Source organism: Kryptolebias marmoratus, linkage group LG10 (genome assembly GCF_001649575.2).
Source record: "Kryptolebias marmoratus isolate JLee-2015 linkage group LG10, ASM164957v2, whole genome shotgun sequence".
NCBI classification, from domain to species: domain Eukaryota; kingdom Metazoa; phylum Chordata; class Actinopteri; order Cyprinodontiformes; family Rivulidae; genus Kryptolebias; species Kryptolebias marmoratus.
In genome coordinates, this window is record NC_051439.1 from 18,370,614 (window position 1) to 18,514,792 (window position 144,179).

At 35.7% G+C, this 144,179-nt stretch overlaps 1 protein-coding gene across 2 annotated transcripts; it reads left to right on the forward strand.

The window, feature by feature from the left end:
* The first annotated feature begins 7,593 nt into the window (after positions 1-7,593).
* On the forward strand, positions 7,594-118,675 carry LOC108241783 (leucine-rich repeat and fibronectin type-III domain-containing protein 2). 2 transcript variants are annotated; one of them, XM_017426203.3, is made up of 6 exons: positions 7,595-8,396; positions 44,977-45,101; positions 66,347-66,476; positions 85,298-85,385; positions 111,168-112,564; positions 117,146-118,675. In XM_017426203.3, exons 5-6 carry the CDS (start codon positions 111,189-111,191, stop codon positions 118,134-118,136), a joined length of 2,367 nt encoding a protein of 788 aa, XP_017281692.1. In that variant the 5' UTR covers positions 7,595-8,396; positions 44,977-45,101; positions 66,347-66,476; positions 85,298-85,385; positions 111,168-111,188; the 3' UTR covers positions 118,137-118,675. The 2 variants fall into 2 exon arrangements, with proteins under 2 accessions (XP_017281693.1, XP_017281692.1); XM_017426204.3 differs by lacking the exon at positions 85,298-85,385 and having other exon boundaries at positions 7,594-8,396.
* The last annotated feature ends 25,504 nt before the right edge of the window (positions 118,676-144,179 follow it).

A 144,179-nucleotide genomic window follows, 5' to 3' on the forward strand; every position in this document is an offset into this window, starting at 1 on the left:
ACTCCAGTGGAAGATCCTTCACTGCTGGAACGCTCTTCTTGCTAATATTCAGAGCACTTCACTCTTGAATGCATTCACTGAACTCCTTAAGGATAATTTATTCATAAAAACCTACGGTCTACTTTAGTTCATCCTACTTACCTAACCTTTCTTGTCTGTAGATTTTTGTTCTAGTCTAGTTCTTCGTATAATGTGTCCTTGGGTCTGATGAAAGACATTTAAAAATGTCTGATGAAAGACATTCAAAAAGGCCATTTAATCATCACTACAGATACATAATTTACAATGTTTATTAAAAACTGTAAGTTAAGGTTAAATTTTATTTTTTATTAATGAACGTCAACAACTGTAAACATGTCTTTTTAGTGTCTGATTGACCTGCCTGAGTTTAAATTGTCCAGTTCTATGTAAACTCTTATATGATGGCCATTTGACCATTTTCTCTCATCCTGTCTTTCACCTGAGTTTTAGTTTGGCCAAACAGTGAAAATGTAGTCATTACTGTAAAGCAAATCTTGAACTGGAGCTTTCATTGCAATCCAAATGTGAACCTAATGACTAATCTTACAATCAGTGGATGTCAAGCTGTTTTTCCTTTAAAGCTACAGCTCAAAGGAGTAAGGTAAAGTAACACTATCATTACTGTAAAACATAAAGGTCAATGAGCACAGCTTTTCTTCAAATGAAGTCAACCACAATGATGCAACCAACTTTAATGAGGACCACCTTCAGTGTTGGGCATTTTCCTTGTGACCCCGTTGAACCTTTTTTTTTACTAATCAAAGCCGCCGTGCTGCAGCAGCATCTGGTTTGAGCTTGAATGAAAAACCTTAAACCTTAAAGCAGTAATGTTCACGCTTTTGACTGACGCTGTATAATATGTCTGTGTAAGTGCTTCCACTCTTGTTGGTTAATTAATTGTCAGTTGCTAAGATGCAAACAAAAAAGCTTGTGAAACTCTGACTCGTCTCATCTCAAAGTGATCTCTCATTATTCATTATGAACACAAAGGGTCATTTGTTTTTCCTGAAACTTTGAGCCTTATATTGAACTTGATTTAAATACAGTCATGGCTCTTAAATCCACTAATATAGTTTGATAAAACAAAGTAGAAAATCTGTTTAGATTTTATTCTTCTCAAATAAAGACTATTAGAAGCAATTTTCAAAATGAAGTCATCAAACTAAGCTGTCTTTGTTCTGTGCATAATGAGACATGCAGCATAAAGGTCAGTGTTTAAAATGACAGCAGACGCTAACGCATTAATTAGAAGCTGCAGACTTTGATAAATGTGCTACAGCTTTACAAATGGATAATAATTGCATAATCTTGCCACCATACATGTGGCCTTGTAATCAGGACATCTTTGTGATGATCATCAGTCACTTCCAGCTAATTTAATGAAGCGCTCTGAAAGGTCATGTGACGTAGCGCATCAGCCTTTCTTTTCAATTCTCTAAGTTTTGTTGCTCTGTTTTTTGTAGTTACTTTTAGTAATAAAGTTAGTATGTCGCTAGGTCACAGGTACTGAAGATGAGCAATCAGTAGTGATAAAGTTACAAACTAAACTTTTTCCTTTTGCTTTTGATGGATTGCAGCAGATAAATATTGGATCAGAGCTATGCATCTTCACTACAGCGCTGTCAGAGCAGAGTTAAAACAAAGATGACAAAAACTGTCATGTGGTCAAACTGCAAAACTGCAAACTGCAAGACACTTCTTTTTACAAATAAACTCTGGGAATCAAGATGCTTTCTGTTATGTTTTAAACGGCAAGTGACACAAACAAGACAACGGTTGTAAAATTACCAAACAAGTTTTTCATCTAAGATTGTCTGAATCACCAGGAGTCGCAAAATGTTGTTGTTATTAGTTTAGTTTAGAACTAGAATTAGTTTTTGTATAACCCACTGGTGGCAAGTGTAGATGTGTCCCACTTCATAAAAATATGTATAAAGATGCATCAGCACTTCTCTTTGGCATGTTTTCATGTACTGAAGACTTTCATTTTGCACCTCTCATTAAAAAGTGATCTTCAAGAAGAGGAGTGGGACATGATGACTCCCTGAACCCTCTGTTAACAAACTGCTCCCTAAAGCCAACTCTATCATCTTCAATGCCATGTAAAAAAATGTTTCAGAATTATTTTTACCTCTAAACTAAAATAAAATTCTCAGATCTCTTTATAAACTTGCAAGTTAATTTTTAAAGGCAAGACCATGCTGCCTAAAATGTGTTCCATTGTTATTAAATAATAATATAAACACAAAAAACTTTAGGAATACAAATAAAAATCAGTTTAGGAAAAGGATTCTTTAAATAATTTAAAATAAAAAATTTCAAAAGTAAATTGTAACAAGTCAGATAAAAAAAATCAACAAGAAGCACTTCCTCTATTATTCTGTGAATCTGCCTGTACCTGACTTGGACATGAAAGGAAGTTTAATTCAATATAACAACTAGAAAGAAGAAGGAACTTGTTAAAATGAACAGCACAATACAGCTGAGAAAATCCAATTCTCAGAGCAGACAGTGCAGTTGTGACCGATAGAAAGTAAAAATGAACAAACCAAAAAATGTTCTGTTAAGAAAAAAAAAAATCTGAAACTCTAGATTTGATGTTGATGATCAGTGTCTGATCAGGTCTTCATGTCAGACACTGACTCTGCACTTGTTTTATTGTTGTTTAATTTACCATAAAGTTAAATTATTGATGCATACATGTCTTGTGGTGATTAGAATTTAAATATAAATATTATGGTTGATCTCATCATACATTCTGACTTTGCTTCACTGTACGTGTCAGCTGTGCCTACAGGAGTTTTTTTTTTTTTTTTAAGTGGGTCACATACACAATCAGTGACTAATAACTTATTCCATCAGTGCAGCTATAACCATGTCATTTCCCTCTTTCTGTTCCCTTTGCTGTTCTTGTTCACTAATTAATGAGAAACCTCTGCCTGATTTAGCAGCTGATAGACAAAATCTCTGTCTTATCAGTGCTCGAGACCTGTCAGTCGCTCACTGAGCTCAGAAATCCATTCAGTCATCTAACATTTACACTCCAAACTCAAACCCACCCAGCAAACATCTGGAGAGGGGACTTGTCTCTTGCTGCTATTTCATTAATTTCCTCTGACATACAGTATTAGCAGCTAAAGCCTCACTGCTTCAACATGGGGGCATCATTTGGACTCATTTGTTCAACTTTTAGTACTATGAAGAAAAAAAAACCAAATACATAAAAAAACTGAGGCTTCATTTGTGTTTTGATCAGTTTGGGTTTGAAAGTCATTGCAGAGATATCTTTTTTAAATACGTTTATCAGTGTTGTTGTAGATACTGTTTTCGTTATGAACCACATTTTACTCTTGTAACAGTCTCATGTGTTAAAAAATAAAAAGATTAAGAGAATGTATTTTCATAACAGATATTTATTTTTTTCTGAACAGGAAAAAAAAGAAAAAATGCTTAAGATTCTGATAGATGTAGCATGGCTCCAGCAAACCCAAACCATTAGGTCAAAAGGTGATTAAAAACTGTATAAATATACTTTGACATGTATAAAATGATATATTGTTGTTTCTGGCTTTTATTTGATCCTGTATTTATTTATAACACTTTTCTAAAAAGCCTGACCACTGCTGCTTTGGCTGAATGTTTTTTTTATTATTATTATTATTGATAAGGCATTTTCTCGTTTATCTTCGTCCTGCACCTTTGTTTCCATGGCATTGCCATGTTTGCTTCTGACAGCAATTAAATGTGTTGAAACTTTGCATTGAACAGTTTCCATTCACGTACATTTATTTTCAGCCACTGTCTGTCTGTGTAAATTGTAATTGAGCATTGTGGTTATGAACTTAATAAAAATAACCCTTATGTGCTTTTTATTTTATTTTGTTTTGAACAAGTCATTGAAAAATAGATGTTAAATTAATCATTTAAATTATTTATTTACAAGGACACTTACAGGTTTGTTGCTCATTTTCACGTTATAGTTTGATTTTAAAGTGAAATTACTTCTGTCTAAAATAAGAATCTGAAAATTTAGGATTGTTTATGTTAGCACTGAGGAGAAAAAATGTTAGCCATCAGAGTGTTGTTTTAAGTTGGTTTCAAAGGAGGATCTGAACATGGATCAATGGCTCAGTGGGCGACGAAGGCACAGCAGCTGTGGCTCCTACCGTCTGCATCAATAATAAACAGGAGGAAGAACAAAAAGGCAGAAATCACAAGACGACTGCCAGGGATTCTTCTCTGCTCCGAGGTACAAGTGTGGGGAAAAGGGGGAACTAAATCTTGCCAACTTGAGCAATCACATCAAGTAAAGTCAAAGTAGAGCCAACAACAAATATACAAATAAAATAAAATTCTGTTTTGGTTTCTTCTTTAACCATGCAGAAATATATGTTTAGGTTCATTTCTAAGTTGTCCATCAGACTTTTATTCAAAGTAGAAAAGATACATAAAGCAGCCATTTTTATTTCCCTATTTCACTTTTGACAGTGTGTCGAGATTTCTGTTTTTTTTTTTGTATTTAAGTCAGCTTGATTGACAGCAGATCTTCATTATATGTGAGTTTTGTTTGTTTTACAACCCATTTGCTTGACAAACAGCTGTGTTTTGTTGTTATCGTTATTGTTCACCTGCAACACTTTAAATATCAGCTATGTACAGTTTATATTAATGCTTTGGTACTCAAACAATCTAAGTCCCAAGACAACTTTTTTTAAAAGAACTCTGGTCTAATTTTGGCTCATTTTGGAAATGACACTAACTTTTAATTAGGTTTTGTCTCAAATTTGGACATTATTTCCTTTATTATTTATTGTCAAAGTTACCTTGAATTTTAGCTGTGGATAACCATAAAACTGCTGGTGCATTGTCTGAATTTGTTTGGATCTAAAACTTATTTTAAAGTTGGCGAGGCCTCTTTGCTCCCTTCCCCTTCATTAAGAGCGTCCCAGCGTGATTGAAGAAGCCCAGGATGACTCTTAAAGAGATGATGCTGGACAGTTCTTCCATAATTGTCAGGTTTTTTTAGAAAACATTGTTAGATATTATACAGCACAATAAGAGACGAAAAGAAATGATATGAAACAATTCGATAAAATATGCTTTATTTTCCTTTTTACAAGTTTAGTTCTTAACTCTGTGTTGTCCAAATCCAGGCAAACATTTTGTAAATAGCAAATAAAGTCTGAATGTCGATATTTACAATGTGTTTGAGATGCTTCTGGTGTTTCCTTAGTGAGCATTTTACTGTTCAGCTGCTTATTATAACTTGGTTTCAACTTGGTCATTGTTTAGGTGGTCCTGATAACAACAATAGCATATACAGCATATCACCAAAGAATACAGTCAAATGGTTTGAAAACAATCTGGCAGGCAGATCATATAACTGTTCATGACTTTTCCCCAAGGATTGGTCCTATAATAGCAAACTTTTATATCTATAGACAGAGTGATGCCCTCCTCTGTTTCTTAAACTAACCAGCCATTGCTTTTATTACTTTGCAAGATTTCTTGTATAATTCAGTACTTCATCTAAATGCAACAAAATTTGCTACTCTCAATTTTAGAATTAAAGCTCCTGAATTTTTCATGTTTCTCTGCTTTTCAGCGTTGTGAGTAAGTACTTCGAACTCATTATAAATCCCAAGAAATTAATCAATGACTGCTTCTTTTATAACTCATCAGCAATTGGTTAATCCTTCACAAACTGAAAAAAATCTTTAAAAATGTGTTGAAATTAGCTTCTTTTCTTTAGAACTTTTTTTTTCCTTCCTTTGTGGCTCATTGTTAGTTTTAAGACTTTTAGTTTACTTCAGGGAAGTTATTCAAATGCTTATATCTTTGCAGAGAATGGGTGAATTGCAGTTTATGAAAGCCTTTAATAAACTTGCATATTATTCTAGTCAAAACCTTTGACTTTTTTAATTTAAGAAGTGATTCTTCTTCATCACCCATCTTACCCACAGACCTACACCCTTCAAAGAAGCACATTGTGCCTCAAGATGTATTCCTTTGAAATTCAGTTCCTTTTTTGCCTCTACAGAATTGAGAGCAATTGTGATTAAATATGATGCTTCCCTTACTTGTAATTTCCTACAAAACCACCAGGAAGCTACTATGACCAAATGAATTTGAACAAATTTGAAGCACATTAGAGGCAGGGACGCATATGTAATGACTCACTATTGCTGCCACTGATGTTTTCTTAGTTTTGATAGTTTAGAATCCGTTTTTTTTTTTTGTTTTTCTACTTCCTTTTTGCAGAGGAAGACATATATAGTGTTTGTGCATAGTGCTGCAAATAGTGGTTAGGTTTGCTGTAACTACAAAGAGAAATGAGAAGAAAAGAATTTGCCCAGTAGAAAAAAAACTCATTGCTGAGTTGAGAGTTGAAGTTACTCTCATTGTCTTTGGGCAACTGTATTTCTTTAAAAAAAAGGGAACATTAATTCTCCCTGGATGACTTTACTTGGTGGCATAGTGCCCTGTAAAGACAATAGCCTGTCTTTGTGCTTATTTTGAAGCTCACACTTGCAAATGAGCATGTGCATTTGATCACCAGCACCTGGCTGCTACTTATCTTATTGATCCCCATGGAAACAGCCAGGATGGTCTTAGGTTTTCACAAACCGTTTCTGCATTTTTACTTCAAATGGTTTGTTGAAATAAAATAACAAAATGTAATGTGTTATGACATTATATACATTCCATCTTGGTAAAGACCATATATTGTATTAAGTTCTAATAAATCTAATTATTAAGTTGCAAAAGAGAATGTTTCCTTTTGCTCACTGTATCTATACAAGTTTGCAAAATCCAAGGTATCTTTGTCATCCCCAGAGAACAATTTGATCTACAGTTTGTATCTATACTTCAAAAAAATTAAACAGCTACACCACTTCTTTATGTTTTAATATAATACCTTCCAAAGTTGTTAAGTGCAGTATTGTGTGATATGAACTTATTGGATTTGTAATGTGGCAGTGTAATTGCCCCAGGATTGTAGAAAGACAAAGTCACACCTCAAGGTTTGGTCATTCAAGAGTGGTCTGTATTTTCAGTCTGACAATACAAGGTTTTGAGATTTAGTTAATTTACTTAACTTTACTGACCACTGGAGATATACCAGCTGACCTCAACTCTAAACAGAAACAAGTGAGTATTTGATGGATGGATAGACAAACTGTTCAGTTGTATTGGGATTGGGTAATATGTTAAATATATGAAAGCAAAATGTAAGCATTTTTTTAAATATGTAAAAACAAATCACAATAATATTTATCTAAAATAAAATTAAAAAAAAACAACAACAATGAAACAAAAACAGAAAAACCTCTACAGTTACAATTAGATAAGCTGTTTGGTTCCTAATGAAAGTCTCTTTACGCATCTGTTTAACTTTTTTATTCGTTTCCTTAAAGATTTTATGAGGCAACTGATTCTTGAATAAACTGCGCCTCCCAGATAGGCTACTACACTGAGAACCAAACGCATAACTGACACATATACAACAAAACAGATCTTGCCAACAGCTCTGATAGGCTACTTTATAAAAGCTAATCCCAGGTCGATCCTTAATCTGCTGCAGACGGTGCTATGTTCCCTGCGGACGTCGCCTAAGTGGCTCGTTACGCACAATCAGGTGCCCGGTTTCAGTTCCTGTGAGCGTGTTTGCGTAAAGACGCAGTGCTTCTGGCTGACCTGCCCGCTTCTGCCCCCGCTGGCTTCCCTCTCGGTGGGCTCTGTGATACTTCATGGTTTTTGTGCCATCTAGGGCTATTCGCCGCTCTGTTGCAGTCGTTCTGGCGCAGAGACATCGCAGCTCTGTGCTTTTCGACAAACAAACGACCCAGTTAATTTCGCAAAACACACACAGAACTTTTCCGTTTGGATTTATTGCTTTTCAAAATGTTTTTATTTTTCATTTTTTTTATAAGAAAATACCCTTTCGGTTTGGATAACTACTTTGGACGGCCATTCCAAGGACAAGGACTCGTCTAACTCCATCACCGCGGGGACCAAACAGAAAAACGCCTGTGCCATGTAGCGGTACTCCACAGTGGAAATATACTGACAAGCCCACACTGCAGCGAGATGGTTATTTTTACTTGAAGGGGGAACTACAAAAATGCTGTGAAGCTCCGTGTCGCAGCTTGGTTCCCGGCAAAAGCGCAGGTTTAACGCAGCATCTGCTGGTTTAGGGGGAAAGCTTGTCAAGTGCAGGAGAAGAAGCGATATGCGGCTCGGTAGGCAGTTTGTTTTGCAGTTCGTGTCTCGGAATTAGTGGACGAATCGGAAAGGAGTGGCTGTAAGGCTCTAACCTGGGAAAAAGGCAAAGCCTCTGGTGACACATAATGGATAATTGTCCGCAAGTGCAGGTAAGAAATAGCTTCATCTGCTTAAAACGTGCAGTAGATGTGACTGCTGCGCAGTCCGCAGAGATTATATCTGCACATAGCGGTTTGTTGCGTTGATGTTTGATATGTGTGCTTCATCTTTTGCTTGCAGTTGAAGGTGCACAGATTTTGATGTAAGTGCAGAGGATTCAGCGGGTTTAAATGATAAAGACAGGTGGGGTGTTTATTGGATGAAGGGTGGCTCAGACTCCGGGGCAATTACAGGTTCAAAGTAACCTAATCACGGCAGAGCTCTCAGCCGTTATTTAATTTAATAAAAAATGTACTTCTGAAGAGGACAGGAAGCCGCGTTCGCACGCAAAGGGAGAAAGCTGAGAGGCTGGATAGTTGTGCCCGACGCACATGAATCCCGTCAGTGTATTCCAAAACGTTCCCTTGTGATTCCAACATAAAACTCCTTTCAAGCTGCACGAATAGACTACTGAGATGTTTTTTTCATAAGGTTGGTATATGGAAGATTGCATTTCCAAACTCCCTTCAGCTCCTCACAAAATATGAGCTAGTGTGTGCGCGCAAACGCGTTTGTGTGGCCATCTGGTTAGAGGCTCAGTGGCCACCATGAGGCACTAACGCTTCCACCTACTGTAATCACCACCCTCCCTCTTGTGGATTACACGGTAGCATTAAGAAATCCGTATCCGGAGGTAAAGCCCAGCTGCTCGGGCAGTGGATGCTGTTCAGCACCACAGACAGCGCAGAGAAGTCCAACTGCGGCAATAAGGGAGCATTTCCACTCCTACTGTGGGGCTTTTATCGAGATTTGAGCGGCTGTTTCTCCTCCTACAAACCCACCGTGAAGGATTATTTTAGGCAGATAGAGACAAGACTTTTCCGAGTAAAACTGTGCTCTCAGCAGTTAAACTCAACATCGCTTTACTGCTAAAACCAGATTCATTCTCATCTAAAATGGCTCAGTATGTTCAATAGCAGTTTATTTCAGCAGGATTAAACTCTTCAGTAAAGGTGTAGAATACAGCGGCAGAAGCTCTTCTAAGCTAGTTTTAACCCATTTCAGTGCACATCTGAGTGCTGCTCTGGTTTGAGTTCTATATATTTCATAAGGCTCCTACCATTTCATGTGACCCCGAAAGTGCAACAATTTGTCACTAAATGTTTTATGTTCACTTACACGTTCTGTGAGATGAATTGTGACAAAGAACCTGAGAACCTTTGCCTGTGCTGTGTCTTATTCTTTTTACAATGTTTTTTGTTTGTTTGTTTGTTTGTTTTAGTGACATTTGCCATATTCTCCAAAGTATGCTGGCTAAACACCAATTTTCCAGACTCTCAGTCTGTTTTATTTTGTTAACCTCAGTTTCTTATATCAATTTGCTCAAGCTAACAAAGCAGAGGTTGGCCCAGAAACAATGACTTTAGCTATCTATCATTCATCTCATTAAAAGTTGTAAGCAGTTGCTTATTGACACATGAACAACATGTAAAATGAGAACTGTTTTAACTCTGCTTTGGTTTCAAACCAATCCTGGGAAAAACCTTAGTTAACTTTTTAAAGGCTAAATGCTACACTCATTCAGGCCTGTAAGTTAGGTAAATGGACTTATCAGTCTAATTAAACTGTTTACGGAGACATTTTTTTAATTACACATCTGATGATTATTCTGAAGTTGTGGTGAATTCACAAACTAGTTTGACTGTTTTTGGCCTCTTGAATAATGTCTGGAATTGGTTGGTGCTAAATGCCAAAATGCTACTCTCAATTTAGATCTTGTGTAGTTTTCAATCCCTTTCACCTTCTTTTTGAACTTTTCTATGCATTTATGCAATTGCTTTTTAAAAGAAATTAAAATAACTTTAAAAATGATATATTTAGGTTTTGCAGGGTGTCTTTATTTGAAGCAGGTGTTTGATTAGATTGACTAATAGAGAAAATAATCCAAAAAATATGAGGTTCTTGTTTTTTTTTTTGTTTGTTTGTTTTTAACCAATCTTCTAAAGGGAGAAACAAATACAAATAAGCATCATCAACAGCGACAAACAACATAAAATCAAATTAAACATTTTATAAAACAAATTTTAAATGTTTATAAGTGAAACTCCCTCAGCATCTAAACCCAGTCAAATAATCTCTTCTGGAAAGTAAAAAAAACATAATAAAGAAAGAAAATAATCTCAGTGACGTCTTCAATGATGTACTGATGTCATATCAGTTATAGTATTTAATGTTGGACATGGTTCAAAAACAGTAAACGTTAAGATAATTATTTTCTTTTGAAGGAGATCATAAAGTTTAAAACGTGTACTATTAGGTGTGGTTGCTGTTGTTCAGGTGATAACAGAGATGTTCACTGATCAGAAGTCTGTGGTTTGAGCCACAACATTTTCAGTCTTGAAGTAATAATAGTGTGTAGGAAAGAGAAAACCATAAATGTAATAGAGAAAAGAAAATGTTGTATTACTGTGTATTTGAACCAGAAATTGCTCTATAGAACAATTCTAGGGTTGAAAGGGTTGTTTTTTTGTTTTATATTTTTAAGGGGGCCTCTAGGTTTTTAATGTTTGTTTAAAGTTAAAGTACCACTGATTGTCACACACCTGAGTGTGTGAAATTTGTTCTCCACATTTGACATTTTTTCATATAATTTATACTCTAAAGTACCTCAACTTGTTTTGAATTCTTGAATTTTGAGTTGCATATGCTGGTTATGTGTAAATATGAATTGCCTGCTGCTGAAATCAACATAGCATTAATGTGTGTTCATTTATCTGTACCGTTAGCAAAATATCTCATGAACCAGAGAACAGATTTGAATAAAACCTCTTAAACAGTAATTATTGGCTGTACATTCACAACTGATTACATTTTGGAGTCCATTCAATTTAAAATGGCTGCCACAGTCCACTGAACTCAAGACACAACAATGGATAAAACTAAGTCAATTGTACATACTGTATATTAATCTAAAATTCAGTGTGGTAGTAGCTGAGCAGATTCCCCACCACATATCCAGACCACTATACATTGTGCAATAGTTTAGCTTGTCATTGACTCTGTCTGTTTGTTAGCAAAATATCTCATTAAACAGACTGGATCCTAATGAAACTTGACTAAGTTAGTAAACTTCTACAACTGAATAACTTTTGGAGTTTACCCATAAAAAATGGCCACCACAGCTGGTTGTTATTAGCCATGACAACATGACTGTAATTTAGTAGTAGTAGCTGATAGTCATTCTATGATATACTCTGCCCCTTCTTAGCAAAAGACAATTCAGTTTCAATCTCAAAGACAGTGGATGATATGCATTCCTTCAAAGAATGCTAGGCCTTTAATCTTAAATATGTTTTTGCTTCTGCACTTAACTGCTTCATACAAATTATCCAGTTTTATTATTTCTTAACTGCCAGCTACAAAACAACTTATTTGTGTTAAATTCAAACATATTTTCTATTTTGTCTAACCAAATCCTGCTTATTGTCTCCTTTAAAGTAGATAATGATGTTATTTTAGCCAGAGAACAACAAGAGTGAGACTTTAATTAATTCTTACTTTGTATTCATTGTTATTCATGCTGCATGCCACAGACAGTCACAACATTAGTTTGAGCTCTGCTCATCTGATACGGCGGTATCAGTGGCATTTATTGTCCCTCAATGCTTGATACCAGGATGACGCTGGAGGGTTAATGCCTTCTGTTGAGACTGCTCGGTGAAATTGATAGGGCTGCTTTGACAGATGAGATAACCTGCAATTGCAGGCGAACACAATTTACGGGTACGGCAGATGGATGCTGAGGACACTCACAGAAGTAGAGCAGTTTTACCTTGGGGAGCAGCTTGGCGTGCACAGGAGGCTCCGAGAGAAAGCTGGAAAGTTGTTGTTTTGCAATGGAAATTATGAGAGTGAGATGGGGAGGACAATTTTATTCAGCATGGATGGAAGGCAATTGCAGTTCAAAATTAAGTGGAAATGACTTGGGATTTAGCTTTAAACCCTCTGTGGCATCTGTGTGCAACTCATGTTCTGGGTGAAGAAAACTGCAGCTCAGTCCTTTATGGCTTCATTGACTCACCTTCACTGACAGAATGATGGTGGTGCTTTGAAAACGCATAAATAAATCCAAATGAAAGGCTGGGAGGATCTGACACACAGCCAGTCAGATGTGTTTGATCTGCTGAGAAATAATGGATCTACAGTAAGGCTCATTTGGGAATAGAGCACAGCTGCAGAGCATTTCCATGTGCTTCTTCACCTCAAATTGCTATGTATTACAGGGAGACATTTCCCTGTTGAATTAAAGCTGCTGTTGTCACCGAGTTGGTCTTTTGTTTGTATTTATGCCTTGTGAATATGGCTCAGCTGCTGGAGTGCAGCATGTGTGCAGAATCAGTGTTTTGAGACATCAGCTGCTTGGGTGGAGTCCTCAGATTTATTTATTTTTATAAATATATATATATAGTTCTAAACTCCTTCTGCCAACATCCAGGTTATGGATAGTTTACTGCTCCAACATCATAACTCAGTTCCCACACATGCTGAGTACCTGCTTTTTCCTCTCTCTTTGGTTTAACTCATTTGAAACCTTCACAGTGGGATTAAGGTCAGTGATTGTGGAAGCTGGGTCATCTGATGCAGTGCTCTGCTTCTTGGCCACACAGCTCTTGCGGAGTCTAAAGGGATGTTTTAGTCCACTGTTTTGGAGAAAAAAGGAAATCATGGCCCCAGTAAATTCAAACCCAATCTTGTAGAAGCCAGAATGTTAAAGTGTTGGTTTGAATTCTAAACTTTACCAACAAAGTAAAGTGTAGCCTGGAGTCTAGATTTGCACCAATTTAATAGTCATTTTCTGAGTTTTTATTTTAATAGGCTTGTTCAAACATTTCCTTCCCCAAAAACCAGTAGAAACATATTTTCATTATACAAACATTTGATTTTTTGTATATGGATTCAGTAAAAGATGTATAAGGACCAACACTGTTTGCATTAAGGAACTGCAAATAATCATTTGAAACCCTCCAGGAGAAAAACACAGTGCAAGACCCTAAATTAAAAAGACTTTTTTTTGTTTGGTTTGGTTGTTATTATTATTATTATTATTTTAATTATCATATCTTTTTTCAGTTCCCATTCTGGCTCAGCTGATCAGGAAATGATTATAATTTGGATTAATACAGAACACACAGGTAGAAAGAGAAATTACAGTCCCGCTAGGTGTAAACCAGATGTGGAAGTCAGGAGGGTTAAGTGGTGCTTTTAATGTTTAAATTTAGCAACCAATTTTCACCTTTCATTTGAATTCCAAAATCTCAATTCCTGCTAAGCTGTTTTTTTTTACTGCATATCTCAACCAAAGAAGATGAACTAATTTTGATAGTATTACCCATAAGCTTTTTTAATGACAAAGCCTTATTTTAATGCTTTATCTTCCTTAACTTATTCTTCATTCTGAATACAGTAGACCTTTAGCATCTTGTTTTTTTATTGTAAAGAAAAATAATTTACATCTGATGTCATCAGAAGACTTTTAGGGACAAGCAAATACTGTCAGCTGAGAATCAAAAGAAATGGATTTTATTGTTATACATTTAAATGTTTTTGGTTCCCATTTTGAATCAGCTGGTTTAGAAAGGCTTGATTTGAAATTAGATCTTTTCAAATTGTGTTTGACTGCACCTCTGTCCCTTCTCTGTTAAGTTCTCTTCTATTATCTGGTGTACTGTGTGGAGGTGATCTTTACAGCATCCTCAGAAGAGATGATATTAGGCTGTGTTTTGTTTGTTTCCAACATGGAGGGATTTCTGTTGAAGTAGGAACCACTAACTACAATAACAAACTGTGAAAAAATATCACCAAGGGATCTTGACAAAATATTCATAAGTGAGAATGAGTTACTTCACTATAGCTTCTGGAAATCATTATTATGATAGAAGTTTCTCTTAGTTAAACACATATAATTTATTTATAAACTTTGCTCTGTGGTAGAGGGGACTCCTCAATTTTATCATAAGTTGTGAAGGTTTTGGCAGGCAAATTTTAGGAAACCTAAAATGATATTTAAACTTCCCCAGTGTCTTGTAATGATTAACTGATGGTTAGGCTTATTTTGCTGAGAATCTGTTTGTATAATGCGAATTAATGCATCAAACAGTACAGTGAAAAACAAGATAATATTGACGCCATATTTGCATCATTCACTAAAATGGCTTAAAATGAAAATTGACATGTTTGGTTTTGCTAAAAAATGTGCAAAAGATAAACAGAAATTTGTAAAATTTTGTTGAAAAACACTGATATATTGGTTATTGTCAAGAAAAAAAACATTCTAACTTAAATTACAATCATCTTAATATGTAGTCTATAAACAAAACAAATAATGTTACCTTCATGTTTGTGGTGTTACTCTGCCACTGAGTGATTTTGTAATCCAGGTGAGAGAAAGTCAGACATTTTACAATGCAATCCTGGTGGTTTATTGAAGAATCTCTGGCTGTCTCCTATACAGGCCAGAGCAAGCCTGAGACATGTATTCAGAAACATAAAAAAAGACAAAGAAACGTCAAGTGTGGCTGTTTTAAAAAGGGTGATTTGAACCGGTATCTTTCAGCATCAAAAAGAACTGCTGCTTTTTCTCCTTTCAGTTTTATTTATTTTTTAGCAGCTGCCTCCAAAGTCTCATGTGTGGGATCCAGAGCTTCCTACCAGCTGAAATTGAAAGGAGAAACCCTGAAGCCTTTTTCAAGTCAATAGCATCTATAGCTGTGCTCTTTGTGGCTTCTAGCAGATCCCAGTGGCGTCAGAATGGTGAAACCCTGTAAATACACAGAAATGTAAAGCAGTTTTAAATTTTAGTCCTACACACAGTGAATATAATTCAAATGTATGTCACGTGAATGAAATAGTATCAGTCATGGTTCTATTTTATTCCTATATTATTCATTTTCAAGGCTATTCTTGCTTAGTTACACCCACCTTTTCTTTTAATTTAAACACTATTTTATATTAATCACAAATTGGCTTGCGATGAAAAAATGTTATCTCACTTTTATTTAAAAATGTTTGGGAACTCTACATGAATACTATAAATAGTGCATGTGTTACGCAGAGATGTGGTAACTGTCACTTGAATGCAGACCAACCATGCATATATTATATAGAAAAAAACTATATTGTATACTGAACAACAGAAACAAAAGAAAACAGGACAGAAGAAACAATATATATATTTTTAGCATCTTCAGCTATAAGTATCTCAGCTATAACCACTTTCTGCACTAGAGTTTTGTCTGTATCTTATTTGTCATTTTTGAATTTCCCTCAGGATCGAGAAAGTAGATATTTATCCATCATTTGTCTTCTGTCAGGCTAGAAGGCTTTGTTTGTTGTTTTTGTCTTCTAATTACATTTAAACTTGATGATGGAGACGAATTACTTATTGTTTCTGAGTCTGATTGTTTGCTGAGTGTCGTCAATACAAAAAAATGTTTGTCCCAGGGGTTTAAGAAGCTTTGGGTATCACCCACACCTGCATTTATTGAGTTGGTATTTATCTCACTGTGGATCCAGAGAAATAGCCTTTCCCCTGCCCCTCTAAATAAATAAATAAAAAGTCACCTCTTTTTTGTTTGTTCTTCCTTGACATTGGCTGAAAATATTTTGAGATTAATACAAAATTGTATAAAGATATTTTCTTGTAATGGTTTAGGATTACAGAACACTAAAACAAGAGTCTTTAATACTGCCCCCCTTCTGGGATCCTGAAATTTGAAGCTGAAAGGGGAACAGGGTACACACAGGATGGTTCTAGTAAGTCCTGCCACATCTCATAAGCAAATGTACTTTGCCCATATAAAAGAAGAACACCTCAGATTTTTCTTTTTTTCAGAGGGGACTTTTGTTGATTTAGATAGTTCTTACTTTGCTGCTGAATGTTAAAATACTATTTTTTTATAAGTAATGTAATCAGGGCTGCACAGTAGTGCAGTAGTTAGAGCTGTCGTCACACACAGCAAGATAGTCACAGGTATACAACCCGTCTGGGGCCTTTCTGGGTTGAGTTAGCATGTTCTCCCCAAGCATGCGTTGGTTTTCTAGAATGGCAACTTATAAAAACTAAGTCCTGCTGGCTTCAATTCCTGAACAACATGGTATTCGTATTCTAGCATTATTATTATTATTAATATCAATGACTTACAACAAACTATGATGTTAGTTTGTAGCAAGGAAACCACAGCTGTATTCCAGAATTCCAGTTTTGCTCTGCCAGTATACAGAGTTTTGTTTGGGTCTCTCTTGACACACCATGAGACAAGCAGAATTTTGTCTTTTTTAAGAATCAGTTTGGGTCACCTGGCTGTGCCCTATCCAGGTGGCCACACTGCTGCTCCAGCTGAGCTTTGATGTGACTTCTTGCCTAACTGTTGCAGCAGGAAGCTCTTGACATCGGAGTAAATCAAAGAGGGCTGCAGACTCTGGAGAGCAGTGTCATTGTGGATCTTTACACAGAACCTCTGGGAGCAGGCACAGGCGGCAGCTTCCTTTCTTTGTGAAACACAAGTCGAACATTACTATGCTACAGCTCGGCAACAAAAATGACTGTGGGGACACAGGAAGCAGCGGATGTGAAACATGAGAACATTTTGACGTTTTCTGGTGCAGTGATTATGGAACCAGCATGGACGACACTGTGTCTGGGCTCTTGTTACCATCACAACTCAGCACTTAAAATACATTAGGGAAAAATAACACCGTGAGTCAGATTACAAAGGCTAAACTCATCTTACCCCTCCTATCCTTTTGTGTTTCATGTTTTTTCCTCTGTTTAATTTCCAAATTAAAGCTCTGAGAGCTCCAGTTTCGCTGTGACCCTTTTCTCCTCTCCCACATGAATTCTCTGTTGTTGTTGTTGCTGCACTTTTGAACACTGTGGCGCCTGTCATTTGATGGCAGGTTCATTCATCTAAGTCAGCAGTTACAGCCCACTCAAGCTGGATTTTAACTGACTTTCACATTTTAAAAGCCTCTGAGTCGAGGCTGCTCACAGAGTTCAGAGAAGCTGATTGAGGGAACAAAAAGGTGGTCACGTGATGCTTGGGAATGATATAGTTACTAAGATGGAACAAGTACATCTGAATTTTTTGTTTGCATTGGAATGCATGGACTTGTTTCAAAGTGTTGGTTCACATTCTAAGAAAACGGTTGCTCTCTGAGTGTTCTTCCAATCATTTCCTAGTTGACTAAAGCTCAGCTTTCTGTCAGCAAGCTTGATGTGTAATGTACCCTTGCCTGTTACAATAATTTACAGCTCACAGGCTTCATGGATCACAGCCTCAGAGGAGAAAGGTGGCAGAAACGTCTGCCAATGTGTGAGCTGGAAGTGATTAGCTCTAACAGTTGTTGACAGAAGGAGTTCTGTTAAAGCAGCTGCTTTTCTTTTAATTTACTCCTTTTCCTAAGTTGCTCTGTAGGAGTAATAGTAGTTTGTCCTTTAAAGACAGATTTTGTGGATTTTAACTATATACTTACAACATGAAAAGGTTGAAACTTGAAACTTCTCACTTTTACTTGTGATTGATTTAATTTTTTAATGTTTACTCAAAGGCTATTTTTTTCCAAACACTTGTGGTGCCTCTATATGCACAAGACTTTGGGTCTAGTCAAATATTATTTGCCTGAATGAAATCACTTAGGAATACCTAGCAGGGATTTTTTTAGCATCTTAGGAGAAGGCACTTCAATACCTCTTTTATTTAACAGTCATAAATATGAGGTAAAGATTGTGACTGTAAGCAGCAAAGATTAGTGGTTTACAATATTGAGCTCAGGATCCCACTGTGGGTTGTGAAACACCAAGTAACCTTTTGAAATCAAACTGAATTTTAAAATGATTGGTAATGGCATATTTTCAACGTTATTGCTACCCCAAACAGTTAGCACTAATGGTTAGACGTGTTTATTAGTTGTTGAGAATGTTTGTGTGTTCATGTCTTTGTTTATTTGGCTCATTAGCAACATTTGTATAATTCAACCAACAATAATTAGGGTCACAAGTCTCTGCCAGCTGTTATTTAGTGAGCTGGAAAGTGAAAAAAAATTGCAAACTTCTGGCAAAGGTATGCCGTCTGTGAACATGTTTATTTTATAGGCCTGTTTCATTACGCTTTTGCAATACCCACTTTTCTTAAAACACTTTACAACTTGACAGTTTGTCTAATTTTTTTATAATATGATAAATTTAAAAAGCTTCCATGATACAATTTGATAAGAGCAGATGAAATAAGCCTCAAAATAATTATTTTTGTTGAATATTTTTAGTGCTACAATATCAAATTAAACAGAGATGCTACAAAATCAGAAAAGAGCTGCTACGGGAGCCCAAATGTTCAAGCATGGAGCACACGGCATAAAAATAAGTTTTATCGGGAGTGGCCATAAAGCAGTGTTGAAGTGACGCTGGGTGGGGTACTGTAAAGTTTCAAACAGTGACCAGACACTGAATTTTAGGGATTATAACAGAGTTGGCTGTTTTGACATGCTTGTGTTGTGATGGTGTGTTTTGCCCTTTACTGGCTAAGTTATCACCCAGGTTGATTGTGTATTCACCGGCAGCTGCTCTTGCTGACCAAATCAGTTGTTGGCTTCAATAGAAAAGTTGCTTTTACTATCATCATAAATAAAGATGGACAAAGTGACTCTCTTAGGTTCCTATGTTCAAATTTATTATTTATAAATTAGCCAAAATGTCTGTATGTTTTGGTGATGCATGTTTTTTGGAGCCAGAGTTTGCATACTGGGGCTGTACCCTTGATAAAAAAGCCCTACCTACACACCTTCCAACTTGCTAACATTGTCAATTGCAGTGTAACATGTCACTTTTTTAAGCCCTATTTTCATTTTTCCATTTGTTTACATGGAAGGACAGAAAAAAAATGTGCTGTAGCCAGCCTACTAGGTGGTCCTCATCCTTTGTGGCTTCAACTTCTGGCTTCTGGCCCTGTTTCTTGTCGTAATATATGTTGATGGTTTTTACCCATAATTATCTAACCTTTACCAATTGCCCAATAGTTTTAATTTTGTCATTATTGCTGCACCATCCATGGTGACAAAGTAGATGTTGTTTGATTTGTTTGCTTCCAGTGGGTCATCTCTGGAGGACAGTTGTCATTTAAATTAATTTGCTCCTGTCTGTAGGCACCTCTGGGCTGAAATATATTTGAGAGGCAACTGAGTGGTGTTGCAGGTAATATGTGGAGAAACACTTGATGTTCTCCTACTAATGCAGTCTTTTGCATTTTCAACAGATAAAATGTTCTGCATTTATGTGACTTCTACAGCCTTTATCCTTCACACACATTGCTACAAATTCCCTCCCCCACACACAGTTTTTGCCACTCAAGTGTGAGAAAACACAGGCTTGCTGAAGTTATCAGGGAACATGACAACAGCACCGGCAGGCAGGCTCATCTTCCTCACTCATGTGCAGTGGGCCCCAAGGTTAGCAACAAAAACAGTTTAGCTCCAGAGATCTAAAATGGAGAGCTCCTTGTGCCGCTCTGGAGTGATAACATTCATGCTCTGTGGGGATGTCGCCACTGTGAAGAATCTATAATTTAGAAAGAGCTGGAAGCGCTTATCTTCCCAAGCCCCTGAGCAAAATAAAGAAATCAACTGGGGGGTAAAAGCACACATGAGACAAAACCAATGAGTTCCTGTGTTATGTCACTGCAAATAGGAGAAAACTCACTAGTCTGAATGAAGGTTTGTGTGGTCAAAGAGGGTGCAGTCGCTGTTATTATTCATGGATTTTTACAGCAAGACAACGACTCACCTAAAGTGGGTCCAAAAGGTCAATTGCTAATATACACAGGCAACTGTCTCTCTGCTACAGAAGTTGTTTCCGTTGAATATGAAAGAGGAAAACAAGGAATTTGATATTCCGCTCATATTGCTTGAACAAAGCTGCTGGGGTGTCTGAATGCTGAGGTCTCTGTTGCAAAAGCAACAATATTCTCCTCATGCTGCACCTCAGTTCGATTTTACTCTTTAGAAATGCACCTCAACATGTGCTTCATGATGTCCTTGAGCACTAAGGTATAGATCGAAGTTGTTCTTTTTACTGGAACTCTCAGGAGGAAATGGCACATTTCTGGCCAGCATCCTCAACAAGTTAAATTCCCAGAGTTACAACTTTAATAGCTTATAATAGCTCAAAAATTTCAATTTCAGAGTTGTCCATGTTCTTTTATAAATTGTGGTCATTAAGCAGAAAATGTCCCAATTTTGCTCTAAAGTTGAGTTTTCCTCAGAGCGGCATCTGTGATAAATTGATAGCAGATATTTTAATCTCGCTGCTCACAGCTCCTTTCAGGTTTTCCCTGATGACTGCCCTGCTGATGGGTTTCTTCACCAAACTCTGTCCTTGTTCACTGCATCGGGTTCATATCCTCTTATCTGCTTTTGAACACCCATTTTAGATTTTAGTTATTTATTGTTATTGAGCTTGGCAAAATGATGTAGCAGCTGTGAAATGCTCATCACACTAAAACGTTCTGTTTCATAAAATATATACAGTGGTGATGTTTTTAAACTGTGGCTGGAATTAGAATTTTATAATATTCTTCGGAATGTGTCCTCTGCAAAGTTTTCTAAAATGTATTTAAGATGAGTAACACATTACATAACTGTAGCTAAAAAGTTTACTTTTTTCAAATAACTTGGTTTCTGTTATGTTAAGAAGCCAAAAAAGAACAACACCAACAAAAAAAGACTGTTGTGACTGTTTTTTTTTTTTGTTGTTTTTGTTTGGTTTATTTTTGACAGTAATTGTTTGTGGGGAAAACTTTATTTACGTCATATTTTTTGACAAGTTTGAATGTCACAGGTGTAGCTCCAAGTTCTTTTGTGAAGAGGCCAAAGCCAGGAAAGTATGAACTTTTCTTCCACACAGGAGAACATTTTAAGAGAAACGTTGCTTTACTCTAGGAATTTTTTTTCTCTTCTGTTTGATATATGTTTATAAAAAATTTACACCCTGTGTGTTTTTCTGCTGGCTGCTTGAGTAAATTTCCACCATAGTCAGAACTGTTATCTTTTAAACTTTTATTTTTCTGACATTTGGGTTCTTTTAGACAGTTTTGAACCTGAACTTGTTTGTCCACTGCTAAAAATAACTAATTTAGCTCACGTGTTTAATAATTTCCAGAACAGTCTCCAAACTCTTCTTTTTACTCAAAACTCTTGAGAATGACATGACTTTACTCTTGATGGGAATGGTAACAGATTTCAACCACTTTAGTCCATCATTTTAAAAGGTTTAAAAGGTGCTCATTATTAGAATCTCCCTTTTCTTGCTTCACTGCAAGTTTCAAGATTAGTGCAGTACAATAAGCCAGTCATGATCATGTTTTCATAATTTAAGCGTGTTTCCCCAGAATGAGGACTTACTTTTCAAATATTCCAATCAAGATACACAGTTTGACAATACCAACAGCTCTACAGTGACAGTGACAGTAACATTTAGACAAAAATGTGCAAACCACTGTTTTGTCTGTTGTACTCACTGAAGGGTTTTCCCAACTAAGGTACTTTCAGCACATGAGACTATGTCATTTGATGAAGCAAACAAGTTTTAAGGTATGTTAATTGGCAAGTTGTATACTAGGTGACTTGTGATTATTATAATTCTCATTTGCAGTTAGCAAATAACTCTTACATGGATCATTTTATGATTACATTATTTGATGATTCCCATCAAACAAGTAACATGTTTGATGGGAACAGGAAGCCGCATATAAATAAAATGCTGCTTTTTACTTTGTTAGTTGTTTACATCGAAATAATTGCTGATTTGCACAAACATGTTCAAAGTCCCTATTTGAAGACATACCACTGTGCTATAATCAGACATTAAATTCAAACTGACTCCAGCTCTGACTCCACATCACACAGCATTAAAATTCCTGTCTTGAGAAGCTGAAATGAAATATTTCCAGCTGCTGCTTCCTCTCCGACCGTAAAACTCGAAAACTTGTAAAGCTCAGTTTACTTATATCAGGGTTATGTTTGATCAGTCAGAGCTGAAATCTGTCTGCCAGTATTTACTCTTTTATCCAGTCACCTTGATTGAAGATCTGCTTTGTCACTAGACACTTTAATCAACATGCACTGAACGGTGTCAGTCAGGCTCTCCAAACAAATCCACAGCTGCAGGACAGTTTTGATGTCTGAGATGTGTGCAGACAACCAGCAGTCACAGGAAGCAATCGAATGCAGGCAAGCTCCCAACTCAGTTAAGCCTTGTTATCCAAGAGAGGGAAAAAAATCAATGGTCTCCCTTTTGGGTGGGCAAGGTGCTCACACACAGCAAGAGACTGTAGAAACGTACGGCCAGACTGACTGACGTTTACAGAAAGTTCATTTAGCAGGATTTTCTTTAATCAGGGGTAGGACCCAATAAATTGTTGTCTGTTGTGAAAAATCACAACAAAGATAAAAAAATAATGTGAAAAAAATAAATTAAACAGATTGTTGTAAAATAGGTTTTTGAATCAGTTTTAGAACATGTCTCTCTTATATTTGTTTGCATGTATCTGTTGTCTTAAGATGAAATGTCAACTTTGCTGTGCACTCACTCATGTTTTATTCTGAGCTCAGAGTCTTTGCTGGATATATCTTTTCATTGTTTTTATCAATATGGGATGATGTGCTCTAACCCTTGATAACTATGCTTGAAACAGATATTTTTTTGCACATGCCAAAGAACAATATGAATCCATTTTCTTTTCATTTCCAGTAACATCACTAATTTCCATTAATGCAAATAATCAGGCTTTTTTTTTCACCTCTCAGAAAACTCATCTGGTTCCTGATCAGAATCAGACTCCTCATCTGATCCTGGAAAAGTTCTTTATTTTTCCTGAAACAGTTTTTCTCTTGAGTGTGAGAAATCCTCTCTTTTAGCAAGTATTATGTCTGTAGTAATACAAAACACACCAGTTTTCTTTTTACTCTCATTAAACGATCTCCCAGTGACAATGTTTACTACTTCACACTAATTGAGAGTGAATGTCTTTACTTATTCAGTGTCTCTTGGCTGGTAGTTGTGTTCACATTTATATGAAGTCTGAGAGCTAAATGATCATGAGATATCACCATCATGGGGTAGTAATTCTTTATGGACAATGTGTTTCCCCTATGATAAATTCTGCTTCAAGACTGAACTGCAGGCAATATAGTTGACTTTTTAAATTACTTTTGAGATTTTTTTTCTCCTTCAGTAAACATTCCTCACTGCTGAATAAACAAAAGAAACCCTTGCAACCTAATCTTTAAAAGGTCATTTGAACCATTCATAAATGCCAGAGGCATTGAGCATGTTAAACAGAAGCAGAGCAGCTAGTGGGGGAGAGTCAGCGAAAGAAGGGGGCTATTGAGATAACTCAACATCAGCCAAAATGCCACAGTTATCAATTCAGGTCTGCACACAAAGACTCTGTGGTTTTGTTTTTTGTTATTTTTTTCTCCCTCTCGCTCTCTCTTTTGTCTGGATGGGCAAACATTTGTTAGTTGGTGCATTTGACCGAACAGTTTTATGGTTTTGCTGAAGAGTTTAGGGATTGAAAGGCTTCATAAAGGGCAACATATGTTTGTGAGCTTTCTCTCTGGTTGCATTCATTGTGATGTGACTTAAATACTAACCAGCATTGATAAATCAAAATTAGGTCTACTTTTTTGTTGTTGTATTGACTAAATTTACTTTGAGCTGAACAGTGGTACCATTTTTTCTGAATTTTGTTTAATATTCTCACTGACAAATTGAAATATTGCTCTTTCTGTTGACAATGTTTTATTAATATTTACAAGTTTATTTGCTCTATCAATCACAATATACATATGCCATCTGGACCAAATACCAAAAGAGCTACATCACAAAAGACTGCACTCATATTGAGAAAGTGATTCTAAGGTAGGAGCTAGTAAAATACTCCAAAGTATGTTAATTAAACTATAATTAACTGTGCAGACACACAAAAAAACTATAGCTAAGAAAAAGTCCTCATGGTCCAAAAACATCTAGGAATTATTGCAGCTATTTTCAGGATGAAACAATACCCGTGTTAGTTCTGAAAGTTATTTGTATTTTAGTCAATGGTCTCAAAGCAGATTGTGAAATTGCATAAAAACAAAATAAAAAGAAATAAAGATTTAAATTGGAGAAAATGATTTTGCAAACTTTACTTTTGCATTTGTGTGACACAAAAAATACTATATATACTCAAAACAATACTGTTGAATGAACCTTTAGAATTTGTGTTTGTGCATGTGTGTGTGTGTGTGTGGGGGGGNGGGGGGATAAGACTACATAAGGCAAGCACTTCATTTATAAAATTTCTGTGCATGTTACAGTAATGTTTACAGGTTTAAAAAACTGTGCAGTTTGCATTTGAATAAAAAAAGAGACTGTTATCAACAGAGATTATCAGACATTGATCGATCTTCCAGTACTATATTCTCTTTTTTTTTTTTTTGCATCTTTTCATGCACAGCAATGACAGATTAGTGGGGAAATGTTGACAATCCCTGCTGGTTGGAAGACTGACAACAGAAACTGCCTCCTGCAGATATCCCCGTCCCTTGTTTGCAGAGATGACACTACACTGCCAAACCTGCAGTGTAGTGCAGAAAAGACCGCGTGGGTTAAAAACATACTGTTCTTCTAAAATGGGCAACGTGATGGATAGATTGAGTGACGCATTTTATTGTTTTGCCTGAGTGCTGAGTCTGTCGGTGAGACAGATTTCGTCGCTCACAGAAGAAGCTATTTACTCGAGCAGAAGAATGAGGCGACAGTTTTGGGGATAATTTGCGTTTCACTGAAGCTGAATCACGCAAACAAAGTGGAGCTCATCTCAAGTCCGACAGGGTATTGTTCACTGATTACTTCCTGCTATGTTTAGTGCTATTTCAAAAAGAACAGCTCAATCTAGCATCATGTTCACAGCTGTTTAAAAAGATCATATCAAATGAAAAGCTGATAAAGCCATTTTTTCCTAATTTATGATGTGATGGGTCGCCCTCCCCCACACAAATCAAAAACAAAATGGAGTCTGTGAGAAATTGAGCATTTCTTAGCTTGCTCATCTTTTTTCTCAGCTACTTTAGGTGTTTTACTTCTCAATTGTATAGTACCATTTTAGCCCAACTACCCAAAAGACCATCTGCATTATTTTGAAAAATTATCCCAATATGTAACCAGATTTCAATATATGCGAGGAAATCAAGATGTTGTCATTTTAGCACATTTTCTTTTACTAAGTTTGTTTCTTTTTGAATGCAATTTTAACTGTTTTAGGAAGAATGTTACAATGAACTCAAAAAGGAACATGTAGGAGAACTTCAGAAGTAGAATTTAACTCTTGATCACACGTAATCTATGAACTTGTTAAATATTAATAGGTTGAAGATCTGTTGGTTTTAATTGTCTTCCTCCGTATGTGTGAATTCTCTTTGCGAATCCATTTATTTCCCACTTCAACAATGCAAAAAACTGAGTCGCTGACATCTGATCCTTCTCTTGGCTTTTACAAGCTTAATGCTGCAGGCTATGATGTGATTTTCTGTTTCTGTTTATATTGAAAAGCAAAACGTAATTTTTTATTTTTCCTAGCACTGATTGCATTTTTTTTTAGCAAAATAGATGTTTGATTTTACATTTCTACTGTAAATGCTTAAAAATGTTAATACAAATCTAATTTATATTCAAGAATTTGCATATTTCCCTATACAAAGTTTTCTCTGGCACCATGAAAAACACATTAAAAAGGGATCAAGATGAGGATATTGTTGTTTGCCAAAAACCAAGATGATTTATTCAAATGCATCAAAATAGACCCAGGAATGTGATATCACGTAGTATATAGTCACCATAAGTCTCTTTTTTACAAGTTGGTAAAAACCAAACTTCAGAAGGCAGTTTTAAGAAGTAATGGGAATGATGCCACGTCTTAGTGAGCCAGATGGTTTGGCTCAGCTTAGCACTTTCCAACTTCAGATTTAGCACTGATATAACTAGTATGTGGGCATGTAAATTGCTTAAATTATTCATTGTGATTATTTTAAACTTTATAAACATGTTAACGTAAAACTATAAGACTTGTGTTTGCTCATTAATTCTCATCTTAGACTTAAACAAGTTCAAATAAAAGCCCTATTTAAAAAAAATATATTATAAAGAATGTGCAGTTTATCAAATTGATGTTCACAAGAACACACAAAAAATTTATAACTGATTGTGCCATAAACTGTTTTGGAAAATAAAAAGAACTCAAACCGGAAATAGGTGGATGTAAACAAACTGTCTTTAATACAAAACATAACCAAATTCAAAATGTACTGAGAACAAAAGTGAAAGCAATGCAGGTCTAAAAGTGTTGTACAAAACTGGCAATGAGAAAAATACAAACATATTACCTTTGGAAACATTGCTAATCTGTATCCAAAGCAAGGTAATTATACTAATGCAATGAATTCTGATAATTAAGTATAAATAAGTGTTATTATACATGTTTGCTGATTTGTAATTAGCACAACAAGACCAAAAAAAATATCACCATAAAACTAATTAAAGAAATTAAATAAACATATCAGCAAAAAATGTAGGGAAGAGAAATAAATGGTTCATCTTTGCAGAAAAGGCTTTAAAGGGGAAACTGTAGAGACTCAGTTTCTAAACTTTCCTGAACACTTTTAGATAATTTAAGGGGAATAGCTTTAAGGATGTTTTTGAATGTTTCCTCATTACTGCAAGCATTTTTATGTTCTCTATTTTTTTTTGTATCCCAGTTTTATTTTTAGCATAAATAAAATAAACCTCATTTTCTTTTTTAAAATTTTTTCTACAATGTTACTTATTTTTATTTATAAAATGAAATGAATACATGTTGTAGTAGATTATATTTAAAATATAAAAGGCTGCCTGTTTTTTTTTTTGTCCCTGCTGTTTTTGGCCTACTCTTTTCTCACATGAATATTTAAACAAAGTAAGTGAAATACTGTTAGAAACACATGTCAAAGGTGCTGTTCAGTCGTCAGGAAGAAACCTCCTGCTGATAATCACACAGGAGTCCAACACTCACAGTGGCATTAAGCCTTAAGATCACATTTGAGTCTATGATCCAGATTGCCAGCTGTCTTTCCTGCAACAAAAAGTGGAGAGTGTCAACCAGCAGAGTTGCGTCATGTGTCTGTTTCTCAGCAGCACTCTATCCACTGCCAGCTTCTGCAGACTGGGTATAGACTGCTATAAATATTATAAAGCCCTGTGCATTGGGAATACACGTACCAAAAACAATGAAGGAGCCTTGCTTTTTTTTTTCGCTTTGCAGAGTTAACGTTTTATCATTATACATTAACAAGAAGCAAGACTCGTGGTCAGCTTTTGTTTTTTTTCTAAGCTGTTTTATTATTTCATGAGTGCTGGCCAGAGGGTTTCACATGGGCTTTCTCTGAGTAGACTTAATCTGAAGTTGTCAAGTTTGTAAAAAAAAAAACAGACAAAAAAATAAATAACAGACACAATAAAAGCTTCAGCTTAAAAATATGTCAGTTTTAGTCCTAAACTATGACTGTGACAGTTTAAAGTGCATTTCAAGGTCATAGATAAATCATAAAAGATAATCGATTCATGCAATAATGTAATTAGGGACAATATGTTTTATCTACATCATAACTGTGGAAATGTGTTTTACATGAGGAGTGCTGTTGTTCTTTCTGAAAAGTGGTGACGTGTGAAACCTGTCACTATAAAAACCATGCTTTTTGGTTGCTTCTTCCTATAAGGTATTTTATATGAGGTATTTTCGTTCTTACCTTATGAAAGGGCCATTTGAATAAAAAAAAAGCTTATTCAATTGGCATACCATCTCTTAGCTGTCCCAATAGCTTTGTATTATACATATTTGAATTGGAAGCTAAAAACCTTTATTAAAAATGTTTTAAAAGTTAAATGCAATTTTGATACCAACCTTGTTTTATTTATTTATTTAAATTGTATATAAGGTAAAATTTGGACAGGGTCTCAGGGGAGAAAGCGATATGCACAAGTTTCTAATATGTAAAAAGGATAATAAAAATATGTTATGAGGATTTTCATTATCTTCTAGTGTTACAGTCCGTAATTATGGACTGACATGGTTGAAGTACACTCTGTTCATATCAAGAGGATAAGAATAGATTAATCATAAAAACAGGGTTAGATATCCAAAAGCACCCCAGTGTTTCATTTAGTCTTATAACAGAATACAATAAAATACAATTTCTCCAGCACTACTTATTTAAATAGATCAGCAGAGATCAGCACTGCAGCATAAGTCTCAAACTAATAATTAATTTAGTTCTGAAGATAAATGCTTAGTGTGTATTTCTTTTTTAAATATGTAACATTGAATGCACCAGCAGCAGTGACTTAATTATTACAATGAAAAAGTCTTAAAAAAACAAATAGATCCTTTGAAAAGTCTTGAATAAATAAAGTTTTAAACTAAGTTTCTACAAGATTCATTCTTTTTAATAATAAGTGTTAACTCACAGTTCATGTCACCATTTTTTATCACCAGAACTAAATTGTCTCTTTAGGTTTTCGCACATTGAATTGAGTTAGCTTTGTGATCTGATAAAATTGTTGACTGTATAAATGTTTCACCTCAGATTGGTGAAAACGACACCATTCACTTCATTCGCACAAATTATACCTGAAATTGCTGTTATCGCCTTGGCTTTCAACCCAAGCACTGTGGTTCAAAGTGCTAAATTTTTCTGAGAAGAGAATCATAATGTTGGTGTCTCTGAATGAATTGAATCTAAGACCTGGTCTCAGTCCATTTGATGTGTTCTTCTCATGAATCCGCCAGACTGCAGCACAAAAATAAAACTCCAGTATTACATCAGCAACTCAGACAGACCCCAGGTGTTTCATCTGTGCTCATCTTAACATTCAAACAAATCAAGTCTTTCCATTTCGTTTGTATACACAATGCAGTATTCTCACTTCCTAATTAATTCAATCACAATATTTTTTATAGAAAATACAGAAACTATTGCAATGACGTACAGCAAGTACTCTATCAAAGAAATCAACAGGAGCACAAGGACAGTTTGTTTTTATCTTTTCTAGTAAGAGCTTTTGGATGTCATAAAAATCTGAAAATTAATCACATTTTAATTCCTTGATTCTTCACCAAAGCTGTATAAACTGCTATGTTTGCTTAAGGATTTTATTGCTATGCCTATTTTAAAATAATTTCAGTTCATTCAAAACATCTTTTCAAAACCAAAATATTAAACCTCACATTGTGCAGAAAAAACAATAAGCAGTCGATTTGCAAAAACTGTTCCTAATAATATTCATCGATACATAAAGTCATATTAAAACAAACTAAAAATATATACTATATACTATATACTAACATATATTATTTATTTGTTACTCACTGAAAACATTTTTTTTTCTTTATCTTTTGACCAATGTGTTTTTTATTTATTTATTTATTTTTTTCACAGTTTAACAGTTTGTCATTCAGAGATAATGGCACAAAAGAGCCCCATTTCTTAATCTGTTGAAGGCTCCGTGGGCATTTAGCACATTGGTTAAGAAGGATGAATACAAGCTGGAAGGGATTGAATTTGAGCCCAGATGGACTTCTACAAAAGTCCACGTTCAGAGGCGGCAGTGATTCTAAACAAACTTTGGTTTGGGTCATTGCTTGCCTGCAGACAGGCAATATGATAGAAGAGCTTCCCTGTGCATTGCTCACACACAATGGAGAGTTAAAAATAGTCTATTTTGCTGGACTGATCTTGAAAAGGCTTCATGTAGCCACACATTTTCTATGGGCACTTAAACGCATAAACACTACATAGCTTTTTCTTTTTTAGTGCAGAATGGGAGACCTCTAGGGCAGACAGTGTGCGTTTTAATCAACTACTGTGTACAGTTTGGTTGGTTTGTGTGCTATATTATAGTCAGCAGATGTCTAATTGAGGTTAAAGAAATTATAGATGAATAATCTAAACCTTGAGGGAAAACACACATCTCAGGACTGGGATTTGTCTTCTAAAAGTAGCTTGTTGGATGTTTTCAGGAGCTCAGTGGTTTATGTTTAATTCAGGAGTGATCTAGTGTTCTTGTGGAAGGCAAGAGTAGTGAAAGAAAGCTTTCAGTTGCTGTTTTATGCTACTATGGATGTCAAGACAAGGATACCAAAGTAGGTTAACTACGGAATCTGTTTCAGACCTTTTTTTGCAATATATATATGTGCATAACTATTTGCTGTAGAAGTGGAAAACATAAATGTAACTACCATAAATCATACTCATCCTCTTTTTTTAAGTTATCTGCAAAAATAGTAAACACATTTAAGACTCACCTTTATCTCCAGACTGTGTAATACTGAAATTGTGGGTTTACTGAGAGTTGTCCACTCCACATGTGGTTCGTAGAGTTTTAGAGGGCTTATTACCATGCCCCACAAGTTTTTTGTTTTGTTGTGGATGCTGTCTCCACCAGGGCTGCCCCTTGTCTCTTATCAGATTTGTGGTATTCAGTATAAAACACTATGACTTGAGACAAAACAGTCTAGTTGATAATTGAAAGATGTCTGGTTTTAAAAAACTCCAAGGTTGCATCTCTTTTTATTTTCAGATTGTGTGGCTTTTTTTACTTTCTTTAAACATGACCTTCAGTGTGACCTGGAGCTGTTTGCAGTGTGGAAAGCGTGTGTCAGATTCTCCAAGTCTGAAGCCACGGTTTTCAACTTGTAAAAGGTGGAATACTTGTGTCAGATTGAGAGTGAGTTTGTCCCTTAAATGCAGAGATAAGTATTATTGTGTCTTTTTTTTACAAGTGATGGCACGATGGAGTTATAATGGCATTACTTTGGTCTGTGGTGATAAAAAAAAGAAAAAGAAGTGAATGAGTCTATCCACAGTCTAATGCTCACCTGTGGTCATGAGATTTGGATCATGACAGAAAGAATGATTTTCTGGTTACAAGCGGCTGAAATGAGCATCCTCTGTGGGGTATCTGGCCTCATCATTAGACATAGGATGAGCTTAGTCATCTGAAAGAATCCCAGAGTAAAGCCACTGCATGTCTGCATCAAAAAGAGTCAGCTGAGGCGGTTCGGGCGTTGACTAGGATACCTTTCAAGCATAATTTCCTTTTGGAAGGTAATCAGGGACATTCTTCTTGTAGAAGAGTCCAGGGCAGACCCAGAACTTTCTGAGTGAACTATATATCCCTTCTGGCCAACAAAAATCTTTGGATTCCTCGAGAGGAACTAGAAGGCGTTGCAGAAGGGAGAGATATCTGACCTAAAATTACTCATTCTTGAATAAGAAGATGAAAATAGATGGATGGAATGATAAGGAAATTTGGGGTTAATTTGCTTTTCATAATTATAAAAATATTAAAGATTGGACCCAAAAAATTATCACTTAAATATTAGTGGTTATAGTTGATCTAGTTTCTAATAAAAGTCATTTGAATTATTTCTTCAGGCATTTAAAAATTAAATGCTGCATTTGTCACAGCCTTTCAGTCAGAGCTGAAGGCTAAGTGCACAGTGCACAATGCTCACTCAGAAGATATTCACAAATCAAACGACCTGTCAGAGGAAATTTCACAAACTCACAGATGCAGCTAACTTTGTATACAGCTGACGTACATTAGATTTGAAAGACGGCTGAAAGAAAAATGTTCTTGCTTTTTCTTTCTGTGACGACATTCACATAAGTGTTCTGACTCACTTTAGGTGGAAGGTGATAAAAAAAATTTCACAAATAAAATCACGCCAGGGCAGAATGGTTTCAGAACACCTTACAGCAAGAAGGTTGCAGCTTCAGCTCCCCTTCTTTCTGTGTTTACATGTTCATATGTGGGCTTTCTCCAGGTACCTCAGTTTCCTCCCACAAACCAAAAACATGCATGTTAGGTGATTTGGCAACTCTAAATTGTCCCTCTGTGTGAGTGAGAATGTGAAGAGTTGTTTGTCCTGTTTGTCTCTATGTGGCCCTGTGATGGACAGCGACCTGTCCAGGGTGTCCACCACCTCTAGCACAATAACAGCTGGAGACAGGCACCAGCCAGGAAAGGAAAAAGCAGGTACAGAAAATGAATGGATGGATAGAAATCTTGGCAGGCACTGTTTGAAAGACAGAAAAAAACCCCAGAAACATTTCATTTTCACAATACTGCTGAACTGTGCAGCTGCATACAAATCTGAATCATATCAAAACATCTCCAAGATAATAATAATAATAATAATAAATCCAATTTTAAGATATCAGATAAGCAATTAATGCTCTAAATGTAAATAATCAATAAACACAAAAATAAATCACAAAAAATGAACTGCCAAACATATTCACTAAGTTTAAACCAGCTAATCATTATAAAATTACTGACTGGTGTTTAACTTATTTATTCACTACTGAAGTCTTAATATCTCATTGACATGCTAAACCAGCCTATCAGGTCTTGAAGTGCTGTTTCCTGCATAGTGATGGACCAGAAGATAGAAATAAACTGACCTCACTGTTCATTCAAAATGCTGCTGAATGTGTTTGTATGAGCTAAAATTATTGCAGCCATTGTGGCTATTTGATCATTTATGTGATAAAACCATCTTCAGATATTTGCAGTGCTGTGTAAATTTTAGAAAGGTGTGAAAAATGAACTCATCACATCTTTTATTGAATAAAAAAATAAAATAAGACAAAAAAAACTAGCAACGACAAGATATTCTGGTGCAGTAATTCAATTTCCTGACCTATCTAAGTGTTAGTACACACCCATCAAATCTGATTTGCCACATCTCGGTTGTCATGTACAGTCATGGATTCTTGCTGATTGAATATTAACCAATTTTCTAGCTCGTTAGCAACACAGTATTTTTTTCACACTGTGGGCTCCTAACTTCTAGATTTTTATGATTTTTTAGCTTTGAAGTGTTTCAGTAACTTATCTGTGAACTTTGCTTTCAAAACAACAACCTTTCTCAACTTAACTCAACTTGAGGTTTTGTATACATTTCTAAATATCAGTGCACTTTGATGTAGAACAAAATGTGTCTGAAACAGACAACAATAGTAAGAACCCCCCCCCCCCACACACACACACACACACACACACACACACACACACCTCTTTATTATTTTTTACCTATTTTTGTTGTTGTTGTTTTCTTTTTTTGTTGTTGTTTTAATGAGTCCTGCCTACAACTCGGTCAGAAAAAAGCTAAAGATAATGTTAGCCAGCAAGAGAGAAAAACTTTTTTTCTATCTCTGAATGGAGAAAGAAATTTTTGTCAATGAAAGGAGCAATCATAATGAAAGAAGTGTTATCAGTCCGTCTATAATCTTAGCATGAGGAAAAAATTATTTATTTTACAGCCAGAAATTGTTTTATTGTAAAGCTTAGCGATAAGATGAGCAAATTAGCCACAAGGTTTCATGTTTGTTCAAACTGCTGCTATTTTGGGGGGTATAGTCAGCTATATCAATACATGTACTGGTTTGCTTCCTAAGATGAACTGCTAACATTGTTTTTAGGTCCCACTCACACAGATACAGTATTCCACCCAGAGTGTCTGTAGTGATTTTAGTTATCAGTTTTGCTGATAAGAACTCAAGTGGTAGATATGAGAAAAAAAAAGAAACATATAACCAAGTTTTCTAGCAACTTTAACATCTGTTTTAGAAGATGTTTTTACCAGGTCGAGCTAGATTTTACTGTACAAGAAAATGCAAATTCGATACCTCTGATGTTTTTAATAGCCAGGTTGTGAGAGTAAGGTGTCTGCCCCTTTTCCCACACAGCTAATGCAGAGCTGCTGTGTGTTGTCGAGGCCATGCTAATGAGCTAGAACTTGACTTATAATAATGGTTGAATTTAGAAAAAAAACTAACACAAGTGAAAAAGTTTAACTGCAGACAGTCATTATAGTAGGCCAAGTGATTTGCTGCAGACTCGAAGGTCTTTGCGTTCGGACACAGCCTAGGAAATGTGTCATTTATCAAACTGTTGTTTCCACAGTAATGAGAATCATGTAGGAAGGTTTGTAGGCTCAGAACGCCATGATTTCAAAGGCGGTTGTCAAGGGCACTGAGTGTCGGTAGACTAAATCAGGCGAAAGGTGGCACCTTGGGCAAGCTTTGAAAAAGGTTTTAGCTGATAAAAATGATGGAGCGGATAAAACTTTATTATTTTAAAATATCATTATTAATAAAGGAAATATTCAGTTCAATTGAGCTGACTAGAATACTTAATATTTATAATAATCATAACTGTTTGGCAAAAAATTCAGGAAAAATAAAAGATGACAGTCAAGGGGTTGGGGGTTGTTGTTGTTTTGTTGTATTTTGTCATTGCTCTTAGTTTTGTCTTAGTTCAGTTTTTGTGCCTTGTCTTTGTACTCCGGTCATTATTCACTTCTCCTCAGTCAGTCACTTGTTTTCCCGTCACGCCCATCTCCACCTGCTCCTCGTTAGTTATCACTCACCTGTGCCCACTTCACCTAATCACCCTCTGTCTTTAAAACCTGGTCATCTCCTCGCTGGTGAGTTTGCCATTTTTTCCCCTTGCTGTCTGGTTCTGCTCATGTCTCCTGCTTGTGTCTGTTCAGTCTTTGGCTTTAGTTTGTTTTGTATTTTGTTTTCATTGTGCTGCCTCTTCAGCCTTTTGGTTTTGTTCTTTTACTTTTATTCATAATAATTAGCTTTCCTTTAAAGCTCTCAGCATGAGTCTGTGCATTGGGTTCGCCACAATCTCCAACACACCTGACGTTCTTATCCTAATTCCTAAACGCTAAAGGCTTTAAACTTAAAAAAAGGAATTGGAGTTACCTCTGTTCTCTTTAAAATAATCAAGAAAGTCCAATTTCTTTTCTATTTATGCATTTAGAATCATTCTGCAGCTTAACATTGATCAATAGCAAAATTAGCATCAGAATGTTTTTGTCATTGTATATGAATACAGTGGAATTAGTTTTGACATTTGATCAAGACATTTCAACATAAAAAAGACATACTACATATAAAAAGCACAAGACATCCATTAGGATTGAAAAAGCAATAAATGTATTTGAAATATATCTGGTATTTAAATTGCAGCATAATGGCTGGCAGTAAACAGTATGCATGTTTTTGTTTATTTAGTGGTAAGTCTGTATCTCTGCACTTGATGCTGTTTACTGCTGAGTGTTATAGGCAGCAGCTTAGGTTGTCGCCAAAGGCTTCGTGCTGCAGCCATTTTTATGATTCTTATAATGCTTTTGAAATAAATACATTTTAAGAATTAGAAGGATATGTTAGACTGAGGGCCAGCTTTTCACAAAATCTAATTCTAGAACAACAAAAATATTATGGCACCTGCTATGAGCTGGCATAGCAGGAAAAACAAAATAGCAGCAGAATAAGAAAAAATATATTTGATGTACCATTGTGTTTAAGACTGGATGATAAGTCTGAGATATGAAATAGGAAATATAGGCCAAGTGCAATTTTATTTTACATGTTTCATCATATGTTGAACATTTTATTTTGCTACATTAGGAAGGCAATTCCAAAAGAAGTATGACTGACAGAAGATTTGCTGCACATGCTCTTACACAAATGTAAGAATGATAGAATGAGCTTAAACTGTGTAAATAAATTAACAATTTAGAATGTTTTTCCAAAATGGAAAAGTAAATCATTGATCAATCATTTAAGTGATGTAGATCAAATTTAGTTCCCATATTCCCATGGTGTCTGGTAAAGGCTAAACATTTTAACAGAGGGAAATGTAGCAACAGATGCTGTTCATGTGGGAGGCATACTTATGGCTTGCCAAATAATCTTACACTCCAGTGAGTGAGAAGTAAGAGGAAGGCATCTTGCCGAGTGGCTTTTGAAAGCAACTGCATGCCTGGAACTTGTGTTGAAATAATCTTGTGTATAATTTAATAAAGTGGTGCTTATGAGTGTTTCAAAGTGTGCTCAGGGTTCTAAGAAACGTAGGATGTTGATGAATTTTGACTGCTTAAACTTAGTGAGGGAACATTTTTGATTTAGGTTAGTATTTTGAAGAGCAGATTTGTATTTCCTGCTTAGACTTTTAGATAAAAAGTGAAAAGAAGAATAAGAACACTCACAGACATGCAGATGTCCACTCATTTCTATGAGATAGACCACCATTTTTAATCCCTGGCCTGAACAGCCAACCATATAAGGAATGCCTATATATACTACACTGCCAAAAACCCAGAAGAGACAAGCAGTGTGCAGAGGCAGGCCAATAATGTGATGGACACTCACTGCTGGACTCTGTTAGCTTTGTATAGATTTTAAAGGAAAAAGCAGACAATAAAGGCAAAAAACCCCAGTAATGTTGTCACTGACTGGAAACCTTTTACTTTACTTGGCAGAGTGTAGAAAGACACTTTTTATTGTTACCACCTTGTGGGTTAAAAAAATTTCCCACAGCCTTGTGTGACTTCAGATGAAGAGCCAATTGGACAAAGGCCAAATCCCATTTTCTTATTGTTAACATTATCTCTACACTTTGGCTGTTAATGGGAAGTCACAGAGAATTGTGGTAACATACATGTATTCCACTAGGAAATAGAATACTACCTCAACACCATATCTATCTCAGCACCCATTACAGCAAATATTACTGCAAATATTTTGCATTATAGTTTTTAAAAGCTCTGTATTTACTGTCTACACATACCCACAATAAATCATTTTTTAAATATACATTTGGAAAGTGTTTTTAAAATAAAAATGTGTATGAGAAGGTACAAATGCAGTAAAAAAAATCTCCATTTTAAAAATATCTGAAGTTGTGTGGACTAGGCTGAGAAGATAATATGGTAAAGATGGTTACTGAAAAGCACTTCAATAAATTTATTATCCAATTACTTGCTATATTTTGGCCATCCACTGACAAACATCAAACAAACCTCAAAACGCAAACGCAAAACAATTATCAGATAACAATGATACAGTAATGGTATAAGGACTTTTTGTGAAGTGGTATGGACTTTTTTATATTATCTGCAGAGAAAAGAGGTCAGTATCTTAGAAAATGTGTCACTACAACTGACCTCCTTGCCGTAAAAGGTTGGGCGGTATTTAAATCTCCTTGAGCTGCTTAGTGTGTTAAAGTGCATCACCTCGTCGGCTTCATGTGTGTTACTGGAAGAAGGTACAATGTGGAAGAAACAAAGTGAGAGAAGTAAGAGTTTGTAAAAAAAAAGCAACTCATTTTTTTTTATGTATAATGCATGACACTTCAAAGGAAGTTCATTAATTTCAGATGAGAGAACCCTTTCTGGTTGCTTTGCATTGTTGCAGATGGCCTGAATTAGGGTGACAGTGCTGCATGCGTGCAGTTACACCAGAACACTTTGTCTCCAATAATATGTGTGAAAAGCAGATCAGTGATAAACTTTTTTTTTTTTTTCCTCCACACACATTTCAGTTAGTGTGGTTCAGCGGTGACCCACATCAGAATTACATGCAGGTGGTTAGCAGCATAAATCTATTATAGATTAAACATGTTGTAAGTACAGAGTAAAGCACTGTGTGCTTTTGGCCTCTAACATACCAGTATGCCTCAGGCTTTGGGTTAGCATTTTTGTGTTTTTGAAATTCAGACGGTGGGAAATACTATCTAAAAAACACACTGCAGCTACATTAAAAGCATATTTTTAGCTGGTACTGCTTTGCTGACATAAAGACTCTAAGCAATTTACAAGTGTTCAGCATAAAGGTATTGGAAACCTTAAGATTTGACTGTTTCTTGTACAGCATTTTCCACCATTAGAAAAACCAATCTCAAGATTCACAGAATCATGAGAAAGATTTAAATGAATGGGTTTCAGAGCGTAGCAGTACTGTTGCCACTTTTGGTCTTGAAAGCCACTAAAACACCTACAGGGGAGCATTTGAGCAGTTTTGATAGGCATGCCTGAGGCCACTCTAACTGTGTTAGCAGTAGCACTTCACAAGCCTTATAGATGTCATCATCTTTAGCAATAGTAATAAACTGAATATACATCTAGGCAGCACTTCTTTGGCTTATTTTTGTTGCTTAAGTGTGACATTAAAACTAATGTAAATGAATAAGCTTGCAAAAGGAACCATCTAAGAACTGTGATACAAATATGTTGCAGAACAGCTTTTTCAGTGACAAAAGAGAACCAAACTGTGGAGCTCGTATTGTTATAAACTGACGAAATGTCTGCGTTAGATTATGTTAGCACCCAGAATGACATGGTGCCACATGTGATTAAATATAAATAAATAACAACAGCATCACTTGCAACCCCATCTGGAATAGCTCCATGACATTCTCCATCTACAGAAAGAAATATCAGATTGCAACTGACCTCAGCTCTGCTGCTTGAAATCCCACTGCTGCCATAAGAGGCTTTACTACAGACTAGAGGCGGGTGAATAGGGATAATTTAATGAAACATTAGACAAGAGCACTCCACAGTCCTTTTAACAAATTGCTTCTTTCACTGCCAAGCTTGCCTCAGCTTTGGTTGCCCAAAGGAAAAACTGAGTTAAAACAGGAGAAAGGAAATAAGAAGTGCAGCTTTTCACCTCTAGCATTAGGGTGTTGGGCGTTACGATGACCCCAAGTTATAGAAATTTAAAAGATGAAGCTGTTGGTTGGTGAGCCTTTGTTAAAAAATCCACTTGTAGAATTATAAGAACTTTTTACAGGATACAGAATGGATGAAGCACAATGGCAAGCAGTTGACTTCTGCCCAGTGAGAGATAAAGGCTCACTTTATTCACTGCTAACTACTGCCATAAACAGCTGGCTTCTGCCTCTTTACTGTTGTTGCTAGGTTGGAGAAAGACACTAGCAGGTCTCAGAGAAACATTTTCAAAATGTCCCAAAGTAGATTCACCCCTCATTGCCTTTGTACTCTTCTTAAGCTTGGACTTTAAAGCAGGTTGGCGTAAAGCCTTGAATTAGCTTAATGAGATTGCAGGCGCATGACTTAGTTTTCACGTGTAGAGAGTCTCCAGCAGATACCTGGTCCCAATATGGCAATACTGTGATTATTTAAGTATTTTAACTTTTGTAGAAGCATGTTAATTACTCAGTAATTTCATCCAAGAATGTTAAAGCAGAAAAGCATCTAAAATATACAGTCTAAGACAAAGGGGTGGATTTGTCTGTAAGTAGTCTATCAAATTCAGTACCCAGCATTTTATGACAAAAATACAATACAATACACACCCGGACATGACATTGAACTCTTAAATTGGCTCGACTGTAGTACTGTGCTTTTCAATGGATGATTTTGGTTTAGAGTGTAAAATAATTAGTAAAAAAAAAAAGTTATAAATGCTGTAGACTTAGGAATATTGATTTTAAAAAGGCACCAATTCAGTCATATAAAATGTCACAAAGTGGCTTTTTTTTCTTATGTCAGAAGTTTCGAAAAAGTCTTTCCTTGAACTATTAGTGTTCTAAAACTGGAGTGGAAGAAAAAATAACAGCTGCTTTTATCATGACACAGAACCAGTTAACAGGTGATAAACAAAAATGATGCCAGTCCATTCCATTATTGTTTAGAAGATGATTCAGCAGCACTTATTCAATTAAAGAGCCTCATTATTGCGCACTTGTATTTTATATCTTGTTTATACCTCCTGATTGGGAGTGTAAACACTTATTGTAGTGACTGAACGTTGAGTAGAGGGTAGTCTTGCATATCTTTTAATAACTGCTGTGGGTAATAATTAAGAAAAAAAAAAAGAATGAATTTCTCTCAGACAACTGTCACTTCAAGGAGGCATCTGATAACTTGGCGTATATGTGTGCTTGTATTTGCCCGTCTGTTTTTCAGCCTTTCATCTTGATCAAACCGAGATGCCGTTTGACCATTTCTCTAATGCCCCTTTTCCAGTTTTTTTCTCCATATGTGTGTTATAACACTGCAAAATTAAGAGCTGTGGCTTTTTATGCATGAGACAGCTGTGTACATTCTTTAATCTCAAGGTTTTTTACTTATGGTACAAGGGAATTTACTCTTTATGAACTTGCATTGGAATTACATGCACATCACTTGTTGCAAATCAGACTCTTTTTAGTGTTTACTTCATTATACCTTGTATATTTATAGTTTGGGGACATTTTCCTATAATATTCTTTAACTGTGTACATGTGAAAGTGTATAAAAATGTTATCTGTTATCTAATTTTAAAATTAATTGTTAATTTGAACATTTTTGAGCAGTTTTCTTTATTTTTATGTCTGTACTGATGGTCTTTCAATTAATATTTGTTGACATACCTTAATCATTATTTTGAACATGTGAATCTTCCTTTTACTGGTCTTTCTTTGAAGAAGCAAAATAAAGCATATGGTATTCATTTTATTATATATTTTATTCATTCTTTCTTGCAATAAAGTAAAATTTAGGTATATTAATGTTCTTATAACTTTTGTTTGAGCTTTGGTCATTAAGGGGATGCTACTCTACCAGGAGAGGTCTTGAGCTGAATGACAATTAAGATATTTAATATTTTTATCTGAATATTCTGGCTTTGCTTTTTTGTCTCTAGGGAGACATCATCTTCCAGAAAACAGGCAAGGTGTCTTTGCTTTTGTATTCACTGAATGTTTTACAGTTGCTTTGTGAAATAAATAGATAAAAATTCAGCTAAATGGTGGAATGAGACATTCAGCAGCCACAGTTAGCACAGCAACAGAAAGGTTTGATTGAGAAATTTCTGACGAGTCAAACAGCTGTCTCATGCAAAAATGCCAAGGTGTAAAAATAAATAAATAAAATAAAGTTTTCACAAACTGCTAAGAAAGTTCAGTTTGTTTTAGAAAGCAGATATTTACTCTGTTTTTGGTTCTACACTGAGCAGCTATTAGCTACTCAAGCACATAAAGAAAAGAAAAAAAAAAAACATTTTAAAACATTACCAAGAACACTTGGCAATAGGCCTTTAAATTATTACTGATTTATTTTTTATTTTTTTGTATATTGAGTTCCTTCTGGTCTTTAGTTTTATACCTCTGACATGACCTGACAAATCTTTCTCAGCTTATGGAAATGCTTGAAGGTCTGACATATGCTTTGGGCTCATACACACTAGCCACAGATGTCTCCAAAGTGTGATCCAAATGAGTCCACAGGCTTTTTGTCAGGTAATGCTGACGAGCAGAACATGAAAATCACATTAAACCCTGCATGAGTCATCCTCCATGTGCATGGGAGGCTGTGTAGAAGTATTAGTCTTCTCATAGCAGCAGTTTGTGACATAACTGATCACTAACATCCAGCAATGCAGTAAAACCATAAGCTGGTATATCACTTTCAGTCAGAAACACGAGTGCTGAGACAGTCAGGGACAAGTAATATTCACTCTGAATAATCTGAGTCTCTCACCATTTTATTAAATATTTTAGGAGCTCTGATCATTCACCAACATTTCATCATGTGCTCAGTCATTGTTTTTGCTCGAGCTCACTTTTGCAGCCTTTTTTCAGTCGGCTCGAAAACAATTTGACGTCAGTGGATTGTGAGAAAAGGCAAGAGCGAGGCTCAGATCCGCTTCTTTACACCTGAGGACTTTTGCGTCAGTGTTTCACAGTCACACAATGGTTTGTTAGACTGTCTTTGGTGAGAGTGCAAAAAAATATTTATATATCTTTTGAGACTCTAATACCAAACAGAGATTTTTTTATTGTTGTTTAATATTTTATAGTCTTTGCTTGAGATGGATGTAGTTGTTTCAGCTCTCAGGGGAATACAGTAATTGTTCCCCTGTGGGTCCCACCTATTGTACATTAACCAAACTATAAATGTATTTAATGTTTTCACATTTAGCAAACAAGAAAAGGGCTAACAGGTGCCATAAGAAGATTACCAGAAAGGTAAACCTGCTCAGTGACAGAGCTTACCTCGCCTGAGTGCCAAGTATTTGTTTGATTTGTAAACAACTAATCCATGCTGCTAAAAGATTACACATTTGAGACTGTTAGACGTGCAGTCAAACTAAAAGCTTGTATGAGTGGGTCCTAAAGCTTGAAACACCAAGGGGGGTGTTTAGGTGGTCATCATTCATCAGATTATGTTTAATGGAATACCTTATGCCTTAATTGTTAAAAGAAATTCAAAAATAGTCACAAATATTTAAAAATATTGAGGCTTTTGTGTTGCTCCTTTTTAATTGGCCTATTAGCAAGAATTTCATACTTCAACCAACAATAAATATGTCACAAATCTGCCACTTTTATGGATTTCAAGCTAAAAAGTTTCAGAACAGAATTATTTTATTTTTCCTCCAAGGATCCAAAATATTTTGTATTTTATAAAAGTCTATGGACATTTTTATGAGTTAATCTTCTTTTTTTTTTTTTGAAAATCCTAACTTAAAGATGTGGGGATGATTTTTAACAACATATTTTACTTTCAGTGTTCAACAGTGGAAACGTGTGGTGGCAAATTTATTTATATAGCTCAAATAAACATCTATCTATCTATCTATCTATCTATCTATCTATCTATCTATCTATCTATCTATCTATCTATCTATCTATCTATCTATCTATCTATCTATCTATCTATCTATCTATCTATCTATCTATCTATCTATCTATCTATCTATCTATCTATCTATCTATCTATCTATCTAATCAGTAAATGAACAGGCATTTTTTGGTAATAGAATAAATCATGCTTTTAAAATGTTTATTAAGGTGGCAATGAAAAGTATAAGTATAAGGATACGTCTTTGGGAGTAAACTATTAATAAGAAGTTGAAAAGAGTTAGAGCAACCCCACCAATATATCAGCTAACTTATTTTTTTCAAATGAAATTGCAGAACTATATCCTGAAAGAAAAAAAAAACAGAGATGAGGCTCCAAAAGGACAGTGGAGGGACAGGCAATAGAGTAGAAAATATTAGACAGAGCAGGGGGTGAACTCAAGCTGATGTGTTTATTCACCACTGCGGGTTCCCAGCAGAAATTTCGGAAGCCGATTGCATTTCAAGTCCCGAATGCAAAAAGTCTCACAGCCTGTCACCTCGCATAAAAGTCTGGGCAGATCAAGCCCACTATCACATCTAGTCTCACTTATTTATTTATTTTTTTGCAGACTAAAGACCCTGTAAAATGTAATATTTAACATATTTCCTAAATATGTTTAATAATGGTTAATAATGCTTCTGCATTATTGTTACATCTGAACAATAGAACCTAGTAATTTAGGTCTTATTGTAATAATTATAGTGATTTGTGAATTGTGCTGTCTATTATCACAACTTAGGGTAGGTGTATTGCACATTTAAAACTATCCATTCTGCAAAGCTTTACAGAATGATGCATTACAGTGCAAATAAATGCTGACTTGTGTTAATCAGTGACGGTTTCGAACATATACCTTTACTTGTTAGGTTTTCATTGTCTGGGAGCTGTACAAGCATTGGGCAGCAGAGAGACATAGAACACATGAATAGTTTCTTTTTAATCAAAAATAAGTGGTTCAAGTTACACTTGAAAAGGCAGCCTAATAACTGGAAATGGTTAGGTTGAATGTTAAAGTGAAAGTTAAAAGTAGGTGAGGATTTTTAAAATAATTGCAATATTTATCATTTTAAAAATAATAGCAGTTTTGACATTAAAACAGACTCAAGTTTTTTTAGTGAATCACCTATTTTATCTAGTTTTGTAGTAAGTAAATTGGAACTAAAATCCAATCTGACCGCTTCTTTTTTGTTTTTAGCTGGAAGAAAAAAGCTAAACATCTATGTTAAATGATCAAATCTAAAAAAAACAAAAACAAAAAAAAAACATCTCATACATGTGTGGATTTTCTGCAGGCATTCAGGTTTTTCCCACAGTCGAAAGCATATATAGTTTCATGGTCTTATCAATTCACAGCTCCAAATACATGAAATTTCAAACTGTATGAAAAAAAGAAAGATTATGTAGATAAATAAAACTTTCAAATAAAGGAACGAAAGAAAGAAAGAGTCAAAAATGTCACCGTTGTGTTGTCTAGCACATGCTCAGTAGGCTGCTACGTCAGTATTTCCTTTACATTCTCTGTTTGTGACATAGACAACATACACTAAAAATGGAGTTTTAAAAGAACCTTTTGACTTTGCAGTGTTTTTAAAACTGTTTTTCTCCTGAACTGTCATGTGCCTATTCTTAGAGAAAAACCTTTTAAACCTACCACATTTTTCAAATGTGGAAAATCCGTTGACTCTGACCTCGTGTTAAAAATGTTTCAAAATGATATGGGGAATTTGCTAAATGTGTTTTTACATATGTTGTATTTAGCATATTTTTGAGTGTTGATGTGTTTTTGTATTGTGTTGACGGGAGATGTAAATGCAACAGAAAAGATAGTTTTTTTACAAAGAGTGGATTTGGCCTATATTGACCTTAAAACTGAATGTGTGTTTTGTTTGTTTGGAAGCCACACAAATGTCATAGACTATTATCCTTTCTAATTCTTTCTGCTTCCCTGTTTTTCCGTATTGTTGTTCTGCAGATGAAGGAGTAAACGGATGAGGTGGAGGACTTCTTCCTCAGCACGAACACACACAGACATAGCAGCCTACTATCAGGGGAGGAGGAAGACTTGGGATTGTTTGTTGCCCACAGGAGGAATTCAAGGTCAGTGAACAAAGTCTAGTTTTGTGTAAACAGAGAGGCAGAATCTGCCTTTCTCTTGACTGTTAGTATAAAGTATTAAAAAGATAAGATCTAGGGAACAGGCTCCATCACGTACATGAACAAATACAGGAGGATAAATGTGAGATTTCTCTAGATTCTTTTCTCTCCTTTTATCCTGTTCCTACTCTACTCCTCATCATTTCTTTTATGTTCCAATTTCACAGCTTTCTTTTACATTTAATTTAATTTTTTTCTTAGCTATAACAAAATGACATGTGTGTCAATTTACAAATCAAAACCAGGTGAACAGCAAAAACAGGAAGAAAACATTCCCAAAAGACACAAAGTAAATATTTATAAAACAAAACAGGAAACCAGGCTCAAAAGAACAGATCAATACAAAACAATGAGGAATAAAATAACCTACACCATGATAAATTTTGCAGTCTCATAAACTAAACTGCAACACAAAACAATTAATAAAAATAAGCTAACCAAAGCACAAAATAAACACACTGTGTAAAAATGTCTACAAAAAATGATGCACAAACAGGAAAAAAAAAGAAAAAAAAAAACAAGTTCAAACATGTATCACACTGAGAGAAACGTTTGTGCAAGTTTAACAGACTGCAGATTGAAATAATTTTGGCAGTATTGCAGAATATGAAAAACTCTGTATCTTAACATTTCCCAAAATATTGTTCATCTGTCTTTTTTGTCTTTCTTTCTCGTCTTGTGTTTCCTTGATTTTGCTTTAATTCTTTGAGTCTTATGTGGCATGGTTTGCTTTCTTGTTTATTGAAAGCATTTAAATACCTCTCTCCTTTCTGTCTTTTCTTTCTTGTTCTTTCTATCCTGTATCCCCCTGTAACATTTCTTATATCCAAATAAAATCACTTATCAACTCTCCAAAACAAACACTATAATGTCCAAGGATTTTTTCCCCCTATGAAGTACACACACTGAGAAGAATTAGGATTTTAATTGCTTCCCTATAGATCTCTGCCTCACTGAAAAACTGGGTTAATTGCATTAGTGGAGAGACACTTAGATTCAGTGCTGCCAGCTTCAGTTACTGCAGTGAGCATGCTACAGAGTCGCATGTTATTCTGTCTTTGCTATTAAACAACAGTGATAACTGAGGTGTCTGGTTGTTTTCTGTGAACGATGACATGAGATTCAAAAAGCGTTTAAAGTGCCAGTCATGACAAGATCATGCCTGCTGAGCATTTCCTCACCTGTCATCATCACCGGAGTACCAGGCGCTGCAGGTTCATCACAACAGGACACAGGTGCTCTGAGATAAATGATAAAAACAACATTAAAAACTCCACTTCTTTTTATTTTTATTTTTTTTCTCTGATTCCTCCTTCTCCTTATTTATTTCAAGACGAGTTAAGCAGATATATATTACATAAACTATAAACTATAGAGTCCTAAAAGGCATAGCTGTTGAATAAACTATTCCCTGTATTTTTCTCTTTTTTACTTCACCACTAGTTATGAATTTATTTTATTTATTTTGTGATTTCTCCTTTATTTTAAGAAGTCTTATCCTCTTTTTTTAAACTTTTATTGTTACCTTCCATGCCTTATACATGTATTGCTTATTTCCTTCTTGCTGCTTCTTAAAAGAATACATCAGTCCAGTGATGACAGCAGTCTTAGTTTTTAAAGTTGAAAATAATCATGAAATTAAGCCAACAGCAGGGCCCATTCAAGAGTTTTCCACCAATTAAAACACCTTATACTCTGTGATTTCCAAAAGCAAATGCTATATTAGGTATGTTTACATCTTATTCTTTGTGCATTAATTCAGGTTTATACTGTGTGATCTGTGTGTGGTGGTCTGTGATTGTTCAGTATGACAGATGATTTTGCTCTTTCACAACCACAGATAACCTACGTCAAACGTCAAGCGGTTTCATAAATTTTCTGATCAGGCGTGCAGCGTTGCAACAGTTGTCCACAATCAACCAATAAGAATACATCAAGAAAGTGACACAATATAAACGAGACAATAATAAAAAACGAAGGCTGCATGAACGAACATGTAGACTAATAAAGAAGCAGAATTTATAGAGCTTTGACAACAAAGGCAGTGTTTATATGATGTGCCTGTTTTCCTAGCCATAAGCACATCCACAGCTTTGTCTTTTCCCTCATCCTCCTCTCCCTCTTTTTAGAGCCTGAGTCTAATAATAAACGCGTTAACACCTGTGCTTTCTTATTGTTGGACTTAAATCTCTGTCAGCTTTTTGTGACACATGCTTTCTTGTGATTTCTGCTCGTACTGTGTGTTTGTGGTGCAATTCTGCTGCAGCAAGAAGTCCCACAGTTGAGTATCTGCTAAACTTTGCATCATACAGTATGACAAGATTTTAGAATCTTAAGCTTGCACAGTATGCGCCAACCTTCAAAAAGTTTGTGTTGTTGCTGTTTTCTCAGCCAAAAAAGAAATGTGTGTGTTGCTACTGAGACTACTGACCTTGCCAGCAATGTCAGAGGGCTGAGTAATTGCAGAAGCAAAAGCAGCCTGTTTTTTTTTATTTCTGGAAGTTAAGAGAATATCTTTACAAATCAAATTATGATTGTTAGATAGGCAGAATAACTCTTAAAGGATTCAGCTAATCACCAGAGGAATATTTTAGTATCCTCAGTGCACAGAGTTATAGTAGTAACAGTGAAGTTGTTTGATTTATAAAATATTGACAATATATATGACTGCCGTAAAATAATAGCATGTAAAAATAATACTTGTAATACTATATGCTTGTACTGTTCAGAAACTTTAGAATTTGAGTTGTTTTAAATGGTGGAAATTCATTATTACTCCTAAATCTGAGTAGCATAGCAACTCCTTGTTGACTCCCTCGTGAATATGTTTCCATGATTCTCCAAACTGAGAATCACAAAACTCTAATACAAAATTACCCTTTGTTCTGTCATTCCCTTAAGAAGCCATGAATTGCATGTATGGCTTGTAGAATATTTCACCAACGAGCATGACTGGTTGAGAGTAATAATACCTGCTTTAAAGGATGAAAATCCTAAGGCAGAGTGAAGGACCAGCAGGGTCAGCTAAAACAGGCTGACTATAAATTATGTGTCACTGTCAGGGACTTGTGGTATTCATTTCATTTTATATCAAACTCAGAGAGGATTAGATTTACAGTTATCATCACGCCTTCCCATCTTCCGGAACAGTTCAACAAATTCTTGAGCATGAAAATCACCATACTGACTTTACTCATTACTCAGCAACAGATAGTGTGGAGAAAAAAAAACAAAAACTTTACAGTACTGAGCAAAAATTTTAACATCCACTTCTTGTTTATATTTTGTTTCCAAGGAAATAGAGTTTTTTCTAATATTTTAAAGTGGTCTTAATAAGTAGTTTTTTGGCTCTTTCAATGTTTTTCTTAGGAATTTAGCTGCTTTTTGTTTGGCTCATTTTAAGCCCAGTACCTTACTATGACAGCATATTATGCAGTGTGCCTAAAAATGAGGAAACTGGACAAGTGGAGGTTAAACAAATAAGTGTCAACCTAAGAAAACTGCATGCAGAAGTTGAACAGTTGCAGTGAAAAATAAATAATGTCAATTAACTTCCGACATCATTATATGAAAAAAATCAGATAATAAATAATTGCTTGTAAAATTATCCTTAATGAAGCATTTCATTAGCTTCCTTTAGTCAAAAATTTGGCATTCAGCTCAAGTAGGATAGCACTGATTCTGACATGCTGTACAAATTAATAAGTTTAATAAAGATTTTTATGCAGAGCGCTAATCAAATTCTGTCTCACACATGATTTAAATTCTCAGATTAACTAATAGAAAGTTGTCTTGATCTTATTATGTAATTTCCCATTATACCAAAGAAATGTAAGTTTTATTACCAGGTGAATTGATTGCATTTCCTCTACCTCTGAGGTCACGACTGAGGCAGACACATTATTTTGTAGTTGGCTTTTTTTTAAAAAAAGAGACACGCCAACATATATAAATGAGTTAGCATTGAAAAATTACTAAAATGTACAATGTGTATATTTTTTACAGGTCTAATCACATTTCAGTGGTTTTTGAAGCATTCAGATGTGAATTCCTGATGTTTGTGTATATAAATCTCAAGTTTTAATCATAAAAGCTAAATGTTTTATTAAATGTTTGACTATCTGCCATGATATTTGTATTTATATTCAAATTCTTTAGATTTTCCTTTTGAAAAGGAATTCATTTCATTTTAGTTGGCAATCAAACCTGCTATCGCACTGCTCTGTCTATGACCCCTGTCTCATCCCTCTGCATCTCCACAGGGCTTTCAGTGGCATCAGTGAGATCATCACAATATGTTGGTCATGCTACAATTAGTCTAAGTCATGCCATTTTTATTTATTTTTCTGTACTGAGTTTAATGCTAAATCTCTGGGAGAGAAGTTGTTGCTGCTTTCCTTTAGCCTGATGTGCACCTTCCCAGAAATGTAGCTTTCGTAGTGATGCAGACCACATCTACTGAAATTATACTATTTAACATCTTCTGGTTTTGCTCAGATGCCACTCAGATGTGTATAATAAATGATTGCCAGTGATGTTTTGATGGAGCCTTCCAGATCTAGAATGTGCACTTGCTAGATCAGGATCCGTATGTCATTTTAGTATCAGTATGTCATTTTAAAATGTTTTTTTGGGGCATATTGTTGTGAGTGTGTGTTTTTTAGTTGCAGAACCTAATTTAGCCTTCCTAAGATTCCTTTAGCTTTGCAGTCATGTGTGACCTTTTCGGATCACTTGTAAATGCATTTTTGTTTTTTGTTTTATTTTCATTTCAAACTAAAGAAAAACAAAGATCCTGGTATTCACTCATTCATATGTTTGGGGGGAGGGGTGGGCTTGCATCCTTGAAAAGCCTCCAACAGTGGCTGTTTATGAACTTGTTCTAAAACTGTCACAGTGCTTGATGAACAGTAGCACAAGCCTCAGGGATGTAGCGCTTGAGAGCAAACCATGAAACATCTTGCTGAAGACTCTTGTGAGCAGTTTATTAACTCCTCACCTCCTCAGGACAAATGGATGCGTTTGTCCTGTTCACTTGCCTTTAAATGTGAGAAGGAAGCTGTAAGTTTCTCATACTTGCGTCATTGCAGCTGAGACGATGCAGGGTTTGATGGTTCCTGGGGCTCCACCATATGTTTCTGCCCAGAGATACTTCCACTTGTGTTACAGTAGGCTGTACCTCTGTGAGATTGTTTTGTGATAACTGCAGATGCACAGGATGAGTTTGGAGAAGAAGAAGGGAGCTGCAGTTAAGGCCTGTCACTGATCACTCTGTCTCTGAGCATGAATTAACTCTAAAATACTGGATGGGACATGAAGTAACTTTATATGTTCATAATCCCTGTTTAATTGTTAGTGATGTTGCACCCCACGAGCTCTTTAGCAAGTGGGGGAGTTGGGGGGAGAAAGACTGGGAGTCACTGGCTTAGGTTGGTAACCTTGAATGAAAATATATCTAACTGGAATGCAGCAGCGGTTGCTCAGTGGTCAGTGTTGTGGTCTTGGATATGCAGGTTGAAGCCCAGATTGTATCAGGAAGGACATCTGGCGTAAAACAATTGCTAAACCTTTTGTGCGAATTTTCTCTCTGCGACAACCCCTGCCGGAGGGAGCAGCAGAAAGAAAAACAAAATTGTACTGAAGTGGAACTTTAACTCTTAACAACTGTGATTTCACTTATGGCTTTCATCAAAAGTAGACATGTTTTCAGGTTTGTATGGCACTCTGCTACATGCTGCAAGTTTTGGTTATTTAGCAAGAATTCACTGGTTGCTATGTCTTCTGTTTTGTAGCTTCTATTATATTCCAGTAAAATTTACACAGATGAAATTGGATATTTTTTTGTTAACTTCTCAACTGAGGTATAGTTAACCCCTAACCCCCACCTCACCCCTACAAAAAATAGTGACAGTTGAACCTTTGCTTAACATCAGAGGCTGACTGACATTAAACACAGCAATAAATATGAAAGACTTCCTTTCTTTCTTCACAGATATTGTTTATTAGTCAAATCATCCAAAAGCATCTGTTCTGCATTTTAGATTTTGTTTTAGAAAACAGAAGCAGATAAAATGTAGGACATTTTTTGTGGAACAACAGAAATGAGATAAAAATCTTGTGAGGTTACATAAAAAGAGGGACACCTGCACATCATGCCGAGTCAAATCTTAAAAAATAGCATTCAATAGAAAACAGTTTTACTATTACTATTATTATTATTATTATTATTGTTGTGGTTTTGGTGCTGACTGTTTTCATTTGTGCAGTTAATGCCCTTTAAAGTGAGAAGAGATTGAATGCAGTTGTTCATTATCCATAAAGAAAGAAAACATTTTTAGTCATGTAGTTAATGTATAGTTAAATCATTCAAATTTAAGACACTCATTACACTGTTTCCTTGGCAGCTCAGTAGCTTTACACCACACAATGGGCTAATAAAATAAAAAATATTAACATGACTGTTTAACAGCCGTGGCTCTCCTGTGGTGCAATTTATACTTCAGCGGAAATTGGTTAATTAACTTGTGCTAATTATTCCACTGATGACAGTGATTCCACTAAAATGGATAAATTTAGTCCTTTTAGATGCAGGGGATAAAACGATGGAAACGTAGAACTGAAGAAACACAAAACCTCTTGGCATCTAAAAGTTCACATTATTCTTAAATAAGTATTCTCTTTATGGGCAAACAAGAAATTAAACTTGAGACCAAATGAGCTAATTGTATTTGTTAGTTCATTAATATGTTGGCTTGTTAACAAGTAAAAACTAGTAAATGTGTTTTCTTTTTAATTAGCAGATTTAGCAAAGAATACCACTGAGTTTTTTTAATTCTGACAAATCTATTTTAAGATTTTAAAATTTGCAAAGGTTGCTTACTAATAATCTATTCACAATATTTACTTAAGTAAAAACAAACTTGATATGAAAAAAAACACACAAATGAATAAGAAAAAATATCTTGAATAAAAATGCATAACATCACCATCAGGCAGAAACCTAGTAGCTCCAAAAATGCAACTATTCTGGAAATTAAATAAACAGCTTAATCACAAGTTCTTTTTGACACCTTTTATTGGTTAGCAATCCAAAAAGCCACACCACTTCTCTCTGTGGCTTCATGAAAAACAAGAAAAGGAGAAAAACATCCCTGAAGTCAGGCCGTCTGCTGGGAAAACGTTATTGTTATTGACTTTATTTGTAAGACATACAATCTATATATTTTCTACATATATATATTTAGATGCCATGCACTGGCATGGTTTTCTGTACTTAGTCTCCATATATAGATTTTGATTTTTTTGGTTGGAATCTGGTCATCCTTACCTGGTAATCCAGGTAAAGTGGACCAGTAAAATGTAAATACTCTTTTTACATCAGGTCATGATAATTTTATTTATCTATCTCTGCAGCTTTTATTACCCTAACACAATCAAGCTGCCACTGAAAGAAAAAGTCAATAGGTCTTTAATTTTCAATAAAAAATAAAGTCAGAACGTTATGAGTTACTTTACAATTTCTTAAATGTTAACTGCCAAAGCAAAATAAAATAAATGAAGTTTTTTACTGTCTTTAAAATGATGAATACAGGAATAAGAAAAAAACTATAACCAAAACTAAGCAATAAAAACTTCCTAAAGATGATTGAAACCATTAAAATCGTTAGGCCGTCTAATCCAGATTGCTAATTATTGATCGGCACTAAAATGTATAATTTGCAGCATTCATAATGTCCTTCATTACTGTCAGCATGCAAATAATATTTCTATACATTATTGTGCATCCTGATGAGCAGAAAATTGATTTGATGAACAAGACTAATTACGGAGGCATAATTACACATCAACTTATGAGCGATTTTCATCAAACATTCATTTTGTCTCATCAGCTTCTGCCTAACAATAATACAAGCTGCTGCATTCCAACCTTCAGAAAATTCATTATTGATACTACAAATATTTAAGTAGCTCTGCAATTAGGGACATTATTTTCTTCAATACATGAAAACTTGTGATATTGTGTATTTTTTTTATTATTATTAAATGTAGTGTTTATTTTTTTTTAATACTGGGATCTCCTCTCTGTAAATAATTTATTCTCAAATGGTTGCTGTTTTTCTAACAGTTTCTAACGATAAAGTGTAAAAACTAAGCATATATCTGGAATGCAAATAAAGCAAAGCAAAATAAATATCACAGTCTTACAAAGGTTATTTAGTCTCTAACTCATAATTACTCTGTTGCCTTCATTAATCATAAAATAAAAAGTGAAATCAGATCTTGAGATATCGCAACCCTTTAGGACTCAGGTAAAATTTTCATTATCATCAAAAAGATGGAAGCCATCAGTAAAAAAAAAAAAAAAGTTTGATTAAAAAGTATTGATTGAGAATAGAAGGCCAGCCCGGTTATTTTCTGTAATCCACATAGAAAAAAAACACCCAGTTTTATGCCCTCTTTATCTTCTTCATGCTCTTTCTAACCTTCTGAAACTTCAAAACCTTCTTTAAACCATCATTGTTTTTCCTACCACAAGTAAAAACACAGTTCCATGAGTAACCACAGTGATGTAAATGCGTGTGCGTATACAGTAGTGACAGATCCAGCACATTGTGCAGCCCACACAGCCGCCTCGGTTGAGTTTTGAGTAACAGTTACTGAGTGTGAAGTTGACAGTGATGATCGGACAGCTGCTCTCACAGTGAATATGACTCACATTTGTTTAATGCGTTAAATACTTCTGAGGTGTAAAGGCTGATATATGTTATCAACTTTCATCTCCTACTGGCCCAGGATATTTAATTTGTGTCCATTTGAGCTATGTTACAGGATCTGTGTCATTTTATTGGTTTGTTTTCTGAGTTCTGTATATTTTGTTTTCTTAATTCTGTATATTTAAAGATCCAATATTTATGACATACATTAGCAGAATTTAAAATAAAAGCTGAGTGTGCAGATATGAACTGTAACCCCTTTAAAATGAAATGCAACAACTATGAACTTAAAAAGTTAGACTCATTCAGCATAAAAATAAGACAATATTTAGGGAAATCCATAGTTCAAATGTTGTCAGCTACGAGACAATAATTTCTAAACATCTTTAAAAACAATAAATGACCATGAAAATTACAAATTCTACATTTCAAACAGCATCACAGTTTGAGATCTGGGTTAGTAAAGTTTTTGTTACATTAATGAATTTCAAACTCACAGTATTATGTAATGTAACGCAATGTGCAAATTTCTTGTGAATATTATTAAAAAATGGAAAATATGTAATATCAAGACAAAAAGTCTTATCCCTTGAAACTATGCTTTATACACATGGTGCTCGATTTCTAAGTGCTCAGAGTCTTTGTGACCTAATAAACTATTTACACTAAAACTACACTGTTCTTTTTACTTTTAGCCCTCCTTATGTGTTAAAGATTTAAACTTTAAGGGTTATGATTAGGATTTCAGGTCATATACACACTGGTTGCTTTTGGTAACCTTTAGATTCTACATAGATTCTACATAAATTTTGTACAATATATCAAAATCCACGCAGTGAGAACTTAGATATGAACTCAAAGCCACAGTCAGCAGACTTTAGGGGAGAGCATGATGCTTTGGGAGCTTCCTCAGCAGCAATGACTGAAACTAATGACTGTAGTCAAACACAAAGAGGTGCTTGAAAGATTACAGCCACTTTAGACTTGGGGCACCTTTAAGGACAACAATAACCTGAAGCATACACAGCAAAAACACTGCTGTAGCTTCAGGACAGGTCAAACTTTACGTTGTGACCATAGCCTGAAATTAGGCCCTAAAAAAAGACATCTTGATGAGGGGTTCCATTTGATTTGATCTTGCAGTATATGGGAGGAAGACTAGGAATTACTACAGAAAATTGTCAAAACAAACAAAAAAAAAACGCTTAAAAACTACAACATTTTTGCAAGTATGAAGACTTCCATGCAGGTCAAATAACTAAATATAGGTCAGTACATACCAGTTCATGCCTGTTTTTATTTTTCAAAGGGCATGATTTTTTTATATCCTTCTATTCTGCCAAAAAGTAGAAACAACAGCTAATGGTTCCTCAGCAAATGTTTTCTACCAAAAACCCTTAATTACCCTTAACTTATTCAACAAACCATAGCACAGCACATTTTGCAACAAAACATATTGTATCACTAACAGTATGTTTACAAATCAAGCTGTAGTTTGGCATGATGGCTTTTGCTAGATGGTTGTGTAACATTTTAGTTTGCTAACAATTAGAAGGAGCCCCAGTAGATAGCCAAAAAAAAAAAAAAAAACACTAACAAAAAGGACAGAAAGCTTAAAGATGTACCAGAAAAAAACCTGTTAAAGTTAGGACTTCTGTCTACAGTTTGAAATTATATTGGTTTTAAATGAAATGACATTGGTTACCCTGGCAACCTACCGTCTTAGCTTTGCAAGAAACCACATGGTGGAAAACTTGACTGCAGCTGTTGGACATCAGGCACTGAAATAAGATCAATCAAATTTATTTTCTGTTAATTCCTCCTGTCCCGTCTCCATCTGATGGAGCTTTATGTTCAACTGTAAATGTCATTCCCCATTATGGGTTGGTTAGTTGGGGATGTGTAGTGTGGCATGCACTGGCATGGTTTTCTGTACTTAGTCTCCAAATTATGTCAGTAATGAAATCAAACAGTCCCAGTACAGCACCTTTTTTTGCTCATAGACTTTGCTAGCAGTACAATTCCCTAGTACTATGAGGACAAACAGAGCTGAGTCATCACATCAGTTAGTACTGTAAATCAAATTGTGAAATGACAACAATGAATACATCTAAGCTGCATTCATCTATCACCCTCTCATGCTCAATGTACTTGTGAAAGTGAGACTCATTCTGGGCAGTGACTAACAGGTTAATGACAGAAAACACTCATTCACCTCAGGCCAGAACTGAAACCAGTTGCAGAGATGAGGTTGGTTTTCTTCGCATGTAACTTGGGATGTCTTGACTAACTACTACTGAAGTAAGGTCTGTATTTGTTGTGATAATTTGAGCTACTCTTTTGAGAATGTTTACTGCAAACCAGGTTGTTCTCTTTTTATTTCTGAGAGTTTAAGTGTAAATTGTGCTTTGTCCTGATCTAAACATTTTAGTGCTTGATTAAAGGGTACCAAACTGATAATAAACCTGTTTCTCATTAAAGAGAAAGAAACATGAATCTTCAATCTAACAGTAATAATTGTGATAAAAAGTGAAACTTTGGGAATCCCCCAAAAAAACCTTTTCTAGATTTTTTAAATATAAATATTGCCCAGTGTCCTGGTGTGTACCTAGTGTTCGATTATGTTTCAGTTCCTTTATTGTCAACCAAGGGGGAGATTTGTTTTGCAGCCAGGCATTAAAACATACAGTGTAACAACAGACAAACGTACAAGTACCAAAATCATAAATATAAAAAACATAAATTTTTCAAATTATGAAGCAATCTGATCACGTTTTTAAATATAAGTAAGACGTGAAAATGAGACTAAAAATTGCATTTAATTGTAATATTTGTAGCAAATTAAAAATAAAAAAAAGATAGATTAAAAGTAACCTTACCTCAGCAGCTAAAAAGTTAGAAAAATATCTTCTGATTTCTACCAATTATTGCCATACAACCAAAAAAGTCTTTGGAGTTCATTAGGTGAGATAAAAATGCATCAAGTTTTATTGTAACTCGAATCCTGCACAAAGCAAAAATCCAGTTTCAGCCATTAAAAGGAAAAAAAGTAAAACAACACAAGTGAGTACTGACAAAGCCATCATGTTTTATTGATCAAAGGAACTAATGATAGACAGATATGTTTTCTAATTTTAATTACCTGACACATACTTATATTGTACCGCGAGACAACAAAAGTCCTGCATCATGCAAATGTGGAGCAAAGTTACACTTCCTTCATCATCATCATCATCATCATCATCAATGGAGCTCACTTCATGCTGTTTCCAAAGCTAAATATAGAGCAAGCTCTGATTCTTCATTCATGTCTCTCTGGGGTGTTTTCTGTTATTTTTGCGTTTCAGCATCTTGTTTTTTGCCGTCAGCAGCTGGATTTACAGCATTCGGGAGGCAGAATGCAGCATGTTATCAACAAACATCAGTGCTCCCATCAAAGGCAGGCAAAGCTATTCAGTCATGTTCCACTGACTGACAGCATTGTGAATTTTTAATGGAATATTTTATGTAGTTTCTCAAGAAGTTAATAAGATCTGATGCAGAAAGAGCAGCACTTCTGTGTTTAATATGAAGGGCAGTTTGTTAGTGACACCTATCAGGGGATTTCTGTCAGTGAGTCTCTTAGTTTGACCAACTGCTAAAGGCCTCAAAGCACTTTCAGAATATTCAATATAAGATTCATTAGCTACTGTTTCAAACTAAATGTGCCTGATGTCTTATTAATGCAGTATTGATTTATCCCTTTTATGGATTAACTCATCTTATAGAACATTGGCTTCAAATTGGTTTCCAGGGAGCTGTGAGATAAATCCAAAGGGAGGTGAAACGATGACTGGGAAATTAAAGAAATTAATTATTTTAGATACAACATCTAACCATTTGTGGAAAAAAAATATTGGTTTACAATCTGATTTTAAAATGTTCTAAATTAAGAGTCCAAAGCCTTGGGCAGAATGGGTGCATTTCTCTGGAGAGAGGTGCTGTTTCACTTCCACTGTAACTCAAATCCTGCACGAGGCAATCTGCAGAAAGGGATGCTTGTCCTTTTATCTTTTTCATTGGGATTTTTTTAACCAATTCTAAAATGGTTTTCCCTGTCCAATAGATTTCAGACATTTTCCAACTTATAAAAAATACATCTTTCAGTAAAGTGAAAATATACAAGCGTATCAAACGGGGTGATGCAACATTAGCTGCAAGCAAGTAGTGATGTTCTCTTTTGAGCTTGATATTTTCTGGCCTACATTTATTTATATTTTGGCAAACAAGCACTATGAAAAGTGTGTAACATTAGTAGTAGTAGTAAACCCTGTACAGAAAAGTAGGTAAAGAAGTTGGTTGGTTGGTTGGTTGAATGGATGGCTGGATGGATGGATAGATGGATGGAGGATATTTCATCAACACTTAATCTACAGGCTGTTGTAGTACAAAAAATGCTGACTCATATCAACCAAAACACAAATCAAATTGTTTTCTGTTGTTGTTGTTTGTTTTTTAATTAGATTTAGTTTTATTTAGCATTCATTGTTGAATATTTTTCACAACTCCCAAACTGGTTTATTTTTTGTATTTCTAACTGTTAAATTGAAGAAAACAACATCACAACAATACAGTTGTGACCCAGAGGTTATTTCCTAGGAAACAAGGTAACAAAAGGTGGTGTTCCTTGAGTAGAGGTTATAAGAAGGAAAAGTTACCTTGCATTCATGCCTTATAGACTGACCTTTAAAAATGCCAGCCATTGTCACCTAGGGACTGACCTGCTGCCAAGGAGAGCAGTTTCACCTCTACAACACCACCTACATTTATTACAACCACTCTACTTGAATTAACAAGAACCTCTTGGAGTGTATATATTTTATATATATATGTATATGTATATATGGTGTAAAAACTAACCCATAAAAGCAACTTTTTAACTAAACAGCAATGTAAGACAATTTTGCACAGTATTAAGCTTGTTTTTAAAGTCTGTTTCTGGGTGTAATCCTGCTTAGAATTTACATCTGGCATAACAGAAACGACTACATTACAACCTGACAGCAAACAGCAGTTTGAGACCCAGGCTCTTTGCATAAGCCTCATCTCCATATTTTCACTAAACTCATTTCACGACAACAAAAAAATTTGGAATTTAAAATGTCTCCACACACGTGCATACATAATATATACATGTGCATATTTTATCATTTGTTTTGCACTGGAGGACTCAACTTACACAGTCGGTTACTGTATGTGGCCTCGCTGCATATCCTGCATGCAAAGAAGCTTATATATACACTGCCTCTCTGATGCATCTGTCGCGGTGTCAAACAGGGCACTGTTTTCTTCCTGGCAGTGCCCTTACTAACGTTTCAGCCTCATGATGTGGAGGAAAACATCTCTACTTTGTTGTTTTTTATCCTCACTCATTTGAGCACAAATTTTTGAACATTTTGAATGTGTGAATGTTTTCTACAATACTTCTATTGACTGACGCAGGACCAGATTAGGGGTTTTCACTGGTACCCATCAGGTGTGAAAGTTAACAGTACCAGTGCCAAAAACACTTAGTGTGCTAATTTTACTTAACGACTACATTTCAAGACATAAAAAAGCTGCTTTGTTCATCCGTGACTACTAGGAAATGGGTTCAGATTTTCACAAAGGCTTCAGTAACATACAATAAAGTCATTAAAGTTAGCTGTTTCACTTGTAAACAACAACAAAAAAACTATTACATGTTTCACGCATGTGACAATGAGGGAACTTAATATGCACATTATAAAAGAACTCACTAGGAATATATCTAAAATGAAGACTGGCCAGAGAACTCACTTTCCTATTTTGGTGTAGATGTTTTTGACCAAAGGTGAGCTTGAGATAGATAAATAAATAAATAAATAAATAAATAAATAAATAAATAAATAATATTGCAGTTATAAAAGTTAGCAATTAATAGATTCAGCAAGTCATTGTTCTGACCTCCATGTTGCCTAAATCAAGCATCCCATTGGTCATTGATCCCATATGTCCATCTTTTCTTTTTTTTTACTTTGCCTAAAGTAAATCCTTGATTTTATTTTGTTCTTAACAAAAGAAAAAAACATTTATAGTTTATTTTACTAGGTAAAATAAATTGTTGTTGTGAAAAAGTCAACATTTTGTGACTTGAATTGTGAACAAAAGAAGGTGAAAATGTTTCTAATTGTATCCAATGTGACATTAATACAATGATGTTCATTTTAAAAAAGAATATAAGTTCAATACAATTAAATACCTTTTTGGATCCAGTTTGTCAAAAAGGACTTGTATTTTTGTTTATATGAAGTATATATTTTTACTTTATCACAAATATAAAGCCAAAATTTGCTTTGAATCAAGTTTGGTTCAAGTAGTACAGTTTTATCATGTAAGAAAGTAATTACATTTAACAATCACAAATGAAGCTACACATATGTGTTTTATACTTTGGAATATATTTATTATGTTAAAGGTTCTCAACGCTGCTTTGATATTTATTTTATGCAACATTTTATTCTTTAATTAGAAGTGAAATATCCATGACCGCACTGCTTCCCACACACAAGCTGCTTTACAGAACAGCCCTCTTTCTATACACCCCCTCCTCTCCCCTCCACACACGCACACACACACACACACTTTTTTCTTTCCTGAGAGTCCATGCATTAAGATTAAGCATCATGATAATCATTAAATACCAGTTGGTTGAAGCTAAGCTAACATTAACTCATCTCTGTTTGATTTTGCTTAAAACATGTTTGAATTATGCAGCAAAAGACCTTTTTAGGTAATTCACATACTCTGTGATGCAGTGCTAAATATAAGCAAATCAGTTTGATACATCCTCTGCTTTGAGTACACACTGCTGCATTGTTATAGAAAACACAGCAACTTTAATGCAGAGGAGGGTTTTGTGTGTGCGTGTGTGTGTGTGTGTGGGGGTGCTGACTGGTGTATTAATGGGTCTGGTCAAGATCTTGTACAGTGGGCGGTGCTGGCTTGGGATGCCTGTNGGGGGGGGGGGTATGAGAATGTGTTTAACAGCTGGTCAGTTTTGTCTCATAGTCTGAAACAATGAAAGCTTTGGAGGCTCTAAAAGAGGTGTTGTGCACTATTAAGAACTGTATTGTGCAAGTAAACCAGGCATTTCTAAGATAGCTATCTAAGTTGGGAAAACAACTGGTTAGCATGGGTACTTAGACTACAGTAAATGAATGAAGAAAAGGGGGAAAATGTGCTGCAAAGCTGCAAACTCAACATATTTTACTATCGCACATCTGCATCTGCACATCTGGGTTTAACTAGATGTTGTCAAATCAGCATCTTTTCTTCCAAACAATCTGCTGAGCTTTGGGTAAGCTTATATCTTGTGCAAAATGTTGCAGAATAAGGTCAGTAGATTGACATCACCACATATGACACTGATTTACAGAGTCAGCCAGTTTTTTGGACTACTGCATTCACAGGGACTTTTACACAGATCAAAACATTGCTAACAGCAGGACAGAGGGATGCACAGAGGATTCACTCTGACCCCAAATCTTTCAGACACCTCATTTACAGCTCAGCAGACAGTATGCAAATATCTTTAGATAGATGGTGTCATAGGATATCCAGCATCATGTATTTTTACTATGATAGGTGTGTTTGCAGAGAAAGATTGAATGTGACTTGAGGGGTAAATTCACCAGCTTCTTGATGAACAAGATTTAGCTAGTTATACCAATAGTGTTGCTTTTCCAGAGAACTGTGAAAGACTAGACAAAGGCAAAATTCTCAAGTTTTTTTTAATCACTTCTCAAATGCTGATTTGCATAAACATTACACTGACTGTTAAAAACCATCTAAGTCAATGTCTTTTAGTGAAATTTGACAAGACAGTCAAAGATTTATACAGAAATCTAGAACACAAAACAGAACCAAACTGTTTTGTCAATGGAACAAATAGAAAACAATGATCTGTTTTTTGCACTAAACAACCAAAACAAAGGAGCATTTATTCTGACCCATCCATTCATCCATCTATCCTTCTTCAGGTTGTGGGTGCAACAGGTCCAAAAGGAAAACCAGATCTCTCTCTCTCTCCTGCCAGCACCCTCCAGTGCCTCAGATTTTGAGGTTTCTCAAGGTAGAAGGAATATATAAGACATTCAGTGAGTTTCCATTCAATAGAAACTTTTACAGATACTTAAACAGGAAGCATTCTGATCAGATGCCTCAGAAGCACGTGTGCTACATTTTGGATCAGCCCACAATTCCTGCCCACCATTCTGCTTACACAATACCAGACTTCATTTTTTTTATTCAGTTAGTGGATTATCATGAAGCTAGTTTCTCCTGTTTTCTTTGGGCAAACCTGAGCCTCAGGAACAAATGCTTGGCCACCGGGTGTTTGCCAGAGAGTTTTCCCTTTAGGCTTGGCTTCAGTGGATACCTTGGTGCATTCTTATTCCTGGTTTTGTTCCATCAGTCTTTGAAATGTTCTTAGTCTGACCCCCTTTCCTGAGACCAATCTGTCATGGAACACCCTACCAGAATCTAATGTCCCAGACAAAACATGCCCCCTCTATCACATTAAGTTGGCAATTCTACAGAGGGGGATTGAGATAACTGCAATGACTTTGATGTACACTTAACAGAAAAGCTTGCAGACACGCATGCATTTCAGCTGTAGTTTTTTTGTTTTTGTTTTTTTGGTTGACATATTTCTTCATTAACAAACTACAGCACTGTTGCTATCCTCACATAAGAATCCATCCATCATTTTAATGTTATCATTGTTTCAAAATGACTTCAGACAAAACCTGACATTTCTGTTCTGAAAGGTTGGACACGTAATAGTTGGCATGTAGTTCCCAATGCTGAATAGCTGTTTAGACCTTTATTGTATTTTTTTACCTTTCTTATTATTCTAGTTTAAAAAAAATAATAAAATAAAATCATGACAAAAGAATGTATATAAATACAAACTGAAGTTATGTTACTGTAGTCACTGCAGGCTTGATTATGTAGTCTAGTGTTTTCTAGGTTCTATTGGACAAATGAGTTTTCTACACCAGGCTGACAAGCCAAATAAATACAAAAAGAATGAAATACTGCCTATATGATGCATTCATACTTGAATGCTCAGCAGGACAGATAAAACAAACATACACCTGGTTACATCTATAGCTGTCTGTGTAACAGATTTAAAGCCTGTGGCTTGTAGGGGTTGTTTTGTTTGTGCTTGTGTAGAAATAAGAGGCCTGCATGTTCTCAACTTGTTTTATATAGCACTGTTGCCTCACAGCAAGAGGGCTGAAGGTTCAAAACTCAGCTGTGGATTTCCTACGTATAGTTTGGATGCTCTCCCAGTGTATGTGTGGGTTTTCTCCAGGTACTCTTGTTTCCTCCCACAGTGCAAAGGAACAGCGTGCTTGTAAGGTTAAATGGTAACTAAACTGTCACTAGGTGTGAAAGAGAGCATGAATGGTTGCCTGTCTTGTTCATCTCTTTGTGGCCCTGTGATGAACTGGCAACCTGTCAGGGGTGTACCCCGCCTTCACCCAATATCTTTTGGAGATAGGCACCACATCCAGCTTCATGTGACCCTGCAGAGAAAAATTAAATGCATTAATAAAAATTAATGCATGGACTTTTTGAGCAGAAATGTTACCCAAAGCAAAACAAAATGAAAAAGGTCATGAAACAAAGTTGATGATTGGACATGTGGTTAAAAAGGCATCACAGTCCACCCATGAGGCAAAAGGGTTACTCTGTGTTTCTGCATCAGTTTAGAAAAGGAGACACTCTAATTTAGATATCAGGGAGATGTGAAGGCTAATTTTATGAATTGCTTCTTATGTAAGCTGACATTATCACCAACATTATTAAACATTCAGCATATCTGCTCTTATTTTGTTGTTCCATTCTGTTGGACAAGTCATTCCTTGGAATAATTGGACATGGAGACATACAGTTTCTGAGCCAAAAGTGTCTCTTCATATAACAAAGCAACAGTGATGACACTATGTTCAGTGATTTTTAACATGATGCACTCCGAATGGCTGCGCAAAAAAGGTAAAGTGCTCAAAAACAATGTTAGGTGGAACACCTTTCCTTGAAATGGCCTCTCCTTCTTCACTGGGTCCAAATAAAAAAAGATAGGCCAAAAAATAAAATACAAGAAAAACAACAACAACAACAGTGTAGACAAGTCTTTTAAGTAGACCACAGATGAATTGTAGATGGTATCTATAAAAGAAACCTTGCTACAAGTGACTTAGAAAACTTTAAACCCACTCAATAAATAAACAACAAAAACAAGCTGGATTCAGTTTCTATTTAGTGTGGTGCTGCAGTACTTTGGGCTTGATTACAGATCTGAAAAATGATTCTCAGTGGAGTTTATCTTCCTTGAAACTAATTAAAAGTTTAGATAGGTCTACAAATCAACCATAATTTTCACATGTACTTTAAGTATATTTAAGGGTCAAATTTGTCGTACTCATTGTTTTACATAATTGATACGTTTTCATTAATTCACATTTGTGTATGATATACATTAATCAATGTATTATTATTTAGAGGTGTTATTCATCGTGTCTCTTAATGCAACTATACTACTGCTTTATTGTGAATGGATCCTTAATACAGTTCAGAACCTGACAGAAGGGATGTTGGATGTGCAATCTTGCCTATAATTGAGTGACAGTAAACACTGGATGCACAGATCTTTAACACCGTGCATTTAAATAATTTGTTGGCTTCCTCTATCCGCCTCAATTGATTCCTTAAGGAGAGTGGATAAGCAAGTAGTCGCACTCTTAATTGATTACTTTGAGGTAACTTATTTCCAGTAAAGTGTTCAGAGACTGTGCAGCTTTATTAATTTCCTTTGTGAGGCTCTGTAGCTTGGATTATATTTGAATTATTTGACATTTATAGGCACACATGTCGTGTGTATTATATCAGGAAACTAACAGCTACCACAGATGTATTGAAACACTCTGGAAAGGAACACTGTGTCTACATCCGGTTAGTGAAACCTTTTCCCAGTGTGCCTTGTTTCACTTTGTTACATCAACTATAATCCAGAGTGACAGCTGCTGATGACCTGCGTGACTTGTATGCCAACAACAGAGTCTCAATTATAAGCCATAAAATTGTAACTATCTGAATTCTGGTTGAACTTTCACAACTCCATGCCTGTTTGTGCCCTAAAGATGTTAAATCCACAGGGAACTGTGGGCACTTGGTCTGCTATAGGTTGGTTTATAGAGAGACGAAGAACACTACTTGCAGGCCCAGGAATCTCATTAGCCATATTGTGTTGCTAGAATGAAAGCAGAGGTGTTCTTGGCAACACCTAACCACTATAACCAAGGGAGTCAGGAAATCTCTGTGGCTTAGTAAAACCCCACACTGCAGAGAGAGCTTGTCAATTGGATTTGGAGGAGGATATTCTGCATTGTGTCACTGTGATAGTGGTAGAAATTGCATGACATAAAAATGACTATTGTTCTTTTTACTTATATTATTCTTCAATTTAGTTCAAGCTTTTATTGTGTCAGTTTCAAGACATTATTGCCACTGATGGTTTTCTTTCATTGGCCGGAGCAGATAATCTCTTAGAACCAATATTTTCATTGTTAGATGGTTCATCGTTAGCACAAATATCTGCCTCTTCTATATAAAGAAATTTGTGTCAATTTTGTTCACCATAGCTTCTTGTAATACACTCAATATATTGATACATTACTGTTTTTTGTTGACCATTTGGCAGTGCATGTGTCTAGCAGATGCAGGTCTAAGGAGGAACCTTGTTTTAACAAAGAGCTGTATTATTCTACAAAAATAGCACTAATTGCAATGAGACTTAAAGATAACTTTTGTTTATTCACCTTGTACAGTGCAGCCTAGATTCAGAACACACTGTCTTCTCCAAAATAAATATGAAACCTTGGAGTGTCTATCTTTCTTTTTGTGTGCTTTTATCTTCTCTCATTAGGATGAAAAGCAGCAGTGGGTTCTGGGAGGACCTGTACTCTGACATGGCTGCAGAATTTTAATGAGGAGATGTGTTAAAGTTGTATATTTTGCCCAAATCTAGATTTTCTCCTTTTATAAAGTTATCAATTTTTGTCAGGAAGGACTCTTTTGATATCCATGTGAATCTTCCAGTTTGACCTTTATATATTTTTTGCTACCTTCTCTTTAATTCCAGAGGCTCAAATCAAAGACTCAGAGAGACGTTAAAGGCTGAAGATGTCATTCTGATTGAGCTTGCACTCTATTGTGTGCTTTTAAAGTTTAAGTGTTCTTTTTTCTCTAAGATGCCACATCTAATGACGGGAAATAATGTTACCTCTGTCTTTATTTGTTACTCTGTTTAGATGATAAATTAAAGCAAAGTCTTCTTGTTTTGTGGAGTTTTAAACTGCATTCATTAATTTAGGATATTCTCCTGTGTCCCTCCCCATCTCATTGTAGGTGACTTGTTAGACCAAATAGAGACAAATGCAACCAGGAAGCTGCAAATTTGATTCGGATTCCCTCTTCTTCACATGAGTCAATATGTGTTTGGATACCTGACCTGACCACACAGCTTGAATCTGTAACTGTGAGTATGAATCTGATGCACACAATTTGTGTGTTTGCTCCATTGTCATAATTTGATGCAGCAAGTCTGAGCTAATCCTATAATATCAATTCATAACACAATCCAAACCACCACTGATACAAAGAACACTCACTAGTACAGCCTTTTAGTAATACTTGAGATTCGCTTTTGTTCTTTCAGGGTTTAGAATAAGATTTTGTATGTCTTGCACTTTGCTGTGTGTATGTTTACGTTGGTGATTTTACCAGTTAGTTTTCATTTAAAAATCACTTAAAAGCTGAACTCAACCTAAGCTAGAAAACCTGTATTTGTAAGTTATGATAGATGACTTTAGAGGGGTTTTAACCAGGTCTTGATATTTTTCCTAATTTGTAGCCAGATTGCTTTATTAGGTAAACCTAAGAATAACTTTAAAATGAGGAGAGAGCAAATTAACACATAGTAAACTGTAAATTTAACTTCTGTCTTTAACAGTAATAATCATGAATAACTACTACCTCCATATATAAATTTCTTCACCTGTTTTGAAAGATAAGTATTATAGTAAGCTTTAAAGCCATGCTCTGTTTGGTATTTTTCTCTTAGTAAACACAAAAAAAGCTGTTTCAAAGGGCAGATATCAATACATAAAATATTTGTGTCAGATTTCCTTTGTAATGATAAAATTATTTATTTAATATGTTAATTGTAGATGGGTACAGATTACAATGCCATCATATTGACCAAATATAATGTGTAAAATAATATAAAGACAGGGCATAGGAAAAATATGAATCACATTAACAATGTAAACTGTCAGGATTTGGGTTTTGTTTGGATAAATCTTTAAGTTTTTTTTTGTATTGGGTTTATTGTTTCATGTTTCTATAGTTCTGTTTTATTTCTTTAGTTTTATGTTATAAGTCTTTGTATAGTTTTTGCTCCTTGTGCCCTTTGTGTTCTTGTCCTCTGCTCATTTCTTGTCAACCTGCCTCACCGCCCACACCTGTCCCTTGTTGCCAATCAGTCACCTGTTTCCACTTCCTCGTTACCCTCAGTCTTTAAAACCTGGTCATCTTCCTCACTTACCCGCTGGTTCATTATCACTTTTATGTGCTGTCTGGGTTTCCTTGTGTCTTGCCCCCAAATCTGGTGTTACTAAGTTTTGGTTATTTAGTTTCTGTTGCTGACACGTTAGCCTTTTTATGTTTGTTTAAACTAAATTAGTCCTCCTTCACAGAGCTCATTATGAGTCTGTGTATTGGGTTCACCTCACTCACACCTGACATAAAAAATAATTCTAACCCAAATTAACAACAAATTATAAAAAAAAAACGACAGCAAAAATATGTATATATAAATTCATTCTTTTGGGCAAGTTTTTATAAGATATAAACTGAGTCTTCGTCAATGAAGCCTTTCCACTTCTGAAAGTAAAACATAAAATCTGTTAAAACCCACATTTTTGTCCATCAGTCACAGACTCTGCTGACAGCCTTTTCCAGCACTTGGAGTCATTTTCTCTGACAGCAAACATTTTTCTCTTTTCGTTTTTTTTTTTTTTTTAACTTATCATCTGTGACAACTGAAATTCTTGGCTGTTTGACAGATTGACTCCCTGCTTTTTTGGCTATAAAGATGTCTCAAGATGCTATTTTTGTCTACACTCATCATGAATAGATATCTATCATGGAGACGAAAAAAAAATTTAACAACTCCTAAAAAACTGCTACGAAACTAACCAAACACAAACACAACATTTCAGTTGCAAATGACTCAAAACGCACTCTGTAGAAAATGGTTTACCATGAGGTGTTTATTGTTCTGCACAGCTGATGTGCCTGCTTTTAAAAATCTCCTCCCCAAACTATAAAATATACTTTAATCGAAGACAGTTTTCTTTACTTTTTTTTTTTTATTTGGGTCTAACATTTGCAAATCACTTATTTTCAGATGATGTGGAAAAAGGAACACAAACTGTATTTTAATTTACACTTTGAGAATAAATCATATTTATGTTAAAAAGCAACTGTAAATATAAGTTATTGTTAATCCATCAGGAATCAGATCAAATATACAGGTTTTCTGAATGTTAACACCAACTTATAAGCATTGGTGGTTCATGCTGGACAATTAAGTCATGTATTATGAAAAGAAATGCATATAAATAACATGACCGTCATCCAACAAAAATGGAAAATTGCTGAAAAAGTATTTTTTCTAGCCTCAAAACAATGACAGGACTCAAGTCAGAAAAAAAAAAATCAGTTTGAAAATAAATATAATTTTAAAACTGCTGGTTGTGAGACCTAAAAGAGAGTAAGTAAGTAATTTATGAGAATTCCTACATATTTTTTTTATCATGTTTGTCTAAAGTGACAGTGCAACTCACAAAATCCTGAAATTACAGTGTTGAGATTTTTAAAACCTGCTGATGCTTCAGGTTTTACCATGAGTTGGTGGAAAAACATGCAGTAAGGGACAGCTGTGTGGACTCAAACTTTTCTTAATGAGAAAGCTCAGAGAGCAGACAGCCAGGTCGGTACAGCAGTCAGATTGATTATATACACTGTATAGACTGTAGTAGGTGGACATTGTGACATTGTGAATTGCAGTTTGGCTCAACTTTGAGTCTTTACCATTTCCATCTTTCTGGAGCCAAAAATCATCATATATGGACAAGAGTAGGAGCTGGAAATGGACACATATGTTTTATGGGATCATTAAAAAACAGACTAAATTAAGGAAATATTGGAAATGAAAGCAAAAGACTTTGTAGGAAAAAAATCTAATGACATAGCACTTATAAGGATTTGCTTTGATGGACGTCTGCTGGTGCCAGAGAGCTTTTGGACTAAAAGCAAAGAGGTCATCCAAACTGTTTGCACCTAAAGACATGTTTATTTTATTTTTTTTTAACTTAGGATTGACCCATCTCTTTTACAAAACTAAGGCTGCCTTACATTGGGTTCATATTTTTCTGATCTAAATCCAACTTCACTGGGATTTGGTGGATCAAGATACTTTATGCCTGAATGTGCAGCTAACAAATGCACTCATGTCATTAGAGCACAATCTTAATGGAATATTTCCAACATCTTGTCAACTTCCTGACACTAAAAGCAGTGAGAAGCACTTTCTAATGTTAGCACTCTGTTCCAAAAAAAACTGCATGTTTGTGTGTCACCGTCAGCCTTACATAGACCTTTATTTTAGTACTTTTTTCATGTTATACCTGTCACCCAATCTTCTTTTCATTTCACATGCAGGGATTTGGGATCAATAGGTTATTATTTCTTTTCAGAAGTCAGTGATAGAAATCAAAAATATGTTTTTACTACACATCTTCCATGAGCTGGCTTTCACTTTGAGCTATTTGAGAACCAGCCTGAATGCCAAACTCCTTTATTAAACATCTTTGACACGGATAAAAAAAGCATATTGCCAACAGCCTTGGATGCCAAATTTTTAAATAAAGTTGTCTTGCGATCTATTATCTCTTAGACTATATGTGGGGGATGAGTCTCAGCTACTACTACACTAAATTTAAGCTTATTATCTGTAAAAATGACAGTTTTGTCATGGCCATTTTGAAAAGAGTTGCCCCTGAAGATTATTCACTTGTAGATGTACATCCAATGATTATTTTTTGGAGGTTTTTATTAAAATCCATTCTGTGGTGATAAGACAATTGCATGATTTCCCACCTTTCATGCAGGTGGGAAAAAAGTAATTTAGAATAGTTTTGTAATCTGTTATGTAGGTTTTGAACAAATTGAAACTATGCAATAAAAGTATTACTTTGCAGAAGCAAGCAAAGTAGAAAAATACTGCCTTCTGTCAGTTGGTACTGAAAGGATTTCCTTTTTAACAAAGTAAAAACTTATTCTTATAAAAATACAACAGTCACCTAATATTTTGTAAGAACCACCTGCCACATATTTTCAGTTAACATCTGAACAGCCTGCGCTGCAGTGACTGGTCGATATGAATCACTTCAACAGGTCAAACAATCAGCAAAATCCAGAGTGTTCTAAATTATGCGGTTGGATTAGTGTCTTAAATCGTTTCCCCAGACTCGATCTCATTTTATTTTTTTCTTTCTCACAGAAAATTGGCATCATTTTCTGCTGTCACTGCAGAGCTCATTCTTCCCTATTATCCCTGGGACAAAGCTGCCATGACATTGAGTTAATCTGTGATTGTTTCAGTTTTTCCTTCAAAAAAAGAAAGAGAGAGAAAAGACAAAAAAACAGATAAGAAGGTGCAGGTATGTAGTGGCAAGAATGTGCAAAATCAGAGGTGCAATAGAGACCTTTTAAGATGCAAACTGATAAGATTGGGTCAAATTGTATCAATCAATTAATCAATCAATCTGTCTGTCTATCTCACTGCTCCAGTATTGTATGTTGTGAGTTCATATTCTTTACCCACACCAAGAACCAGGCTAGTAGTTTTGCAGTGTGCTTTATTATCTTCACTTGGGGACCTTGCTTGCTTATTTTTAAAAAGTTGTTAGAGGCAAACATTAGACAAAAGATTCAAAAGCTGCACTGATTGCTTGAAGCAAATTCATTCTAACAAAGAATTCCTTTGTTCTTGTAGATTTCTGTCAGCAATGTCAACTTGTTTTCTCTAGTTGGAAAATGAACTGGGATGTCTCTCTCTGGAGTTAGCATCTACTGATTCATCATCTTTTTTATTTTGGTTCTTTCAGGCCAACACAGCAGAGATTTGTTTTAAGTAAACAAACAAAATTCTCAAGAATGTATGTGATACTCTTTGGTCTTGGTTTAGATTTTGGATTATGTATGCTGATAATGTTGTGTTCCTTTAAATCTATCTATTTTTTTTTTGTTTTTGTTTTTTTTTTTTGTTTTGTTTGAAATTTTATTTAAACCAGTGTCATTGAGCTTCTAAGCACAGTTAAATTAAATCTGAGGTAATACCAGGTCTGCTCCAGTACTTCGACCTAGAAGCCTCTTGTTTGAGACAATTTAATTAGTGCAGTGACACTAATTCCACTCATCCATCCATTTATATATGCATATTGCTACTAGGAAAATGTTGTTTTTTAGCTTTTTTTTAATTTCATTTTTAGTATAGGTGGGGGTGCACAGAAATGCTCTACAGGTCATTTGTTTGAATCTATCTCTCATGATTAAAGTCTGAATTGGGAGGACATCCAGGTGGCATAATAAACTGAGCAAACTTCAATATAGAGAACCAGTGTACAGTTATCAATGCTTTTTGTGCAATTTCTAACTTTATTTGCATTTTTTTTATATAGTGATTTCTGATTCATCTATCTCTAAACCTGGCAATATTGTTTTCTCTACCTAACCTTTTGGAACTGTCTCTACCTGAATATCCTCACTGGGTGGAAAACATTTTACAAAAAAGTTAGGTTTTAGTTGTCTTTATTAGCCTGTATTCATCCTGAAGTTTTTGTTTGTTCGTTTGCTTTGGGCAAGAAATAACATGGTTAAATCATCTCTGTGCATAATTAAACCATATCTATCTAACAATTCCATAGGATATTTTTTTGTTTAAAAAAATATCTGTAACCTACTTTTATTATGGCCACATTGAGCTAGTAAAATGGCTCCTTTCAAATTATTTAACTACCTCTAATTATCTCCCTACAGGTACACATTGTTCGCTTGAAAAAGAAACCCGGAGTAGGAAAAAGATGGCTGTACCTGAGAATTGCCTTCTTGCTCCCTCTCCTCTCAGCAGGTTATCAAAAAGATGATCGCAAGTTAGAATCACCCCACGATCTATTGATTGCTCTTGTCAGGGTTCACAGTCTGGCTTCATACATTGGTCTACACTCGTTTGTCCCATTTAAGTTTCCTGGGAGCCTGAGGTGAGCCCATCCTGCAGCTATTTCATTCATCCCACCCTTGCAGCCACCAGCCTCATTGGACCTTTCACCACCATGCACAAGAGCCCTCTCACACTTCACTAATCCCCCTCATTAAGCCAGGCCCTAAGGCTCTTTTTACTGTTCATCTATTCCCATATGCCTTGTACCCACACTTGTGGCTCTCATTTTTTGGTAGCATGTGGAAAAATCAGGAATTTTCCATGTGCAATGTGTGTCTAGATGCTGACATCTCTTTAAGGTACAGAACCAGGTAAAATGAGGAAAGTCAACTCTTCTGGCTCTGTCTCAGGAGAAAAGGGAAATATAGTTAGGTAGATGTCTGTCTATAAGTTTTCATCTTTTTAAGGTGCATTTGGTGTTGAATGCTTAAGGTTTTCTTGCTGTTTATATATTTTTGTCTTAATGCAGTATTTGAAACCACACTGAGTCTGATGTTTTGAGACCATAAAAATAAATTAAAGCCAGTAAAATCCGGTTTTCTTCATGCAGTTTTATTCGGTCTTCTCCTCGACTTGTGTAAAGGTTGTGGCAGTGCGGCAAAAGCTGAGAGGATCTATTTTAACCTCCCTTTGAAGTTGAGCTCTCTGGATTTCCCTATTAAAAACTTGTTATTGTGAGTCATTGTGGAAACAACTGAAACGAATTGGGAGCTGCATCGTCGGTGGCCAACCTGTCTCTGAAAATGTAGGCGATCCTGTCGTGTAACCCACTCTGACATACGATGCTAAAACTCAACTGACAGCAGCGGAAGATGGGCTCAAAGGATACAACTCATCCTCGCTGAGACCGAATCACAAAGTTTAGCAGCTTTAGCACAAAAAATATGCTCAGAGTGATAGGATGCTCTATAAATTGCTTGCAGAGGGGATTTTTTAAAACCAAGGAGGGGAGGAGATTGGGCGTGAAATGCCGTACCACAGAGGAATTTAATGTGTTTGACAAGGTAGGAAAAAGTGACAAAGTGAGGAACCTGGAGTTGTCTAGGTGATAACAGATGAAAACGATTCAATATTTACCTTTTTATGCTGTAGGTGGCACACAACAAGTATACTGTGTGAAAAATTTACCTCCAGCTTTGAAGTATGTTTAATCTGTTTCGTTTTTGTTGGGAACAAAATTAGACATTTGAAAATGCATAAATGCTATGGAAGAAATAAGTTATAAGTTATAAATATGTTAATTTAATATTGTGGGTGTTTTCACTGATGTAACATCTTGATTCCCAACATGTTTGCTGTCGTTCCTCTACAAATTAAAATGATTCAGTATAGACATCAAGTAAGGTAACATTTCACATGCATTTCAATCTGCATGGTTCTCAAAGTTCAGGTCAGGACCCCAGTTAACTGTCTTATCCATGTAGTTTTAAAAATAATTAGTAATGACACCTTTGTTGTAACAAGAAAAAACACTACTATTTAATATAAACAAATATCTTAGTAGAATTGGTTGTTGAAGCATGGATGAGCATTATAAAGATGCTTTATTTTTATTTATTTATTTTTTTAGTTTGCCACTTGTTCTTTTGTCCTCTAGTGAAGACTGAAGGTTCTTTTTTATAACCTAGCAGCAATAGCCTCCTGGGAGAAAAGTCCTGAAAAATTATGTCAATAGCTTTCCGGTGCATAAACAGGTGCCTTAGGAAACGCATCTCTTTTACATAGAAATAGGTCACAGATAAATTACAACTGTATTAATATACCATATCCACAATTTCAGCTGCACACTAAATTATTTGTGTATTTATTTTTGTATTGAAATTTGTTTTGTTTGACTAATTAGGTAAATCAATGACCTTCCACAATTTATTAGTTTAAGTTTTAATAGATGGCAAGTTTCCTAAAAGGGTAAAAAAAAGATAGTGAGTAGAGAAAATCATGCGTTGATGTGTGGAAAAACAAATTGGACAATGAAACAACTTTTTAAAAGAGTTAAACATTTAATACATTTAAACAATAGCGATTTATTTACATAAGATACTTTATTTTCAAATTGTTGTGCTATTAACAGTTTCTTTTCCCTCAATATTGTCCTTCAGTTTGGTCGCATGATTCTGAATCTTAATTTGTAGATTCTCAATCCTAAATTAATTTAGCTTTGCTTTTGTTCATTTTTACCAAAATGGCCATTTTGTAATTTATAAATAATCCTTTTTATTACCTGATTTTTTTTTTTCTAATTTATAATTGTGAAGTATTGCAGCTATTTTGGCAAAAAGAAACACAAACCACCCCAGTTTTTTTTTTTTTTTTTAAAAGAGGGGTCTGGACTGTAGAAGCTATAAACATACATGTTTACTGCTTTTATTTTTATTTACTTTGATTCTGTTTTTATTTATTTATTTATTTATTGAGAGAGAGAGAGAGAGAGAGATTGTAATAGAGTTTTGACCTTTAGAGGCTCAATATACAAAATGATATTTGCAGCAGTTTCAACAATATTTCAGTATTTACTTTGCCCTTTAGGCCAAAAATAAACCTTTATTTTCTTTTTTTTTATGAAGAAGGTTTACGTGTGTGGCGTGTGTGGGTGTGTTGCTACAGGTGCTGCTCAGATGATGAAATGCATCTGCAGGAAGTCTACTTTAAAGGCCTGTCAGTCACTGATACAAAATGCCATCTGCACTTGTTCAAGGGCAGGAATTCCAGGAAGTTAACACTGGGAGGGAAAAGTCATAGATTTTTATCCCCTCTCTTGATTCTTGCTTAATAAATATTATAACAGTGCTACAAGCCTCAAGGTATTCAGATATGTATGCTGCTGCATAATAAATCTCTGCCGAACAGGCTGATCCTGGACAACTTAAAAGTCTTTATGGCATACAAGCAGAGGTTGTTGCATTTATTTGGTAAACTGATCATCTGATTGCACCCAGAATTGTTTTAATTGTCTTTCTGAACAAGATAGTTTTAATGTTTTCCCAAGCTCTTCACATGGATTTGTGAGGTTTCAGGATACTGGTAATGTGCACTCTTTGATCTTTCCTACACTAAGTGATAGAAATGCATAGCACACTAAAAGCAAAGTAAAATTTAGAACCACATCGTTGAACTGCATTTCGTAATGCTCATATATTACAGTTATGAGATCCTGATATATAAAAACTATATCTTCGGTTCATGGAGACATCTGGAATAATTTCTCTTATTTATGTAGCTTCAGAGAAAGATTCAATTGACATATTAATTAGAACATCTTAAATTAAACATAAAATGTGTTATAGTTGGGAAACAAAAGGTGGAGAGTAAAAATATAATTTGAGTTAAGACCCTGAGTTTTGTGCATTTTGCAAAATAAAATACACCATTTCTCTAGCTTAATTTAAAGAAAAAAGAAATGTTTATAGTGCACTCTTTAATGCACTGACAATTTGAATTCTTTCATACTCAACAAAATCCTGAAACTCTATTATCAGACACCTAACATTTTAGGCAAGTTAATGTTTTTCTTTGTAATATAAAGTTGAGAAAGTATCCTCTGATAGAGTTAACTGAGGGTCTGAGACTCCTTCACCATTGCTTTACAAAGCACCAATAATATAACTGCACAAACACCAGCAGCACTGGCACCCAAGATACGTGTGATTTGCATCGCTTTGCAGTTGTCTTTCAACAATAATATTAAAAGAAAATCTAACTATGACCCTCTATTAGAAACACAGCAGGTAATGAATGGCAGAGAGAAAGAGCAGATTTAGATTTAACAAGCTGTAGTTTTTCAGGTCTGAAGTCTAGTGGCAAAACTGAAAGAAGAACATCTCGCTTCCACAGAGAGGAATCACATTAAGGCATTTCCAAATCAGTAGGTTAAGTGCTGTAGTTACAGACTGTAAGAGATGGTGGCATGATGTACATCCCTGGAAAAAATGTTGAATTCTATCTTCCCTGACATGTCTGCTCTCTTTTTTTAAAGTCAGCAGTGTTCAAGTTTGTTCATTGCATGGATCCCCATCGTTGTCTGATTTTTTTGTTTTTCTTCCCCCCACAAAACAAAGTTTAAGAATGTTTCTGCCCCACCTTGTTAATGTTTCAAACTTCTGTTTGGATAAAGTGCAGTACCTTTAAGTTGTCCTTAAATAAAAATGCTCTTTTCATATCTGCCTTCTACATCCTCAGTCCTGCTTTTGCGTCAACTTCAATCGTGACTACTTTTCACCGGAATATATGTATAAATTGTAATTGGAGTGTTTATGGTCTCTGTTGTGATTTGGTTTGCATTTGAGTTTTCTGAAGATCCTTGTTTTTCAGTGTTTTCCATGTTCCCATCCAGCAAGTTTCAACGTCTGTGTTTGCCTTGTCTTACATCCCTGTTATTCATCTGTAATCATCCCAACTTTATTTACTCTCTGATCAATCTTTCCAACCAATCCTTGTTTTTGTGTTTTCCTGGCAGATCCTTATATTTAATTCTGTACCCCCCCCACACACACACACACACTCCCCATTTGCCCAATTTTGTTTAACTTTTTTTAAATACCTTTTTTAAATACCTTCTTGGAACTATACCTGCTTTTAAGTCCAAACCAACCATCAATCACCATCAATACATGATTTTTTTTTTTTCCAGGATGGGTTGTTTGCATTTGAGCAGTAAGATGCTATTTAGTTTAAGGAGCAAACCACCTTAAATGAGGGCTGTGTGATGCATAGCCTCTAATTTGTTCCCAATTATGTTGTAAAAGCTATGCAATCTTTCAAAGATACATATGTTTGTGTGTTACACACATTTATGCATCCCTTAGAGATCGTATAAATGTGTGTATCTCACATGTTTGTTCAAATTAGACTTTGTTATGGTAGAAAAGCTACAAATTACTTGTGCCTCTGTGTTAGCTTTGCAGGAATTTAAACCAACATTTATTAGTTAAAAATTATAACAATTTATTAAAAATTTATTAAAAAAAAGAAACTTGAACGAACCAAATCTGCACACCAAAAACAATCAAAACACTGCTCAAAACCTCAAACTACTTCTGTTGCCAATTCCTGCTGTTTTCAATCTCTGTAATTATCAGACACTGGGTCATAACAACAGTCTCCATCTTTATTAATTCTGCCAATGTTCTGCTCCTTAGGAATGCTATATTACCATTCATTCTACAAAAACATTGAATGATTTATGAGTTATCGACATTTTGGTATTTTGTAACTCATTTCTTCACCTGTTACCTTTTTTTTTGTAGTTTGTGATTATTAGTTATTTCTGTTTCATCCAGAAACATTTCAAGAACAGTAAAGATCTAGACAATCTTGGGGCATTTTAATGATTTCAGAAATCAGCATTCTGTTCAGGCAGACTTTATCAATATACAGGTTTTGTTCTCCTGATTAAATGCTGTGTTGCAGGATTCTCGACATCGTCTGTGAAGCTCCTGTGGCTTGATCCTTTAACAAAGGTAGCAACTGCCAATTTAAATCAATACTTTTTTTCCCAAAATTCTCTAGAAAGTGTTTTGATTAAATAGCATTTTCAAAATAAATCCTTTGAGTTTTTAAGGGCAGGAAAACAAAGCTCTTGGTCTCAGACAAGGCAGTAGGCAGTTATAGGATGATGTTGGAGTAATAGTTGTGCTGACAGCAGTTGTTGTCAGAAAGCCACCTTTGCCTCAGGAAAGCTTTCACCTTGAAGATTCTCAGCCTTCATTTTCAATTTTACACTACATTTCATTTTACATTTATATTGTATATTACCTTCAGTTCAGTGTCCAAGTGCTACCTGAGTAACATTACCCCCAGGGTAGAGAAATGCACTGTGCTCATGACAGCCAGCCAACAAACCCATGGGACATGCTTTAAACTTAGCTTGGCTCAGTGCTGGCCCACATGTCCACCAACCTCGCAGGGGAGAAAAAACTCCAGATGGCCAGTATGCCTGTGTCATCCAAACTGAAGTTAACACTCGTACTCATCCAAGCTGAGACGTCAGCAGTGACATTGTTTGTTCTTTCATGCAAGCAAAAGAAATACTAGTCCCACTGAAGTGAACAAACTGTGAGATTTTCAAAACGACCCTAAAATAAGTAATACTTAATCTTATTTGGTTGTAATGTCTTGTTTGTGTGTGTGTATATATATAACTTCCATCTCACCCTATTTGTTCCACATGGACGGCTCCACTTTCACATCAAGCTCGGGTTCTCTACTAGAGGCTTAGGAGCGTGAGGGTTCTACGCAGTATCTTTGGTGTTCCTAGGACTGCGCTCTTCTGGACAGAGATCTCTGAGGTTGTTCCTGGGATCTGTTGGAGCCACTCATTTAGTTTGGGGGTCACAGCCCTGAGTGCTTCTATAACCACTGGTACCACTGAGGCCTTGACTTTCCACAGCTTCAGCTCATTTGGAAATTAAAGATTAAATTAAAATTAAAGAAATGATGAAACATTTAATTTAGTATATGTTGATGTCTTGTATCTCGTCTTGTTTTAAAAAGCCTTCTGCTCTTATTTAAATGAAGTATAATCCATACATTTACAGAAAAAATCTGCCCAAATTTATTTAAATATCTGCTAAAAGCATCTGATTTTCAAAGCTCAGCACTTTTTGCATCACACAGTTTAGGTTAAATATTTATCATCTCCTGAAAGATGGTGTTTAGGTCTCAGGAGAAAAAAAACTAAAGGACAGAAGTAATCTGCTGCACTGTTGCTTTCACAAAAGAAAGCAGGGATGTCAGAAAAAAAGGATCATTCATCCTCTGTTCCAGTGATAAGTTTCAGACATTGTTGCATCTCCAAATAAATTGTATTTGCAGATGCAACAATGTACAGAAAATCTTGTATGACATCTCAGTAGATAGTGCTTGACAACCAGAGGTTAACAAATAAAACCCAAAGAAGTTCAATTTTTAACACATGACCCCACCCCACCTCAAATTCCCCAGTCTACAGTAGGTCTGCCAGAGATGGTGGGAGCTTGAAAGAATGTGTACCCTGTGATCCAGACGGAGCCTTTTTTAATCTAATAAGTAAAAATAAAAGGATGCATTGAAGATCAATGAAGCACAAAATGTCCCTAATGATTTAGAAATGTCATCCTGTAGGTGATTCCTCTCTGATAAGTGACATCTTGTTCATTTGTAATGTCTTCATTGCCAGAAAACATTTCTTCTCCTTTTTTTTCTTCTGTAACACCTTTGTGCTTGATGTGTTTATAACTAACAGTTATATTTAGATTGCACAGCAAGACAACTGCATACTGTAGGCTGACACAAAAATATAGTGCAAATTGCTCACACCTATGGAATTGGATCAACATGTTTGGACCAGCATATATTTAGTATTATTTAGTTTGTGAATAAACTCTAAAATTGTCCCTACGTGTGAGTGAGTGTGAATGGTTGCTTGTCTTGTTTGTCTCTATGTGTCCCTGTGATAGACTTGCGCCCTGTCCAGGGTGTCCCCGCCTCTGGCACAGTGACTGCTGGAGATAGGCTCCAGCTCCCTGTGACCCAGAAAGAAGAAGGGGGTAAAGAAAATGGATGGATGGATGATGGTTTGTGAATATGACACGGATGAACCAAACAAAGGGGTCAAATGATGTATTAAAATCAAATCCAAAATTAAATGCCGTGCAATATTAGTGGAAGCAGACCTATGTAAGTGAGGATTTTTACTGGTTCTTGCAAAATTTTGCTGACACAATTTGGTCTTGGAGCAAATGGGTCAATAAAGAAAGTGAAGTCTATGAGCCACAGAGAAGGTGACTTTTGATTTTCTCTGCTTTTACAGTTTTTTAATATTGTTAGATATCATGTAAGCTAAGATTTGACAGGGTGTTTGCGCTACATCCTGAAGCCAAAGTTAGACTAATCTTTTATAAATAAAACTTTTCTGACGCTTAATCCTCTGACACTTCTGCCTTAGTTATCACAGATTTATTTATAGATGTTTGTGAGTATTTTCTCAAACTTTTTCAGTGTATATACCGAAATATCCACTACCATTACATTAGTCTTATTATTCTACCTCATATACCTCATATATATATACATGCACACTTAACTTAAGGAATGGAAAGGCCACAGTACAAGTAAAATTAAGTTTGAAGAGTGTTTGCATGACTGAAATAATTATGTCATTAATTAGTGACAGCAGGAAGAAATATTTCAATTTTTGCCTCAAGCACTCAACATTGAAACTATCAGTTCACAAAGCAATCGAGTACAATTCCACACACATCCCTCACCTACCTTATAATTTCACTCTGTGTGTTATCTCCAGCTCTCTCTGTGTAATAACAAGTCCCCCAGCTTTGATGCTCTTTAAATGGCACTGGCTGGATGAGTGGTCACAGATATGGAGGGGAAACCACACGGACTGCGTAATGACAATGTCTGTGAATTCGATAAACCCTTTTCTCGCGGGCACTAGAGCCACCCTTGCGGAAAATGTGATTACACTTCTCCACGGGAGGTGCAGTTGGGGGATATATTTGCGGTAAGGAAACTTGTCTTGTCATTGAGACCCATGTTTGTGTCCGCAGCAAACAGCCTAACAACTCTGACATGCATGTAATGTCCGAAGCAAGCTGGAGAGAAAGAGGGCTCTTTTTTTTTTTTTTGGCCAACTGTTCAAGTTGAGTGTGAGCCAGATGCTAATGATTCAGTGATGTGTAATGCGGGTAACAGCATGTGTTGTAGTCTTTTTGCTGTAAAATGAGTATATAAAGTGAGCAAAGCACCAACATACTGTGGTCACAATGTGTGTTTTTAGTTTGAGCCAGATTGCTAATTGGCTGCCAGCAGATTTCTTTCTCTCTTTTTTTAGAAATCCCAAACAAACTTACTGTCATGGTCTGTGGCTTCTGTTGCATTTGGATTTTTTTTTCTTTTGATTTTTAGAATTGATACTGTGTTTTTTTGCCGTCTCCTTGTGTTGGTCTTGGTTTTATCAGGTTCGTTGCTTTTGATGAAGTGCCTGTTCTGGGTTTTATGTTCCGTTTTCTTTGCTTACTGTTTTACTTTCTAGAGCAGGTTTTCATTGCTCGCACCAGTTTCTTGTTGCAGTCAAACTGTCACTTTTGCCAAGAAAAGTCACTAACTGGGTCAAATGACCTGGAGGTTTTGAGAAAGCCGCCATGATAAGAGCAGGTTGAATTAAATGCTAAGGAAAATAGGTTTAATGATTTCTTAATGATCTTCTTAAACAGAAGAAAGTCTGTACCATTTTTTAAGAAAGGAATGTACATTTTTGTATTCTATAATACTCTTTCAAAGAGTTGTTCAAAGTCCTACTTTGTGGGATTCATGTTCATGAATCAGGTCAGTAATATAAGTAGTATGAGCAGTCCTTTTTTTTTTTTAAATTACAAACCCATATAATAAAATAATTTTTGGCACTATATATACTTTTTGTGAACATATTGTTTTTAATAAAGCCTTTGTGGTACAACAAAGCACCAGTAATATAACTGATAGATGAACTTATAAATGTACAACATTCTCTACTGTGCCTTGTCTTTGTCATTATGACAGATGTGATTAACACATTTCCTGGTTCTGAAAGTAAATCAATAAGCCGCGCCTGGAGCTTGACCCAGTCAACATTTGATTAAAATCTTCATTGTTTTTTCTTGTGTTCTTTTCTGGCACAAAAAAGTGTATTCTGTTAGACTTCATCTCCTCTGGGTGAATTTATAAAGGACAGAAAAGTTGTTGTTTGTTTTTGTTTTTGTTTTCAATAAGATATAAAAATGAGGCTTAGTGATCCAGTTTGGGAGTTTATCTTATAAATGACCTTAAAACATCAACATTTACACAAAAATGTGGTCATATTGATTCCAAAAGCCCATTTCGGGAACAGCGATGTGTTCAATGCTTCAGGCCATTGTCAGAGATTATCTGAAATTATTAGTTTTGTTGATAACTTTGGTCCATTGACAAAATTTCAACAGTCACAACAATTTGCATTGCATTATTTAGCCTGTATGGTCTGTTGATTACATGCAATCATTTTTGCAAGTCTTCCACAGCAGCATGTTTTATGTAAAGATCTAAATGTCTTATTAGTTTTACCATTTGTGTATATTGGTTTCATCGTGAAGTTTAAAAAAGTAAGAAAATAACAGATTAATAGTTACTTACTGTTGTATAGTGTGAAGCTCCAGGTTTTGCCAGACCTGTTCAGATAACTTGCACACAGTCTGCTGTTTGGTTTTCTAAAACACAACCTTCTCTCTGTTTAGTGTTTATATGAATACAGAAATAACCTTGTGAAGGAATGCAGTCTGACTTCATTTTGTGAATCTATCAAAACACACACACATCTGCGTTTGGTATTCTGAGACTCACCATGAATGTCAAGATTTCTTTTATGTTTCATTATGAGAGCATTTGTTTTCTTGACATTCAGCATAACCCTAAACATTTGGGTTATGGCTCACACAATGTGAACATACTTTGGGATGTAGTTTTTATTGTAGTGCATAGATTTCTCCAAGACCTTGTGACACACCCCCAAGTTGTTCATCTTATTGCTTGTGCGCCCTGCAGGTTTACAAGCTACAAGGTTGACCATGAGCATTGGTTCATATTTGTAAATTAAACTCTGGGAGCTCAAACTGATGGTGCCTGACAGTAACAAACAGATTTTAAATGCATTATGAATGTTATTAATAGGCTTGTTGTGTTGTAATAAAGCTGTGCTCTCCTGGCGTCTTTGAAAGTCTCAATTCCCACACTCATTTTGTGAGTCTGAATGTGCATCACAGCGGGTTAATGCACAAAGCAGCATCTTTAAATGGAATCTCAATGAAGACTTGTAAGGATAATGTGGTATTTGTATTCTATGGCTGTTAGTCCTTAGAGTCTAATGGTAACTCTGTAAAAGAGGGACTCTAAAACAATCAGCATCAAACCCTCCGCCCTCCAAGATCATTTCACCTTAAACACTTGAATCAAAAAAAAGATTCAAAAATAGAGTATTTGATATTTATGTGCCTGTATGAAGGAAAAGAGTGCCACATCGCATTTAAAAGTATGCCATTAAATAATTGTCTAAATGTGTTGTTACTTAAAGCTATAATATAAATACAAAAAGATGAAAATTTATTCAATTGTCTTATTGACTAAACTATAAAATATTTTTCTCTAGCATAAATGTAATTACTTCTTCTATAAAATATTTCATTGTTCCATTTTTCAGCGCATCATGAATTGATTTTTTTTCTGTTATCGTTGGCAGTCAAAGTCAGTAGTCTAGTCAGAACCGTTTCTGTTGCTTGGAGCATATTTTTAACACATGTGATCTCCCTTTATGGATGATTACGAAGTGAGAGCCTGAGAATTAATAAAAGATATGCTAAACCTAATAAAATATATAAACAGCAGCTAAATTTCTTTGGTGCCTAAATGGCATATTCAAACAAATATAAAACCAATTAAAGTCACCCAAAGAATCAGTATTTTAACTGGCTCTATCAATTTATTTTGTAAAATCAATAACATAACATCCAGTTTACTTAAGTATTTGCCTATTCACTGTATTTTTAATTTTGTTGCTTTGGTATTTTTTTACTAGCTAATATAGTTATTTACTTACATTTTTACTTCTTCACATATTACTTGCTTTGCTTGTGTACTTTCTTATTTACCTGATTATTTACTTAGTAATATAATTATGTGCTTGTATATTTGCTTAGTTAATTACTTGCATATTTACCTTTATTGCTCATTTGGTTAATATTTTGCTATACTGACTAATATACTACTTATTTCATTGAATTGTGCCCCTTTTGGCTGTCAAAATGCAAAACATACATCAACAGATAGGCAAAGTCTGACCAGATACTGATAAAACACAGAGATCTTTTTTTCTGGGCTTTTGCAGTGCAGGATGCAACCTCTCCCACAGAAATCACAAAACCCCTGAATAAGCATTTGCATGGTTTGAACTTATAATGCTGACATCTGCAGCTGGATCACAACAGTAAAGATGTTTGGGAGACAACACAGTGATGAACAGGAAAGGGGCATGATGGGAACAATACCACAGGAGTGTGAATGCTTATGAAGGAGAGTTTGTCATCATCAGAATCAACAACAAAGACAGGATCATTTGATTCTTGTGTAGGAGGCAGCAGAGTCACATAAACACCACAAAGCATGAGCACTGAATAGAATGTAAAAATGTTTACTATTAGTCAGGGAAGCAAAGAGGCATGGTGTGTCATATAAGAATGTATCCTCACCTTCATTCATCACTCAGAGGGACAACCTATTCCTTCTGAAAGACAGAAACAAAAGTTTTATATGTGCATGATCTTGTAAATTCAGTGTATATAGTTCCGCATACATGAAGCCAAGCTCAAACGTACTCGCTGACATGCATGAATCTGCACCCACACTCTTACTCCCACACAGATTTCCAAAGCAAACACATAACACAGCTTCCCCACTGTGTGTTTAGAAAAGAAAACAGCTTGTAGGGACGACTGGTCGAGAAAAATGAGGGAAAGGAGACAAATAATGCTCGTCAAGTCATTGCAGAGATTATAATGTCACTTGGGAGCCAAAGCCCTGCTGCGCTAAATTTCAATAATTTCCCTTAAAGCAGTGAAATCCCCCCCTCCTCCTTTTGCACCGCTTTTGTTTGAGAAGCACATAATTCACTCTAAATCATAACACTGCTGTCTGAATTTTTAAAAGGTTTTATAGCTTAGTGGCATGATTTGCCCACGGCGAGTATGTATAAAAACACCTGTTTTGTTTAGGATGTACATGAGATAGCTTAGTTTTCAAAGCATGTCAGAACAGAGAATTACTTACAGTCACAAAGGTCAAACGTGTAAAACATAAAGTAATTTGTTAATGCACGAAGGCTCATTCAGTATTCACCTGCTAAGGAACCACACTTGACCTTTTCATTTTCTAGACCTTCACCACCGACATGCTCATGCAGAAGAGTTGTGTAGGACGTGGACTTTAAACAGCATTTTCTTTTTATCTCCTCTCTGTAGGTTGAGTGTTTATTCCTCTCTTTGACTGTGAATGTGTGGCCTGGAGGTTTTTCCAAGGGACCATATGGCACAAAACCACACAATATAGGTAATATGTGCTTTTTTTTTCTTTTTTTTTAAGCCCTAAATTCATTTTTCTTATCAAAGCTCATTGAAAGCCTCCCCAGGCATTGGCAGCATCTTAAAAGTTTAGAAGGCTCTAATGAGATTAAATCCTGATAAATGTGAGCTGTTCTGACTTGATGTGCAAATTTCTTCTTGTATTTTTCTGTCTCCTGTTCAGAAATTGTCCTTTTTTTTTGCTTTAAAAAATGAAACTTTATTTTGTGTTATCACAAATCCAGTCTGCAAACACTCATAAACAAAAAAAAGTCTGTTGCAAAAGTACACAGGGATCTTTTTTTTTCTTTTTTTTATCTTGAATTAAATTAATGTGGAGAACCCAAACAAGCCAACCAGGCCATCAACACCTCCTACTCATATAAATGCTTGTATAATAAGCACATTTATTCTTTTAATTGCAGCCACTAATAATCCCCCTGCCTTCCTCACATTGCACACAGCCTGCTTTATAAACCATGTGCAATATCTTTTGCCCCAGTTGATCTTATTATTCATGCATGCATAATGTTTTATTTTTGTTTTACCTGGAACTTTCTATATTGGCTCTAGATGGAAGGGTTACTTCATATATGAACACACCAATTATATTTCCTATCAATTTAAACCGTTTCAATATAACAGTGGCATTAGAATATTTTTATTTATTTATTTAGTTTATGTGACTTCAAGGTTTTATGTTTTACAGATTTAAGATTTTTCCAAGTCAGGATCAACATTCTTAAAGAAATGATCATGTAACACATCCAGTTAACATATGGTATCTAAAAAGTAATGTGGAGTTTCACTCAATTTCAGACTGCACAATTTATTTATATTTTACTTTAGAGGTGCTAGATATTCTTGTTAAATTTTAAAGTGGTTTTGATAAATAGTTTTTTAAACTTTTTTAACATCTTTTAAAGTTTTTCTCTGCATTTCAGTTGCCACTTCCCTCATTTTCTGCCCAGTCCTTGTATCAGATCATATCAGCATAGGCAGTATGGGATTAACAATGGTAAAGGTCGAAAAAAAGAGTTGTCAGTCCTAAAATTAAGTATTACTAAGTCTGTGGATTTCACTAAAGTAATAATAGGAACAGATTATGTCTATGTCACAGGCTGCTGGTAACAAAAATCCAATTTTTTTTTTTCTGATAAGTTATCTGTTTTTTAGTTACACAACACTGGTCTATTTCTTGAGTTTAGAAGCCTTTTATGTCTGAATGATTCATAGGTCAAAGTTCAGTGGCTTAACCAACAGAAATCATTGCTCTGATAATGCTCAAGTACTGCACTGAAAATGAATTGGAAAAAAAAACAACCAAAGCCCAAAGAAAAACTTCAAAAGAACGTCACAATGCCCGAAGAACTATTGATAAAGATGAATTTATAACATTTCAATAGAGTCCAATTGCTTGGAAGCAAAGCATAAAAAATGGTATTTGTATATTTGTATTTTTGCACAGTAATGCTGATGCCCTTAAATCAACATCCTACATGTTTTATTTCCCACAAGACATAAAGACTGAGTACAGCTGCAAGAAATTTTTGAAGAGCCATAGTTTGTAAATTCGACTTATTTATTAGGATATAAGTCACCAGTAACTGGGCCCATGGATCTGCCCACGCTGGGTAGTTATTATAAAAGCACAAAGACCAAATTCTGGAAACAAGAGAAAAGAAGTTCATGTCAACCTTAAAAGAACACTAATTATCACACTAAACTTTATATAAAGTATGACCTGTTCTGTCCCTCTTTGATTTTAAACAGAGCTTGTTTGAATGCCAGAGTTGCTGCTTTTGGTCGATTTTATATGGAGTGCAGAGTGATTCCCTTCCCTGCTCAACTTCGGGCTAAAGTGACTCATGACTCATCAACACATGAGTTAATGTTAGCTACTTAATCTGAGCTGTCGCAGTGTGAGGTAAGGATGGGGAGCCGGTGGGTAAGCTGCCAATCTGAGCTGCCAATCAGCTGACATGGAAGCATCATTTAGCATCAAATGTTTCTCAGTGAAACAGTGTACTGCAAATTGAGAGCCAGTTCTCAGAGAAAGTTCAATTTTTCAGCAGTTAGAACTAAATAGGAGTTATTTCCAAACAGATTTCTTTAAGTAGGCATGTATTTGAAACAATAACCTCATGAGTTCCACCTAGGATTATGAATATAAACATTAAACTGAGGTTTCAGGTGCAGCAAAGAGTGAAGTATGATATTAGGATTTCATACAGTCTCAAAATGAGGCTTCATTTCTTAATGATGTCTTTGGTATAAAGTAAGTGTCAGTTCTAAGCTGCAGTGAAGGCTGTCCTACTTTCTTGATGCTCATTTTGCATCATGATGGATTTAATGTGATCAAGAGTGCACACATGCTTTTGATGCTTTTGATGCTTTGTGCCTGTTTTCTCAAGAGGAGAACAGAAAGCTCGTTAGATTTATAGAGGACGTGCAGAATAAATGTGCTACTTTTTATTGTTAGTCTTCACTTCTCTCACTAGTTTTGTAAATCCTGAACCCAAACAAAACAATGCTTAAACTCAGGCTGCAGGGGATTTGTGTTGATCCGAGTGAGTCTTTAGAGTGCTTGAAGAGAGTTAAGTTACTTGGTTTTGTTGACACAGAAATATGAGGAGAGTTGAAACAAATTTAGCACAACTTTGGCCAATCATTTTAACTATTTCATAGTCAAGAGTTACTCATATTTTATGATTTTAGTTAATCAGCATCAAGTTGAAACTTTACATTGACAAAAATAATCCAAAAAAAATGTGGCAATTTCAAATTGTTATTCACTTCTGGAATATCCATGGAGTAATATTTTACGAGGTGAAGAGGGGTATCACTTTTATTAATGTCATTCTCATGAGAATGTTAAGAAACAAAGCATTCACAGATATATATTTTAGACTGTGCTGATTAACAGCTTAATAAATCAATACATAATACTAGAATATTACTACATATTACTAGAAACAAAAGGGGGTTCACATCTACCCCCAGCTGGGGTACAGGTCACCATAGAGTGGACACCAAAAATCCCAGTGGTTACACAAGGTTTTCATTGAAGAGATGGTTAGAGTGGTTAGAGCTGTCGCTTCCCAGCAAGCAGGTAGCAGAATTGCCTCCCAGCCTAGGCTTTTTTTGGGTGGAATTTGTATGTTCTCCCTGGGCATGCATGGGTTTACTCTGGGTACTCCGGTTTCCTTCCACTGATTTGGTAACTAAATTGTCCCTAGTTATGAGTAAGATCGTGAATGGTTGTTTGTCTCAATTGTCTCTATGTGGCTCTGTGATGGACTTGCGACCTGTCCAGAGTGTACCCTGGCTCTCGCACAGTGACTACTGTAGATAGGCAACAGTTCCCCACGTAAAGAAAATGGATGGCTAGATGGACATTACAAATGTTGTACAAACAGTAGTCGGAAAATTTCATTGACTGCACTGAGACCAAATATCACAATCTTGTTCTAACATCATGCTGTGCCAAGATGCATTTTTTTCTGGAAACTGGAGTTCAAATTGGCTCTCTGCTTTGCTAGTTTTTAGAAGAGGAATTTTAGTCCTGTTTTACAGATTTTGATACATAATTATAAACGAAACTACAGGTGTTAGACTTCAACATTTCTAAACTTAAGATTTCCAACAAATTTGAGATTCTTATTTTATTGGTTGCACATGCTTGAGAACATGCAATTTTGAGAACAAGAAGGTGAGGTGTAGCTTTTTTGTAGTTCAAAGTAGAGGTCTCACAAGAAATAAAAAAAACGTGTCTTAAACCACTGGTTTAGAGCTTGAAACCTGCTGTGACATACTCGGTGAAAATGCACCCTCTGTGTTTGTGTTCTGCTGCCAAGCTCCCACATGCATGGGCAGGAAGAAAGAGGCAGGTGTGAACTGAAGAGGGAAGGGTTGGTTGTGGAAATGAGAGGGAATCAGGGGCTGATCAGGAAACGATGTAGGGAAATTCAATTTATTTTTCATACGCTGCTGAGATGGAATGTCATATATCACACTAAGCTGCAATTTTGTGCCAGTTCCAGGCTCACAAAAGATGAAAGAATAGTGATCAAAGATACAGAGAGGAAAATCAGCTATTGGAGTTGCTATGGGAGATACTTCTAGGAAGAACAATATAAACTGTGTTGAATTAGTCATCCAGTATACTGTCACTGTTGGTTTAGAGAGTGGTACAACTGACTTTAAATGTCTAACACAGTTTGTCTTCTGTGGGAAAATGTATGGGACCCTTTCAGGTTGACATGAACTCAACCAACCAGCTAACATAACTTGGTCAAACGCTAGTTTTCTAGCCAACTTGTTGGTTAGTTTAGCTAGATTGAAGAGGACCCTTTGTTATAAATGGCAGAAAATATTTGTTTTAAATGAAGATTTCACATTTGAACTCCAAAACTGAAATTAATCAGTCTACCGCAACATTAGCCTTATTGGTTATAGAGACTCCACATGATGTAATTGCTGAAATGTCACCATGAGGTTAGGTCCACTGAGTCGGAAAAATACTCCTTAACAGGTATAACAGAGTAGAAAACACAAAACTGTGCTAAAACATAGGTGGTTTGTTGTGCAATCAATTTCACAAACAGATTTAGCACAAATTTGGACTAACTCTTTACAAAGTTTAAAAAGTAAAGAGAAACAAACTAAATGGATTTTTGTAATTCATGAAGACATCTGAAATCCAGCATCAGAAATATAGATTTGCTCTAAGTAGTGCTTGTTACCTTAGTTTTCAAGGCAAAAATAAAATCATGATTTTACAATAATTTGACAAACTTTGGATGGATTGGGCTATTTGGGAAGTACTATTGATAGTTTATGTAACTGTGAGTTTTGCAAACATTTGATGGCTAATAAATACTCCTGTGAAATATATCCTGGAACGTAAATTTGCTGACAAACTCTTTTAGTCCAACCACACATCCAGGCTTTTAAAGATGTTCAGGCTTTGCTTTGAAGATTTTCACAATGTAGAAACAGGTGCAGAAAATTCCAGTTCTAGACATATTTTCTTAATTTTACCTTTAGACCAGAAATAAACTGACTATAAATAAAAACACAGGCACACAAAACTAGATTTTGTTTTATTGATTGAAGTTCATGCTGAAGTTCTTACCTCCAAGTCTTAAAATGTTTGAACAGATCTTATGCAATACCACACTCTGTGACTTCCTGGAAATTTCTTGGCAAACCCTATACTGCCTGCTGCTTTAGAAAAAGACACATCTATCTATCCATTGGCTTCTGCTTATGTGGTCAGGTCATAGAGGCAACAGGTCCAGAAGGAAAACCCAAACATCCCTCTCCCAGCAATTCACATGATGTTTTTTTTTTGTTTGCTGCAGAAGTCCTGTGACATTGTTCCAAAGAAAATCATCACATTTCCTTTCAGCTACTGTTTGATTTATTTTTTCATTCAATCAACATGTCATTGATTCAATGCAGCAGGCTTTTAAACCTGCTCCTGTTTCTGCTTTGAGAATTTCCCCTGTCCAGTTACACACCAGAGATCAACTCATTACAGTATCTATATCAGACTTTAGAAGCCCTTTCTGCCTCAGTGGCGCCTGGTAAAACCTTCTTTATAATGTTCTTCCTTTTGATTTCCAAAGGAAATATTGCACTTCATTTGGAGTTATTCAATACATTCAAAGCCAGAAGTGTCCTTTAAGAAGGACATTTGTCCTTGTATGTGTGTGTATATGTGTGTAATAGATAGATAGATAGATAGATAGATAGATAGATAGATAGATAGATAGATAGATAGATAGATAGATAGATAGATAGATAGATAGATAGATAGATATGTGTTTGTTTTGTTCTGTTCTATTTTATGCAGTTCCTAAAGAGTTGTGTCAGTATCCTAAAACACATTTGTTTTTATTGCACTGGTACATTTAGAAGATGAGCTACTTTCAGAAAAAAAAAATGTTTTGTTTTGTTTTTTAGTTTGTTTGATATTTTCTGCACACAACACCAAAGAGTTCAACATTTTTTTTTTTTTTGTGTTGTGAGTTCTTAATTTTTCTAACCTGGAGAAAACATCCATCTTTATTTACAATCTGTGGACTGAGATGAGCAACAATTTTAAACATTGTCACATATTTAAATTTAGAGTGGAGTTGCAGAGCAATTAATGCACGCATTCTTCCTTTTTAGGTTACATAACTGTATCATCAAATAATGATGAAATATGATGTAATTCATTCTTAAATGAGTGTTATACAAATATTTCCTTCATAGACCTACTTCTTTAAATCAAAGCAAGGATTCTTCTGTGTGAAAAAATCTAAAGTCTTGTTTTAGTTGAGGATGTGAAATCATTTTAGTAGAACAATAAATATTTTCCTTCATTTGTTTGAAATAATTGCTTATTAGCTTGGGATTGCTTTGTGTTGGTATTAGGTGATTTTCCAAGATAATCAATCAGTTTTATTCTGCAAGTGAACCTCTCTCCCTCCATCCACCTTCAGCAAAGCCCTTCAAATAGGAAGCACTTAAAACTAGGCCACTGCTGACACTCTTCAGGTTCTGAGGAAGACGAGAATTGGTTTGCGCTAAATTCACAGAAGTTTTTTTTTTTTCTCTTTTCCCTTTTTAAAAAAAACTTGATTCACACAGTGGAATGTAACAAACCAACTGGAGCTGAACTAATGCTGTTTAAAATGCTGCAACAGCTGCCATAAGTTTTTTGTCTGATGGGATTTTCCTACTGTGGAAAGAAGGAAAAGTCTGAACACAGAGTTCAGTCCTGCTAAAAAAAAGATGCCGTTTTTGAAAATCTCATCTACAGAAACACATCTATGACCCTGTTGTCTCTAGGCGTTGTCTATATTCTGTCTCCTCTCCCCACCCAACTACTTGGACTTCATTACAGCATCAAGTGAAAGGCAGGGAGATAGAAGCATGTAGATTGAACTTATTACACTCTTTCCTCGCATCAGTAGTTTGCACTGTCGAAGATAAACCCCTATTTTACTTGTGTTTCTATTTGTTAAAAAAATGTAAGATTAAATTCAAATTATCTTGTTAATCTGAACTAATAAGACAATACTATCTAAAAAAGGAAAAAAAAAATGAATAAAAATGTGAACACACAGTGTGTAATGAGTTTATCTGTTTTTGTTTTCACAGCCTCATTATTTGCCCTATTATCTTGGCAGGATGGAGTTGAAATATTTTTTAAAAATAAAACTGTATTACAGCAGGAGTGATCATAATCGTGATGAGAGTGTGCAGGCTGATTGCACTGATTATAAATACTTTCCACCCCTTCAAACAGTTAAATCTGAAATTACAAGATAACTCAAGTAGAATCCACATGAGATTTAACAGCTTTAGCCCTTTTTTTTCTTTTACAGTGGACTTTACTGAGTGCAAAATATTGGACATTTTAAGTTGAGTGCATCCAGGATGTCTGTCTGAGAATCTTGTCAAAGGAAGCAGAGAGCAACCAACAAGGATCAATAAACAGATTTCTGAAGGATGCAGCTCCACCACCTGAAGTTTGACAGTTCTCACTGTTTGACTGTTTTATTTCAATGAATGTGCTTTGCACCATTCAGATCAGCCTATTGAGTTCTTCTGAAGATTTATTCTGGATTTACTATACTGTAAGACACAAAATCTAGAATTGATTATTGAAATATTTATTTACAATAAATAAAACATAGAAATGTTTTCTCAAAGAGACAGAGTTGCTATGAAACCAGAAGCGATCTATGAGATTCTGGATGTCCATGCAGGGAAAAAGCAGACATGAACATATATCTTTGTTTGTAGCGAGGTTTGAAAAAAGTGATGTAGCAAAGATTGTAAAGTAAGGATATTCCAGTACCAGTTGAGGAGGTTATAAACAAAAGAAATGGTTGCTTTGACACATGTATACGTTGCCCATTGTGCTCTGGGCTTAAGACCAAGCAGCTATTATTTGCACAAAAGAATACACACCTGTCAATGACAACAGTAAAACCATGTTTATTATAGTCCAAGTTACCGCTGACCATGTTGTAGCTCTAGGATGTTTGCACCATGATTTTTTTCTGGTCTTGTTGGTCCTGTTTGGGCCTCTGTGGATCAGGTTTGTTCAGTGCAAACTGCAGATGGTTGATTGGATGGGGATCTGGGGAGTTTGGAGGCCAGGTCAGCGCCATGGACTCTTTGTAGCATCCCTGGGGGGTTTACTGAGCAGCTTTTGCAGTGTGGTGGGGTGCATCGACCCTGCAGGAGAAAGCAGCTGAGAGCCAAGGTTTTCCAGCCAAACAAAATGTTACTCACATTTTCCTCTCAGTGGTTTGAATATTGTGACCAATTCCTATAAGCTACAATTTTTATGGTTTTGGCTGAATAAAAAGTTCAGCTGTTTTAGAATAAACTGTTGACATCAGTTGTCGATTGTGGTAATATTAGATGGATCAGAGGCAATCAGAACACCACAGCTGGGCTTTAGTGTGCTGCTTCAGTGGGCTCAACATGCACAGAAGAGGTCCACTGAGCACTATAAATTACCAGCTGCCTTTGTTGTACGAGCCTCAGCTGATTGGAGATCTTTCTCTCGTCTTTGGGCCAGTTTTATAACAAAGAGAAGCAGCAGCATCTGCCTTGTGAAATGGGCTGTTTATTGTACAGAATATGCTGTAAAGTGCATTTCACATCAAAGAGAACATTCAGTATCTCCAAATCGCTGCCTGCTTTAATCATACATTACTTTGTGTTTGCCTATTATCTGTTATTATTTCTGAATCTAATTAAAAGGGAACCTTATCAGCCATTGAAAGCGCATCACATATTGAGAAGGAAACAAAAGTTAATCCTGTTATTGTAACTGGGATATTGGCTGACTCACTCACATGCGGATTATTTTGATTTGATCTGAGTTTTCTCTGGCAGCTCATCTTCAGACAAATTTTAAACATTGTGCGTTGTGTCCACGAGGGAAGTCTCACATCAGACGTGTTTCTGTTTGACAAAAAGCTGGCTGATTGGTTTCATACAAGATTTTGAATGACTCCTGCCTGTCAGCCATTTTATAAACATGCTACCACCCCACAGAATATGACGGGCCCTATTTAAAATCTGCTTGTGTCTCATTCTGGAAGCTTAAGCTCTTTAACACCTGCAGTATGAATTATATAACAGCCCCCCATATGGACAGACTTCTGCATAAACAGACACGGTTTTGCTTGCATGAGCATTAGCATGATGCAAATGGAGACTAATCATGCAGTATTATTTCTGTCACCCTCAGTCTGTGGGCAGATAGGGGTTAAATTTATGCTTGCTTAAACTTCCTGCTTTTTGTTTCATCCTTCCTGCAGTGGCAGATGGGTTGGGTTTACTGCATTAGAGGTTTTAATGCTGGGTAAAGTTTGAATTACAGATGGAAGCATTAATTCCGCTTGCAAACATTCTCCTGCTGATTGTTTTGTCATTTCAGCTTGGCTTGCTGAGTCTGAGTGGTTCAGCCAAATTAACCAGATCGCTAGCAAGGTTAAATTAGAAATGATTATACACATACTGTCCTCATGTTCTGACTGATATTGTAACAGATGATTTCTTGTGTTGTGGTGGTAATAAAGCTGCAGTGACACCATGTAATATCTTGAAGAGAGGTGACCTTGATTTTTTGTGTCACAGAGAAAAAAGTTGCAAAAATTAAACATAGGTTTTGTAGCATTTAAGTTAAGAACACTTAAATATTAAATGCCACTTTAGTGTCATTTAAAACCAGTGTCTGGTTGTTTAGCCATCACCTGTTTGTCAGTCTGAATCTGGAAATCCTAGTCTCTTAGTCCTGTAATTTTCTCCCACTTTGACTGTGTGACATCCAGTCCACACTCGGCACAGATGTTCCTGTACACTAGTCCGGCCATTTGATTATGACATTCACAAAGGCACTAATCATGGCAGCACAAGAGCAGGCCATCAGCACAAGAGCAATAAAGGCCAGGGTCTATTATACAAGGCAGGACCCAAGTTGCAGGCTGTCTAAAGATGCCCCAAAGCGTGCATGGAACACCATAACCAAGTGGCTGGAAAAGTGTAGAGGAACAGCTGTAGTATAAAGTCTCACAGTCAAAGTGGGAGACTCCACCAAAGGTGGTGGAGAATGGCAGAGCCAAGATTCTGTGGGACTTCCAGATCCAGACTGACAAACAGTTGATGGAAGTATATATTTATGCAGCAAATAAATAACATTTAAAAAATAAAACAAAAAAATAAAAATTTTAAATGTAGAAACTCAAGACTGATTTGACACAGAACAACCAAAATGTGTTTTCAGAAGTGGCTTCTGAAGTGGCTCCAAACCAAATATGCATTTTGGGCAATAAACTGTATTTTACCTGAAACTTTTATCCTAAGATATCTGCATTAAAGGCGATACTGAAACATGTATTTCACGTGTCTTCAAACAACTGTAGGTGCTTCCTTACAAAAAAAAAAAACTTAGCTTTTTATGAGCAATTTCATAGTTTTCTGACATTTGCACGCTGTATGTTAATGCTATGTTCTTATCAGTCTTCAACTCTCCAACCCACTTGTTTTCTGTCACTCTCTGAGCTTAAATTACGTTTTCACACAGGGCTCAGCTCCTGTTCTGGTGCCCACTTGCATGTTGCCATCTTACTAGGTCTTTCTGTCAGACTAAAATGTTCTGCTCACATACTCTGCTAACTCCCTGCTGTTTGTTTGGAGGACAACCGGTGCTGGTAATCAGCTTTTACTGGCAGCCCAAGAAAGAAGTTAAGGCGGTGAGCAGCTGGCAGCCGTCATGTGTGTACGGCAGTGTGTCCATTTGTGTGTGTACATCTGAATGTCGCCACAGATCGCTGTCTTTGAGCAAAGCACATAAGAAAGTGAAGTAAAATTGAATTTTGAGGCTGTCAGCTGGCGCACTTTGAGCAGCCTGTCAAAATCTAATCACAGATGGCTTCATCAGACAGTGTGTCTCACACTGGTAAAAGGTTTTCTGCCTTCCACGTGCAAAATTTAGAATACTTCCGCCCACAGTGAAGACAGCCTGAAGGGTTTTTGCATACAATATGTGCATGAGTGGCTGTGCTGCCGGGCCAGAGCTGCATGTTGGAGCTGCAACAAGGATGATGGATGGAGCTTGTAACTCACAAGTGATTTTCATTTTTACTGTTGCCACAAAACTGCACAGAGAACCTTCATATACCACCTCTTTTTTCATGGTCACACATCAAACCCTGTCAGAAGACATCTAACGTAGTCTTTCTTTGGTCTTTAGCCTTTCGGGCGCAGTGGAAAGAAAGAAGAGATCGGTCTGGTACTTTTCCCCACGCTCCACTCATCCCTCCTCCGCTCGATGATCTACTTTTCCTGCTGAATGTTCCTTGGCTATTCATCTCTTTCTTCCTCTTCCTTCCCCCCCTCCTCTTTACTGTATCTGCCTCCCCACTGTGATGGCTTCATGTTGCGGTGCACCTTCGGGCTGTGTGTGGGATGGTGTTGTGGGCCGGCATCTGGCAGCCTCTGATAAGAGAGCAAGTGAGTCGGTGTCATTCCTTCTGCGATGCGTTTTAAATTATTTTTAAGAGCATTGGCCAAGGTTTTGTACCGCTTCTGAAGGACATTGTCTCAAAGTTTTTAACAGTGACCAAATGGGCTCTTCTATAGCATACTTGTCTTTTACCTTATTTCTGCAGTGATTTGCAACAGTTCAAGAACACTTAGCTGATTTTCTGTTCAACTGCAAAAACAAAATACAGCTGTGCAAACCTTGTTTCAGCTACAGTTTAGAATGGTAAACCACCATACCAAAAAACAGCTGCAAGGCCAAAAAAATGTTTCTTAGAGTTCCCATTTATGTGAGAAATTGACACAATTTCAATGTTGAGTCTATATTCCTTTTTATAGCCCTGAATTTGTAAATATCTGAATTTAGACTACATTTACCCAAAGCAGTTTTGTCCCCATAACTATATTTATATAGCACAAAAGCTAATGAAGCTATGCAATGCAAACAACCAAGATTTGTAAATCATGCCAAAAAAAGGTAGCAATTGATAATACAGCTCGGTATATACTAGGCACTTACCTGATTGATACCTGGCCAAGTAAGTAAGTACCAGGTACCGACAGGGACTGAACTGTATTATGAAGTGGCCTGTTACCCTATATTTACAGTGTATGCATGAGTTATGTACCTGGCATATACTGAGTATGTATGTATCAAGTACATATCATGTACATATTGGGCTATATTATTATATTTTGCTTCTCAAAAAGAATGCCAGAAAGCACAAACTGAGATTTCAAACTGATTGAAAAAGTAGATTTTACGTTCCACTTTTCCATCACTCATACTGTTATAACATTAATGTCTCAAAAAACAAAATCAGTTTGTTCAACTTAGAGCAGAAAAAATGAGAAAATAGTAGTTATTAGGAAGGCATATTTATACATTTTTGTCTTACTGGGGGAAGAAAACATGAAACAAGATTTGAAATCATTTAATTTGTCATAGAAATATTAAACTACACAGGCGGTTTTGACAACGAGGTGCCTTAGGACATTTTAATGAATGAGCTGCATTTATATTTGTTTAAAAATAAAAACACAATTCTTGATAGGGAATTACATTTTGTGACTTAAACTGCACCACAGGAGTAATGCCTGCCATGTGCCTGTGTGGCAAGTTGGCTCAATGGGATGCAAGAAGCATGAAATAACTGAAGAGCTCATGGCTCTTCTGTGAGCTGTGCTAATATTGCCAATCTTGACTAAATGAAGACATGTATTTAGAGTCTAGACCTATAGAAGCTTTCACTTTTAGACCATATTTAGTCTCATTTTTCCAAGATGTCTACAAACATTTTAGACATCATTTACACGTTTCACCCAAAAGAAATGGCCAATCAGCAACAAATATCTGTTCACTCAGGATCAAAATGCCAAATTATTTGCTCGTGAGAACCATGTTTTATTTAATCATCTAATTAATGTGGTCTTGTTAAATTTCAGTTGAGTGGGAGAGTCTCTGCTGCGTTTCAATGTCAGTTATTTGAGTGTTAATTTCTGTTTGCACAGAGCAGAAGAAAAGCAGCTGAAATAAAAGTTATGCCGACTCAAAGCTGTTGACGTGGGGGAAACACTAATATTGTATCTGTGTCTTGAATTATTTAAGAAGATAGAACTCATTAGAGGCAAGCTTTTGAACCTTTAGAACCTTGTTTTCAATTGAACATAAGGTTGAAGGAAATTATGTGAAATATTTAATTAGTTTTAGTTATTAGAGTAATAAAAAAAAATGCTGAGAACTTATGTTATTGTGAGACTTTTGCCTTAAATGATCCAACAACCAACAAATTTTTGGATGCAGGTGACTGTATGTGGGGCTTCTTTCTTAAAAGTTTTGCTCCAAAATATCTGGTGACAATCTTAATACAAAGATTATTGCAGTACATGTTCATGTATAACTTTAATTGGAGTCTGTACACAAAGCAAAAATTGCACTGAAACAAGCAAAATACTGTAAGATTTATGAAACTTCTAGAAAAACATTTGAATCAACGAAAGTAGGATTTTATTAATAGTGATTATCTACTAAGAAATTTACATCAAAAGCTGTACAACACAGTTCTTGTTAAAGAAAAGTAAAAGACAAACACATTATTTTTTAAGAAATCTATCACAAACCTTAGTGGCAGTGATGAAATGCTTTTGTGCAAAAGATTTATTTGGTATTTTTATCTTCCAGATGAATGTGAATGTTTTTTAAACCCCTAAAACAATGGTTCTGAAGCTGCTTTAATTACCTTTTTAATTATTTTGGTGATGGTAGAATACTCTGTTTTGTTGATAAGGGTTAAACCTGAGTGAAGTTATCCAGAAGAGGTAGGCATTCCAAGAGCTGGTCGAAGTTCCTAAATACCAAGAGAAGAGGCTTCATTGATTCCTTTATCTCCTTCAACACAAAGTCACACTGAACCTTCCTGTGTGGGTTCAGCTTATAAATGTATGTTCCAAAATCATTAAATCATCATAAATAAGCATTAAGCTTATGTCAGAAGTCTCTGTTTAAAATATGATAATGTAAGATTTTGGAAATGGAAAACAACTGAAACTTCAAATGTGTTATTAATCCTAGTTTGTTTTGTACTTTTTTATACTAATTTGAATTCCTGTCGATAACAGAGTGGATATAAAGGTGATATTGAGCTGTGGAGTAAATTTTCATATTATGATAGAGGTCATAAAGCACAAACAGACACTTAGGAGGCCTGAAATAGCTTTAAAATTGCAAGTAGAAGTCTTCTGGCTGAACCGGCAGGTATCATTTTGACATTAAAATCTAAAAGAAGGGGGCACATTTCCATCAGTGTCTCTTGACCCCCTCGTGGTAACCTTATATCCTAATATAAATGGAATGGTTTGAAACTAATCATCCGAGCACCCTATTTTCCCTACCCGGACATTTTACCTGATGCCTGCTTAGTATTTCCTCAGTGTCCTGCTTTTTCAAGGCGCTCCCTAACATGAACAAACCAGTTCATTTCACATCTTTATGTTTTAGTTGTTAGAAACATAGCAACACTGTTCTGTAACTATCATGTAATCTGCCATAGATTTGCAAGAATTTGTTAAAATGTACAATTATGCATCTGTAATGAAACAACAAAGATTTGTATTCTTGATTTTTAAATCATTTTGCCCTTTTACATCAAGATCAATTTGAGCTGGATGCATAAAACTGTTTCATCATGAAAAACAATGTTGACTATAGCTTTAAGAATGTCGTATTTTTCACATACTGGCACCAGAGTGAGGAAGATGTTTAAAGTTCTCCCTTGCAAAGACAAAGTCCTTGCAGAGACTAGATGCTCCTGATACCACTTCATCTTCAGGCAGCTTGGGTCGATGTGGAACAGGCTCCGGGCTCCAGGAACTGATTGTGAGCAGATAATCTGAGCTACAGGCTGCAGTTTATCTCAGTAAAAATCTCTTTCCAGTAAGTTTTTGGAATTAATTGCAAACCCTAATGGGTCAGTGCTGCAACATATGTAGATTATTTTGACTCCCAGGACTAATTTATTGAACAACATGCATGCCCCTTCGTAATGAAAGCATCTCCCTTTTTTTTTTTTTTCCAGTTGCATCGTTTTGTGTTTGTTGCTGTTGGGTAAAAGGGGACTAATCTTAAATGTTATCGTGCAGTTATTTTTTTTATTTATTTACAAATTGGTTCAGAGGCAGCTACACCTGAAAAAATCATCTTCATGATGATAAACCAGAGGTGGATGACAATTTATCTCCAAAAAACTATATTAACATAGTTAAAACCATCTAAACCCAATTAGTTGAAAAAACAATGATTGGTGAATATGTTTCAAAACACTTAAAGGCCGTTTTTTTCCAATGATGCAACACTGGGGCTCTGTTATCTACACATAAATGAAGCTCAAAATATCCACTTTTTTTCTGAGGTTGATAACTTTCATTACCAAATATCAAAACTGACTATAAACTTGACTTCTTTGCTGCCAAACATTGATTTAAATGGAAAATGAATCAGATGAATATCACTGAAACACATTTTTGTGTTGTAAGGAATGGAGTTTATAGGAAATTGCCACTAAAAATATTATTGTTGGAGGTAGGTGTCAAATGTCCCCAATGCCATCTATTTTTACTGTTACATCACATCATTTTTTATATCAAAATATGGCTCTTTATAAAATGACAAAGAAGAGCAGTAAAAAAAAGACTTTAAAAAAGTCTTATGTGACATATACAAAATGATTGTAACTTTAGGCAAGCTGAAAGTTTTTCATCACCTTTAATGTTCTTATTGCCTCATAGATCTAAAGCTGTTAGAACAGGAAGTCCATATTCAAAAGCATTAAAGTTCATTTCGTTTTAAATGTGGTGATAAAAATGCTCTAAGTCATTATATCTGTGCTGTAAAATTTCAGCTTATTATATAAAAGTCATTTTTTTTCTTCCTGTCAAACAGACTGAAGTGTCAGTAAAATTGTATTTTTAGCATTGAATGTTTGGCCCTTTTTTCATATTGCCATATAATGAGAATGTTTTATGACCTTGAAAACAAACAAACATGATTTTTTTCTAGCTCCTGTCCTTAAAGCGCTTCTGCTTTAGATTTCTTTTTTTTTTCATAGACATGAAATTAAAGAAAAAATCCTTACCCTGCATAATTCACCTTTTGCTCAAACTTTGCCTTTTAAGACTGAGAGGCTCTGACTGGAAAGTTCAGCAGGCAGGAGCGATGTTATGTGCCAGGCAGGGGGTCAGTTAAATATTACATGAATCAGATAAACAAGAGAGGTTCTTTGACTTGTTGAAAAGAGCAAAGCTTGAGGTGTGGGCAATGCCTTGTCAGTTGCCCACTTATATCTGATGTAGTGCAGAGCCTCTGACTGGCATCAGGAGGTGTGAGACGTGTTACGTGATGGATACAACAGCACATCCACCACTGGAATATGTGATTTCAAAATCAAACTGAGCTGTGTGGGAGATGTTAGACAATACACAGCAAACTGACCCAGCTTTAGAGTTGTTTTTATTTTAAATCCATGTCTTGAAAGTGATGGGAACTGGAATTATGTAAAGGCTATACTGTGCTGCAGTGGACTATTGTTGAGAAAATTATTATGACTATGGATTCTGATGTCATCAAATAAACAGACATGCCTTTGAAAAGTTAGAGATGGATGGAATTATTTAGTAGTTAAAATGAGTGCTAAATGATTAGTTTTGTTTTACCAATGTACATTTGTAAACACAGCAATAATTTGTTTTAGTAGTACTCAAAATTGGAACAAAATTGAAAATAAGAAGGCATGTTTTAATTTATTAAACCAATATTCTTTAAAACCTGCAAAACACCATTTTTTCATGTTTTATTGTTTACTTTGCTGTAAGTGTAGTTTTTTTGTGGGTTTCTTAACAATAAATTGATTAGAAAACTATCGATATTTTTGCAAAGACTATTTTTGCTGGCATAGATAAACTGAACAACTGCATTTTATGAAACAGTCACAAAATGCTACATGTGTTTTACTTCACTTCACTTTTGATTTCTGTCTTGAGTACTCGTGCTTCAGAGTCACTTTGATTTTTTTTTCTGTGATTCTGTTGCTGCTCTGCACGATGGTATGCACATTGTTAGGTTGAATAATTAAACCTGCATGGGTAAGGATAAAAAAAACCTTTGCTTTTATTACAAAAGATCATCTGAAAGCAAAACACAAGTTTTATATTATCTAATTACTAAGTGTCAGTTTCTATCTGATCGGCTGACACAGGACTTTATTAATCCATGCATCTTGGTCAGGTTTATGAAAAGATTGTAGTTTGTGCAGCACAGCATCCCCTTATATTACAAGAACATTTTCAGCTGCTGGGCTTAGTCAAACTGCAGTGTTCTGTCGAGCAAACAGATAAAAACACATTTTTTTTCCTCTCTCTCTCCTACGAAGAGCAATATTATATATGAGTCATAGAAGAACAACCTCCAGATGGCCTATATGACCTACAATGCTGTGCTGGTTGTTAAGAAAATTAAACCCTGTCAAAACCTGACTCCTTATCTGTAAAAATTAGATCTTAATCGTGCTTCGAGCACATGTTTGCTGCACAATGTTCCTGACAACTTCCTCTGCTCAGATGAGTCAACTTTACCCACATTAGCATGTTTGCTGAAAAACATGAATTGAGCTCAGCTCAGTAACACAGTCTCACACTGCGAACGGATAAAGCTTCAGTCTTTGTCATCTGCCCTTTTAGGATTTTACAGACTCATTTATCTTAATTTCTGTTAAACTTTTCAGCATTAGTTTTCCTTTAATCTATATCCGAACTGTGACACTTTTACCTTAAATCAATTTCCAAACATTGTCAGCACACAATGAAAAAAAAGACATCAGAGATTACTGATTACATGAGCAAGTTAAGACTGATAAATAAATGCAGCTTAATTAGATAGAGTTGATAAGGTCAGTTTTTTTCCAAGAATGTTTAATTTTTAAAAGCTGGTCTCAATATGAATAAAATATTATGTTGCTGTTTGTGATGTTTGAGATGACACGGCCTGCACTTCTGCTGTTAATATACTGTACTGTATGTACAAGGGCAGCTTTTATCTAATAACCAAGCAGGGTTTGTGAAGTGCCGTTTGATTAATCTGTGTTTGTTTGTTTTCAGATGTCAAAAGCGTTCACTTACAAGGGTAAACTAGAGTGCTAAAGAGTGAGCACAGACTTAATATGTTTGACCTTCTATGATTTATGATGCTGACATGTGAATATTAAAAAATAGAATAAGGAAGGTTAGGCAAAATTCCACATTTACTGTGGGAATTCTTTAGGTTTAGACTGTTTGTAGACTTGTTGCTAGTAAAGAAATGAAAGGGCAAAAGAAGCCCTTCTAGGCATGGAGAAGGCGACTAGTTGGCATGCAGCATTTGTTTGTCTTCAGAATGTCTTGTAATTCTCAATTTCCTCGTTTGAGTCACAAAGGCTTAAAGTCTTTACACTGATTTTTGAACAAGTTCAAAACTTTTGTGCAAAATAGAGTCATCTTAAATTTTTCCCTTGTCACAGGCATCTTCAACTCTACTCAAGTGCGCAAGAGCTATATTTTGAGACCTGCTTGACAGCTTTTCTCTGACAGAAAACATGTCCAGGTCTAAAATCCATGCCATTTAAAAATATAATTTAAAAAAGAAACAACGGTCCAAATCTGCTTATTTTCAATTGAAAACTATGTTCCAGGAAATTAAATCATTAGCAGGGGGTGGCTGCCAAGGTGGGTATAATGTTATGTGGGCTGAAATGACCAGTAAAATAATATGCATCGCCTACAATTTTGAGAGCTGCACACACAAAAATAAGCCGCAATTCTCAAAAATCAACAGGGCAAAATGAACCTTCATGGCTAGCTGCTCACTTAGTTGAAAACACTTAGAGTTCAGTGAAACTGCAACTGAAATTTTACACATTTTCTTACAATATTGAGTTGCCAACACGACTCCACCAGTTGTAGCTCAGTGTGATACTACCAATAAAATGTGAAAAAATAACAATCTATAATCAAAAGGGGAACCTCTAACTACAAAACCAGTAAATGATAATAGGTTCGCCAAACTTTAAACAAGTCTAGGCTTAAAAAGAAGGTCAACACTGACTCACTGCCTTATTTTAAACCCCTTGAAGTCTGTGTTAAGAGTTTGAGTTTGACCTTAACAGAACAAAAAAAGAAGTCTTATCTTAAAGTTCAGTTCCCTCATTATCATTAATTCTTTCCCTTCAGAAATATAAAAACTATTTTCTTTGTCAAAAAATGCATGTGATTGAAGTGAAGTTGAGAGTCTAACTAGGCCCAACGATTATCTGCAAAAAGCTGTAAAAAGGACTAATTTTGAGATTTTGAACTGTAACCCTATTAAATTTTAACCAAAGCATTGTATTACATAAAAACCTCAGAAAATTATGTCAGATTGCAAAACTTTAACTTTAGAAGTTTTTGGTGTTGTGTGCTCTTTGCTGAAGAAATAGACATCTGCTTTCAAAAGAAATCAATAAACTTTTGATAAAATGTTCCATATAGAACACAAAGTTTTAGTGTACAGCTTGGATTTTCTGCCTTTATCTTTTATTAAGATTTTTCCTTTTTGGCAAGAATATTCCTCAAACCATGTCAGCATTTACCCACAGGAGACGAGACTGTAGGTGATTCGTGTGTAAGAAGAAGAAAAAAAAAGTGTATCATTTTTCACTTGAGTGAGGTAACTTTAGATGTGCTGGCGGCTCCAAATAGCATCGAGAGAAATCTGCTGTCACAATTTTGAGTGTCAGCATCCACAAATGACGCAACATAGCATCAGTGGTTTGCGTGCAGCACACGCAGGTTTTGCTGTCATGTTGTAACACATTTTATCAAAGTGTAGCAGAAGAAAAAGAGACGTGTATTGCTGGTGAGTCCAGTTTTCTCTGTGCCAACTCTGCTGTTACATAGTGTGCTGAATACTCTACAGGACGCAGATGACAACCAAAAAGACCGACAGTACGAAAGTTTGCAGGGGGTGTCTGTACAGAGTTGTGTGTTGTGGTTTCATGATAATGTGCTGTGTTCATATTGAGACCTTGGATTTGAACAACAGAGGTATTTGTTGCTTCCAAGAGAAGTGGAAGCCATCAGAATCACATCATCTCCCTCAGGGCCAACACTACCTTGAGTAAAGTTAGATTTTTTTGTGTAACAGATGGCAAAACAGCTGTGCAGGCATGTTCATGTGAAGGTTACCCTTGTACAACAGACTTCCACTCATGAAACACACCTTGTTTTTGACAAGCCATCAGTATCTCTCTGCCGTACCTTTGTCTGTGATTCTCAAACTGAGTGAAAAGCTGAAATTGTGATCTCTTACTGCCACACCAGTGTCTGCAGTCTTCCAACATCTGTCACCTATTTGGGAAAAGACAAATGGTTTTAGTTTCAGTCGTTTTAGTTTTACCTTAAAGCATTAAATTAAGGTCATAACTACAGTTGTAGTGAAAACTGTTACATGATTAATGGTGTAGAGTCCTTTAGGTTACAGGAGTGTTAGCTTCACATTAAATTAGTTCTAACAAATGACTTCTGTTCAGCTCAATAATCTGGCCCTGACTCCTTCGTCTGCTACATATTTTGACTCTCCAACTGTGGTACCACCTTCTGCCCAAATATTAAAACTGAAACATCCATTAGCCCTGAGATCCAGATTAGGTCTGTCATTTATAGCGACGTGGCTTTGATAAAAAGCATTACACTGTAGGGGATGTTCATTGATTTACATAAAGCATTTGAACACAATTGATCACACGCTGCTGCTTTGGAATTTGAAAATTAAAAATCAGAAATGCTTTGAAATACTGGAAAGAAAGCTACTTCAATAAAAGCTTAAATGTGTTTAAAATATTAATAAAGAATCACAGCTAAGAAGCAAAACACTAAGCTGTGAAAATAACAGGATCTAAATAATTTATACTTAAGTTATGTTTTTACTGCATGTAAAACTTATCATTTCTCCAAATTATACAAACTTTTTTTAAAATCTGAGACTGAAATAAAATAATTCTTAAACCCTGTGTTTGGAGAACTGATTATTTCAAATGAAAAATGTTGGTGTCAATAAGTTATCCCTCAAAGAAAATAAAACAAAATTCCTACCCTTTCTTGAGTTTATTACACTTATGTTAAATTGACTGAAAGACAGGTGTAGCATGAATCAAACCAGTAATATCCAAATTTGATGGTGTGCTGTATAAAATTAAGGAATTCTTGAAGTTACTGCTTCTTTCTAAGGCAATATATCATATTTAAATCTTTAAATTTTAAACTTCTGATTATTAAAATTTAAACCAGACATTATATAAGGTCTCTAATAATCACACCATATCCATATCTTTTACATTTATAAATATTGTGTAATAAGGTATTATTTGTGTTTTGAATAATATCATTCCTAGTCAATGATTAATTATTATTTATTCTATGTATTTACTTTAAATAATATATTCCTACTTCCACAGTTGTCCAGTGTTGTAAAACTGTCCTGTCAGTAAAACAAACCATCAGTACTGGTGTTTGCTTTACAGAATCCACAACTTATTTAAAGACACAACCCAACTTACAGCAGTCCACCAGATAACATCCATCCAGCAGTCAGATGTACTGTTTGCCTTCTTTGTTTCTGTTGACAGGAAATAAAAGTCTATAAATACATGTTCTCTTTCAGGAAACGTACAAAGACACATTGATCTCTGTCTGCTTTCATGCCTTAATGTGAAGGAATATAATATGGTCTTAAAACGTTGGAGACAAGAATGTGTACAAACTGCATGTGACAGTAAATGTTTTTGAATTATTGATTTTTTTTTTGGCTGTGTTTTTGTTCTTAATGTTTACTTCTTTATTTAAAAGGATCAATGCAAAAGCTATGAGTGGAGTGAAAAGTTGCTGTATTTTTCAAAGCAATCCGTGGTCAAGCTAGAAGATCATCACCAAGCCAATAAATCCAACAGTTCGATTTGTTTCTGCTTTAGGTTGTGCTCCTTTACAAAGACATGTATATTGTTTTGCTGGATTGGAAAAGGCCATGAGTAAATGAATAGTGACTTGAAACACTGCCCATGGTTCTCATCTCTTTGCAACAAAATCTCTTGTGTCTCTGAAAGGTCATCTCTTCTTCTTGTTTACCAATTTTCTGCTGCTTGGTAATCTCAGTGCATCCCTTAAATGTCAGTTCCTAACAGGATAAATTTATGAGAATCAAATGTTATTAATATGAAATTATTCTGAACTTTCAAACAACATCCAGGCACTGCTACTTTCCATTCTGCAGTTCCCACAATTTTTAAAACGGTAACCACACTTGTCCCTTTCAGAGAAAAGGAGATCTAAAAGAAATACAGAAGCAGCTATTTTGGGTTTTCAGGGCTTTTTGGTGGTGTTTCTAGATGCAATCCTTTAAAATGAGTCCATGAGAGAAATTGTCTGTCATTGCTGACAGCTCTCGCCATGAAGCCTTGTGGGGATTAGCTTCAGAGTGCTGAGAAGATCAGAACGATCTGCATCAAGTCTGCAAGAATTTATATGAAGTAAAAACCTTTTTGCAAAGAGTTGCGAACAGTTTCTGAACAGCTGTTTGAATTCTAATGTGATGACACACCTGACATTGGAGAGAGAAAAGGTCAGGGTGTGATTGAGTGTAGCATTGCAGTATACAACCTTAGTGTTTCAAAAGAAGGCTGCAGGACTTCCTTTCTTTTTCTCAAAAACATTTCACCGATAATCCGAGAGGTTTCTTCAGTTATGCCTGCCTGGTGGTGAGTTTTAGGTTTTTAAAGTGTTGTTGAGACTCTCACACTTTCAGAGTCATTTGTGTCACTGACCCATCCACTCATTCTCTGGTTTGTTGTCACTTGTGAGTTGTTTACCTTTCTGACCAACATATGAGGTGTTCAGGTCATGTTTCAAAGTGTGACTGGTTTTTAAAAAATCACCTTGGGAGGAGAGTTAAGGTTAAATTGAAGGTGTTGGATGGATCGTACCTGGGACCACTTTCTCTGTTGTATGTTGCTTTTTTCCTCTCATTTAGATGGTTTCCTTCATTCCTGTCTCAAAACATTTGGCTTTTTCAGGACAGAATGTACATTAATGCCCTTAAAAGAGCATCCCTTATCTTTAAAATGCAGATGGACAGCTGAGTGATGACTTGAGGAGCTGGTTCTTTTGTGTAGAGACATGTTTTGACCCAAAAATAGTATGAATACATGACTGTTTGCATTGGAATGGTCCCAGTAGCTTTTCACACACAGACCCAGAGACCACGTTGAAGCCTTTAAGATAAGACTGCTTTTTTGACTGAGATTTTTGTTAAGTTTGAAATGTTGCTTCACACTTTACTTTTACATTAGCAACAGAAATGCTTTTTGAGGGTTGCCAACTTCCAAATATTGAAATAAGGAAAGTACATAATTCTTTGTTATGAGATACTGTATCTATGCTTTTTGTGACAGCATTGAGAGAAACCTGTGGCTGATCTATTTAGAAGACATGCATATATTTACACAAGTATGAAAGCTTAACAAATGTATGCAAATTTTTTTCTTCAAATTTTTAAATAAAACAAAGTATTTTTAAAAGGAAAAATGTATGCATATTTTGCAGTGGCATTATCACACAAGTAAAAAAAGGAAAAAAATCCTCCCCCAATTAACTAAAAAGGATACTGAAGACAAAAAACACTAAAGTATTAAAACTCAAAGCTATTAACTGTTTCATTTCTATAACAAACTGTTCAGATGGGTTTTGATATATTATAGAAGTCCTATGGCTGTTGTTGGATATTCTCCTATTTTTGTACCATATATGGCAGTGGTGTCTACATATCAGTGGTGTCCAATCCTGGACCTTGAGGGCCACTATCCCACATGTTTAAGGTTCTCTGCTTTGACACACCTGATTCAAATGAATGAGTGATTAACAGGCTTCTGCAGAACTACAGACTTGACGAGCAGGGAAACATCTAAAACATGCAGGATAGTGGCTCTCCAGGTCCAGGATTGGACACCACTGATATGTAGACTGCAACAAACTGAAAACCACAATACTGTGCAACAACCATAACACAACCTTGTTTTGTATTAACTTTTTTTTAACATTTATACATTGTATTCTAGTACAATGTATTTTGCATTTTCACCCTTTAATGATGTTCAAGATTTTTATTAAAAAATAAAAGGAGGACTTACAAGATGAGAAGCTGGAGCAATCTCTAGTTTGACCAGTAAGGTTTGGCGTCTCATAAGAACTTTTGTTTGCAGTTATTTGTTAGATTTTATCTATTTTATCCTTTTTAGCCTTTTTCATTTCTGAAGTGTCTTCATGGTTTTATCACTATTTTTTAAATATGATAATCTACAACACAAAGTTGTTGTAATAAAATTGTCACCTGATTTCTTTATTTACTGCATAAGTGTTTTTGTTTTGTTTTGTTGTTATATATATAGAGAGATAGATATAGATATAGATATATATAGATAGATATATATAGATATATCTATATATATATATGGTGCATATCTCATAGACCACTAAATGGAAACACAAACATGGTAAAAATAACAAATATAAAATGAAAATAAAAACTGCAAATCCCTGATCCATCCATCCATTTTCTTTACCCACTTTCTCTTTTCTGGGTCACAGGGAGCTAGTGCCTATCTCCAGCCATCTCTGTGTGAGAGGCAGGGGACACTGGATAGGTCACAAGTCCATCACAGGGCCACATCGAGCCCAACAAGGCAAATAACCTTTCACGCTCTCACTCACGCCTAGAGATAATTTTAGAGAAACCAATTAACCTAACATGCATGTTTTTGGTCTGTGGGAGGAAACAAACTCCCTGATCCCAGAGAAAAACATGCAGACCATGAAGCAGAACTTTTCATTAGTAAAAATTACTTACGTGAAAAAAATAAAAGCTGATAAAAATTGATTTTTAAATTTCAGGTGTTTTAGGAATTAATGATACAAATGTCTGGGGGAATTAAATGTTTGCTGGATGAAGCCAAGGGTGACCATTCATTCGTAGGAGTCAGCCAGGTGTGAGGGCTGTTATAAGACGTTCACAGAAGCGTGCTGATTTTGTCAGCCAAGTTTGAGTCTAACACCTGCAGCTTGTGGGATCTCTCTCTATAATCTTTCTCTATACTACTTTTGTTTTTGCCAAAACTGTGAAACACACTAAAGGAAGCAAGTCAAACAAAGGGATTAAGGCATATACAGAGGTAAAGAAATAGTAGGTGGTGTAAATACTGAAAGAAACCAACCCATGAGGAATTATTTTATCCCACAACTCTCAATAATACAATGTTGTAGCATTTCCAGAAAGAAAACAACTATTGTTCGTTGTGTTTAGTCAATGTTTAAAATGAAATTAGTCATTTAACCATGATTTTTATTCAAAGAAGCCTTCTTTGAGTGGTTTTATGCATGTGATGTTATGATCCTAAATATTTAAGTGAGGAACTTTTAGCTACTGTATATGTTTAAAGGTGAAATTCTGCCTGACTTGGATTTGTGAGTGGATTTATACAGTGACATGAAATGTAAAAAAATATCTGTGCTCAGACATTGTCATCCACCTAAATGTAACTGAAAATAGGTCAAAGTCATAATTTATCATATCAAATTCTGACATCCTTTTGTTTTCTTCCAGGTCCCCTTTCTATGAGGTAACATGGACAAAGTGGTCATCTGTCTCCTGCTTCTGGGAACTGCACTTACGATGGTCCATGCATGTCCCAAATACTGTGTCTGCCAGAACCTCTCTGAGTCTCTGGGGACCTTGTGTCCCTCCAAAGGTCTGCTCTTTGTGCCACCAGACATTGACCGTCGAACTGTAGAGCTCAGGCTGGGAGGCAACTTCATCCTCAAGATCACCACTCAGGATTTTGCCAACATGACAGGTCTGGTGGATCTCACTTTGTCTCGAAACACTATTGGCAGCATCCAGCCTTTTTCTTTCATTGATTTGGAGACCTTGAGATCCCTGCACCTTGATAGTAACCGGCTGACTGAACTGGGAGCAGATGACCTACGAGGACTGATCAACCTGCAGCACCTGATTCTCAATAACAATCAACTAAATGAAATCTCAAATGCAGCTTTTGATGACCTATTACTGACATTGGAGGATTTGGATTTGTCTTATAACAACTTGCGCAGTGTGCCTTGGGAAGCCATCCGCAAGATGGTCAACCTGCATCAGATGAGTCTGGACCATAATCTCATCTCCTTCATTGCTGAGGGAACTTTTACAGACCTTGAGAAATTAGCTCGCCTGGATCTGACCTCCAATCGTCTCCAGAAACTTCCTCCGGACCCTATCTTTGCACGCTCCCAAAGCAGTATGATCATGAGCACTCCTTATGCACCTCAGCTTTCTCTAAGCTTTGGTGGAAATCCATTGCACTGCAACTGTGAGGTACTGTGGCTACGAAGGCTGGATCGAGAGGATGATATGGAAACTTGCGCTTCTCCAACTATTCTAAAGGGGCGCTATTTTTGGTCTGTTCGGGAGGAGGAGTTTGTCTGTGAGCCCCCTTTAATCACACAACATACACACAAATTGCTGGTGCTGGAGGGACAAACAGCTAGTTTGCGTTGCAAAGCTGTCGGAGATCCAATGCCAACCGTGCACTGGGTTGCTCCAGATGACCGTTTGATCAGCAACTCCTCACGGGCAACTGTGTATGAAAACGGCACGTTGGACATAGCAATCACCACGTCCAAGGATTATGGCATCTTTACTTGCATAGCTGCTAATGCTGCAGGGGAATCTACAGCATCTATTGACCTATCAATCATTCAACTCCCTCACCTGACTAATGGTACAAACCGTACCACTCAGTCCAAGTCAGGACTTTCAGACATTACAAGCTCTACAAAGATAAGTAAGGGGGAGCCCAAATCTCTTCCTGAGAAGGTGGTGTCTGTATCTGAAGTGACTGCCGTCTCTGCTCTGATTAAGTGGACTGTTAGCAAATCAACTCCAAAAGTCAAAATGTTTCAGCTTCAGTACAATTGTTCTGACGATGAAGTCCTCATTTACAGGTAAGAATGATTAATAGATCCCTTTTATTTCCTAAGTGTGAACTGAAATTTTTCTGGTCAAAGAGGCTATTAAGCCAAAATATATATTTTGCTTCAGAATATCTTCAGTTTAGTTTTCTCATATTGTTAATTGTTTACAGTGTAAGTGCTTCAAACATTCAATTTCTCTGAAGTGATATTTGAAGATCAACGTGCATCTTCCGTAATCCTTCTTGAGCTTTTTTTTTTAATAGACAAGTGGTAGCAATATTGTTTTCATATTTTTATTTCATAAAAGTGAAACTTAAAAAAGAAATCCTTGCCCCAAACTATTAATTAGAAATCCAAGAAGAAAAAGGATTATAGACCTCATTTTAATGTATCCCTCTTAAGCTGCTCAAGTTCATAGAAGTGTGGGCTTGATGACTATAGCTGGAGATCTTTGAGCTCTGTGAAATCAATTTCCTATTTCAAATGAGACAGTGAATGGGGCAACATTCAACCAAAATAATTGCTTGGAAATATAAAAAATAGCCCTTGATGTTTAATACAAAATTACCTGGGGTGCATTCAAGAAGAGAACACTCAGATCCGTGGTTTCACTAAGTCTTGGATGTTAATCTCTAGCTTAAAGTTGTTTATTTTCTATAATATAATACAATATCATCCCCTAAAGTAAAACACAAACATATATATGGATCCGTCCACAGAATGACCGCATGTTATTAAAACTTCTATTTACTTGTCAGCATCAGAGTAGTATGAATATTAGATGCTTTCGTGGAAATTAGTTTCAAATGTTTTGTTGCACTTTCTAAATCCTGACCGTTGTTTTTGAATTACTTTAGCAAAACTTTGTCTCATTCCTTTTCTTCACAAATATTTTAGACTTTTACTTGCACTTTGCAAAAGCTGTTTAATGAAAGACTCAGAACATGGGACGATAAGTCTGATTAACTAAGAGTTTGACATAATAAACGAATACAGAAATGAGGAAAAAAGAAAAAAAACACTGTTGATGCATCTCTTATTCCTTGCAAATTCAATAATAAGCTTTTTATCTGATTTCCTTGCATGCACACTCTGTGACAGGTTTCCATGGCAGAGTGGAGAAGACAATTTGAATGTTCAGAACCTTGTTTTTTCTGCCCAGTGACAGCATATTGGATGACTCATCCTCATTTTCATTCACTAGAAACAAGACTCGACACAGCTAAATTGTTCCCCTGAAAAAGTCATTTCTTTAATGACATTCCTGATGTTATTGCCATTCAATGTTTATTATTAACAGTAAGTAATACAATAAACATGTGTAGCTTGAGTCATATCTTTTAGAGCTTTTCTTTTTTGAAAGTTTCAATGTGTAACATTTGTGGTGATCTGATGGCAGAAAAGCAATATAATGTGCATAGTTTTGTTTTTATTGATGTAGATTGCTTTGTGTTTTCATAATAACTAAAATGAGGAATTAATATGAAAACTATTCTGATCTTGCTCCATTTGTCATATCACAGATTTGCTTTGTAGGTCTTTGATCTTCAGAGGCTGAGAATACAATAATTCTTTGAAAGGACACATAATTATGGTTTTCAGAAAAATCTCAGATTGTATAAGGCTTTTTTTTAAAACTATATAGCTGTTGGTGTGATAGATGGATGTACTGATAGATAGGTGAAGGGATAAACATTATTTATTCTCAAATAAAAACTGCAGTGTGAGCTGATATGAAAGCTTTAGATTCTTTGTAATAATGCTGGGATTTTATTGATCACAAATGCTCACCTACAGTGTACCTTTAACCAGCAGTTTTCCTCTGCCTGAACTGAAGCAATGGTGTGAATAAAAATCAATCAGAGCCACGTGGGGCAGCAGAACGATAGAATGAGTTGGAACATGTGACAAAGCAAAGCATCTTCCCGCTTATAAAAAAGGCAATTAGGTTGAAAAATGAACAGCCCCTAAAGAGTCCTTCAGAGAAATCAAAGATTCTTGATGCATGTGCTGCAAAAAAACCTCAAGCCAAGAATGGGTGTATAACCAAAACATCTATCTCTACACGGCAACACAAGATGGGCTAAGTGTATTATTCCTCTTCAAATTCATTTAAAAAACAACAACACACATACATTTTTATAGCTGTACACACACACACACACATCTATATATATATATATATATATATATATATATTACTCAGAAATTGCTTATATGGTATATGATGAATGCTCTGAGCACCCATTAGCTATGATTTAACAAGCAATAAGCTTTATTTTGTATATTAATTACCTGTCTGTATTACCACATCACTAACTAGCATGCTGTCTACAACCCTTTTGCTCCTCTGATGCATATTTTAGATGCACAGGTATAGCCAGCTCTCACCTGAGGGTGCAGTTAGTCATTAAGTAGGATATGCAAGATTTTCTGAAATGAATCTTTTAAATGTGTTATGTAACTTGTGGCAAAGCTTACATTAGGTTTTTGACTGGGATTGTGTCATGTACAGCCCTAACTTAAAAAAATGGGTGTAAAATGTAAAAATAAAAAAGGAAGAATTTGCAAATCTCTTAAACCCATGTTTTATTTGCAATAGAACATTGTAAACATGTCAAATGTTTAAACTAAGGAATTTTTAATACATTTTTTTTAATGGTAAGAGGTCTGGACTTGGACTCTTCTGCTATAAAGCCATGCTGTAGTAATGAATGCAGTATGCAGTTTAGCATTATCTTGTTAAAATATGCAAAGCCTTCCCTGAAAAAGACATGGTGTGGATGGGAGCGTATGTTATTCTAAAATATGGATAGACTTTTTTGCATTGACTGTGCCTTTCCAGATGTGTAAACTGTCTATACCATATGCTGTTAACCTCCATACCAACAGAGAGGCAGACTTTTGAACTTTGCAGTGATAACAGGCCAGCTGGTGCCTCTCTTCTTTAGTACAAAGAACAAGGTGTCCATGGTTTCTAAAAAGAAATTAAATTCAATTTTAATTTGTCTGACCATAACAATTTTCCACTTTGCCTCAGTCCATTTTAACCCTCCCATGGCCTTCAGGTCAAATGGACCCGAAGTTCCAGGGGCTTCTCTTCCTCTCTTCAGTTATGAAGACTTCAGGAGAGTTAAATGACACACATACACACAGATTTTTCTAAGATTTTAAAATCTTTTGATGATATTATGAACTGTAAATGATGAAATATTCCAAGTCTTCCCAATTTTCCATTGAGGAATATTATTCTGAACATAGTTTTTTTACAGACTGGTGAACTTCTGCCCATCATTAGTTCTGAGAAATACAGCCTCTCTAAAATGCTTGTTTTTATGCCCAGTCCTCTTACTGACCTGCTGACAATTAACCTCATTAGTTGCAAAATGCTCCTCCAGCTGTTTCTTTTTCATACCATTTAATTTTACAGCCTTTTGTTGCCTGTGGCCCCAATTCTTTGAGATGTGTTGCTGCCATCAAATACAAAGTTGTTGTTTTTTTTCCCCTAAAGAAAACTGCAATTTCTTAATTTATACATTTGATGTGTGCTTTGTAAAACATGGGTTGAGATTCAGTATTGGTTTATGAGATTTACAGAACACTGCCGTTTATTTTCTTTACATTTCACACAGTGTCACAGGTTTTTCATGGCAGAACTAAATATAAACACGTGAATAGTTTTATGACATTGTCATTTTAATCAGTTTTAATAATCCTTATAATAAACTCCACTCATCCTACAGATAAAACCTTGGAGGGGAAATGGTTTGTTTCATTAATACGTAGTTTATGTTTTTACTTTTTTAAATAAGGACCTCAGTTTTGTTCTGTGAGTTACAAGCAGGTTCTCAGTCTAGTGGAATCATTAAAATCATTTCATAAAAGGTCATAAGGTCATTGAGATTTTAGAGTTAAATGGGCAACAAGACTAGCCAGACTTAGGAGCAATAAAATTCACTTAGTTTAAAATTGACAGTTTTTCAAATTTTGAAATATTGTGTGCATTACAATCTGATGACAAAAGAACTTCATATAGCACAAGTTTGGGAAATGAGTTTGGTTTAAAGGGTAGCTATTAAAGAGTATTGAATGATGCTTATGTCAAACAAAAATGTTAATACAAGACAGTTCAACATACAAAAATAAGTAGATTCTGACAACATCTCATTGATTACCTCTTGGATGACATACTTTAAGATTAAATTGAATTTAAGACAAAAGCACCGAGCCTCAGTTATTGAGTCATATTAAAACATCTGGAAGAATAACAGACTTATTTGAAACATATTAATACATGTTAAATGGAACGTACATGAAATTACATTTTGCCAAAACAATATTCAAAAAGTGGCCATTCAGTGCTTATCTCATTACCATTTGCTTCATGCATATCAAATGGGATATACTGCAAGCAATGAAGTCATCTTTCTGAATTACTCTCTGCATATAAATAGCTACTTAGCATGCTTTTTTTTTTTTTTTTGCTATTTCTTTGATCTGCTCCAGCATATCAAACTAATATGTTTTTGACATTTTAGTTCTTTAATCGTGTCTTGATTTCATATGGCAAGATGTTTGCAATGTTTTTGTTTTTTTTTTCTCTGTTTTCAGGATGATTCCCAGGACTCACAGGGCCTTTGCAGTCACAAATTTGGTCCCAGGAATGCAGTATGACCTGTGTGTCTTGGCCATTTGGGATGACACTGCCACCACCCTAACTGCCACTAACATTGTTGGCTGTGTCCAGTTTGTCACTACGGATGACTACCCACAGTGCCAATCACTTCACAGTGGCTTCCTGGGGGGCACTATGATTCTGGTCATTGGTGGCATCATTGTGGCCACACTGCTGGTGTTCATCATCATCCTCATGGTTCGCTATAAGGTCACCAGTGGAATCCAAACTAGTAAATTACCCACTGTGAGTAACACATACTCACAGACTAATGGGGGAGTGAACAGGTTCAATGGCGCCCCACCACAGGTCAAGTCTACAGTGGTGGTCATGCGTGAGGAGATGGTGGAGTTTAAGTGTGGATCCCTCCAGAGCAGCCTCTCTTCATCGTCATCATCCTCTAACTCATTAGACAGCCAAACAGGAAGAGGAGCTGGTGGCCACTACAGTGTTCAGGGCAGTGAATGCAGCACCCTCCCCAGCAGTAAGTTCAGGAGGCACGGGCACGGAACCAAAGCACGTCAAAGTTTGGACCACCTTTTAGGGGCCTTCACCTCACTGGAGCTGCGAGGTCCAGTGAAGGACCACCAAGGGGCTTCGAGCTCCTCTACTGCTCAGAACACCATCACAACAGTGGCTGTGGCAGCACCATCTGATAAAGAGCCCCTACTTGGGAGGGCCGAGTCCACAACTATGCTGGGACGCCTTCTAGGGTTTCCTCAGGAGGGTAAGCCTAAGAGGAGCCACTCGTTTGATATGGGCCATGTCGGGGCAGAGCAGTGTCGCAGCAGCCAGCCGCGCAGAATCAGTAACATCTGGACTAAGCGCAGTCTGTCTGTTAATGGTATGCTTCTGCAGTACGATGACAGTGAGGATGAGAAGCCCTCTTTTGAAAGCTCCGAGTGGGTAATGGAGAGCACAGTTTGAGTACAGACCATTTGTAAGGTTCATGACCAAACAATAGATCTATATCACAAACTAAATAAACATGAGTGTAGAGGAAAGTTCCTTGACAAAGCTGTCCTTAGGTACTGTATGAAGTTCAACCATGTGAATACTGTTGAAAAAACACACAAACCTTTAGGTAAATGCCCATGATCAGAACTGTCTGACACTTTTGCCTATATTTGAAAAATGTTCCATATTGAAATAACTGGATAAAATACCCATATGGAATAACTCCTGATCTGCAGTCAAAAGGAAAGATAAGACATTCAGAGTGGATTTATTACTTCTTTATCAAAGGACCTGAATATCAAGAGGATTTGCCTCGACTGTGATAAACTGGATCACAATGTTGTGGACTAAAGGTTGATATGGAACTACTCCAACAGCAGAGAAAGGGACCACATGAGCTAGTACAATAGAAAATTAAACTCTTTTTTTTCATCTGGATTTTTCTATCATTTTTATTATTTATTATTTGAGGTGATTCATCAGAAGACAGAGACACAGCTCTTTAATGAGGTTGTAGTTAAAAATTGCTTACACAGGAGGTACCGACTCCCACGTAACAATTTCATACACGTTTAACCAATTTTGCTCAATCACAAAATGACAACAAAAAACATGTCCCAGATATAAGCATCACTGAACCACAGCAATCCAGTGTTGTATTTCTACCTCAGGTTAGATATACGGAGTTCTTCGTATGTGACACCTTAAGCAAACAAAACAAATGTCCAAATGTTAAATCAGTATTTGTTTGTTCTTTGACACTCAAAGGGACTGTATGCTTTTGTTGAAGCTGGGTTGTGTGAAGTACTCTGAGTAGTCAGTATCTCACCTGTAGCAAATGGTTGTCAGAGGGATCTCACTTTGGAGAATTTGGGATAAAGTTTCCTTAAGGAGTCAAGCTAACAACTACTTAGAGCAGAGCATACTATTTAAAATAACTAATCCTTGTAACTTCCTGGACAATTGGCCAATCACTCAGTTAGATTTTTTATTTTTACACCTCATCAGTTTTACATGAGGCCGTTGTATACATTATCACTTTTTGCTCAAACATATAATGTTTATCTTGTAACGCATCATTACTTGCACTGGAGCTGGAGACTAAGCTGATCAGTGGTGGGATGTGTGTGCATTTAGCTTAGCAAACATTCATCTTGCTCTGTCACTCAAACTGATGAAAGTTTTTGAGTTGTTGAAAATTTGTTCTTAAATGTGCTCTACTCTGTTTAGCTGTTAGTTTGAGTCTCAATGATTTTCATTATTTTTTTCTTTTCTCAAATTCTCTAAACTGGGATCCAAAGATGTAGGATGTAGGGCTGCAGAGGGTGATGTAGCGTCCTCTGGTGGATAGCAGAGAATATAAATATCTTGTATAGATAAATAATTTAAAAAATGTGTTGCATACATTTATATTCTTGTGAAATTTTGATAACAATGAATGAATGATAAGTGATATAGCAAACTGACAGGCAACAGTTTAAAAAATGTATCAAAAAGCAAAACCAAGTGGAATAGAATCTGCATCACCTTCAGCACATGGTGTTAGAGTAAAGCTAGGAGGTTGCAGTACTATAGAAGTTTAAATATACATGCTCATATTACAACATCCACTGCCAATGTGGTTGCATAGTGACATGCCAAAGTCAACATGGCAACTCATGGATGTTTAAGATTGAATAACTTGTATCTGGCTAGTGTATGCAAGATACTTTCTGTTCATAAGTACTCAACACAACCCCACTTCAAAAAAAAAAAATCTTGAACATTTCCCTTTAAATAGCCAATCGGTCTTCAAACAGCCAAATACAGTATTTGCCCAGCTTTGCAAGTTATTTTATTATCCCCCTTTGGTCAGTGTTGTTCCCATGGGCTAAAGAGCCAATGATGTAAATGTTGTTGTTTTTTGTTTGTTTTTTTCTCGGTGTCCACGTTCAAGATACTATCAACACATATTACAGAAGCCAAACAGTTTTTGAAATTCATCAAGCCCTCTTAATCATTCGGCCAAAGCAGCCAACAGCATGATGTATCACTGGGCTGTGATTCTCTTCAGGCAACACAAACAAGAGAGCATGATACTCGCTCATTTAGCCAGGTTAAATGGAGGAATTTGTCATTTATTGGCTGGATAAAGGTCAGTTGTGCTGCTTATGAGAGGATGTTCATGCCAAAAAAAGAAGAAGAACACAGATCATATGAGCCAATAAGCTGGAGAGATGAAATGTATTTCACCGAATTGCATGATACAGATACAGAACCTTTTTTGGTTTATGCATTCCTTGACTTGTTTCTTAAGAGAAACAATTTATCTGTCATTCTCTTTCATACAGGGCTGTACATTGCAGAAGGATACTTTGAATTAGTCACTATTCAAATCACTGCCTCCAATCAGCTGCAACAACCCTGCATTTTAATGCCTTTCTCAGTATTCTGTGGGACTCTGCTATAAATTGTTGAATGATCATCGAGTTTATTTCTCCTACAGTAGGTGTACTGTTCTGTATAATGGCATATTTTTTGTACAATATCTGGGTGAAAATGTAAAGGGGTGGGATGGGGATCGTGCAGTAGTACTTTTATTTTCATGTCAAGCAAACAGTGAGAAGGTGCGTTACTGTGGTGTACCAACAAGGTTGTTGTTAGTTGGCTTAATGAAATGGGATTTTACACGGTGCCACAAGTGTGGAGAGACGATTGGAAATTCCTAAATGGTTGTTTCACTTAGATGTCTAAAAGTACATATTTCCTCACAAACCTCAAGAGATAAATCTTTATGAAACCTTGCTTTTATTCCCTGCAAGTTCAAATACTTAGAATTTAAGCTGCAAAGATTTACTGAAATGTTCCCTCTCATTCTGACATTCAATACTTGCATTTACAACAAATTGCATTGCATTTTATGACTCTCCGCATGAATCTGGTTTATACATGGCTTAAACAACCCCAATTAAATTATATGAAATATTATTCCCTGTATCTTTTTTAATTAACTGAAATTTCAGAAGCATATGTAGAAAATTTAACTATTTTTGCTGAAATTTCTCATCTTTCACACAGCAAGGTGTAACCACACTTACTGACACCAACAACACATCAGTCTGCAACAAAATCCCTGACCAATAATCTGAGATCACGGTAACTGTAAGAATCGTGTTGCACAACCTGTGAACCAGTCGAGGGTTTTGTGTGTTAAAGACCATAGGAACATACTGACAATTTCTTTTTTTAACAATGTCACCAAAACAATCCTTAAAAAGTATTTTTACATCTATAGTTGTAGCAGTTCCCTCATCCCTTCTTAAGGAATTTATGATAAAAAAAAGTAATGTGGCCACATCTGGTAAAAATCTTGCCAGTATGGCTGCAGTTATGTACATACTTAGTTTACTAAGACATAATTATTTTATAACTTAGGTGTCTTAAAGAAGACAGTGTTAAAGAAGTCTGTGGGTTCCCCAAAGTCTCAGCTTTGTTTAATGTCATAAAACAGGATTTTTACTTACAGAACAGCATTTTTGATGATAAGTAGTGATTTGCAGAACTTGTTTTTATTGCCAAATTACATATTCAAAAGACCATCTAAAAAATCTTTGACAGATTATAAACAGAATGTCACAACATTTTTCTTTGTTCATTTCAAGTTTTTGCATCATACCACTACATACCATTTGCTATCTTTAAGAAAACGTTGTTTTCTCAATACTTTTTCTATGAATTTAGAAAGAAATTGTCTCAGCAGGCAAATAAAACCTTAACCATCTGCATACTAAGATTTTACCAGAGGTACCCGGATGAATAGGTGTGTTATTGATCTGTGTGAAGCAATCATTCAGTCTCTCTGATTGTGGCACCATGCATCATCCCCCTGACATCTACCAACTAACATTATAAAATTAAATGTGTACTTGACCCAACATAGACATGATTCTCACCTGAACTTCTATGACAAAAACAAGAAAAAAAAGAACAACTGTTTGTGTGAAAACATTTTGCTACAAAAGACTATAAAATATTGATAAATTCCTATGAATCAAACTGGCTTCTCTGTGTTTTTTTCTTCTCGCAACATCAAATGTGTACTTTTTGGATTTCTGCTTTTCAGCATTTCTGTATCATCTTCTATAGTTTTGACTTGCTGTGCCTCTGAACAATGAATGATAGACTTGTGGAGTGTCCTTCGATTCATCCTGCCACTGAGCCGAGGGTTTTCCCCTTGAGGTCCAGCTGCTGACTCACCTCGGCACTGTCCTTATTACAAATCACCTGTACATGCAGCTCCTGACCAGAGCCCATAATAAGGCCCTAATTCATATAATCTGTTAGGAAAGGTGCTTACAGCAGCACAGAGTAAATATAATCTCTACATGGGGCAAGCATTGCATGATAAGACATGCAACTGATGAAGGTGCAAGATGAACACGACCGCTAGATGTCAAACAGAACGAAAGCGTTTATCAGGCTTTGTGCTGTCACGAAAAACCAAAGGTTTAAATACAGGCTTTGAAAATAAAAAATAAAGATACGTGTTTACAAGTCATCAGATAGAGATATCAGCTTTTATTAGGCAAGTAAACTGAGTCACACCTCGATGAGAACATCTGAAGTGTCTTAATTATAAAGAAAATAAATTGAAAAAAGTCATCTCTAACAAATCTGACAGTGTTCTTTTAACATTTTTGCACTGTCTTTGAGTGAAGGCTGCACTGAAAACAAATTAGAGCATCAATTTGTTCATGAATGCTGTTATGAGTTATTGAAATTGGGCTTATTTTTTGTTTACAGAAATTAAAGCTGAACATGAGGTCATGCTGCAGGTCAACTGCTCAGCATGAATAATTGCTGAATAAGATTGGATGACTGAGTGCGGATGAACATTCACAACTTTTTTTATGATGTGCTGTGGCCCAAATTCAAACGAAATCTTTCAGTTTTAACGTACCATAGCAGTACCATTTCTGAAAAATACTTAAACTGAAAAAACTGTCTTATCTTTTAAAATCTAAAACTTAATAAACTAATTCTATTAATGGTTTAAGTTTTAAATTCTTCTGAATAATAAATGGATATATGGGTGAACATTAAGAGTGTCCGCTAAAAATATCTTCCCAGTTGGAACATTAGTTATTGTATGAGTCATAAAATTCTGTGTATTTTATCTGGTTTGTTATCTCCTAATAACTGGCCTTTTGAAACACAAACATGGCTATAACTCAGCCAGTTTTACTGCTATTTAGCTAAAACTTGGTGTGTTAGCAGTCGAGAGTCATCACCAAGACATATACCAAGTAGTATATTTTTTTAACTGTATCTCTCTGCTGGCAAAACATCTCAAGAACCACTGGATAGATTTTATTGAAACTCTCAGAATGTAATAATTGGATGTACATCTACAATTGAGTATCTTTTGGAGTCAACTCAATTCAAGATGGCTACCACAGCCAACTGACTTAGGGAAACACGAAAAAAGCTTTCAAGTCAGGCAGTTTTACAGATATTGACCTAAAAATTGATGTGCTAATGGCTGACCAGTATCCTCAACAAATGCTTTTTCTACTACACATTGCACAAGAAATTTGCCTAAAACATTGGTGTTAACTGTTATCAGGAGTGCAGCACAAAAATGTATAAACCATTTCTGTGGGCCCCCATGCTCACTTGATCAATAAATCTCACACACATTTTCATTCCAGGCTTTTTGGGGGGCCCTCCCTGCAGTTTGCCATGGGTAAACATCAATCTGCATCTCTTCAAAGAATTCTAGGCCGTTAAATCACCATGGCTCTGACACAGAGAAGAGACTTTTGCTTCCAAACTTGACAATTTACCTGATATCTGTGCAGTTTCAGTAATCAAGCTGCAGGAAAAAAAAAATGTTTTCTATTAATGGTTTCATACTATGTACCACAACATAAAAATCTCTTGTTTTCATTATGCATAAGACTAAGCATGCATTTTGCAGTTGTATTCAGTTTTTTTGTTGTTGTTGTAGTTTTTTTTTTTTTTTGGCTGGTCAAACAATGGTGAGTGTAATCAGTGTCAACTAACGTTTGAGTACAGACATTAGTAATGTGATGGGTTGTTTACTTGAACAATGACGGCTTTCTCCTTTTTGTGACAAGGTGAAAAAATTAGAATATTAAGGAAACTGATCATTAAAATGTATGATTAGGTCTCTATTTTTTGTCAAATTAATAACTTGTGCATATTGCCAAACTGTTCCAAACAGCAATTTTATCAGCACTGCTTACTGGGAACATTTATACTAATCATATTTCTTCTTTTTCATCTCTGACCTTCAGTGTTTTATTCCAAAAATCTATAACCAATGGGGTTTTTTTTTGTTTTTTTTTTGCAGGGCAGTAACCTCTTTTAGGTTTTCTGAGGTAGTTTTTTTTCTACACTTATTTTGTTGCAGCTTTTGCACACCAGCAACCCTGCAGTGAGTCTATCCATGATCCTTTATGCCTGAACACGGCCTGCAGCAGTCGAGTTTGTATAAAAGCTTAGCAAACTGTGTTGGAGGTCATGACAAAAAGTTTGCAGTAGGGGAGAGTGAAGAGGGAGGGAGGAGGGGTCTCATATTCCCATTAAAAGTGGGTGTCCATTACAGAGAGCTCTTTGAAAGCTACCCTTATCTGCCATCTGCAGCCTCATCACCACATTCGCCGGGCTTCTTTGTTTCCAGAACGCTACAGTAATAACCAGAATATTAATAACACAGGAGAAAAACTCAGTGTGAGCTTGTTTATCTGGCAACAAAGTTGTCTAGCCAAAGATAACTTTGAAATGTGAGCCTGGCAGATGTTATTTTGTCTTGCCTCAGAATTGGTAGCTTCTCACTCTGGCTGTAATAAGCAATTAAGTGATACTTGCTGGATGGTGTGTTATTGTGTCAAGATTTAAAAAAAAAAAAAAAGAAAATGCTACAGCGAAAGGATGGGAAATGCAATTAAATCATCACATTATTAGATTTGCTGTCAGTCATAACGTTTCTTTACGGGGTGTCACATATTTTTAAACTATAATCAAATTCTGATATATTCATATTTGCCAATATTAAGAAATAATGCAAATGTGTCTCCTTACTTTCACAGAAGCCGTTCTCGCAACTAAAGCTGCGCAATATATCAGGAATTCATTGTGTTGGCAATATCAACATACAAAATGTTATTATTGCAAAGGACTGCAATAAATGGAAGGGTATTGTATTTCCAAGTGTCATGCATTCTCAGTCTGAATGCTAATAATGAAAGATGTTTGTCAAATCAGATGGGCTCTCGCTGCACTTGATGCCCACATCTGATTCAAATAATAGTTCCTGAGATGCTGAAGTACATGGAGAGTCTTGTGAGTATCAGGATGACAGAAAGAAAAAACAAGCAAGAAAAATGTGGTGCTTAAAACAAACTATTATAGTATTCAACAGCATTATTGTTGAATGTTTTCTTACATATCCTTCAATGAGCAATGGCTGCTTTTTCTTCATGGAATCTAATTGTAGCTCTGTTTTAAAGCTGAATACCAAACAATTCAGGCAGTGTGGAACACTGAAATTAATTAAAAGCTATTTTGAAAGTGAGAAAAAAACATGATATGGCCTCTTGTTTTCATAAAAGTCCATCATCATATAACTAAGGATAAAAGCTATTTATCTACTCATAACCATGTTAGCTGCTATAAGATAAAACATAAAAATTTGTGTGAGATTCCTTGCATGAAAAAATCTTCATCTGCAAAGAATCATCACAGTCAAGTAATTGGAAAGATTTCAAGTACAAGTGCCTCCGAATTTCCATTTATATGTAAGGCAAGCATTACTCACTAAATCTGACAGCTCATTAGAGGAAAATACCATAGTGTAATGGCGGGGTTTCTGTATTACCTTCAGTTTTATTACATTCAAATTTGTGTCCTGGGGCAAATTTTCTCTTTATGTTACAAAGATTATTCTATCAAGCTCAGTCTTTTATTTCTTGTTCAATTATTTAAAGTTTCAACCTTGTGCAAAGAGAATCACACTGGTGACTGATCGACTTTCCCCCTTGTGATGCATCTCTTCACACTGGAATGTTTCCAAACTTTGCTTGTCACAGGATGATACACAATTTCCAAATGTCCAATCATAGCACGCCTTGTGTTGCAACATCTCTCCACCTAAATTGATTCTCCTTTCAACACCTTCAACCTTTTATCTGTCAGCTCAAGGACTCCTGCAGTACTCTAAGTTTGACCTCGCATGTGAGGAAAGATTCTGACGCTGAACTCACCTCTGTCTACTGTCGATAGTGCTGTACAGAGAGCATGTCAATATTTGCTGAAGAAAGTTAAGACCTGAAGTTCACAAATGCATTTTTATCACCAAATGCACGATTTAATACATTTAAAATCTGTGTGCACAAAGTATTTTGCTTTATCTTGCAGCTGTCACTTGACAGATAATCATTACAATCTGACTACAGAAAAGCTCAGATATATCAGTATTTACTGATGCAGGGGAGGATTAAATAAAGCTTTCATTTTTGCCATGGATCAGAAAAAAGCCTCAGGAAAGAAAACTGAAGGGTAACAAGGATGATTGTGACAGTTCGAGTTAAATTGAATGTGTCTAATTGTATTTAATAGGGTTTGTCTAATTGCATTACCATTACAAATTGATTCCATTTGAAATATTTTATCTGTTTAAATATAAATAAAAATGTATGATGACAAAAGGGTGTAATTGTAACAAAGAGTCATCTGATGTCTGTTTTTTTAATGATTTCTGGGTGATGATTTGTTATGATTTGTTCCTAGATAATAAACATGTAGTTTTTTCCAAAAGCAAAATTTCCCCAAGCTGGGGGAAAAATACATTAATTAAACTGTTCAATGCAGTTAACTTATTAACTGGTCAGCTCCTGACCTCATTACTTTGAATATAGCATACCAAAATCACCAAAGTTCAAAATTGGTATTGTAATTACTATCTTTAAAAAATTGAAAATTCAATATTTTTATTTGGATAGAGCATTTTTTATGCCATTGCTTTATTTTGTCTGCTGTGTCTAAACCCAACCCAAACCTGCTTTTTCCATAGAATCGTCAGTCAAATAATTGAATATTAGAGTAAATTATTTGATTAAAACAGAAACATTTGTTTCAAACCCAGATTTATATATATTTTAAAATAACAGCAACCTAAATGACTACTTTGAGCAAAAGTAAAAAACTGTAGAAATATCTGAAAATAGCATTTGATCAAACTGAATAAAAATATTTGAGTTGCTTTAAACCCTAAGTGCTTAAGGTAGCAGTTAGCTTTACTCCTGGTGAAAATTCTTCCCTTTTAATCCAAACTGAGACCATTCTGATTGTTTTCTATTGCAGGTAATAAATGGGCTGCTCATAGTGATCTACCCACCCCAAAAAATATCAATTTAATGTTTTTCAAATAATATTTATTATGATTATTATTGTTGCCTTGTCACTACCTCTTTGTGCCTGGTTAGAGTAAAATATGAATCATTCTAACAGGGCTTGCTGTGTGACATTGCAACCTTGCAGACTAACTTGCCAAAATTACATGTTGGCTCATGAAAAATGAAAAATATTCCAGGTTTTATTTAAATAAAAAAGGTAATTTTATGTATTGATTCATGACAGAGTGGCATCTTAAACAGTGAGCATAGCATAACAAAACTCAGTGTGGTATCCGAGGCGCAGCAGGATGCATCTCAGCAGCTTACCTCAGCTCACCCTTATGTAGAACATTGTGTAAATGTCACTCAGTAAATAGAGCAATGGAGGTGTATGGAACTAAGATCCATTCCTTTTGGTGGTTCCTGCCGCCAACACAGTGGCATCCATTGGCGTGTCATCCAGCTGTTTGGGTTGACAAATGGAACCATATCGCTGCATCCGACTGTAGCGGGTATATAATGAAAAAACTTGTTTGCTGATCTCATGCATAAACATTGCTATTTAATTGAAGACAGAAGTTTTATTTCAACGAGAAGCATCATGAATATTTTATGGTATGGTTTAAAATTGTAAAAGCTGTAGGAAATAACTCACTGAATTACTTGTAATCCTATTTTTCTCAGGTCTACCTGACAGATAAGCAGTCATCCTCAGGTGACATCTATTTTGCTGTGTGGAAATGAAGATGCTCCAGATTCATACTGGTATTTGCAAATATTTCCCAAAAATGACTAGACTAGAAAGTTCATTTTAAGCATAGTGGGCTCAATGGAGTGAGACACATTGTAAACAAAAGATTTTTTTGCTGTTGTTGATTTGGTCTTATGTTATTTTGTGAACAGTCTAAATTTATTCAAAGTTAGTTCACAAAATTCACGTTTTTCTAACAAAATTCTCTATAAAACTCTATTCCCACTGTGGTGATAACTGGTTGAGTAGTCACAGTTTACTAACAGTTCTTAGTAGAAAAGGTACATAAGTTTTAGTTGTGTACATGAGTTTTTGAGGTTTGAACTGTTAAGTCGTGAATTCTAGCCAAAGATAGCAGGTAAGTAGTGTCAACAGGACAATGTTGCCATCACCTGCACCTTTCTTAACTGTTTTAATGCTTGTATCAGGAGCTGAGATTGTGCTACAGACAGGTCTGAAATGATTCAACTCTATAGGCCTTCAGGAACCTTTTTACTTTTTTTTACAAGAACCAACCAAAAGCTACTAAAATATAGAAGTAATTAGAACTGTGGTATCCATGAACGAGTTCAGTGCATTGACACAGTTTGTCTTCTCCATGAATCAAACTTTGTCATTTTCTCACGACTAGAATATATCTTAAATTTCTAATAATTTTAACTTTTATTTTTCTCTTTCCTTTGATACAGCCATTTTGACTAGGACAATCTGATAAGAAGTGTGATCCTATTAGGCTCTTTTTTGGTTAAAAAAGAGAAAACATAAATATGCAAATTGTCAGGATTCGGTTTTACTGTGTGTTTTCTTTTGTATTTAGTGTTTGATTCTGGTTTCGTTTGGTCTGGGTTTTTTGTTCTCTTCACATTTTGTCTTCTCTGTGCCTCTGTCATCATTCACTTCTCCTCAGTCTCTCTTGTCTCCCTGCCACGCCCATCTACACCTGCCCCAAGTTTTGTAATCATCTCACCTGTGCACACTTCCCCTAATTACTTCCTGTCTTTAAAACCCGGTCATCTCCTCCACTTACTTTCTGGTCCATTGTTGCTTCATGTGCTGTCTGGTTGTCCTTCTTGTTTTGTGTCTCAGGTTTAGATTTTGTTATGTTTGGTTTTGCTGCCACATCAGCCTTTGTTTTTGATTATCTTTTATTTTAATAAATTAGGTTATTTTTTGAAAGATGAGTCTGTGCTCTGGGTTTGCCTCCTTCTCCACCCAACATGACACAAATAAATTTAAAAATGATTCATTCCTACATGCACCAAAAAAGCATACCTAAAAAAGCTGTAACAAACATATTCCTACTATGACCTATATTTATTGTCTGTTTTCAGATTTGTACAACAGTGAATTCTCTCCTGTTTCTCGAAGTTACTAGAGAAGTGCTGCTATATTCAGTAAAAAACTCACCACTGGGGTGTACACAAAAAGAGAGCTTTCAGCTGTGATGAAATGCTATGATTTTTCAGAACACTCAAAAGGTAAAAATTTCTGAGCTGAAAATGTGTCCTGCAAGATTTAGCTGGGGATTGAAACATTTTTTTAAGACAAAATGAGTACAAACAGTAACTGGTTGGCCAGCATGTGTCCTTGTACCGACATCATTCAATGTCTGCCAGTCCCTCGAGACATCAGGAGTTTGAACATACAGTTCTCTCTCTGATATGTGCTTCAAAATAACGGTGTCTCCACTTCCCGTTTCCTGAAAGCACACCCTGTGGTTATGCCTGAAATCCCTCTGGACGACCTGAAGAAAACTGCTGAGAAACACAGAGGATAAATTAGAGTAAATTGACACGACTTGAACCCAAAGCAAAGCCGGCAGAGACTCACTGTGGAACACTTAAAACATTCAAGCAGACCATAGAATAATAAAATATGTAATTTATGCACTGAGTCTACAGAAAATAAGAAAGATTCCTTGTGGGAGGGAGGGAAAACACATTCTTTATAGACTTCACTTGAACTGTAGAATCCAGCTGTTCATGGATTTTTTTTTTCTTTCAGTGTTTAATTATTAATTGGCAACAGTAATGACTCACAATAAAATGTGCATTGCACATCTGTCTTTAGTCTACTTTTTTTGGCAAAACAGTCTCAGACAACTAAGTATTAATGGTGCAGGGTAAGAAGACTTCAAATGGGGGTGAATTTGTAGGGAGCTGTGGGACATAAAGTGCCTTTATTGTAAAAAATTGTCCCAAACAAGCTTCCTGCCTAGAGTTTCTTTTGGCAAGCTGCACTAGTGTCTTTGTCTTTTAAAGCAACATCTTTCTCTTCCAGTTTGCAGTGATGCATAAAGTAGTGGGAAATTTCAAATAGAACTTTTCTTCCCACTAAGAAGAGCAGGTCACACTGTGGATTTAAAAATATTTACAAAAGCATCATACCGTAGTAAAAGTTCAGCATTTTCTGGCAAAGCTAGGAGAAACAATAGAACAAATAAAGGAAATGTATTATTTTGGCTGTGAGCATTTGCTTTAGTCACTGATGCCCTAAAAAACTGGGAAAAACGTGGATTGCTTTGAAATTTTGTGAAATTGAGAAAAGAATTCAAAAGTCAATGAGTATAGTAAGCTTTGCCTTTCACTATCGTAATTTAATAATCCTTGAACATAATGACATTGGGAATTATGAAATTCACAATATAAAAACAAAGATTTTCGGGTTGTGTGAGACTTTGCCTCAAGCGGTGAAGTTCAAGTATCTGAGAGTCTTGTTGATGAGGAATAGCAGGAGATGGATAGAAAGACCGGAGCTTCATCCGAAGAAAAGAGGAAGTGCAGAAGAAGATCAGCCAGAAGGAAAAACTTTTGATGTATTGGTTCCTCTATGTTCCAACTTTACCTATGGTAAGTAAGATATGGATACAAGTGACTGAAATTAGCCTCTCTGCTACTGTTATTTTGTGACTTGAACCCTGAGAAGTTTGAGAATAATTTGGCATGACTTCTGTGTACATAATAGTCTTAATATTATGACTGATCCAAATTTGCTAATGATTAACACTTAAAAAGTGATTCCATTTTGGACAACATTAGTTAGACATTAAAAGCATTTTATTGGACAGGTTACTGAACTCCACACAAAAAGATGATCAAAATAAAAAAATTATTTACAATTTACAACCCCTAAGAGTGTGAAAATTAGATAAAGCCTTACCAGCTACAACAATAAAACACTACCTGCACATTTATTTATCAGGCATTAGAGCCCAGTAGTAGGACATTTTTTGCAGTAAAATGTGTATTTTGGTGATACAACACACCGTCTTTACTTGTATTAGAGAATTTGCTGCTGCTCTCTGAATTCTTCCTCCACCTCTTCTCAGCACAGCCTCATCACTTCAGCTGGTGTAAAGTGGTTTTCTAAAATTAGTCTGTCTGTTGTACTGTCTCTCTCTTGGGACTCATCTGCCTCTAGCTCAAAGCATCTCCTTTATCATGGTTCATTTATTTATTTAATTTTTTTTCATGTTTGTAATTCTTTTCAAGCTGTCAGAAATGGAGATGTTCACTAATGTTTTGGTATCATTCGTTGTCTTGGTAGAAGATATTAAAATGCACAAAACAGTGGGCACAGTTTTTTTTTATTCCTTACTTTGTAAACTGAAGCCTGATCTGCAGCAATTTGGAAAGCCTTAAACTTATGCCCCTGTGCATCTCCAGAGTCAGTGCATAAAAAAGGCAGGACTGTAGCAGTGTTTTATTTTTAGTTTGTCCTTATAATTCTCCAGCAGATCCAAAATGTTACAGTGGGAGTCCTGGCAAAAACTTGGAGGTTATTTGTCTCCAGTTTTTCCTCACATAAGAATAGAGTAAAATTTAAAACACATATTCTTACTAATTAAGCTCTTAATGAAAAATGTGTTTTTCAAAACACATTTCTGTCAGACTGCAGGTTTACTTGTGGTTCATAAAGTATGTAAAAGTAAAATAGGAGGCAGTACTCAAGCTGCCCATCCTGGTTCTGCTGCTGATCTCTTCCTATTGAAAGGGAGTCTTTTCTTCTCTACTATTACCCACTGCTCTGTGTATGTTGAAGATGGAAAACTTAATTAAAGTGAACATTTGCTGCCATCCAAAACATCTTACAAATTGTATAACTGAGCAAAATGACACAGCGCTTATCAAATCTGCCAAAATGCTAAGCAAAGGAGCTACTTTGCCTCTTGTATCTCCTGTAGCATAAGAAAAGGGACTGCAGATTATTTTCGTCAAGTCTATAGGATCACATCTTTTGAAGGAAATTCTTTATCTTTCCTTATAATTACCCAGATAGCAATTGATGGTGATTGATGGTGGATCAACAATCAAACAATCATCCAATTCTAGCCAATTAACTAATGTTGAATCAATGTTATTTTGTGGTCTAATTCTAATGCCAACGTTTAACCAATGTTAATGAATCAACATTGATATAGTATCAGTTATGGTTGAAAACCTAACGTTGATTCAACATGTAAGTCACCAACCACGTTTTGTATAATTTAAATGTCAGGCTTCAGCATGGATTCAATATTTCTGCCTAACCATATTTCAACGTATGATTCTTTCGTATTTTGCTATCTGGGTACAGTTTATGGAAAAATAAGTCAGAATTAAAAAGGTGAGAATGTGAAAGTGTACATTTTCTTAACAATTATAAAGCCATGAAAAAGAGATTGATTAGTTTATATCTTATTTTACTAGTATGAATGATCTAAACTATAAAAGAAGGTCAAGGTCATGGAAAATAGTTTTTACAAAAAGACAAAAGGCTGTGTTTTTTAAGTATTTAGTTAAAGTTTAACATAGTTAAAATAGTCTGTATAAAGACTGTACATGTTATCTCTAAAGTTTCCAGCCCCTTTCCACTTGTGTATATGTGTAAGATAAACTCTAAAATTGAACCTATGTTTCTTTTTTTTTAATGAATTTAGGGAAAAAATCTAAAATTAACTGCTTTACAGCAGGAAATAAGTGGAGCAGTTATTGTTTTTAATCTCTTCAGAGGGGTTGGAAAGTGAGGAAATGTTTCACATGAGTGCAGGCTGATTGAGGCTGACTGTTTACAAAAGATCCACAGAGCTTCTTGCAGTAGAAACAGCGGCAAGGGAGTGCATCCAACACAAGCAAGGAAAACCTTCCCTATGAGCATCTCTGCTTTTCTGTTTGTGATCCCTGCAGCGCTGAACCCCCAGATCAAGCTGCGTTGAATGTTTTTCATCCTCTGAGTATCTCCCAGAGCTCTTTATGAAGAAGGAATAAGTTGAACTGAAGGCTAAAGCTCTCTCTAAGCCATGCCTGGTAATGATGCACTGGGGGAGAAAATATTGCCTTTTCCATATGCTATAATTCCCGGATGTATTACTTAACTTGTTACAGAAAGGTCAAGTCTTGCAGGAGCGGAGATGCAAGGACAGCAGAGAATAAAGATTTTCAGTGAATGTCAAAGAGAAAATGCTTACCACTGCAAACTTACAAATGATTCTCTGGAATCATTTTATTTAAAACTGAGAAACAAAATTAAAAAAATATTTATCTACGTATTTATTAGTTTCCTCACAAATGTCACAACACACAGGCAATAATTCTTATTTGCCTCTCTATAGGACCACCTTAGTAAAATGTTAGCCTTACATTGAATTTTAAGATTCTTAATAAATTATACATCAACTTTTTTACATTTTGTTTGAATAAATAGGGTTTTCCACCTCAGAGATTTTTAGGTTTTTTTTCTGTCATTATCATTTAAAACAGAAATGTTTTAAAAGATAAACTCAGGAACAGTGGTTGGCTGTTCCTGAGTTTTTAAATTGTTACTGTTATTTTCATTACTAACAAATCTGAATAAAGCCACAAAAACAGTTTGTCGGATTAAGAGCACAAGTTTAAAAATATATACTTCTCTTTAAAAATGAGTCATTTTAAATTTAATTCAATGTCTAAAGTGTAACTGAAAGCTCCAGAATAGCTACAAAACAAACTCTGCTGTAAAAATACATCTGTTTTGATGGGATTCACAATTGTTTTACTGCTTCTGACAGTTAAAAAGCAGTAAATCCTGGTTTTACAGATATACTTGAAAAACAACTTTCTTAACGTCACAGTCAATTACAGTAGCAAATAATGCATATAAATTAGATGTTGGCACAACAAAAATGCCAGTATAGTTGCAGTTAATAGCTTTGTAGAAGCCGTCATGAGCCTCCCAATCTTCCTCTCACTCCTTAATCACAGTTTTTTAGTTTATTGTTTTAGTGTGAGATGTTTAACACCAAACTACACTGCACTGTAACATCTGAACTTGGAGCTTGGTGTAAAAGCTTAATCATGAAGGACTGATGATTGGGGAAGAAAGAGGTCACCCTGTCCTCTCAGACAGACTTTCTCTTTTCATTGTCTCTATCCACATTGGCTCACCTTCTGATCTGACTTTAATTTCACACCCTCATGGGCTGCTTTTTTCACAAATCTAAGGAGGAGATGAAGTGTGCTTTTTAATCAGACTTCTTAGACTTTTGGTGGATTGAATCCATGTCTGGGCTTGCCCATCGTGTCCGATCATATGGATTTTCTCTGAAATGGGATATCGCAGCTTGACCTCTCAGGTAGCACCTCTTGACTGTGAGATATTGTCACAATGGAGAAACAAAGAGTTAAACAAGTCATATAGATTAAGTTAGAAACCCAATCTAAGGTAGGTCATCATATTCAACCAACCTTAGAACCCTTTCCAATCTTTCTGAAGGAGTTCTTGTATCAGGGCTTCTTGGTATTCAGGCATTTTGCCACCTTAAAGGATCATTTTCTGATCTGCTGCAGTGATTGTTTCAAGAAATGCTGTTTTATTTATTCTCACATTTCTTCTTGTCATTGTCAGCTGATTAGCAATGACAAATATAGAAAAAAAACATGTCAATGCAGTGCCATAAAAACACGTTTATACCTGTGAAACAAAAAAGCAATAAGTTTATAACAACAAATCTCCCTGTAAAAACGTGTTAAAATGACCAGAGGAAAAATGTGAATTGTATATATGAAATACCACAAAGAAATTAAAAAAGAAGACTCATATAGATATGTAAAAATAGAAAAACAAAACCTTGCACCATCAATTAGAATAAATACACTGTTAGTAGTTAAAAAAGGTGGCCTATAAAAGCCTACAGAGTTGGAGCATCTGTTTTTATTTGTGTTCAAGGTTTGACTTTCTGTGGAAACAGTGCGGTGCAGAGCTGGTTAGGGCTGACCGCCGCTGTGCTGAGCTCTCACTGCTCTGATATCTCTGTGCTGCACTTCATGAGCTCACCTGTCTGTCAAGCAGCGTGGGATCCCTGCAGAAACCTGCATTCTTTACTATTTAAAAAGCTTTTCTTAGGTCTTTGTGGAACCTCTTATGGTTATGCAAAAGCTTCAAAACCACATGGCAGGTATGATTCTAGAGTGGTATCTATTATTACAATAAGCTAACATGTACTCAGAGCAGGACCCATTTCAAACCACATTTTCATCATCTGAAAAAGTCAAACTTAGATTTTTAAGCAGTTTGAGCAAATGCTATATTAGATATTTTAGCACCAGGTCACTTTTGCACAAAGCTCTGACTACTAAGCATATCTCACTGCTGATCAGCTGAATCCATTTTATAATCTGGCTCTTACAGATTCTTTATTATTTCTATAGAAACAAAGGCTTGCTTTCATGATCATTCATTTGTACTGTCTATGCTTGTTGTTTTGGGATTAGACCATTGAAATAATGAGTCACTGCAGACTGGCAGGATACATTCAGCAGCCTGATGCAGATAGCATTAGCAACATGGATGTTGTTCTGTCAAAAAAAAAAAACAGTAACAACGCAAACAACTGTCTTGTGCAAAAGTAAAGAGGTGTAAAAATAATATAGTGTTACCTTGACCTGTTGGGGAAATTCTGACATTGAGTTGTTGTTGTAGATGGAGGAAATTTGTGGACAATGAGATTCAGCTGAGACCAGAAATAAAATTTCCTGAAGTTTATTGTTGAAGCAGCTTCTCCATGAACAGCCCACATTAAATGTGGTCACTATAGTCAAGAGGCAGTGGTCACAATTCAACAGCAAGTTAAGTCACGATGCATAGACAGAAATTTTACATCTTAAGTTCCAAAATTCCAAACCTAAAAAGAACATATTGAAAGAAATGATCATTAATTTTGAACACTGATGATGTTTTAATCCTTAAGAGCCTGCACATTTTGAACTGTCTTTAGTATCCACATAAAGGGCACTGATTATGCCAACTGATTCTTGATTTGTTGTGGAAAGTTTTAAAAAATCTCTTTGAATACAGTATTTAACTTAAAATATGTCTGCTAAAGCACTGATACAAACCTCCAGACAAATGCCCATGCATTTCCTACCTTTAAGCTTGCCTTTATGAGACATGTGAGGAGGCAGTAGATTACTTCCATTTTATTTTTAGAAAGAGGAGCTCTGCACTTTCTGCACACTGTGGTTTTTTTTCTGGCCAGCTTCCCTCATGTTCTCCCACAACTATAACAGCAAACAACAGCAAGTCTCCACCTCAAGCACCTGCATTCCAATGATCTCTGCAAATTCCAGAAGCATCAAAATAAAATAAAAAAAAGTTCATGCTCTCCCTTCTCCTGATTTCTTACTCCTATTTCATATCACCTATCCCTCGCTCGCCTTTCACTTCATCCTCAATGTATAACCCATCCTGCCTCATAGTTGGAGACAGATAATCAATATTTGCGGCTTTGCACTCCAAGTCTTATTGACTTTGTTTTTCAGGAAGACTCCATAAAGAGACATTGGGGAGATTCTGTCACTGCCAGTTTCATCCCCTGGCATTAAAACCTCCTCTGTTGCCACCTAAGACAAAAAGTTGAGAAGGAACTCTATCTGCCTGTATGATCACTGGAATACCAAATAACAGCAAACGGAGTCGGCAAGGCCACTTTCCACCAGCAAGAGAGACAAGGTTGAACACCGTGTGAGGAGAATAAAAACAGCGCACCGGGTCCTTCAAAGACTCAGGGAACACTGATGTAGCTTTAGATGTGAGGCTGCAGGATGTGTAGATGATTTCTACAGATAAGCTAGAGGACTGCTCATGCATTAAGAGAGTTTTCTTTCCTGTGGAAAAGAAAAAAAAATATATATATATATAGCTGCAAGGGGTTGGGAAGTTTGTTGAGCAATGAATGGGAAGTTGGTGCTAAAAGCTCATAGAGCTCCAAGACTAATGGTTCTACTTTTAGCATAAATTTAAAGCAAGTTCAAAGAGCTGACAGTATCAGGCAATTAAATTTGCTTAAAGAGCATTTTAATATACTTAACAAATTTACTTGGAATATTTACTGTAGTGTCAAAAAGATAATTTTATTGTTGTATCAACAGTTTTAGTGTCAGCAACACAATAATAAAGATATCAATGACAAAAGGAGATGTGGAAACAAAAAAGATCTAGTTGCAGATTGCACTGAAAACAGATGAAGATGAACAGAAAATCAAAAGGCTTTACCGTTGAGGAACAAAACAAAAGTAGATGTGCTGCCAAACACAAATGATTCCCAACTTTACCAATGATTGCAAATTATAAAGTTCAGCATTCCTCCTTCATTGTTCTGCTCCTGTATCACTGTGGCATACTGTGAAAATATTTATTAAGGATACTTGGTTGTTACATTGGAAGATCTTTCACTGCAAACTTCAGTCGTTCAGCAATGACACTCACAGATGTGGTCACAACCAACAAATCACTCCCAGCAGCACACACATTCCCCTGTAGGAACATGTGAGATAATCTCATTAATGGAAGGCCACAGCTTGTATCTGTCACAATGACGGAGAAAGAACCAGGTGGCAAAGCTTTGAGGATAAGAGAGGATCATGTTAAGTTGCTTTTGCATAAGATGCAAGGGAGATGTTAGGTAGACGCCTTTAAAAGACACTCACCTGAAATGCAGAATATGCTTCATTAACAAGAGGGTTAGGCGTGTTGGAGAAGAGCGAAGGTAGTGCTGATGTATGATGTGGAGTGCTAATGAAGGCTCATGCTGTCAGTCAAACAGCTGGTGAAGCTTTGCATGGTGATCTGCACCTCAGGAGATCCGTTTTGACTACATCTATTAATCATCAATCAAACTTTTATGTTTCTGCTCTGCAATCTCTTAATTTCACCATGAGAGCTCATGCATGATATTTATGCAGACAGAACGGATTTCTCTTGTGACAACCCAAGCTGTAGTACAGATTACGCAGTCTGAGTTTGCCATACATTAAGTGTTATCAGATCTGTGTCTGGGGGTTGCTGTACCTTGGCAAATTAAAACCTTACAATTTAAATTTAAGCAGCTGGTAAGGTTTTGTGCAGGTGTTTGACAGTTTTGAAATGACCTTTTCTCAGCCTGTCTTCCTCAGTAAAATCAATATTCATCTCGCAGACATCCACAAGTCTGAGGGCTGATGAAAATTTGCTCATTGCATCAGAAAATGCATTGCTTTTTATTGCTTTAAGCCTGTGAGGCTCACCAGTCAAGGATGAGCTTTCCTAAGCCCTAATGACATTAGGTTTTACCACTTTTTGGGAAGCAAAGTGGAGTAGAAAAATAGCTAAAATGCATGCATTCAATGTAATATATAGATCCTAAAATATACCACATATTGTAATAGTTTATACCTACTATAAACAGGAAGAGAAATACTACCGGAGATATGAGAAATCATTACTTGTTTGGACTTAGCGGTCCCAGAGATGCAGAGGGAGTGACCCTGTATTCCATACAGCACTATCTTAACTGTGGATATTTTGTCATTTTTGGACCCTTGAGGTATTGACACAAACTGGAAAATAAAACACTATCCAAACAAATTATTGAACTGTTTTAACAGAGTCAAATCTGTTTTACTGTTCAGCTGTACTGACCAAGTAATGTTCAACAAATTGTATTCACAATTTCATCTATATTTAAAATATGTTACAAGGAAATTTCCATTCTTTACTTCTCATAGCTCAGTTTAGATATTCCACACCTGGGAAAGACACTATTTCTTATACTAATTGGTTTGTAAGTTTAAAAAAATTGAGTTTTTGGAGTTTCAAGTCTGGGATTATACATCAGAGAAATGAGTCCCTAAATAAACTAATAAGGAGCTATTCTAAAACACCCATTTGGGAGTCCAGTCTGTTTCAGTACACATATACTCATATATCCTAAAGTTGGAGTTAGGACTTCACTGTGGGTCAGGAGTGACATGAATCCATTGTTTCTGCTTTCAAAGCAAATTTAAAATGTCCTTTTAATTTATAAAGTGTGCTTCCTGTTTTGGACAAAAGCTATTGCAATAATATATAGCATAAAGTCTTTATTTTATTGATAAAATAAAATATTTAAAGATCTTTTAGTAGACCCACAACATAAAAATACAAACCTGTAAAGGATCCTCTAGTTCCACCAAGTAGAGGTCAACCAAATCCTGCAGAGTCAGCGATGTGACACCAGCATACTTCTGATCACATCAGATCTGCCCTCCAACAGGCCAGTCGACCATCCCTGAGGCTCCATTATTTCCCCCTTCTGATATAATAGATCAAGAACCTCCTGTAGAGAGAACAGATGGTAAGAGCTAAGCATAACCCAAGGTCCTTCTAACCACAGTTACTTCTCTTCTCCTTGTTTGTAATTATGCCCTGAGGGGAACGAGCCAAAGAGGCTTTCCAGCTTTCAACTTTTGGCCGCGGCTTCAGCTCCGGCTCCTAACTAAAAGAGAAAGATGGTGTGGCACAGATTGTGGGGGGTCAGTGTGGCACGGAACTTTAGCTGAGCTGTGACCATGGTTTCAGTAGCATTCGCAAAGCAAGAATAAAAATCACACGTGAATCTTCCTCCGAGCACATACTGTTATCACATAATAGAATTTCTGGGACTAGAAAGCACATGTGTGGCAGAGATAGTCACTCTTTTTCCTTCTATCAGGGAAATATCACAGACTCAATAAAGGACCTCCAGTGGTGATTAATGTAAAAGTTAAAACACTTCATGTTATGGTTTTAATGCTGTGATTTTTACTCTGATTTACTGGTAATAACAAAGTTGTTTTTTTTTGATAAGAATCACCTCAGTAGCAGAGCAGAGAGCTGTGCTCCTGGTTATATAAACCAAACAAACGGTTCATTGTGATTCTCCAGAAGAAACAAGAAAACACAATAAGTGACCTCGAGCACATGAAGACCTTGCAGGGAGCTCTGCCTGAGGATCCTCTGAATTGGGGGAAAATGTAATTTGTCCGGGGCAAAGCCTCTCACTGGGTGGCCATGATGTTTGGAATGTGAGAGCCAACCTGATCAAACGTTCTCATCCACACTTAGAATCTGTGATTTCAAATTGACATTGCTCCATATATATATATATATATATATATATATATATATATGGAGAAATAACATCATTACTCTGTGCCAGTGAGGAATATCATTAACAGTCCAGTCATATTCTTTGCAGCTACTTTGGGATGTTTATTTCATCCAACAATGCAGTCCAAGAGACCAGAAAACCTTTTACATTTACAATTATATCCCCCTTTCTTCTTTTTTAATATCAGTGTTGTACTGAATAAGCAGCAGTGTGGGAATGAAATACATACTGTAATGCACTCAGGAGTCCATAATGCTGAACATTCGCACTTTAATGAAACTCACATGGAATTGATTTTACTGCTGCAACAGAAGATTGCATACAAGTATAATATTTAATATTGTTCCCATTTTTTTCCATTTATGATATGATGTGTCTGTTATTGCAGTTCTTAATAAATGCTCAATCAATTTATTTATTTACAGAAGATTTTATTTCCGAATATTGAAGTCAAAATAAAAAACACTTTGAAATTGTTGTGATTTGGTGGTTTTGGATTTATTTTTGTAGGTCGGGTCAGTTTTTGATATATCTTATTCCATTAATAGTTATTTTACTTGGATATTTCCCTGTCAGTTTACTTGGTTTGCACCATGTATCACTGCTCATGTTACTCTCACCTTTGCTAGTTTCTTTTACCTCACAGCTGTGTCTCATCTGCTCATTAAACTCACCTGCTCCTGTTTCAAAAGTCCTTGGTTCTTCACGTTCTGTTACCTTCTCTGAGCTTCAGTTTGGTTTCCTAATTCAAGTTGCTTTCTGGTTTCCCTTATTTGTGCTCTGTTGCTTTATTCTGCTATCATGTCAGTTTTTTTATTTGAATAAAGTTGAAGTTATCACCTAATCCCCTGCATCCCATGTCTGCACTTTGGCTCTTCACATCATACCAAATTCAATCCTAGTAAACTTAACTCTGTTTGAAGTTTTGCATTTCTGCACATTCACTAAACATAAAAATAACATGTATAACATATTTTTTTACAAATACCAATTGGGAAAAATCAGAAAGTGTGCTTTTCTTTGTTTCACTTTGGAAACTCATGAGAGAAACAGTTGATCAAGTCTACAAAAACATGTCTGAAAAAAGTGACCCAACCAACACCACCCCTGCAGACTCAGAATAAAGGTTGGCAACGTATTTATTAAAGTATCATGTAATGCAAGCAAGAAGAAACTGTTTTGAAAGGCTGAGTTTAAGACTTTGGCATGAAGCTTTTATTTTTACTGCTTGCTAGCTCGAAATGGGACTAAAGTGGCAAAACAAACCATTTCATCTGTGACACTCAGACTGCAATTATAGTGTTGCAGAGGAATTAGGCAAAATTATATCTAGACCCGAGAAGAAGGCTACAGAAGCTTTAGAAAATATGTTTATTTAAAATACCAGTTTGTTTATCTATCATTTGTCTTTCATAAATACATTTTTAAAAAGCATCTATTAAACATTATCTCAACCAATTTTCTAGCAAAGGAAACAAACCAAAGTCAGTTTCTTATCCACTCTAGATAAAAAAAAAACTCTTAAAATAAGTAATGAAAATGAAACATATACCAGGTCTGCTTTTGATGTTTTGCAGAAGGGTTCCGTGGTTCATTTACTTATTTTCATAAAAAGCTAAAATACCAATCTATGTATTTTGTCAATTTAAAAAATATTTCACAATTACCTCAACCACTTGTTGATTAGGCCTAAAACACATTTTAAAATAGGATTGTTTAATGACATTTGTGCCAAGTTGAATAATATTTCTTGACAAACTGGAATTTTAGCGAAAACGTGTTTCTTTTGTGTTAAAAAAATAAAACAATAATGAAGTGTTGGCTTTGTGAAGGGGTGTTACATTTTGTGAGGAACTAATAAAGTTATGTTTGCCACTTTAAACAGAAATAGAATAATTAAAACAATTGCCAGCAAAGGAGAGGTAATGGTTTAATTTTTAAAAAAGGAGCCATATTTTGAGATGAAAAGTCATCATTCTTGAAATTTTGTAAGCTATAAACAAATTAACATAATAATACTGCAGCAATGTGTGAAAAAAAGTCACTCCGTTAATATTTGCTTTCATATTCAGGTCTTATTTATAACACTTTCTTGTCCAAACAGGTAGTTTCCACATAAAGAAACAAGATCCTGTCAGCAGCTACAGTGAGTGTCTCTGGGGATCTCCGGAGACAGAATCATGTACAAGAACCCCACAAATAACAAGTGACAGGAGAGTACAACTCATCCTCCCCCGGACAGTTTAAACCACAAATCCGTGCCTGTGAATTTCACCAGGAGCTTTCTAGACTCAGAATGTCAGCGACCTAATTAATCCAGCCCATAATAGACTGTATGCTCTTGGATTCTTTTGCTGATTGGAAGGTTTAGACTGCAGCAGTTAATTAGCTTTAAAGAGTTCAGCTGACATTCACATCTTTCTTAATTCTGTAATTTAATTTTCACTCCGAATATAATCATCACATGGACCCAATTATTGATTGACAGCAGGTGTGCTGGTATTCAGCAGCGAGGCTGCTGTGCCAGTCTCATTTTTCTGCTGTAGACAAGCAAAAATCCCAGCTGCTCCTGCTTCAGTCTGTCCACACTCTATTAAAAAAAGGAACATGAAGACAGGATCCGTATTGTAGCAGTGCAGAGGAAGGCAGCACAGTGATGAGGACTAACTAGAGGCGACAGCTGGCTGATGGGATGACATGATTCAGGTCACAGCATTGCTCAGATACACTCACCACTGTCCAGAATGATGTGTAAGTAAGAAATAAAATGATCAAGTTAGTTTGTCTTGTGTATCATGATACTTTTAGAAAAATTTTGGTAGTTATCGCCCGCTGCCAAAAGGCAAAATGGTGATAATGTTTTGCTTGTGTCTCTGTGTGCATGTTTGTTACTCTGTAGTGTTAGAAAAATATCTCGCTGACTTTATTTTAATGAAATTCTCACAGCATGATCAATGGTTAAATATCTATAACTGATTAACATCTGGAGTTAATCAGCTATTCAGTCTACACAAAAACAGATGGTTATGACTCAGACAATTTTATAGATACTGAGCTCAACTTTTGTGTGGGAGAAGCTGAGGATTATCTCCACCACATATCTTAAGCACTAACTAATCGAGTCAGATCTGTTTTTAAAACGTTGCCATTCCCTGTTAGAGTCAACTCTCTAACTGTATTAATTTTGATGCAAATGCCAGGGGAAAAAATTATATCTGGTTATATATCTACAACTGAGTCTGAGTCAGTCCAATTCAAGGTATCCACCACAGTTGCTGATCTTTTAAGAAAACAACACAAATACCTATCAGTAAAATTTGGTGTCTCCTTTTTATCATAAGATAATCTTAGAGTAAAACTATACATTCCTTCAGAGAATGCTAGGCCTTTTTTTAAGGGCTGTTAATTTGGATGTCCTCAAGATCAATCAATCAATCAAATTTTATTTGTATAGCACATTTCAG

Coding starts and splice junctions, on each gene's coding strand:
- LOC108241783 (XM_017426204.3), top strand. CDS start 111,189: ATGGACAAAGTGGTCATCTGTCTCCTGCTTCTGGGAACTGCACTTACG. Junction 112,565..117,145: donor GATGAAGTCCTCATTTACAG/GTAAGAATGATT, acceptor CTCTGTTTTCAG/GATGATTCCCAGGACTCACA.